The 144,179-nt window shown below is 37.2% G+C and overlaps 7 protein-coding genes, 2 long non-coding RNA genes and 2 pseudogenes across 11 annotated transcripts; 8 read left to right on the top strand and 3 right to left on the bottom strand.

Moving 5' to 3' along the window:
• Positions 1 to 38,695: 38,695 nt before the first annotated feature.
• Positions 38,696 to 47,713, top strand: LOC147479074 (putative LRR receptor-like serine/threonine-protein kinase At1g56140). 3 transcript variants are annotated; one of them, XM_086582920.1, is made up of 24 exons: positions 38,696 to 39,199; positions 39,487 to 39,661; positions 39,846 to 39,917; positions 40,215 to 40,286; positions 40,379 to 40,450; positions 40,820 to 40,891; positions 41,637 to 41,708; positions 41,796 to 41,867; positions 41,965 to 42,036; positions 42,123 to 42,194; positions 42,270 to 42,341; positions 42,539 to 42,610; positions 42,702 to 42,767; positions 42,922 to 42,987; positions 43,379 to 43,423; positions 43,533 to 43,597; positions 44,282 to 44,658; positions 45,182 to 45,380; positions 45,467 to 45,607; positions 45,796 to 45,914; positions 46,074 to 46,284; positions 46,384 to 46,615; positions 46,902 to 47,053; positions 47,156 to 47,713. In XM_086582920.1, exons 1-23 carry the CDS (start codon positions 39,103 to 39,105, stop codon positions 46,945 to 46,947), a joined length of 2,559 nt encoding a protein of 852 aa, XP_086439046.1. In that variant the 5' UTR covers positions 38,696 to 39,102; the 3' UTR covers positions 46,948 to 47,053; positions 47,156 to 47,713. The 3 variants fall into 3 exon arrangements, with proteins under 3 accessions (XP_086439046.1, XP_086439049.1, XP_086439047.1); XM_086582923.1 differs by having other exon boundaries at positions 39,487 to 39,665; XM_086582921.1 differs by lacking the exons at positions 46,902 to 47,053; positions 47,156 to 47,713 and having other exon boundaries at positions 46,384 to 46,884.
• LOC147479075 (putative LRR receptor-like serine/threonine-protein kinase At1g56140 pseudogene) lies at positions 47,036 to 47,509 on the top strand (annotated as a pseudogene).
• Positions 47,714 to 49,733: 2,020 nt separating the features above from the next.
• Positions 49,734 to 58,429, top strand: LOC147479073 (putative LRR receptor-like serine/threonine-protein kinase At1g56140). Its single transcript, XM_086582925.1, is given in 24 exon segments — positions 49,734 to 49,883; positions 50,176 to 50,353; positions 50,535 to 50,606; positions 50,911 to 50,982; positions 51,075 to 51,164; positions 51,496 to 51,567; positions 52,131 to 52,202; positions 52,290 to 52,361; positions 52,463 to 52,535; positions 52,632 to 52,702; positions 52,778 to 52,849; positions 53,043 to 53,114; positions 53,214 to 53,279; positions 53,436 to 53,501; positions 53,899 to 53,943; positions 54,067 to 54,131; positions 54,818 to 55,197; positions 55,696 to 55,894; positions 55,980 to 56,144; positions 56,333 to 56,451; positions 56,621 to 56,831; positions 56,929 to 57,160; positions 57,419 to 57,569; positions 57,683 to 58,429. Coding segments are annotated over 24 exon segments (3,099 nt in total). The 5' UTR covers positions 49,734 to 49,795; the 3' UTR covers positions 58,079 to 58,429.
• A 5,547-nt stretch (positions 58,430 to 63,976) lies between these two features.
• On the bottom strand, positions 63,977 to 67,135 carry LOC147479072 (uncharacterized). The gene is made up of 4 exons (XR_015207862.1): positions 66,096 to 67,135; positions 65,779 to 65,931; positions 64,670 to 64,727; positions 63,977 to 64,491 (listed from the first exon to the last, which is right to left on the bottom strand). It is a non-coding gene; the product is annotated as an uncharacterized LOC147479072 (long non-coding RNA).
• Positions 67,136 to 67,669: 534 nt separating this feature from the next.
• On the bottom strand, positions 67,670 to 69,507 carry LOC147479071 (uncharacterized). The gene is made up of 2 exons (XR_015207861.1): positions 69,304 to 69,507; positions 67,670 to 68,911 (listed from the first exon to the last, which is right to left on the bottom strand). It is a non-coding gene; the product is annotated as an uncharacterized LOC147479071 (long non-coding RNA).
• A 1,256-nt stretch (positions 69,508 to 70,763) lies between these two features.
• LOC147479070 (putative LRR receptor-like serine/threonine-protein kinase At1g56140) lies at positions 70,764 to 79,593 on the top strand. Its single transcript, XM_086582919.1, has 24 exons — positions 70,764 to 71,235; positions 71,593 to 71,767; positions 71,952 to 72,023; positions 72,322 to 72,393; positions 72,486 to 72,557; positions 72,928 to 72,999; positions 73,562 to 73,633; positions 73,721 to 73,792; positions 73,926 to 73,997; positions 74,079 to 74,165; positions 74,241 to 74,312; positions 74,506 to 74,577; positions 74,675 to 74,740; positions 74,896 to 74,961; positions 75,364 to 75,408; positions 75,532 to 75,596; positions 76,283 to 76,662; positions 77,038 to 77,236; positions 77,323 to 77,490; positions 77,679 to 77,797; positions 77,957 to 78,167; positions 78,267 to 78,498; positions 78,785 to 78,935; positions 79,036 to 79,593. Exons 1-24 carry the CDS (start codon positions 71,139 to 71,141, stop codon positions 79,387 to 79,389), a joined length of 3,063 nt encoding a protein of 1,020 aa, XP_086439045.1. The 5' UTR covers positions 70,764 to 71,138; the 3' UTR covers positions 79,390 to 79,593.
• Positions 79,594 to 81,201: 1,608 nt separating this feature from the next.
• On the top strand, positions 81,202 to 91,687 carry LOC147479068 (putative LRR receptor-like serine/threonine-protein kinase At1g56140). The gene is made up of 24 exons (XM_086582924.1): positions 81,202 to 81,388; positions 81,674 to 81,845; positions 82,037 to 82,108; positions 82,406 to 82,477; positions 82,570 to 82,641; positions 84,608 to 84,679; positions 85,574 to 85,645; positions 85,733 to 85,804; positions 85,943 to 86,014; positions 86,205 to 86,276; positions 86,353 to 86,424; positions 86,618 to 86,689; positions 86,787 to 86,852; positions 87,007 to 87,072; positions 87,476 to 87,520; positions 87,644 to 87,708; positions 88,395 to 88,774; positions 89,151 to 89,349; positions 89,435 to 89,575; positions 89,764 to 89,882; positions 90,042 to 90,252; positions 90,352 to 90,584; positions 90,871 to 91,021; positions 91,124 to 91,687. Exons 1-23 carry the CDS (start codon positions 81,295 to 81,297, stop codon positions 90,913 to 90,915), a joined length of 2,556 nt encoding a protein of 851 aa, XP_086439050.1. The 5' UTR covers positions 81,202 to 81,294; the 3' UTR covers positions 90,916 to 91,021; positions 91,124 to 91,687.
• Positions 91,004 to 91,492, top strand: LOC147479069 (putative LRR receptor-like serine/threonine-protein kinase At1g56140 pseudogene; annotated as a pseudogene).
• An 11,562-nt stretch (positions 91,688 to 103,249) lies between the features above and the next one.
• Positions 103,250 to 111,976, top strand: LOC147479067 (putative LRR receptor-like serine/threonine-protein kinase At1g56140). The gene is given in 25 exon segments (XM_086582918.1): positions 103,250 to 103,479; positions 103,586 to 103,784; positions 103,880 to 103,951; positions 104,536 to 104,607; positions 104,717 to 104,788; positions 105,501 to 105,572; positions 105,927 to 105,998; positions 106,108 to 106,179; positions 106,369 to 106,440; positions 106,524 to 106,595; positions 106,690 to 106,761; positions 106,954 to 107,025; positions 107,120 to 107,200; positions 107,375 to 107,440; positions 107,810 to 107,851; positions 108,040 to 108,104; positions 108,643 to 109,019; positions 109,373 to 109,574; positions 109,656 to 109,817; positions 110,094 to 110,212; positions 110,335 to 110,398; positions 110,401 to 110,544; positions 110,638 to 110,869; positions 111,143 to 111,293; positions 111,395 to 111,976. Coding segments are annotated over 25 exon segments (3,093 nt in total). The 5' UTR covers positions 103,250 to 103,379; the 3' UTR covers positions 111,764 to 111,976.
• A 1,086-nt stretch (positions 111,977 to 113,062) lies between these two features.
• LOC147479066 (putative LRR receptor-like serine/threonine-protein kinase At1g56140) lies at positions 113,063 to 138,119 on the top strand. Its single transcript, XM_086582917.1, is given in 25 exon segments — positions 113,063 to 113,255; positions 113,411 to 113,594; positions 113,751 to 113,822; positions 127,532 to 127,603; positions 127,696 to 127,767; positions 128,147 to 128,218; positions 128,808 to 128,879; positions 128,967 to 129,038; positions 129,171 to 129,242; positions 129,324 to 129,395; positions 129,471 to 129,542; positions 129,736 to 129,807; positions 129,905 to 129,970; positions 130,126 to 130,191; positions 133,717 to 133,761; positions 133,885 to 133,949; positions 134,637 to 135,013; positions 135,538 to 135,736; positions 135,823 to 135,993; positions 136,182 to 136,300; positions 136,470 to 136,680; positions 136,779 to 137,010; positions 137,268 to 137,418; positions 137,532 to 137,718; positions 137,721 to 138,119. Coding segments are annotated over 25 exon segments (3,096 nt in total). The 5' UTR covers positions 113,063 to 113,161; the 3' UTR covers positions 137,930 to 138,119.
• Positions 138,120 to 140,016: 1,897 nt separating this feature from the next.
• Positions 140,017 to 143,858, bottom strand: LOC147479065 (putative WRKY transcription factor 14). The gene is made up of 3 exons (XM_086583953.1): positions 142,880 to 143,858; positions 141,776 to 141,919; positions 140,017 to 141,541 (listed from the first exon to the last, which is right to left on the bottom strand). Exons 1-3 carry the CDS (start codon positions 143,497 to 143,499, stop codon positions 140,929 to 140,931), a joined length of 1,377 nt encoding a protein of 458 aa, XP_086440079.1. The 5' UTR covers positions 143,500 to 143,858; the 3' UTR covers positions 140,017 to 140,928.
• Positions 143,859 to 144,179: the final 321 nt, after the last annotated feature.

Below are 144,179 nucleotides of genomic sequence, written 5' to 3'. Positions count from 1 at the left end.
GGGACCGTGTCGCGACATTGTCGACATTTCCGTGTTTCAAATACCGACATGATTATGTCGAGGCATTTTATATTAGGTTATAAAAAAAAAATGTGAATATTAGGTTACCAAAAAACTTCGATGTATATTATTTTACAAATAAAAAAAAATGGTTTATATAATAAGGTTACAAAAAAAAAAAAAAAAAAAAAATAGTTTATATTGAGTTACCAAAAAAAAAAGGTGTATATTAGGTTAAGATAAAAAAAAAAGAAAAAGAAAAAGAAAAACAGATGTACATTAGGTTACCCAAAAAAAAAAAAAAAACAGAAACTTATGGCTTCGGCGATTTGCAGTGGCGTTTATCGACACTCCCATTCCGTCAGTGTGGTTTAGGTATTTATTGTGCCACTGATGTCTCTACATTTGCGTTTGTAGCATCCTGTTTTTAGACTTCCGAGCTTCAGAACCACATTCTTAGGAGTTGTGGTCTAGTGTCTTTGGATGAGATTCTTGATGTTGTTAGCAGTGCATTGAGTCTATGCCTACCCGATTTTGACCACAATTCTCTGGTTGTAAGTGCTACCGTCCCTTTAAAACCACAACACATTTTGGCAGAAGTGTTCTACAGTAGGATTGTTGTTGCTCCCGAGAGGTAGTTTGATTTATCTGCTCGTCAAAAGGCAGTCATGGGATGTTTGCACACAGAACACGTAAATGATTTTTTACTTGCTATTCGATGGAGGAACTTGGACAAATGATGTTGCCGTGTGAGTATCGTTTATTCTCACGGAACCGCCTCATGATTCATTTGTACTCGACGGTGGTTTATGCCCCGCTTTGCAAGAAGAGTAGATTGATGCTTTCGGGGACCGTGCAACACATTGTCGATATTTTCTAGGTTTCAAATACCGACATGTTTATGTTAGAGACATTTTACATTAGGTTACACATTATCAAAAAAAAAAATGGTGTATATTAGGTTACCAAAAAACAAACCTGATGTATATTAGTTTACAAAAAAAAATAAAAATAATAAAAATAATAAAAATTTGGTGTATATTAGGTTACCAAAAAAAAAATCTAGTTTATATTAGGTTACCAAAAAAAATGGTGTATATTAGGTTACGATAGTAATAATAATAATTTAAAAAAAAAAAAAAAAAAAAAAAAAAAACAGATTGCTACGGCAATTTGAAGTGGCATTTATCGACACTCCCATTCCGTCAAGGTGGTTTAATTATTTATTGTGCCACTGATGTCTTTATATTTGCTTTTGTGGCATCCCGTTTTTAGACTTCTGAACTTCAGAACCACATTCTTAGGAGTTGCATGTGGTCCAGTGCCTTTGGATGAGATTCTTGATGTTGCTAGCAGTGCATTGAGTCTCTGCCTACTCTATTTTGACCTCAATTCTCTTGTTGTAAATGCTACCGTCCCGTCACAACCACAACACGTTTTGGCAGATGCGTTCTACGGTAGGATTTTAGCTGGTCTCGAAAGGGAGTTTGATTTATCTACTCGTCAAAAAGCTGTCGTGGGTTGTTTGTAGTCGGAACATGTAAATGATTTTTTACTTGCTATTCCGATGGAGGAACTTGGATAGCGAATGTCGCCGGTGGAGTATCATTCTATTCTCCGGTACCGTCTCATGATTCCTTTATATTATGACGATAGTTTATGCCCTGTTTGCAAAAAGAGTAGATTGGATGCTTTTGGAGAGCATGCAGCACATTGTCGACATTTTAAAGGTTTCAAATACCGACATGATTATATCAGAGACATTTTATTTTAGGTTATCCAAAAAAAATGGTGTATATTAGGTTAGCAAAAAAAAAACTAGTTTATATTATGTTACCAAAAAAAAATGGTGTATATTAGGTTACGATTAAAAAAAAAAAAAAAAAAAAAAAAAAAAAAACCGATGTACATTAGGCTACCAAAAAAGAAAAAACTGATGGATCCGACGATTTGCAGTAGCGTTTATCGAAACTCTCATTCCGTCAGGGTGGTTTATGTATTTATTGTGCCATTGATGTCTCTACATTTGCTTCTGTGGCATTCCGTTTTTAGACTTCTAAGCTTCAGAACCACATTCTTAGGAGTTGTGGTCCAGTGCCTTTGGACGAGATTCTTGATGTTGGTAGCAGTTCATTGAGTCTTTGCCTACCCGATTTTGACCTCAATTCTCTGGTTGTAAATACTATCGTCCCTTCAAAACCACAACATGTTTTGGCAGAAACGTTCTACGGTAGGATTTTTGCTCGTCTCGAAAGGTAGTTTGATTTATCTGCTCGTCAAAAGGCAGGCATGGGATGTTCGTAGTCAGAATACGTAAATAATTTTCTACTTACTATTCCGATTGAGGAACTTGGACAGCGTATGTCCCCGGTGGAGTATCTTTCCATTCTCCCGTACTGTCTCATGATTCCTTTGTGCTCTGACGGTGGTTTTTGCCCTGTTTGCAAAAAGAGTAGATTGGATGCTTTCGGGGACTGTGCAACCCATTGTCGATATTTTCCAAATTTCAAATACAGACATGATTATGTCAGGGAAATTTTATATTAGGTTATCAAAAAAAAAATGGTGTATATTAGGTTACACAAAAAAAAAAAAAAAAAGAAAAAAAGAAACTGGAGTATATTAGGTAATAAAAAAAAAAAAAAAAAAAAACTAGTTTATATTAGGTTACCAAAAAAAAATGGTGTATATTAGGTTACGATAAAAAAAAATAAGAAAATTAAAAAACTGATGTACATTAGGTTATCCAAAAAAAAAAAAAAAACCGATGGCGTCGGCGATTCGCAGTGGCGTTTATCGACACTCCCATTCCGTCAGGTTGGTTTAGGTATTTATTGTGCCACTGATGTCTCTACATTTGCTTTTGTGGCATCCTGTTTTAAGGCTTCTGAGCTTCAGAACCACATTCTTAGGAGTTGTGGTCTAGTGCCTTTGTATGAAATTCTTGATATTGTTAGCAGTGCATTGAGTCTATGCCTACCCGATTTTGACCACAATTCTTTGGTTGTAAGAGCTACCGTCCCTGAAGTGTTCTGCGGTAGGATTGTTGTTAGTCTCGAGAGGTAGTTTGATTTATTTGCTCGTCAAAAGGCAGTCATGGGATGTTTGCGGTCGGAACACGTAAAGGATTTTCTACTTGCTATTCCAATGGAGGAACTTGGACAGTGTATGTCGCCGGTGGAGTATCATTATATTCTCCGGTACCGTCTCATGATTCATTTGTACTCTGACGGTGGTTTATGCCATGTTTGCAAAAAGAGTAGATTGGATGTTTTCGGGGACCGTGCAACACATTGTCGACATTTTCCATGTTTCAAATATCGACATGTTTATGTGAGAAACATTTTACATTAGGTTACGCGTTATAAAAAAAAATGGTGTATGTTTCGGCAATAAACTGCTTCAACACAACGAGAGCAATAGTAAAGAACGCACTAAGAAACAAAGGAATTTGATGTTGGGGAAGATGAAACTGAACCAAGATAATGGCTACCTACGTACCCAAGAACTATTCGCTAGGGATCAAGTTTCCACGTAGTTCCTTATGAAAAATAGTTTGGTATTTATAGAGGTTGAGTAGAAACTCCTTATAGCTCAAGTATTCTTGTAGCTTAAGTAATTATGATTGAATATAACTCTCAACTATTAGTTATCTCTTTGATAAGAAATGAATCTGGACATAAATTAATATACGTTAGTGGCAAGCCATGCGGCTAAGTTCAGCTTTAGACACATGAGTTAATAGGCATGTACATTGATCTATGGTAAAGCAAATTGGGCCTTAGCCCTGTTGATTAAACGAATAAAGTAGAGACTCCTACCAATGGACGTTTGCCACGTAGGTGGGGGTCGAAACACCGCCCCCTCTTTGGCATGCGAACAAAGTTCATATGGCAAAGAAGAGAAAAAAAATCAAAGAAAAAATGGAATAAGAAAAGAGTAAGCGGAATGTATAACAACGTGTCGTGTGAACGTAACTGATAGGAAAATGGACAATCAAAAAAATTCGTGAATTATTGGGACTATGCCATGTGAACGAAGGTCATATGGCAAAGAAGAGAAAAGAAAATCAACGAGAAAAAATAATGAGAAAAGAATAAAAAAGAAATAACTAAATTGATGTATCTACCATGGTAGCAATGAATTATGAAGGATGAAGTGACAAATAAATAAGTAAAGAGTCCTCATAAGTAAATAAGGGAACAAAATACTTAATAACAAATTGACTTGGAGCGACATGCAGGAGGAGTGTTATATAAGCAAATTGACTTGGAGGCTTGGAGTGCACATGGTCGTAAGAACTTACGTGACTATAAGCCAAACGTTGTGCTGGCTCACAAACATGTTGATGAGGTCAATAAGTCCAATACTCGTCTGCATACATACTCTAGCTGTCCAGGGCTCAAGGCTTTTGAGTTGGGTTCGACATGCAACTTTATTTCTTTTAAATTAAATTTTAGTTTCCTAATTCAGTTAGATCGCTTAATTACCGAACCTTGTTTATTAGTAGCGCTTCCTAAAAATCTTTACAATCCTTGAAGTTTACCATCGACCATGTTTGTTTATCCTAAAACCTTGGAGGAAGTTAATCTAATGGCGATGATATGCAAGGCATACCGTAAGAGATCGCCTCAACCATATGACAAAGAGTTCCCCCAAAGGCCATTATCAAACCGGCACGATGCAAACTCGGTCCAACTTGATATCTTATCCTTACTTTTACGCATGCATATCTCAAGCGTTGGAATAATTCACAAGAAGAATGTGTTATCCTTCATCTGAACCATGGTCCACGGACGATCTGCCAAAAATCAGTGTTACCTCCTCATCAATTTACAAGTGGAAGATCCCGAACTGAAGGAATTCAAGTTACCACACTAGCAGTAAAGAAGGTGCAGGCAGCGACTGCTGAGAAGCGGGCGGCTGAGATTTTGTTTGGACTTGGGTTCAACAAGAAGATGCAAGCTAAAAAAAACTCGGGATTTCTCTGGTGGAAGGCGAATGAGAATTGCATTGGCACGTGCCTTGTTCATGAATCCGACCATACTTCTCCTTGATGAACCTACAAATCATCTTGACTTGGAAGATTGTAACCGGGTTGGAAAAGATGTCTTTGAAAAATTGATCGCATCCTCGCCGCCGCTGCTAGTATCATTGTTGAGGAAACCGCATAGGATGACGTGGTTTCGATCAAAATTGAATTTGTGTTGCCGAAGAAGACGGAGAAAAGTGCGGAAAATATGACAAAGCGGTGTCAAAGATTTTCGACAGCATGAAACAGGTATGTTAGTATTTTTTATCAGTTATCTTAAAATTTTGGTTAAGTCAGAAAGACTGATGAAAATATTTGTATATTTGTTGTAGGTTGAAATGGAGGAATTACGAGCAAAAGATATTGACGAAAAATTTCGAGCAGAAAGATCTCAACGCCTTATAAAAAAAATAAGGTTATGTTCAGGGTGATCGCGCTGCAATGCCGTAGAATAAATAAAGAAGCCGGAGAAAATATTCGCTCAGAAAAACCGACGAAAAGTGTTTCTCAAAAATATCGGCCCAATGTCTTAGAAAAAATAATGAAGCGGACGGAAACTTTCACGTACTCGGAAAGTTCATTCAGAAAGATCGATTGAATGCCTTAGAAAAAATAATAAAGCTGTCGGAAATTTCAACTCGTGCAAAGTTTCTAAAGTAGTAAAAGATCGGGCTTAATGCCTTTAAAAAAAAAAAGTCGTAGGAAAATTTTAAAGTCAATAAAGTTGACTCTATCTCTATTTTATTTCGTATATACGAAGAAAATAGGTGGTATTACAAGCAAATTATATTCACAAAGAGTCGATAGAGAGAAAAGTTTTACTTTAGCATTTAAGGTGATCAATTAATGCCTTTAGAAGAATTAAAGAAGGTGATAGAAGTTTCATTGAGAAAGAGCAGCGCAATCCCTTAGAAAAAAAATAAATAAATAATGAAACTGTCAAAAAAATTCACTTGGTAAATTTCTCATAGAAAGATCGGCAGAATGCCTTAGAAAAAATAACGAATCAGAATGCCTTAGAAAAATTTCTAAGGCATTAATTGAAATTTCTCATAGAAAAATTTCTAAAGCGAAAAAATAATAACGGCCGAAAAATTTCTCGAGAAAGAAAAGATCGCCAGAATGCCTTAGAAAAAATAACGAAGTCGTCGAAAATTTTCGCTCGATAAATTTCTCGTAGAAAGATCAGCAGAATGCCTTAGAAAAAATAACAAAGCCGTTGAAAATTTTTGCTCGGCAAAGTTCTCGTAGAAAGATCGGCACAATGCCTTAGAAAAAATAATGAAGCTGACTAAAATTATCGCTAAGAAAATTTATCGTAGAAAGATTGGTACAATGCCTTAGAAAAAAAAAATGAAGTTGACGTAAATTTTTGCTTGGAAAATTTCTCGGAGAAAGATCGGCATAATGCCTTAGAAAGAATAACAAAGCTGTCGAAAATTTTCACTCTGCAAATTTCTCGTAGAAAGATCGGCACAATGTTTAAAAAATAATGAAATCGGAAGATAGTTAACCGAAAGCGCTAGCAAAGCGAATGCAGATTTCGAAGAAGAAAACGAAGATTTAATCGAGCGACCATAAGACAATTGACAAAGAAGTTAACAGACACGAGAGATCAACTAGAATGTGAAAAGATGAATTACAAAGATTTGTACGAGTTGTATAAGCGAAAATTGGTAAGGAACCATTGGATTTTCCCAAACCAATTATTATGTAATTGTGTGAATGTAATACCATAAAGCCAAAAATTCTTTTGATAAAAATAACAATAAAATATGTGTTAATAATTGAATATCGTTGTGATGTCAGATAACATACCTGCGGAAAATTGACAATATTGTTGATTTATATAGTTGAAATGAAATAGAACGATACGCCCCCATGTAAAACAAAACGCTCCCAATGCTAACTTAATTTGACAAAAGTAGACTAAGCGAGTGTAAAAACGTTCAAACTTAGACTGACGAAAAGAAGCGCGGTGACTTAGTCGGATATTGTCGTAGTGATAGTAACGGATTAAGCGAACGTAAAAGCGTTCAAACTTAGACTGACGAAGCTAAACGTGGTAACTTCGTCATATTTTGTCATAGCGATATGATAGTAACGGACGAAGCGAGCGTAAAAAGTGTTCAAACTTAGACTGACGAAGCTAAACGTGGTAATTCCGTCAAATTTTGTCGTAGCAATAGTAACGAACTAAGCGAGCGTAAAAGCGTTCAAACTTAGACTGCGAAATTAAACGTGGTAACTTCGTCACATTTTGTCATAGCGATAGTAACGAAACAAGCGAGCGTAAAAGCGTTCAAACTTAGACTGACGAAGTTAAACGTGGTAACTCCATCAGATTTTGTCGTAGCGATAGTAACGAACTAAGCAAGCGTAAAAGCGTTCAAACTTAGACTGACGAAATTAAACGTGGTAACTTCTTCAGATTTTGTCGTAGCGATAGTAACGAAACAAGCGAGCGTAAAAGCAAGTTTTGGTTATGGCAGAAGTGAAGAAACTTGTAAGTAATGGATATAAGGAAGATGTTAATATTGCTTATCGGAGATCATCACTGGCTCTGATAGTATCATATCGGGAACTTCAGGACTATCATCTGCTTCATGTACCAACTCACTATCTGTTTCGGGAGCGAATTCAGGAGGAACAAATGGATCTATATATTCTAATGGAAGATCCAAAGTATGGTCATGTTGTGAATTTTCCATCTCCCTTTTCCGCTTCCAAGTCATGATTGGTGCGATTATACATGGGTCGTATTTCGTTGTTGCGTATAAGCAAAACAAGAAATTGCTTTCATGTACACACAAGTCATTCAATTCTTTTTCGGTAAAGTCAATGCTTGGCTCTTTCTGGAACTCCACAGTGATGTGTCTTGACCCTTCTCTTCTAACGGTGGCGGAGAGATAAGCCAATGAATCTGCATGACGTATGTCATTTCGGGGCTTTAAGTGATAGAGATGCTATCAAATTGTCGAGCAAGGCTATGTATCAAACTAAGATAAGCCACCATACGCTCATCTCTTGCTTCAAAAGACCCAACAAACTGATTAGCAACAAGGCGAGAATCCGTGTATAACTGGAGCTTTCGCGCCCCCAGTGTCAAAGTTGTTCACAAGGCACAAATGGCAGCCTCATATTCAACTTCGTTATTTGAAGCGGCGAAGCCAAGTCGCACAGATTTCTTAATCTTTTCTCTGCTAGGTTTAACAAAAACACATCCAATTCCAAACCCAGATTTATTATGGGAGCCATTTGAGTAATCCATAGATCAATGGGATTAGGAATTGCGTTTTCAAGTTGGTCTTCGTCGCCCCCAATTATTGGCGGTAGAATGTCTTCCATAGATTCTTCCTGGCGCAAGAAATCATCAATAGGAGAATCATCAATCTGAAAATTAGCTATCAGAGAATCCAGATCATGTCCTTTTTCAGCAGTATGACTTTCAAAGACAATGTTATATGCACTAAGATAACTTTTCATTCGGCTAATCTACTTGATTCATGTGCATTACAAAAGATCTTGCATAAGGGATATTCAGTATAAACTCTGACCAACCTCCCCTAGAAGTATGGTTTCAATCGGTGAGCAGCATGAACCAATGCAAGTGTAATTTTTTCCATCTTTGAATAACGAGACTCAGCTCCAGTTAAAGTCTTACTGATAAAAAAGATGGGTCTACCATTATCAATGAAAAGAACAGCACTAACAGCTTGAGTTGTAGCTGCCAGGTATATGCCAATAGGTTGACCCGTTGAAGGACTTGTCAATATAAAAGGACTGACCAAGTATTTCTTCAGTTGTTGCAATGCCATCTCACAATCAACGCTTCCAAGTTGCGCCCCTTTAAAGTCTGGAAGCAGGGATGACAACGATCAGAATATTTAGAAATAAATCTATGAAGAGTGGCAAGCCGACCAGTAAGTTGTTGAATTTCCTTCTTATTTTTTGGTGATGGCAATGAGGTATCCCATAAATTTTCCAGAAGAGAGGCCAAAAGAACATTTGGCGGGATTGAGTCTCATGTTATACTTGTTAAGCCTATCAAAAACAAGTTAAAGATCGGAAAAGATGATCAACAATATGCTTCGATTTAACAATTATATCATCGATATAAGTCTCCATTATTTTTCCCAGCAGATCGGAAAAAATTGTATTAACAAGCTTTTGGTAGGTTGCACCGGCATTTTTCAGACCAAAAGGCATAACAGTGTAGCAGAAAATGCCTTGGTCAGTGATGAAGGCAGTGAACTCTTGGTCATCCACATTCAAAGATATCTGGTAGTACCCTGAAAAAGCATCCATGAAAGATATGCGTTGGAAGCTCGAAGTAGCATCCACCAGTTCGAAAATTCGTGGCAACGGATACGGATGAATCGGACAAGCTTCGTTAAGGTTCAAATGAACTTTATAATGAGTAGGAAGTTACATCCAAGGGACTTCATGTTAAGTGGGGTGAAATCCATTTCATCCAGAAGATTTAAACAAACAGACGCCCCCGGTCAAGCCTATGTGGAAGATGACACCTGCCATTACCTCTTACAAGAGTTAGAGATTTTAGGCGGTACACACTTTCGGGTCCGACTGGAAATTGTCTTTTGCTTTGCGTGTAACCAGCCTATCTAGGTCGGTAGTTTGTCTGGGATTGTGGTCTTCCCTCTAGTTGCTTCTATGACACCTTCCTTCCTTATCGGATCAGACCTGTCTAGGACGACGATTTTCCTCAGGTCAACGAGGTTGGCCTTCCCTGTCAGGTCAGTCTCGTTTGGGATATTGGTATTCCTTATATTTTCTTCTGTGATGCCTTCTTTCCCTGTCTGGGTGGTAATTTTTCTCAAATCTGCGAGGTCGGCCTTCCCTGTCAGGTTGGTCCAGTCTATGATGAAGGTTTTCCTTATACTTTCTTCCGTGACGCATTTTTTCCCTGTCTGGTCAGACCTGTCTAGGATAGCGATTTTTCTCAAATCTGCGATGTCGGCCTTCCCTGTCAAGTCGGTCCAGTCTGGGATGAAGGTTTTCCTTATACTTTCTTCCGTGATGCCTTCTTTCCCTGTCTGGTCAGACCTGTCTAGGATGGTGATTTTCCTCAAATCTGCGAGGTCGGCCTTCTTCCCCGAGGTCGGTCCAAATGGAATGAAGGTTTTCCTTATACTTTTCCGCGGACGCCTTCTTTTCGGGGCGTTTGTACCGCCATTTAGCGGTAGCGATGTGCCGATCTTCTTTGTAGTTGGATGTTGAGAATTGATCCTACCACTAGGAGCAACTCGATTATTCAACGGTTCTTGCATTGCCCGACTTGAATTTCGAGGGTTGCGATTCCTATTGGCAGGAGGAATATGTTGACTGTGTAGTCTGCTTCTTGTGCTTACCATCTTGATTGTTTCACATGATAATGGATTCAAAATATCCACAGACGGCGCCAATTATGTTTCGGCAATAAACTGCTTCAACACAACGAGAGCAATGGTAAAGAACGCACTAAGAAATAGAGGAATTTGATGTTGGGGGAGATGAAACTAAACCAAGATAATGGCTGCCTACGTACCCAAGATCTATTATCTATGGATCAAGTTTTCACGTAGTTCCTTATGAAAAATAGTTTTGTATTTATAGAGGTAGAGTAGAGACTCCTTGTAGCTCAAGTATTCTTGTAGCTTAAGTAATTGTGATTGAATATAACTCTCAACTGATAGTTATCTCTTTGATAAGAAATGAATCTGGACATAAATTAATGTACGTTAGTGGCAAGCCATGCGGTTAAGGTTCAACCTTAGACACATGAGTTAATGGGACTGTACATTGATCCATGGTAAAGCAAATTGGGCCTTAGCCCTATTGATTAAACGAATAAAGTGGAGACTCCTACCAATGGACGTTTGCCACGTAGGTGGAGGTCGAAACAGTGTATATTAAATGGTAACCAAAAAAAAAACTGGTGTATATTAGGTTACCAAAAAAAAATCTAGTTTATATTAAGTTACAAAAAAAAAATGGTGTATATTAGGTTACGATAAAAAATTAAAAAAAAAAAAAAACACACACAAAAACTGATGGCTTCGGCAATTTGAAGTGGTGTTTATCGACACTCCCATTCAGTCAGGGTGGTTTAATTATTTATTATGCCACTGATGTTTCTACATTTGCCTTTCTGGCATCCCGTTTTTAGACTTCTGAGCTTCAGAACCACATTCTTAGGAGTTGCATGTGGTCCAGTGCCTTTGGATGAGATTCTTGATGTTGCTAGCAGTGTATTGAGTCTCTGCCTACCCTATTTTGACCTCAATTCTCTTGTTGTAAATGCTACCGTCCCGTCAAAACCACAACACGTTTTGGCAGAAGCGTTCTACGGTAGGATTTTTACGGGTCTCAAGAGGGAGTTTGATTTATCTGCTCGTCAAAAGGCAGTCATGGGATGTTTGTAGTCGGAACATGTAAATGATTATTTACTTGCTATTCCGATGGAGGAACTTGGACAGCGTATGTCGCCGGTGGAGTATCATTCTATTCTCCGGTATTGCCTTAAGATTCATTTATACTCTGACGGTAGTTTATGCCCTGTTTGCAAAAATAGTAGATTGGATGCTTTCGGAGACCGTGCAGCACATTGTCGATATTTTAAAAGTTTCAAATACCGACATGATTATATCAGAGACATTTTATTTTAGGTTATCAAAAAAAAATGGTGTATATTAGGTTACCAAAAAAAAATAGTTTATATTAGATTACCAAAAAAAATGGTGTATATTAGGTTACGATAAAAAGAAAAAAAGAAAAGAAAAGAAAAAAAAACGATGTACATTAGGCTACCAAAAAAGAAAAAATTGATGGCTCCAGCGATTTGCAGTGGCGTTTATCGACACTCCCATTCCGTCAGGGTGGTTTAGGTATTTATTGTGCCACTGATGTCTCTACATTTGCTTTTGTGGCATCCCGTTTTTAGACTTCTAAGTTTCAGAACCACTTTCTTAGGAGTTCTAGTCTAGTGCCTTTGGATAAGATTCTTGATATTGCTAGCAGTTCATTGAGTCTCTGCCTACCCGATTTTGACATCAATTCTCTGGTTGTAAATACTACCGACCCTTCAAAACCACAACACGTTTTGGCAGAAACGTTCTACGGTATGAATTTTGCTGGTCTCGAGAGGTAGTTTGATTTATCTGGTCATCAAAAGGCAGGCTTGGAATGTTTACAGTCAAAACACGTAAAAATTTTTACTTGCTATTCCGATGGAGGAACTTGGACAGCGTATGTCGCCGGTGGAGTATCGTTTCATTCTCCGGTACCGCCTCATGTTTCATTTGTACTCTGACGGTGGTTTTTGCCATGTTTGCAAAAAGAGTGGATTGGATACTTTTGGGGACTTTGCAGTATATTGTCGACATTTTCCAAGTTTCAAATACCGACATGATTATGTCAGAGACATTTTATATTAGGTTATAAAAAAAATTGGTCTATATTAGGTTACCCAAAAAAAAAAAATGGAGTATATTAGGTTACCAAAAAAAAAACTAGTTTATATTAGGTTACCAAAAAAAAAATGGTGTATATTAGGTTACGACCACTAACGCCTCCTATGCCGCACCACTCGTGCAACACCACCGCCACCCTGTCTTATTTGAACATGAAGTAATTCCATTGCCACCAACACACCTTCGGTTATCATCTCACTTACTTCTACAGACACGCCACAACATAACCCACAGCTAGATTTAAATTACCGTATAGTATCCCGCTTTTTCTTCACCACCATTTAACATCAACAACACTGCCCCATTCACCTACCACCCGAGCCCTTCCACCCTTGTAGCACCCAACAACATCTTTTTTTCTCTAGCTATTTCTGCTCACACCAGTAGCAGTGGAGACGATATATAAACCCAAGTCATTCTCTGTTTCTGCTCACACCAGCAGTGATTTGGGGTAGGAAATGACTTGTCTTAGGTTCGTTAGGTTTGGGTTGGTTTGGTGAACTCATTTGTTTGGTTTTTGTGGCTGTCGGAGATAAACTTTTTTGGGCTGGTTTGTTCTATAGGAAAGGTTTTGGTTTAGGTTTTGTGTGTTGGTTAGATGAGGTTTGGGATTTGTAGTTTTGCTGATAGGATTTGGGTTTTGGTTGTTTTGGGTTTTGTTTGATGGGTTTGGGGTTTTGTTGAGTCGTTGACAGGATTTGGATATGAGAAAGAAGAAAGTTGTTTCTTCTGGTTCTATTGCCCTGCCTCTTAAGAAATGTGTTCATTGCCCTTTCCGAGATCATCATGGATGCACTAATGGGGTAAACGGTAATGGTTTTACTATTCCCTACTTTCTCACGCATTTTGATAAACAACACGTAGGTTGTCAGTTGAGTATTGATAGGGTACGGGATGAACTTAAGGATGATTGTGATTTGTATTTGTTATTGGAGAATTCCTTAAAGTCTATAAACAAATGGATGTGTGGTCGTTGTCTTGGTATCCATGCACTTGGTATACCGTGTCGTCATCCAGATGTTATCATATCGCCACCCGTTTTGATGGAGAATAGGGAATCCCCATGTTCATTGTGGGCATACCACAACCACCTCCTAATCTCGACACTATAGATCTTGCATCCACGACACAGACGGGTGGTGATGATACCCCTGATCCGCTTGTTCTTCCTTCTTCTCTTAATGAGAAATTACTGGATAATGCATTTCGTATGCCTTTTCGAACTGTGAAAAGTATACCACGTGTTTGTCGATTGGCATTTTCTGGTGCACTGAAATCGGCTCTCTGGGATATTACAACTGATCCTAGTTCAATTATGCCTTGAGTTTGTCTCCTCCTGTTGCCGTGTTGCACTCGCAAGTTTTTCCGACCACCGAGAATCGCCGAAATGTCGCTTACGAACTAGGAAAAACTTTCAGCAAAAACAAATTCTCCATGCTTTGACGACATGGAATGAGCCTGGCAGGATGTTTCATTTTTTAGAGTCTGTAATAGAGCCTCCTTTAATCCAGCCAACTAGAAAATCTGCCTCATACTCAGAATGTGCGTCGCTGCTTACAGAAAGTTGCTGATGGACATTTTGCTGCAGCGGTTAAAGTGTTATCATCATTAGGAGTTGCCTCTAATACTACGGAGACTATATGTGCATTAGAGGAGAAGCACCCAATACGACGACCACCTGTAAGACCGACTGTTCCTTTTGCTGAGCCTCCTCTAGTAGTAGAGAGAGATGCCCTATTATCATGTATTAGGTCATTTCCGAAAGGTACTTCTTGTGGTCGTGATGGTCTTCGAGCTCAGCATTTGTTGGATGCCATGAGTGGTGCTGCAGCAGCTATATTGTCTGATTTGCTAGATGCATTGACTCCTGTAGTGAATCTTTGGTTACGGGGACGATATCCACAGCCGTTAGCGGAATTCATTGCGAGTGCTCCACTTCTCAAACCGGATAATAGTATTCGTCCTATAGCTGTGGGGATGGTTTGGCGTCGTCTGGTCTCCAAGATTGCAATGAAAGGAGTTTCCCAAGATGTGGTAGGATACTTACAGGATTTTCAGTATGGGGTTGGTGTTTCTGGTGGAGCAGAAGCAATTTTGCACACTATCAACCACATAGTGTATGCTAACAGAGACAGTACCTCTCTTTCGATGCTGCTTGTTGATTTTCAGAATGCTTTTAAGATGGTTAATCGGACCACCATGTTGAGAGAGGTTCGTATCCGTTGCCCAACTATTGCCCCTTGGGTTGAGTACTTGTATTGTCAACCTGCAAGGTTATATATGGGGGATGGCTACATATGGTCTGCTACTAGGGTCCAGCAAGGTGACCCTTTGGGTCCCCTTCTATTTGCATTGGTGTTGCATCCCTTGATTCTGCGGATCCAGTCCAGTTGTCAGTTGTAGCTACAGGCTTGGTATCTAGATGATGGGACTCTGATCGGAGATACAGAACAGGTGGCGACAGCTTTGGGTATGATTCAGGATGAAGGACCTTCTTACGGGCTGGTTCTTAATGTGGCTAAAACTGAGATATTTTGGCCATCACTGGATCCACGTCGCTCCACTCCTTGTTTCTTTCCTTCAGATTTGTCACGTCCTCAGTAGGGAGTCAAGTTACTTGGAGGTGCGGTCAGCACTAATTCATCCTTTGTCATGGGGTTTGCTCGCAAACGTGTTCAAAAGGTTATGACTTTGATGGACCATTTAGCTATATTGGAAGATCCACAGTGTGAGTTAGCTCTCTTACGTGCTTGTGCTGGGCTCTCTAAGTTGGTCTTTGCGATTCGTACTTGTCCACCATCCCTTTTTAGAGAGGCAGCTAAAACTTTTGATCGGCATCTCCGCAGTGTTCTCTAAGGTATTGTGGTTTCTGATGGTCATAACTTCGGTGATTTGCAATGGCGTTTATCGACACTCCCATTATGTCTGCGTCTGGGTGTGTTATGTATTTATTGGGCCACTGATGTCTCTACTTTTGCGTTTGTGGCTTCCCGTTGTCAGACGTCTGAGCTTCAGAACCACATTCTTAGGAGTTCTGGGCCAGTGCCTTTGGATGAGATTCTTGATGTTGCTAGCAGTGCATTGAGTCTTTGTCTACCCGATTTTGACCTCAGTTCTATGGCTGTGAATGCTACCGTCCCCTCAAAACCACAAAAAGTTTTGGCGGAAGAGTTCTATGGTAAGATTGTTGTTGCTCTCGAGAAGTAGTTTGATTTATCTGCTCGTCAAAAAGCAGTCATTGGATGTTTGCAGTCTAAGTTGGTCATTGGTGTATATTAGGTTACCAAAAAAAAAATCTAGTTTATATTAGGTTACCAAAAAAAATGGTGTATATTAGGTTACGATAATAAATAAATAAAAAAATGATTGCTACGGCAATTTGTAGTGGCATTTATCGACACTCTCATTCCGTCAGGGTGGTTTAATTATTTATTGAGCCACTGATGTCTCTACATTTGCTTTTGTGGCATCCCGTTTTAGACTTCAGAGCTTCAGAACCACATTCTTAGGAGTTGCATGTGCTCCAGTGCCTTTGGATGAGATTCTTGATGTTCCTAGCAGTACATTGAGTCTCTGCCTACCGTCCCGTCAAAACAACAACACGTTTTGGCAGAAGCGCTCTACAGTACGATTTTAGCTAGTCTCGAGAGGGAGTTTGATTTATCTACTCGTCAAAAAGTAGTCATGGGATGTTTGTAGTCGGAACATGTAAATAATTTTTTACTTGCTATTCCGATGGAGGAACTTCAACTGCGTATGTCGTCGGTAAGTATCATTCTATTCTCCGGTACCGTCTCATGATCCCTTTATATTCTGACGGTAGTTTATGCCTTGTTTGCAAAAAGAGTAGATTGGATGCTTTCGGGGACCGTGCAGCACATTGTCGACATTTTAAAGGTTTCAAATACCGACATAATTAAATCCGAGACATTTTATTTTAGGTTATAAAAAAAATGGTGTATATTAGGTAACCCAAAAAAAAAAAACTAGTTTATATTAGGTTACCAAAAAAAAAATGGTGTATATTAGGTTACCAAAAAAAAATGGTGTATATTAGGTTACGATAATAATAATAATTAAAAAAAAAAAAAAAAAAAAAAGTTTTGGCTCGGCGTTCTATAGTAAGATTGTTGGAGAGAGGGAGTTTGTGTTATCTACTGTCGTCCGATCTCTCATTGGATGCTTGTGGCTTCCGTTTTACGCTAAGGATTTTTACTTGCTATTCCGGAGGAGTCTAGACTGGGACTTTTGTGATGTCGTGATGTTGGAGTATCGTTCTATTCTCGGTGCCGCCTCATGATTTTTTGTACTCGATGGTGGCCTATGCCCCGTTTGCAAAAAAGAGTAGACTAGATGCTTTCGGGGACCATGCAAAGACATTCTGTAGGCATTTTCCAGGTTTCAAATACCGACATGATCATGTCGTTTATTTTATGTGATGCATTTTGGAGGGGCATGGGATGAAGAAGGAGGCTAATCGTGAATTTTTCACCGATCCGATTCGAGGGAAGATCTACACTTATGTCGCTGGATGTGTTGATATATAGTTGGTCCGAGGGGAGACATGCATGTGTTGATGTAACTCGAGCCTCTCCGTTGGTATTAGGGAATGGAGTCTTTGAGGTGGGAGAAGCGACTAAGAGAGCAGCGACAAGGAAGATGGAAAAACATGAGGAAGCTTGCGGCTAACCAAAGATCGTTTCATTCCGTTTAGTTTCGACACTTTCGGTTTCTTGGAACAACAATCAAGATTTCTCAAGAGACTTTTATATTGGAGGTTATAAAAAATGGTCTATATTAGTTCTAACGAAAAAAAAAAGAAAAATAGGTATTTTAGTTCAGAAAAAATAAAAAATGGAGTATATTAGGGTACCAAAAAAACTTGTCCTAATAATTTACCAAAAAAATGGTTATTAAGTTATCAATAAAATTTCCAAATAAATAAAAAAAAATAAACATATGTTTACATTAGGTTACCAAAAAAAGAAAAAATTGATGGCTCCGGCGATTTGCAGTGGCGTTTATCAACACTCCCATTCCATCAGGGTGGTTTTGGTATTTATTGTACCACTGATATCTCTACATTTGCTTTTGTGGTTTCCCGTTTTTAGACTTCTGAGCTTCATAACCACATTATTAGGAGTTGTGGTCTAGTGCCTTTTGATGAGATTCTTGATGTTGCTAGCAGTTCATTGCGTCTCTGCCTACCCGATTTTGACCTCAATTCTCTGGTTGTAATTACTACCGTCCCTTCAAAACCACAACACATTTTGGCAGAAACGTTCTACGGTAGGATTTTTGTTCGTCTCGAGAGGTAGTTTGATTTATCTGCTGGTCAAAAGGCAGGCATGGGATGTTTTTAGTCATAATACGTAAAGAATTTTCTACTTACTATTCCGATTGAGGAACTTGGACAGCGTATGTCGCCGGTGGAGTATCGTTCCATTCTCCGGTACCATCTCATAATTCATTTGTACTCTGACGGTGGTTTATGCCCTGTTTGCAAAAATAGTAGATTGGATGCTTTCGGGGACTGTGCAGCACATTGTCGACATTTTCCAAGTTTTAAATACCAACAAGATTATGTCAGAAACATTTTATATTAGGTTATAAAAAAAATGGTCTATATTAGGTTACCCAAAAAAAAAAAAAAAAAAAACGATGTATATTAGTTTACAGAAAAAAAAAAATAAAAAAAATGGAGTATATTAGGGTACCAAAAAAAAACTAGTTTATATTAGGTTACCAAAAAAAAATGGTGCATATTAGGTTACGATAAAAATAAATAAATAAATAAAATAAAAATAAACATATTTACATTAGGTTACCCAAAAAAAAAATCGATGGCTTCGTCGATTTGCATTGGCGTTTATCGACACTCCCATTCCGTCAGGATGGTTTAGGTATTTATTGTGTCACTGATGTCTTTACATTTGCTTTTGTGGCATCCCATTTTTAGACATCTGACCTTCAAAACCACATTCTTAGGAGTTGTGGTCCAATGCCTTTGGATAAGATTTTTGATGTTGTTAGTCCTGCATTGAGTCTCTGCCTAACCGATTTTGACCACAGTTCTATGGTTGTGAATACTACCGTCCACTCAAAACCACAACACGTTTTGGCAAAAACGTTTTACGGTAGGATTGTTGCTGGTCTCGAGAGGTAGTTTGATTTATCTGGTCGTCAAAAGGCAGGCATGGGATGTTTGCAGTCATAACACGTAAAGAATTTTCTACTTGCTATTCCGATGGAGAAATTGGACAGCGTATGTCGCCGGTGTAGTATCGTTCCATTCTCCGGTACCATCTCATGATTCCTTTGTACTCTGACGGTGGTTTATGCCCTATTTGCAAAAAGAGTAGATTGGATGCTTTCGGGGACCGTGTAGCACATTGTCGATATTTTCTAGGTTTCAAATACCGACATGATTATGTCAGAGGCATTTTATATTAGGTTATAAAAAAAATGGTGTATATTAGGTTACCAAAAAAAAAAAAAATGTGTATATTAGATTACAAATTAAAAAAAAAAAAAAAAAAAAAAAAAAAAAAAAAAAACTAGTTTATATTGAGTTACCAAAAAAAAATGGTGTATATTAGGTTACGGAAAAAAAAAAAAAAAAACTTATGGCTTCGGCGATTTGCAGTGGCATTTATTGACACTCCCATTCCGTCAGGGTGGCTTAGGTATTTATTGTGCCACTGATGTCTCTACATTTGCTTTTGTGGCATCCAGTTTTTAGACTTTTGAGCTTCAAAACCACATTTTTAGGAGTTGTGGTCTAGTACCTTTGGATGAGATTCTTAATGTTGTTAGCAGTGCATTGAGTCTATGCCTACCCGATTTTGACAACAATTCTCTGGTTGTAAGTGCTACCGTCCCTTTAAAACCACAACACATTTTGGCGGAAGTGTTCTACGGTAGGATTATTGTTGCTCTCGAGAGGTAGTTTGATTTATTTGCTCGTCAAAAGACAGTCATGGGATTGCAGTCGGAACACGTAAAAGATTTTCTACTTGCTATTCCGATGGAGGAACTTGGACAGCGTATGTCGCCGGTGGAGTATCGTTCTATTATCCGGTACCGTCTCATGTTCCTTTGTACCCTGACGGTGGTTTATGCCATATTTGCAAAAAAATAGTAGATTGGATGCTTTCATTTACCATGCATCACATTGTCGACATTTTCCAGGTTTCAAATACCGTCATGATTATGTCAGAAACATTTTATATTAGGTTACTAAAAAAATGGTGTATATTAGGTTACTGGAAAAAAAAATTGTGTATATTATGTTAATAAAAAAAATAAAAAATAAAAAAATTGACGTCTTTGGTAATTTGTCATGGCGTTTATTTACACTCCCATTACGTCAGGGTGGTTTAGGTATTTATTGCGCCACTGATATGATGTCTCTACATTTCCTTTTGTGGCATCCCATTTTAAGACTTCTAAGCTCCATAACGACATTCTTAGGAGTTCTGGTCTAGTGCCTTTGGATGAGATTCTTGATGTTGCTAGCAGTGGATTGAGTATATGCCTATCCGATTTTGACCTCAATTCTCTGGTTGTAAATGCTACCGTCCCATCAAAACCACAAAACATTTTGGCGGAAGCGTTCTATGGTAGAATTGTTGTTGGTCTTTAGAGGGAGTTTGATTTATCTTCTCGTCAAAATACAGTCATAGGATGCCTGCAGTCGGAACACGTAAAGAATTTTCAACTTGATATTCAAATGGAGGGACTTGTATGGCGTATATCACCGGTGGAGTATCGTTCTATTATCCGGTACCGTCTCATCATTCCTTTATACTCTGACGGTGGTTCATGCCCTATTTGCAAAAATAGTAGATTGGATTCTATTGGAGACCATGCAGCATTGTCGATATTTTCCAAGTTTCAAATACCGACAAGAATATGTCAAAGACATGTTATATAAGGTTACCAAAAAAAAACCTAATTTATTTTAAGTTACCAAAAAAACTTATGTATATTAGGTTAACAAAAAAAAAAAAAAAAACTTATGTACATTAGGTTACCAAAAAAAAAAAAAAAATGGCTTCAGCGATTTGCAGTGGCGTTTATCAACACTCCCATTCCATCAGGGTGGTTTAGGTATTTATTTTGCCACTAATGTCTCTACATTTGCTTTCCCGTTTTTAGACTTCTGCGCTTCATAACCACATTTTTAGTAGTTGTGGTCTAGTGCCTTTGGAAGAGATTATTGATGTTTCTAGCAGTGGATTAAGTCTCTGCCTACCCGATTTTGACCACAATTCTCTGGTTGTAATGCTACCGTTCCTTCAAATCCACAGCACGTTTTGGCGAAAACGTTCTACGGTAGGATTGTTTGCAGTCGGAACACACAAATGATTTTCTACTTCCTATTCCGATGGAGGAACTTGGACAGCGTATGTCGCCGGTGGAGTATCGTTCTATTCTCTCGGTACCGTCTCATGATTTCTTTGTACTCTGACAGTGGTTTCTTCCCTGTTTGCAAAATAAGTAGATTGGATGCTTTCGGTGACCGTGCACTACATTGTCGACATTTTGCAAGTTTCAAATACCGACATGATAATGTTAGACATTTTATAATAGGTTATCAAAAAACAATGGTGTATATTAGGATACCAGGAAAAAAAAAACTGATGTATATTAGTTTACCAAAAAAAAAAATAGTGTATATTAGGTTACCAAAAAAAAAAAAAAAAAAAGTTTATATTTGGTTACCAAAAAAAATTGATGTATGTTAGGTTACGATAAAAAAAAAAAAAAAAAAAAATTGTTGTATACTAGCTAGGTTATCAAAAAAAATAATTAAAAAATAAAAAATGATGGCTTCTGCAATTTGCAGTGGCGTTTATCGACACTCCCATTTTGTCAAGGTGGTTTAGGTATTTATTGTGCCACTGATGTCTCTATATTTGCTTTTGTGGCATCCCATTTTTAGACTTCTGAACTTCATAACCACATTCTTAGGAGTTGTGGTCCAGTTCCTTCGGATAAGATTCCTGATGTTGGAGGAAGTGCATTGAGTCTCTGCCTACCCTATTTTGACCTCAATTCCCTGGTTGTAAATGCTACCGTCCCTTCAAAACCACAACACGTTTGGGCGGAAGCATTCTACGGTAGGATTTTTGCTGGTCTCGAGAGGGAGTTTGATTTATCTGCTGATCAAAAGGCAGTCATGGGATGTTTGCAATCGAAACATGTACATAATTTTCTACTTGCTATTCCGATGGAGGAACTTGGACAGCGTATGTCGCCGGTGGAGTATCGTTCTATTCTCTAGTACCGTCTCATGATTCTTTTGTACTCTAATGGTGGTTTATGCCCTGTTTGCAAAAAGTGTAGATTGGATGGTTTCGGGGACCGTACAGCACATTGTCGATATTTTCCAGCTTTCAAATACCGACATAATTATGTCAGATACATTTTATATTTGGTTATAAAAAAAAATTATGTAAATTAGGTTACCAAAAAAAATGATGTATATTAGTTTACCAAAAAAAAAAAAAAAAAAAAAAAAAAAAAAAAAAAAAAAAAAAAAAAAAATTGTGCATATTAGGTTACGATAATAAAAAAGGGATGTACATTAGGTTACCAAAAAAAAAAAAAAAAACTATTCTATATTAGGTTTCCAAAAAAAAAAAATTTGTGTATATTAGGTTAATAAAAAAAAATAAAACCTGATGTACATTATGTTACAAAACAAAAACTGATGTATATTAGATTACCAAAAAAAAAAAATGGTGTACATTATATTACCAAAAAAAAACTAATGTATATTAGGTTACCAAAAAATAATGGTGTATATTATGTTACCAAAAAAAATTATATTATATTAAGTGACCAAAAATAAATATGGTGTATATTAGGTTACGATAAATAAATAAATAAAAAAAAAACTTAAGTACATTAGGTTACCCAAAAAAAAATGATGTATATTAGGTCGTTACTAAAAAAAATGGTGTATATTAGGTTACCAAAAAAAATTGTGTATATTATGTTACCAAAAAAAAAAGAAAAGAAAAAAAACTGATGTATATTAGGTTACCAAAAAAAAAATGGTATATATTATGTTACCAAAAAAAAAAAAACAAACAACAGATGTATGTTAGGTTACCAAAAAAAAATGATGGCTTCGGCAATTTGCGGTGGCGTTTATTGACACTCCCATTACGTCGGGATAGTTTAGGTATTAATTGTGCCACTATTGCCTCTTCATTTGCTTTTGTGGCATCCCGTTTTTAAACTTTTGAGCTTCATAATCACATTCTTAGGAGTTGTGGTCCAGTGCTTTTGGATGAGATTCTTGATGTTCCTAGTAGTGCATTGAGTCTCTGCCTACCCGATTTTGACCTCAATTCTCTGGTTGTGAATGCAACCATCCCCTCAAAACCACAACATGTTTTGGCGGAAGCGTTCTACGATAGGATTGTTGCTGGTCTTCAGAGGGAGTTTGATTTATCTTCTCATCAAAAGACAGTCATAAGGTGCCTGCAGTTGGAACACGTAAAGAATTTTCAACTTTCTATTCAAATGGAGGGACTTGTACAACGTATGTCGCCGGTGGAGTATCGTTCTATTAACCGGTACCGACTCAAGATTTCTTTGTACCCTGATGGTGGTTTATGCTCTATTTGCAAAAAATAGTAGATTGGATGCTTTCGGCTACCATGCAGCACATTGTCGATATTTTCCATGTTTCAAATACCGACATGATTATGTCAGAGACATTTTGTATTAGGTTACCAAAAAAAATAGTGTATATTAGGTTACTAAAAAAAATGTGTATATTATGTTAATAAAAAAAATAAAATAAAAAAATTGATGGCTTCGGCAATTTGTCGTGGCGTTCATCGCCACTGCCATTATGTCTGGGTGGTATAGGTATTTATTGTGCCACTGATGTCTCTACATTTTATTTTGTGGCATCCCGTTTTTAGACTTCTGAGATTCATAACCACATTCTTACTAGTTTTGGTCTACTGCCTTTTGATGAGTTTCTTGATGTTGGTAGTCGTGCATTGAGTTTCTGCCTACCCGATTTTGACCTCAATTCTCTAGTTGTGAATGCTACCGTCCACTCAAAACCACAACACGTTTTGGCAGAAGTGTTTTACGGTAGGATTGTTGCTTGTCTCGAGAGGGAGTTTGATTTATTTGCTAGCTCGTTAAAAGGCTGTCATGGGATGCTTGCAGTCGGAACACGTAAAATATTTTCTACTTTCTATTCTTATTAAGAAACTTGGACAGCGTATGTCGCCGGTGGAGTATCGTTCTATTCTCCGGTATCAACTCATGATTCCTTTGTACTCTTATGGTGGTTTATGCCCTGTTTGCAAAAAGAGTAGATTGGATGCTTTCGGGGACCGTGCAGCACATTATCGATATTTTTCAGGTTTCAACTACTGATATGATTATATCATTGGCATTTTATATTAGGTTATAAAAAATGTGTGTATTAGGTTACCAAAAAAAAACCTGATGTATATTAGTTTACCATAAAAAAAAACTGGTGTACATTAGGTTACCAAAAAAAAAAAACTAGTGTATATTAGGTTACCAAAAAAAAATGGAGTATATTAGGTTACGATAAAAAAAATGATGTACATTAGGTTACCAAAAAAAAACAAAAAAAACTTATGTATATTAGGTTACCAAAAAAAAATGGTGTATATTAGATTACCCAAAAAAAAATGATGTACATTAGGTTACCAAAAAAAAAAAAAAAAAAAAACACTGAAGTATATTAGGTTACCAAAAAAGAAAAAAAAAAATGATTGCTTCGGTGATTTGCATTGGCTTTTATTGACACTCCCATTACGCCTGGGTGGTTTAGTTCTTTTGGATGAGATTTTTGATGTTGCTAGTAGTGCATTGAGTCTCTGCCTACCCTATTTTGACCTCAATTCTCTGATTTTGAATGCAACCATCCCCTCAAAACCCCATTACGGTAGGATTGTTGCTGGTCTTAAGAGGAAGTTCGATTTGTCTTTCGTCAAAAGGCAGTCATGGGATGCCTGCAGTCGGAACACGTAAAGAATTTTCAACTTGCTATTCAAATGGAGGGACTTGTATAGTGTATGTCGTCGGTGGAGTATCGTTCTATTCTCCAGTACCGTCTCATGATTTCTTTATACTCTGACGGTGGTTTATGCCCTATTTGCACAAATAGTAGATTGAATACTTTTGGGGATCGTGCAGCACATTGTCGACATTTTCCAGGTTTCAAATACCGACATGATTATGTCAGAGACATTTTGTATTAGGTTATCAAAAAAAAATGGTGTATATTAGGTTACCATAAAAATACTTGATGTGTATTAGTTTACCAAAAATAAATAAAACTGGTGTATATTAGGTTACCCAAAAAAAATAAAAATAAAAAAACTAATGTATATGAGGTTACCAAAAATTAAAAAAAAAATGGTGTATAATAGGTTACGATAAAAAAAAAAAATACTGATGTAGATTAGGTTACCAGAAAAACAAAAATGGTGTATATTAGGTTATCAAAAAAAAGATAAAAAAAGATTATGTACATTAGGTTACCAAAAAAAAAAAAAAGAAAGACACTAATGTATATTATGTTACCAAAAAAAAATGGTGTATATTACGTTACCAAAAAAAACAAAAAAGATTGATGTATATTAGGTTACCAAAAAAAATAAAACAAATGATGGCTTCGATGATTTGCAGTGGCATTTATTGACACTCCCATTACGTCTGGGTGGTTTAAGTATTAATTGTGCCACTATTGTTTTGTCATTTGCTTTTGTGGCATCCCGTTTTTCAACTTTTGAGCTTTAGAACCACATTCTTAGGAGTTGTGGTCCAGCTTCTTTGCATGAGATTATTGATGTTGCTAGTAGTGCATTAAGTATCTGCCTACCCGATTTTGACAACAATTCTCTAATTGTGAATGCAACCGTCCCCTCAAAACCATAACATGTTTTGGCGGAAGCGTTCTACCGTAAGATTGTTGCTGGTCTTGAGAGGGAGTTTGATTTATCTTCTCGTCAAAAGGAAGTCATGGGATCCCTACAGTCGGAACACGTAAGGAATTTTCAACTTGCTATTTGAATGGAGGGACTTGTACAGCGTATGTTGCCGGTAGAGTATCATTCTATTTTTCGGTACTCGTGTCACGATTCCTTTGTACCCTGACGGTGGTTTATGCCTTATTTGCAAAAAGGAGTAGATTGGATGCTTTCGGGGACCATGCAGCACATTATCGACATTTTTCAGGTTTCAAATACCGACTTGATTATGTCAGAGACATTTTATATTTGGTTACCAAAAAAAATGTTGTATATTAGGTTACTAAAAAAAAAATTGTGTATATTATGTTACCAAAAAAAAAAACTGATGTATTCGGCAATTTGTCGTGGCGTTTATCGACACTCCCATTACGTCTGGGTGGTATAGATATTTATTGTGCGACAGATGTCTCTACTATTGCTTTTGTGGCATCCCGTTTTTAGACTTCTTAGCTACAGAACGACATTCTTAGGAGTTGTGTTCAAGTGCCTTTGGATGAGATTCTTGTTGTTGCTAGTCGTGCATTGAGTTTCTGCCTACCCGATTTTAACCTCAATTCTCTGGTTGTGAATGCTACCGTCCACTCAAAACCACAACACGTTTTGGTGGAAGCGTTCTACGGTAGGATTGTTGCTTGTCTCGAGAGGGAGTTTGATTTATTTGCTCATCAAAAGGTAGTCATGGGATGCTTGCAGTCGGAATACGTAAAAGATTTTTTACTTGCTATTCCGATTGAGGAACTTGGATAGCGTATCTCGTCGGTGGAGTATCGTTCTATTCTCCGGTATCGACTCATGATTCTTTTGTACTCTGACGGTTGTTTATGCCCTGTTTATAAAAAGAGTAGATTTGATGTTTTCGGGGACCGTGCAGCACATTATCGATATTTTATAAGTTTCAAATACCGATATGAATATGTCATAGGCATTTTATATTAGGTTATAAAAAAAAATGGTATATATTAGGTTACCAAAAAAAAAAAAAAAAATTGATGTATATTGTTTACCAAAAAAAAAAAAAAAAAAAAAAACTGGTGTATATTATGTTACCCAAAAAAAAAACTAGAGTATATTAAGTTACCAAAAAAAAATGGCGTATATTAGCTTACAATAAAATAAATAATAAAAAAATAATAAAAAAACTAATGTATATTAGGTTACCAAAAAAAAATTGTGTATATTAGATGACCAAAAATAAATAACTAATGTAAATTAGGTTACCAAAAAATAAATGAAGTATATTAGTTTACCAAAAAAAAAAAGTGATGGCTTCGGTGATTTGCAGTTGCGTTTACTGACACTCCCATTACGTATGGGTGGTTTATTGCCTTTGGATGAGATTCTTGATGTTGCTAGTAGTGCATTGAGTCTCTGCCTAGCCTATTTTGACCTCAATTTTCTGGTTGTGAATGTAACCGTCTCCTCAAAATTACAACATGTTTTGGCGGAAGCGTTCTACGGTAGGATTGTTGCTGGTCTTGAGAGGGACTTTGATTTATCTTCTCGTCAAAAGGCAGTCATGGGATGCCTGCAATCAGAACACGTAAAGAATTTTCAACTTGCTATTCAAATGGAGGGACTTGTATAGTGCATGTCGCCGGTGGAGTATCGTTCTATTCTACGGTACCGTCTCATGATTTCTTTGTACTCTGACGGTTGTTTATGCTCTGTTTGCACAAAGAGTAGATTGTATACTTTCGGAGACCATGCAGTACATTGTCGATATTTTTCAGGTCTCAAATACTAACATGATTATGTCAGAGACATTTTATATTAGTTTATAAAAAAAAATGGTGTATATTAGGTTACCCAATAAAAATAAAAAATAAAAAAAACCCTTGATGTATATCAGTTTACCAAAAAAAAATGGTGTTATTAGGTTACAAAAAAATAATAATAATAAAACTAACGTATATGAGGTTACCAAAAATTTAAAAAAAAAAAATGGTGTATATTTGGTTACTATAAAAAAAAAAAAAAAAAAAAAAAAAAAAAAAAAAAAAAAAAAAAACAAAACAAACAAACAAACAAACAAACAAACAAACAAACAAAACAAAACAAAACAACTGATGTACATTAGGTTACCAAAAAAATAAATTGTGTAAAAAAAAATGGTTATCGGAAAAAAAAAAAAAAAATGTATATTATGTTACCAAAAAAAAATGGTGTATATTGGGTTACCTAAAAAAAATATGATGGCTACGGTAATTTGTAGTGGCGTTTATTGACACTCACATTACGTCTGGGTGGTTTATGTATTAATTGTGCCACTATTGTCTCTTCATTTGCTTTTGTGGCATCCCGTTTTTTAACTTTTGAGCTTCAAAACCACATTATTAGTTGTTGTGGTCCAGTGCCTTTGGATGAGATTCTTGATATTGCTAGTAGTGCATTAAGTCTATGCCTACCCGATTTTGACCTCAATTCTTTGGTTGTAAATGCAACCGTCCCCTCAAAACCACAACATGTTTTGGCGAAAGCGTTCTATAGTAGGATTGTTGCTGGTCATGAGAGGGAGTTTGATTTATCTTCTCGTCAAAAGGCAGTCATGGGATCCCTGCAGTCGGAACGCGTAAAGAATTTTTAACTTGCTATTCAAATGGAGGGACTTGTACATCGTATGTCGCCGGTGGAGTATCGTTTTATTCTCCGGTATGGTCTCATGATTCCTTTGTACCCTGATGGTGGCTTATGCCCTGTGTGCGAAAAGAGTAGATTGGATGCTTTCGGGGACCATACATCACATTGTCGACATTTTCCAGGTTTCAAATAACGACATGATTATGTCAGAGATATTTTATATTAGGTTACCGAAAAAAATGGTGTATATTAGGATACCAAAAAAAAATGATGTCTTCGGCAATTTGCAGTGGCGTTTATCGACACTTCCACTACGTCTGGGTGGTTTAGGTATTTATTATGCCACTGATGTCTCTACATTTGCATTTGTGGCATCCCGTTTTTAGACTTCTGAGCTTCAGAACCACATTCTTAGGAGTTGTGTTCCAGTGTCTTTGGATGAGATTCTTGATGTTGCTAGTCGTGCATTGAGTTTCTGCCTACCCGATTTTGACCTCAATTCTCTGGTTGTGAATGCTACCGTCCACTCAAAACCACAACACGTTTTGGCGGAAGCGTTCTACGGTAGGATTGTTACTTGTCTCGAGAGGGAGTTTGATTTATTTGCTCGTCAAAAGGCAGTCATGGGATGCTTGCATTCGGAACACGTTAAAGATATTATATTTGCTATTCTGATTGAGGAACTTAGACAGCGTATGTCGCCGGTGGAGTATCGTTCTATTCTCCGGTACCGACTCATGATTCTTTCGTACTCTGACGATGGTTTATGCCTTGTTTGCAAAAATAGTAGATTGGATGCTTTCGTGAACTGTGCAGCACATTGTCGACATTTTCCAGGTTTCAAATACTGACATGATAATGTCAGAGACATTTTATATTAGGCTATCAAAAACAATGGTGTATATTAGGTTAATAAAAAAAAACCTAATGTATATTTGTTTACCAAAAAAAAAACTGGTGTATATTAGGTTACCAAAAAAAAAAAAAAAAAAAAAAAAAACGGATGTATATTGGGTTACAAAAAAAAATGGTGTATATTAGGTTACAATAAAAAATAATAAATAATAAATAATAAATAAATAAATAAAAAAAAACTAATGTATATTAGGTTTCCAAAATAAAAAAAAAAAATGGTATATATTATGTTACCAAAAAATAAATTGTTGTATATTAGGTTACCAAAAAAAAATGATGGCTTCGTCGATTTGCAGTGGCATTTATTGATACTCCCATTACGTCTGGGTGGTTTAGGTATTAATTGTGCCACTATTATCTCTTCATTTGCTTTTGTGGCATCCCGTTTTTAGACTTTTGAGCTTCATAACCACATTCGTATGAGTTATAGTCCCGTGTCTTTGGATGAGATTCTTGATGTTAATTTCGTTGCTAGCAGTGCATTGACCACCCGTCACCACTTCCCACCGCCGCCCCCATAGACCACCCGACATGGCACCTCATTGCCGCCACCACAACCGCCTCCTTTAAACTCCAGATCTGAAAACCCGACCACCGCCTACAGCCACCACCACCGTCCCCCCCCCCCCTAATCCCAACTGGTCTTCAGCGACTCAACCTTCTTCTCAACCACCTCCCACCGAAAGACGGTACGCCACCAACACCATTACTCCTCCACCCTCTTCTTCCACGATTTAAACCAAACCTTGCTGCTGCTGCTGCATCACCATCACCTAAAACCACCGCCCGAATCACCTTCCAAATCACTACCACAACCCCGACCACCTCCTCCCATCAAATGAAATTTTCGTTGCTTCCCATCACCACCTTCCAAAGAGCCAAAACCAAAGAAGACACCGATTTTGATTTGTACTCGCTTCTCCGGTCCATAACCAATCCTCCCTCATCACCGCAATACACCATCACCACCGGTCTAAATCACTACCCTCCTTCCTCATCATTTTGCCACTATTGCCACACCGCTATATCCCCACCGCCAAACACTCGAGGAGCTTTATCATTTTTGTTGGATTCTACCACTACCTCCCGCAACTGATTCGGGGTGGTTTGGGGTAGGAAAGGACTTGTATTAGGTTCGTTAGGTTTGGGTTGCCTTGGTGAACTCATTCGTTGGGTTTTTGTGGCTGTCAGAGATAAACTTTTCTGTTGGAGAGGTTTTGGTTTAGGTTTTGTGTGTTGATGGGATGAGGTGTGGAATTTGTAGTTTTGCTGACAGGATTGGGGATTAGCTTATGTTGGGTTTTGTTTGATTGGATTTGGGTTTTGTTGAGTTGTTGATAGGATTTGGATATGAGAAAGAAGAAAGCTGTTTCTTCTGGTTCTATTGTCCTGCCTCTTAAGAAACGTGTTCATTGCCCTTTCCGTGATCGTCATGGATGCACTAATGGGGTTAACAGTAATGGCTTTACTATTCCCTACTTTCTCACGCATTTTGATAAACAACACGTAGGTTGTCAGTTGAGTATTGATAGGGTACGGGATGAACTTAAGGATGATTGTGATTTGTATTTGTTATTGGAGAATTCCTTAAAGGCTATAGACAAATGGATGTGTGGTGGGTTGTGTTCGGTATCCACGCATTTGGTATACCGCGTCAAAAAATGCTATCATACCACCACCTATTTTGTTGGAGAGTGGGGAATCCCCATGTTTCATTGTGGGCATACCACAGCCGCCTCCTAAGCCCGACACTACAGATCTTGCATCCACGACACAGAGGGGTGTTGGTGATACCCCTGATCCGCTTGTTGTCCCTTCTTCTCTTAATGAGAAATTACTGGATAATGCATTTCGTATACCTTTCCGAACCGCGAAAAGTATACCAAAAAAATAAATTGGTATTTTCGTGCAAAAAAATCGGCTCTCGGGATATTACAACCGATCCTAGTTCGGTTATGTCTTGGGTTCGTCTCCTCCTCTTGCCGTTGCACTCTGCAGTTTTCCGACCACGTAAAATCGTCGGGAACGCCGTTACGCACGAGGAAAAACTTTCAAAGAAAAACAGATTCTCCATGCTTTGACGACATGGAATGAGCTGGCGGGATGTTTAGCCTCTTAGAGTTACATAATATAGTCTCCTTCAATCCGACCGACCGGAAATCTGCCTCCACTCGTAATGTCGTGTCGTTTTGTTCTGAAAAGTTGTCGATGGACATTTTCTTTGCGGCCGGTCAAAGTGTTATCATCGCCAGGAGTTGCCTCTAATACTGCGCGAGACTATATGTGCATTAGAGGAGAAACACCCGATCGCGACAACCACCGCGAGACCGACCGTTCCTTTTGGCCGAGCCTCCTTTAGTGGTAGAGAGAGATGCCCCACCGCATGTATTCGGTCATTTCCAAAGGGTACTTCTTGTGGTCGTGATGGTCTTGAGAGCTCGGCATTTGTTGGATGCCATGAGTGGGGCTGCAGCAGCTATATCGTCGATTTGCTAGATGCATTGACCCCAATGGGTGAATCTTTGGTTCTGAGGGACGATGTCCACGGTAGTTAAGCGAAATTCATTGCGAGTGCTCCGCTTTACTCCACTTCTCGCCCGGATAATAGTATTCGGCCCTATAGTCGTGGGGATGGTTTGGCCGTTTGGTCTCCAAGATTGCAATGAAAGGAGTTTCCCAAGATGTGGTAGGATACTTGCGGGATTTTCGCGATGGGGTTGGTGTTTTACGGTGGCGCGCAAGTTTATTTTGCACGTATCAACCGCATAGTGTATGCTAACAAAGGATGCCTCTCTTTTCGATCTTTGCTTTGTAGATTTTCAGAACGCCTTTAACATGGTTGATCGGACTACTATGTTGAGAGGTTCAGTATCCGTTGCCCACTATTTCCCCTTGGGTTGAGTACTTGTATTGTCAACCCGCGAGGTTATATATGGGGGATAGCTACATATGGTGCACTCGCCATCAAGGGTCCAGCAAAGGCGACCACTTTGGGTCCCCTTCTATTTGCCGGTGTTGTTGCATCCCCGATTCTGCGGATCCAGTCCGGTTGTCGTTGTTGCTACATCGTGGTATCTAGATGATGGAACTCGATTGGAGATACGAAGCAGGCGGCGGCGGCTTTGAGTATGATTCGGAAGAAGGACCTTCTTATGGACTGGTTCTTAATGTGGCTAAAACCGAAGCTATTTTGGCCATCATTGGATCCACGCCGCCCACTCCACTCGGTCTCTTTCCTTGGATTTGTCCAATCCTCGTCAGGGAGTCGAGGTTGAGCTTGGAAGTCGCGATCGATCCATCCATCCTTTGTCGGGGCCTTGCTTGCAAAGCGTGTTGAAAAAAAGTTGTGACTTTGATGGACCGTTTAGCTATATTAGACAATCCACGCGGTGTGAGTTAGCTCTCTTACGCGTGCTTGTCTTTGGGCTCTCTAAGTTGGTATTTGCGATTAAGTACTTGTCCACCATCCCTTTTTAGGCAGCTAAAAACGTTTGATCGGCAACTCCGCAGTTGTTCTCCGTGGCATTGTGGTTTCGATGGTCCTAACCCGGTGATTTGCGCGGTGGCGTTTATCGACACTCCCATTACGTTTAGGTGGGTTAGGTATTTATTGTGCCACCGATGTCTCTACTTTTGCTTTTGTGGCCTCCCGTTGTCGACGTCCCGAGCTTCCGAAACCACATTCTTAGGAGTTGTGGGCGATTGCCTTTGGATGAGATTCTTGATGTGGCTAGCGTGCAATGAGTCTTTGTCTACCCGATTTTGACCTCCAGTTCTATGGTCGAATGCTACCGTCCCCTCAAAACCACAAAAGTTTTGGCGGAAGGCGTTCTATAAGAAGATTGTCTGGCCGTCTTGAGAGGGAGTTTGTGTTATCGCTTTCGTCGAAAGCGGTCGTTGGATGCTTGCGGTCGAAACAAAAGGACTTTCTACTTGCTATTCGATGGAGGGACTTGGGCAAAGATATGTCGCCGGTGGAGTATCGTTCTATTCTCCTGTACCGCCTCATGATTCCTTTGTACTCGAGGGTGGTCTATGCCCCCTTTTGCAAAAAGAGTAGACTAGATGCTTTTGGAGACCATCGCGGCCTGCTTCGTAGATATTTTCCGGTTTCAAATACCGACATGATCATGTCGGAGATATTTTATGTGATGCATTTTGGAGGGTGGGGTACAAGTGAAGAAGGAAGCTCCCGTGAATTTTTCTCACGATCCGAATGAGGGAAGATCCACACTTCGACCGGCGGATATATTGATATCTGATTGGTCCGAGGGGAGACATGCATGTGTTGATGTAATGGAGCCTCTCCGTTGGTAGGGCTTGGGAATGGAGTCTTTGAGGTGGGGAGCAAATAAAGAGAGCGTGGCGGGGAAGATGGAGAAGCATGAGGAAGGAAGCTTGCAACGGCTAACCAAAGATTGTTTCATTCCGTTTAGTTTCGAGCACTTTCGGTTTCTTGGAACAACCGATCTGTTGAGCTTCTCAAGAGACTTCGAAAGTTATGCACAAGAATGTTATGACAAATTGGCTCTAACGAGTTTGTTTTAGAAGAATAGGATTTGCTATTCGAAAAGGACTTTCTTGGCAGCGACTTGTTGCACGCTTGTCCTAATTATTTGTAAAATTCCTTATCGATTATCAATAAAATTTCCAAAAAAAAAAAAAAAAAAAAAAAAAAAAAAAAAACTTGATATATATTAGTTTACCAAAAAAATAAAAAAAAAAAAACTGGTGTATATTAGGTTATCAAATAAAAAACCGATCTATATTAGGTTACAAAAAAAAGGGTGTACATTAGGTTACGATAAAAAATTAAAAAAAAAAAAAATCGATGTACATTTGGTTACCAAAAAAAAATGATGTTTATTATGTTACCAAAAAAAAAAAAAAAAAAAATATTGTATATTAGGTTACCAAAAAAAAAAAAGAAAAAAAAAAAAAAACTGATGTAAATTAGGTTACCCAAAAAAAAAAAAAAAATTATATTAGGTTACCAAAAAAAAAATGGTATATATTATGTTACCAAAAAAAAAATTGTTGTATATATTAGGTTACCAAAAAAAAATGATGGTTTCGTCGATTTGCAGTGGCGTTTATTGACACTCCCATTACGTCTGGGTGGTTTAGGTATTAATTGTGCTACTATGTTCTTTTCATTTGCTTTTGTGGCATCTCGCTTTTAGACTTTTGAGCTTTAAAACCACATTCGTAGGAGTTGTGGTCCAGTGCCTTTGGATGAGATTCTTGGTGTTGCTAATAGTGCATTGTGTCTCTACCTACCTAATTTTGACCTCAATTCTCTGGTTGTGAATGCAACCGTCCCTTCAAAACCACAACATGTTTTGGCGGAAGCATTCTACGGTAGGATTGTTGCTGGTCTTCAGAGGGAGTTTGATTTATCTTCTCGTCAAAAGGCAGTCATGGGATGCCTGCACTCGGAACACGTAAAGATTTTTCAACTCGTTATTTGAATGGAGGGACTTGTACAGCGTATGTCGCCGGTGGAGTATCGTTCTATTCTCCAATACCGTCTCATGATTCCTTTGTACCCTTATGGTGGTTTATGCCCTGTTTGCAAAAAAGAGTAAATTGGATGTTTTTTAGGACCATGCAACACATTGTCGACATTTTCCATGTTTCAAATACCAACATGATTATGTCTGAGACATTTTATATTAGGTTACCAAAAAAAATGGTGTATATTAGGATACCAAAAAAAATTGTGTATATATAAAAAAAAAAATTGATGTCTTCGGCAATTTGTAGTGGCGTTTATTGACACTCCCATTACGTCTGGGTGGTTTTAGGTATTTATTGTGCCACTGATGTCTCTACATTTGCCTTTGAGGCATCCCGTTTTTAGACTTCTGAGCTTCAGAACCACATTCTTAGGAGTTGTGGTCCAGTGTCTTTGGATGAGATTCTTGATGTTGCTAGCAGTGCATTGAGTCTCTGCCTACCCGATTTTGACTTCAATTCTCTGGTTGTGAATGCAACCGTCCCCTCAAAACCACAACATATTTTGGCGGAAGCGTTCTACGGTAGGATTGTTGCTGGTTTTGAGAGGGAGTTTGATTTATCTTCTCTTCAAAAGGCAGTCATGGGATGTTTGCAGTCGAAACACGTAAATTATTTTCTACTTACTATTCCGATGGAGGAACTTGGACAACATATGTCACCGGTGGAGTATCGTTCTATTCTCTGGTACCGTCTCATGATTCATTTGTACTCTGACGGTGGTTTATGCCTTGTTTGCAAAAAAGGTAGATTAGATGCTTTCGGGGACTGTGCAGCACATTGTCGACATTTTCCAGGTTTCAAATACCGATATGATTATGTCAGAGATATTATATATTAGGTTACCAAAAAAAAAAAACTAATGTATATTAGGTTTCCAAAAAAAAAATGGCGTATATTAGTTACGATAAAATAAATAAATAAATAAAAACTTATGTACATTAGGTTACCCAAAAAAAAAAAAAAATGTATATTAGGTTACAAAAAAAAAAGGTGTATATTAGGTTACCTAAAAAAAATTAAAAAAAAAATGGTGTACATTAGGTTACCAAAAAAAAAAAAAAAAAACTAATATATACTAGGTTACCAAAAAAAAAATGATGGCTTATGTGATTTGTAGTGGCGTTTATTGACACTCCCTTTACGTCTGGGTGGTTTAGGTATTAATTGTGCTATTATTGTTACTTCATTTGCTTTTGTGGCATCCCGTTTTTAGACTTATGGTGTCTTAACTGCTGCCTATTTGATTAATCGTCTTCCCAGTTGGGTCCTTGGTTTTAAATCCCCATTGGAAGTGCTCAAATATAGGCCGCTAGATCTCTCTCATCTACGAGTGTTTAGGTGTGTTTGTTATGTGCATCAACAAGCTATTCATCGAGATAAATTTGATGCTCGGGCAACTTGATGTGTGTTTGTTGGTTATTCTACCACATAGAAAGGCTACATTTGTTACAATCCGGCGACAAGGAAACCGGTTGTCTCTCATGATGTCCGATTTGTGGAATCTGAAGCTTTCTTTCACAATTCAACTGTGCCTGGGAATCGGTCCCAGGGGGAGTGTTTGGTAGATTTGGCACCTCTCCCAACTGTTACGGCTGATTTGGCTCTTCTCCCAGCAGTTGGTGAAGGCATTGTTCCTATCCCAACAATTTGTGAAAGTATAGTTCCTACCAATGAAGAATTATGCTCTACTGAAGCAAGGCTCTCGACTGAGCAAACTGAGGGCGCGCGGGGCGCGCTCTGTGCTTCACAACCTCCAGTAGATGGGACGCGGGCGCGCTCCCAGAATGAGCAAACTAAGGGCGGGGAGCGCTCTGGTGCTCCTCTAGCTCCTCCAGTTTCTAGACAATCTAAACGAGAGAGACGACCTCCAGTAACTCTCAAGGATTACTATAAATCTGATAGAGAACTGCATCTTCTAGTGACTCACAAGAATTTTTATTCTTTGCATGATGTTTCATATCCTCTACAGGCGTATATAACGTATGCCAATATCACTTCATCTCATTATGCTTTCTTAAGTACAGTTGATGACGTGCAAGAACTCAATAACTTTAGAGAAGCTAACTCTCGTCCAGTATGGAGAAAGGTGATGCAAGAAGAACTTCGTGCTCTAGATGAGAATAAAACTTGGGATATTGTTATGCTACCGTATGGAAAGAAAACTGTTGATTGTCGGTGGGTGTTCAAAAACAAGTTCAACAGTGATGGTTCCTTAGAAAGGTCTAAAGCTCGACTTGTTGCAAGGAGATTCACCCAAACTTATGGTCAGGACTACAAGGAGACTTTTGCACTAGTTGCAAAGATGAACACGTTTAGAGTTCTTGCATCTCTAGCTGTAAATCAAGACTGGAAATTATTTCAGATGGATGTGAAAAATGCATTCTTACACGGAGATCTTAAAGAAGAAGTGTATATGAGCATCCCACCTGGACATCTGAAGGAGACTAAGGTTGGATAAGTATGCAAGTTAAACAATGATATCTATGGACTTAAACAATCTCCATGAGCGTGGTATGCCAAGCTCAGTTCTGTTCTAGCTATGACCGGCCTTAAGCGAAGTGATGTTGATCCTTCCTTATTTGTTAAATCTAGCAGGTCAGGCTTGGTTATTGTTCTTATTTATGTTGATGACATAGTTATCACAGGTGATGACCATATCAAGATTTCTAAGGTCAAGGAGTTACTGCACAAGAAATTTGTCATCAAGGATCTGGGTATTATGAAGTACTTTCTTGGGATTGAAATAGCTTATTCAAAAAGAGGTATATTTCTAAATCAAAGAAAGTATGTGTTGGATCTTTTGAGTGAAGTAGAAAAGCTGGGGGTAAAACCATCTGATTCTCCAACTGACAGTGGAGTCAAGTTGGACAACACCAGTGATCTTCTTACAAACATTGGTCAGTATCAGCGATTAGTTAGTAAACTAATATATTTAACTATTACCCGACCAGATATTTCTTATGCAGTAAGCTTGGTTAGTTGTTTTATGCATATTTCAAGAACTCCACATATGGATGCAGTTTCTAAAATACTGCAATATCTTAAAGGGTCACCAAGTAGAGGTATTTAGATGCGGGAAAATGGGCATACATCTATTACTGCTTATACATATGCTAATTGGGCAGGATGTCCAATTGATCGGAGGTCTACTTCCGGTTATTGTACCTTTGTGGGAGGAAATTTAGTCACTTGGAAGAGCAAGAAACAGAATGTAGTGGCTCGTTCTAGTGCAAAAGCTGAGTATAGGGCTATGGCTTCCACCACCAGTTAAATCATATGGCTTCGCGCTCTTCTGACGGATTTGTGTTTTGGGTTGCATATGTCAACTACATTTTACTGTGATAATCAAGCTGATATGCACATTGCTGCAAATCCGGTGTTTCATAAGAGATCATATTGAAGTTGACTGTCATTTTGTGCGTGAAAAAAGTACAGTATAACATTGTCACTACCTCATTTGTTCGAAGTGATCAACAGCTTGCAGACATTTTACCAAGATACTTCCAGCTTCCAAATTCCATGATATTCTCTCCAAGTTGGGTTCACTGGATATCTTCGCACCAACCTGAGGGGGAGTGTGGGAGAAGAAAGAGAAGGCTCGGGTCGCGCCTTTGGCCAGGCAAAGTCGAGGGCGGGGCGCGCTCAATCACCTGGAAGTTTGTCAAGACAAGAGCGCAGGTCGCGCCTTGACCAAGACTAATATGAGCGCGGGGCGCGCCCTAGTCGGTTTTGACAGAGATTTGTCAAATTCGTATGTTTTCAATAAAGGAAAGTCTCCAATCCCTTTAGAAACATGAGACACGAATATGTACTCATGTTATACTATATAAACACCTCTGTAACACAAACCAAAATTAATCAAGCAAAACCTTTCTTCTCCCGCGGACGTTGCCGCATTGGCACCAAACCACTATAATTCTTATGTGTTATCTCTTTATTTAGTTGTTTAATTCTACATTTACAGATAAAGTTTTCAAAAATTCTATATGAACAAACTCTTTTGAACAAACTCTCTTGAACAAACCGATGTGGCACTCATCAAACAGGGTGCGTGTGTATTGCTCCAAGAAGTACAATTAATATATTTCATCTTCTCTAAAAAATAGGTTCCTCATAATATATTTACCATTTCATCTCAAAACGGTCCCCTACTCAACAGTCACACCACCACCACACTATAACGCAAGGACATCGGTGATCAAATTTGTGCTGAATTAATTTGCTAAGAGATTCTTCTAATAATTTTGTCATTGTCATTTTCAGGTGACTTGGGCTTCTACAATCTACAAGCCGTGTTCGATGACATATTGACATCCCACCACGGCCACAACTTGTCCGGCCCTTTTTATGATGATGATGTGACTTGTGAGCCAAGTCCTTGTCCGTACTTAATTACAACCGATAAATATTTGAAACTTGTGAAAGTCGGACAAGTCAACACACAACAACCTGAGTAAAGGAAAATATAACAACCACCGTTTCTTATTCAACTTCATTTCTTAAGAGAGTTTTGTGTTTATTTGAGCTAAAAAGTTGAGTTATGAAGTTGGTAGAGTTTCTTTGTTTACTTTGTTGTATGTCTTTGTCTTTGTTGATCAGCACATCTCAAGCTCAAACTCCTACTGACCCTTCTGAAGGTACATGCACTAAGAGTTTATCTTGTTATATAAGATGGGCATTGTTCTATTTCAGTTTTGATAGAAACTTTACAAAGTTTTTTTAGTGTATGTGACACTGAGTGATCGAGAGCTTGATACCCTTCATATTTTGAATGTTTTCTGTCAAGAGCTAGATTTAGATTAGAGACCATAATGTCCTGTTATGGTGGACAATTTTTCTAACATCATAGCATACTCTTACTATCATGGTCACCTAGCTTGCAATCATTAACTTCTCTGGTTGTTTGGATGTGGTGGCGACACAGTGAGGGCTCTGACGTCTATTTTCGAACAATGGGGAATCTCGTATGTCACATTATTGGACGGAAATCCATGTATTGGAGCTGCAGTTGACACTACTGATATCGAGAACCGGGATTTCAACCCAGGAATCAAGTGTAATTGTAGTTTAACCAATGGTACTTGCCACATCACCCAGCTGTAGGTGCCATGCTACCCTCAGTCTTCATGTCATATTTTTTATAATGCTTTGACGATTCTTACTTACACTTGGGAACAATGTGGGAAATGATACAAGCATTAAACAAAATCTCTAATTACATAGTTGCATCATGTATGGATCATTCAATTTGTTTCTAATATGAATTTATTTGTTCGTTTTTAGGAAAGTATATGCATTGAATGTGAGAGGAGTACTTCCTGAAGAGCTGAGGAGTTTGACTTTCCTAACCTATCTGTATGGACTCGCTCTAAGCTTTCTCTTTTTAACGTTCCATGGAATTTGCATCCACATTATTATCTTTTTGAATTACATATTCTAGATTTGAACTAAATTTAATTAACTTCTTCGTATAATTGCTAAGAATCAGGGTGTAACCATCTCTTTATAGTTGTTCCAAGACAACCACGCGCAACTATGGCTATCGTTTTTGCTTCTATTTTATGTCAAATCGGTCTTCCACAAGGAATTCAAGAAAAACCATGTGGTTTAGGGGAACTCTTCATTGATTTCTTATATTTATTTACTACACAGAAAGTTGCATCAGAATTTCTTAACAGGTCCCCTGCCTGCATTTCTTGGCAATCTATCTGCTTTGCAGACCTTGTAAGTTGCATTTTGTTTTGAGGTACATTTTCATCATGCCATAAAAATATAATCATCAGAAGTGCTATTTTAACCATGTGTTGTTTTATTAGGTCAGTTAGTATTAATGCGTTATCTGGGCCCATACCACCGCAGCTTGGAGGACTTCGGAACTTACGGATATTGTAAGACATCTCCAGAATTTCAAATTTTCTACACAATACTTTATGTTGTTCACTGGGGATCCATTACCAGTTTGCTAGTCATTTTATTTTATTTTTGGGGGGTTAATTCCATACTTAGCCAGTGTTAGAGCTTACAAGGAAAAGCATGAGCAAGTTTCTTTAAATTAATAACAATCACACGATGTTACTTCTTCTCTTGGTGATGTAACACATACACTTTCCACAGATGTGCTAGATTCCAACAGTGTTGTTATTATATTTTTGTTTGACATACGTAAATCCAAAATGTTTGTATTTGGGTGTGTTTTTGGCTTGGTGTGTTTGTTTGCTATTACTGCCTAATTTCTTATATATTTTTTTCTTCTTCAGGTCTTTTGGTTCAAATAACTTCTCTGGGTCACTTCCACCAGAGCTTGGATCGTTAGTCAACCTCGAGCAAATGTATGTTCTTCCAAGTATTATATCACATAAAACTAAGTGAAGATCTAACTCGCACATCTAATAAGAGAGATAAGTTTCCCTAATTGACCACAATATAAACTTGTGGTCTAATTACAGGGTCAAGCTTGACTCCAGTATGTGAGATCTTAACATATAAGGGCATGCCCAAAAATCATAGGACATTAAACTCTTACATTAAAATTGTCCTTATATTTGTTTTTGCAATACTAAAGCATGGGGCCAACGCATCATTTTTATATTTGACTGCAATATACATATGCGCGCTTCTAATATATATATATATATTTTATTGGCAAGCCTGTTTTAAATGAGATCAGTAACTTGATGCTGGCCAGAAGAGGTTTTACCAATTTTGCTAGTCAATCTCTTTAAAAACAGGTTTGCCCACATATTTTTCTAATATGTTCTTGTAGGAGCAAAATGTCCCTTTAAAATAGTGCTTAGTTACAAACTCACAATCTTACTGGCTCTCAGTAGAGCAGTCGATCGACCCTCGTCCTTGATTGAGTTCCGCACAAAAAGGAAAATATAACAAATAGTGTACTTCAAACGCAGATGCTGCTGCAGTAACCTTTAGGAATGAACCACTATGAACCTGTCTGAGATGCAATCTTTTGATTTCTTCCTCAAAATCATATAAACAGAAATGAAATATCAGATTATTGGAGAGTGCAAGTGCTGTAGTTGAATTTTGAGTTTCTGATATGTGATCTTCAACGGACAGGTACATAGACAGTGCCGGTGTGGGTGGACAGATTCCTAGAACATTTGTGAATCTTGTAAATATGCAAGTCCTGTAAGATCTTCTTATGACATTTTCTCCTTTTAACTCATTTGATGTATCATATACTGCCATTTTGATATACTTCTATTTGTCTTTCAGGTGGGCATCAAATAATCCCTTCACAGGCAGTATACCTGACTTCATTGGCAATTGGACAAAGCTTACCTCACTGTAAGCTAATTTTTAACCTAACCTTTTTATGAATATTTTTTCTGTATGAACTAATGAAGGTGAGCTTTCTTATAATGTTGTTCGAATGTTTCTGCAGGAGATTACAAGGAAACTCTTTTCAAGGTCCAATACCATCCAGTTATTCTAGTTTGACTTCGTTAATCGACTTGTAAGTGGTTTTCAGGAATCTTTTAATTTGTTATTTTTTTCCCTCACACTGTAATATTTTATCTGAATAGCCTATCTTTTGTTCAGGCGAATAAGTGATTTGACAGATGTGGGTTCGTCACTGGAATTTTTGAGAGACATAAAAAATTTAACCGTCCTGTAAGTCTCCTAATAGCTAACTCTTTGTTGTACTTATCACCTTTGTCTGACACTCACTAACTCCTTGTTTTGTAGAACCTTGAGAAATAATTTGCTCTCTGGAACTATTCCATCCAATATTGGAGAGTACCAACAGTTACAGAGATTGTGAGTAACGTTATAATTTCACCTCCAACCAAAAAGGCACACACGCAGTCATGAATGTACATATACATTCAGTCATTCAAAAATGCAGACAAATAGAAACCAATTGTGATGATTTCTGGTAAAGAAACAAGAAACATACTCACATCCGAGTAATACTCTTTCAGTTTCCTGATGTTGTTATAAACTTGCTTCTACAGGGACTTCAGCTTTAACAATTTAGTTGGCCAAATTCCAGGACCTCTTTTCAACCTGAGTTCCCTCTCTTATTTGTAAGACACAAGATTACTAACGGTCCTTTAAATTACTTTCTTAGCACAGTTCGTTGTTGTTTATCTTCCCTCACGTCATTGCAATGAGCAGGTTTCTTGGAAACAATAGCTTATCTGGTATCATTCCTCCTGAGAAGCTGTCATCACTTCTCACTGTGTAAGTTCTTATTCTTATCTTTTTAAGAGATTAGGAATCTTGTCTTCAGTTTCTTGATTGCATTTGTCATAACAATTTACTTACAATTGAATTCTTACTTATCATTCTTCATCGTACGAATTAGATTTGACCTTGCCTCTATGTTTATGTGCAGAGATTTATCATACAACAGATTGTCAGGAAGTTTACCATCTTGGGTGGCCCAGAGAAATTTATCACTGTATGTCTGATGATGCAAACAAAATTATATGTTTCTTCACTTACATTTGTATCCCCACAATCTTTACCGAAGCATATTGCACTACAATCTTATGCAGCTCAATAAACTTTTCAATATTACATTGACACTGGATGAAGAATGAATTATATAATTTAGTTCGTTTTATTCATATATTTAATCAGTATAAATATACTCTTTTTGTTAATATTTTAATTTCAGGGGTCCATACTTTTATTTTCAACAAATGGTTGACATAAATGCCATTAGCACCTATGTCAAACTCTGAAAGTAGCAAGCATAGCTTTTGTTAAATCCTTCTATTTGACAATTGATCTTACCTATATATGATCTTTAGAATACATACCTGAGCTACTTGCATTGTCTATTTCAGGAGCGTGGTTGCTAACAGCTTGACATTTGATTCCTCAAACAATAGGTAAGCAATAATTAGGTTTTTTTCCTGCCTCCCTTGTATAGACACAATATTTCTTATCTATATTTTCAAGATTCAGTTCTGATTATATTCTTGTTATGCATTTATTTAGTGTTTTGGCTTCAGGAATAAATTGTATTCAGAGGAACTTTCCTTGTAATAGGGGCTCTCCACGCTGTAAGCCACCTCTTCATCTTCCATTCTGCATCACTAGCACATATTAGGAATAGGAAAGTGCTGCAGTCATTCAAACTATTGGAGTTTCTCATAACATTTTTTTATTGACTGAAGTATCATAGACAGGATTATTCTTCCATGTGTACATATGTTTAAGAATTCAAAGTGAGTTGATATTCCATCTTGCATTGAACATTACAGTATTTAAATTGGACTAGGAACTTCACTAGCTTAAGTTTAAACTGATGCTATCAAATAGCCAAGGAGGGTGGCTGCATTTTTTAATTAGCCATATATATTCAATAAATGAACTTATTGGAAATGTGAAAAATGATTGGTGGGGGGGGGGGGGGGCGTCATTTGTCAAAGTTGGGGTGAGATAAGTTGGTTGCCTTAAGGAAACAACAGACATTTTTAACTTAAATGGTTTAAAGTTCCAAAGGTTTAGAATCATCAAGCATATAAACTAGAAGAAAACGTCATATATCTCTACATTAACCTGAAAAGGCCTGGAGAATTCACAGTAAACAAAGTTAAACACATATGCTCTTAGGACCTGCTCACACTCTGGGCTCTCTGTGATCAGCAAGCAAAACCTACACAACCTACTAGAACTGAATCTGCAACAAATAGTACAATATTGAATGAGCTAGTTTAAACACACAACTCTTTACTGGTTTACAGATTTCTCCTTCGCAATAAACTGTGGTGGTCCACAGAAGACATCTACTGATGGCACAGTTTTTGAGGCCGAAAATTCTACACTTGGCCCGGCATCTTACTATGTACAAGATGATAGATGGGCAGTTAGCAATATAGGAGTATTTGGTGAAAGTTTCGGTGCTCCGTACATCCAAAACAACTTGGCGCAAGCTTCAGATACTTTAGACCCAGAACTATTCGAGACAGCAAGAGTTTCCCCAGGATCGTTAAGATACTTTGGCCTGGGTCTTGAGAATGGAATATACAATGTAAACCTGCAGTTTTCAGAGACTGATCAGGATGAAGGTGGAAGAACTTGGCAGAGGCTTGGAAGGCGTGTTTTTGATATTTATCTGCAGGTATTTTCTCTTTTTGGTACTAAGAAGTACATAATTTTCTTCAAGCTTCCAAGTTTTATTTTTGTATTTCCATCTTCAACTTTTTCATAAGTTACCCCTTGAAATTGTTAGAGGCTTGTGCTCTGGGCATATATCCTTCTACCTTTGCTCAATTATCATTAGCTGTTACTTGCAAAATGAGAAACTCGATAATTTTGATTGTAATACCCACGGGTACAATGATTCAGAATGGTTAGTTACAATTAGAATGACCTCTTTAATCAATGGTAAGTTGGTAACTTTGTTGTATGAGAAATTGTCATCCAAGGAAATCATACTGAAATTTCAATACAGCTAATTGGTGGAGTTAAAGGTCTCATATTCTATCACTACCCTGTATTCTTTTGTAGTTGTAACATGACTACAAGTTGAAGGAAAGGAATCAGTTTTGTGATCTTGTAAAAATTGACTTACCACTGCAGTTTATTCGTTTATCTGGACCATAGTTTCCGTTATTTCTATAGCTTATTTGCTTCTGTTTCAGGGAAATCGCGAAATAAAGGATTTTAACATAAGAAATGCGGCAGGTGGAGCCGTAAACAGAGCCGTTCAAAGAGATTTTAAAGTTCAAGTATCCGAGAACTTCCTTGAGATTCATCTCTTTTGGGCTGGAAAGGGGACTTGCTGCATACCTGTACAAGGTTTCTATGGACCATCCATTTCGGCTATCAGAGTTACACCTGGTAATATAGCAGATAAATTTTTACTTAATATACTAATGCAGGTGTCAATTACTTTTGACCTAATCTGATGATTGCATTACTATCAGACTTTCCACCAATGGGCTCAAAGAAGAATAGGACTGGAATGATTGTTGGTATCACGCTTTCTATTGGTCTTCTGAGCATTATTTGTGCTTTCATTATATTATATTTGAGGAGGAAAAGATCAAGTGGAAATGAAGAGGAAGGTAAATACTATATTTTAGTTGATAAAGCAATTAGGATACGGTATCTTAAAATTTTGTTTAGTAGGTAAACATTTTTTGTTATCCAAGAAAAATTTTATGATCGCCAGGTATATCCAGAATTTTATACTTTATCAACACACTTTAAAGGTTTGGAACCATTCTTAATAACATTTCGTCACGAACTGCAGAGCTCCTAGGAATAGACAACAGGCTAAACATTTTCAGTTATGCTGAGTTGAGAACTGCTACAGGAGACTTCAACTCAACAAATAAGTTAGGAGAGGGAGGCTTTGGACCAGTTTACAAGGTAATATTTAGGTTAAGTTGACTGCGATAATTAATGATAAGAACTTTCAATTTGAACTGACACTGATATGCAGTGACATGCTCATCTGCTTGTGTACTGGTGATTTGTTCTGTTGGCTAATGATTTTCTAGTTTCTACCGTTTATTCAATTATCTACAGGGGATTCTGTCTGATGGAAGAGAAGTAGCTGTGAAAAAACTCTTAGTAACATCTCACCAAGGGAAGAGTCAGTTTGTGGCAGAGATTTCCACCATTTCTGCAGTTCAGCATCGCAACCTAGTGAAATTGTATGGATGCTGCATTGAGGGGTCAAGCAGACTCCTTGTTTATGAGTATCACAAAAATAAAAGCCTTGATCAAGTACTCTTTGGTAATAAAAGCCTTGAACAGACTCCTTGTACTTCCATTTTTTTTTGCGTCTTTGGAACTACTTTCTAAAGCTCGTTTGCCACGGATGGAATACATGCAGGTAAGAATGCTTTACATCTTGATTGGCCTACCCGGTATAGCATATGCTTGGGGGCAGCAAGAGGTCTAGCGTATCTTCACGAGGAGTCAAAGCCCAGGATCATACACAGAGATGTGAAGGCTAGTAATATTTTACTTGACATTGAACTGAACCCCAAAATCTCAGATTTCGGTTTGGCAAAGCTCTATGATGACAAAAAGACTCACATTAGCACGCGAATTGCGGGGACTATGTAAAAGCTCTTCTGACACTTGTGTAATTGTTTGGAGTTATTCTACTCTTGAGTTTGTCTACTAATCAGTGGGTTGGATGCTGTTTGATTGTAATACCCCAACTTTTGGCTAATGCGTGGCTGTTGCAGCCCGAAAGTTGAATTGTATTCACAATCCAAAAGCTATCACCCTTGGCCCTTGCTCTGTCGACAAAACTTGTGTAGGGTGGATTTTAAGAATAATCTTGTGTTTTCTTTATAGTTTTATTCCTAAAAATATAAATCTAAAACTGAGTATTTATTGAAGTGGCTATCTCAAGACCGTAGTATGCAATGCTTGGCCATTTAACTGAGAAGGCTGATGTATTTGGCTTTGGGGTTGTGGCATTGGAGATCCTATCTTGGCGTCAAATGCAGACTTCGAGCTTGGAACCGGAAAGGATGTATCTTCTTGAATGGGTATGATAAACAAAAGTTCTTTCATGATTTAAATTTTTTTTTCCTCCAAGTAGAAGAGATGTAAACTATTTTCCTTTCAATGTTTTCTCATTATCGTTTTAGGCCTGGAGCTTAAACGGAAATAACCATGGTTTGGAGCTGGTGGATCCAATATTGAACAGTTTCAACGAAGAAGAAGCCATTCGTCTGCTAGGAGTAGGTCTTTTGTGTACTCAGGCATCACCAACAATGCGGCCAGCAATGTCACGAGTAGTGGCCATGCTGACAGGAGACATTGAAGTGAGCACTGTTGCATCCAGACCTGGTTATTTAACTGATTGGCAGTTCAATGATATGAGCATTTTCAATGAAACTTCAGAATACTTGACATCCGAAGCTCCCTTGCGCCATTTGGACTCATTGTCAAATGCAAGTAAGGTGTCTGGTGCAGACTACTCGCCGACAACGGTTACTTAGGCGATGTCACATTAAGTAATTGGTGAAAAAAGGTCACAATTATCTTTCTGTAACATTTTTCATGCAGATAGAGAGACACTGCACCTGCAAGAATTCGTTTCAACTCTTCAAGCATAATTTACTTACTGTATAACCACAGAGTTATTCTTCCCAAGAATCTTTCCCTATTACTTTTCCGAATCATAATTAGCTCAAGTTTTACCATTTACCAGAATTTTACATGGGAAACCTTACCGTCTTTGCATGAAACTTACATCATTTACAGATAAAGTTTTACCAGAATTTTTATCATAATATATTTCATCTGAAACGGTCCCCTACTCAACAGTCAACACCACCACCACATGCTCTAAGGCAAGGACATTGGTGATCAAATTTGTGCGGAATAATTTGCTAAGAGAATCTTCTAATAAATTTGTCATTGTCATTCTCGGCTGACTTGTTCTCACTTTCCACAACATTGGACCACGGCACAACTTGTGTGGCCCTTATTTTCCACAACATCGGACCACCAAAACAGTAAAAAAAAAAAATGGTTGCAGAGTTAGATAAGATAAAAAATACCATTTCAGTATTGCAGTACTGTAGCTCAAGGACGGGCGATTTTTTAAGTAGTAAGGATTTAAGCCTTTTTTATAAGAATAAGAATGTGGCGATATATTGTGTTATCTTTCCTTGACAATTCCAAGAATTCCAAATTGCAAACACAAAAAGATGGTCACACTAATACCGACACATTGTCTGGCCCACGTATATACCAGGTAAGAACACGCCATTTTGATGTTTTGAATGGTGGTGGATGTTGATTAGGTGGGAGTCGGAATTAGGCTGAGTCAAATGGTGTATTCACCCTCTATCTCCATTCCACTAAAAATAGTGTTTTGAGGATGGGGAGTTAATTTTGGTGTCCAATAGTTTGAACTATAGTAAAAATATCAGGATATGGGTATTTATCGATATTCATTTTTAGATATATATCGTGGATATATCCCCTATTTGGGGATATTTGATATTGTTTCACATGCAAATATCGTGGATATATCCAAAATATCAACAAATATCATAAATATTGTGGATATTTCTTAATATATCATGATACATTATTTATATTTATTTGAAATATAATGATAAATATTAAATAAAATTGTTATATACACAAAATATCGCCAAATATCTCTAAATATCACAAATATCGTTAAAATATCACCGATATTTGCAGTTGTATATATTCTCTGAATATCGTGATATTTATATATCTTTTTCTGAAATCTGGATAGATATCCCCAAATATCGCGATATATCGGGATATTTTGTACTATGGTTCGAACCATTCTACGCTACTTCGAATGACGCGAAAAAAAAAAAAAAAATTGTCACAATTAGTTTATGACTTGGTAGGGACATAAAACAATTGACTCCATTCCAGGAACGTTTGGATTTTTACAAACCACGCCATTTCAACTCACGTGGAATGTACTCCTATTCCTCAATAACACTCTTTATATATGGAGCCACTCTCTCCGCTTTTGAGGGAATGGGGAGCCATTGCACCCAATCTTAGTATTAACTGTTTGGATAAAAAAACAATTTAATAATAAAATAGAGCATGGGGTGAAAGTGTTTTATGCGGACTTATTGAGATAAGTTGATTGGCACTGCTTGTAAAAAGTATATACAAAGTTTTAAACCCGGCCATATATGGCTGAATAATTTATAAAATTCACCGTCTATAAATTTTTGCCAAGAATTAGTGGAATTAAATGATAGATAATTATTAGTATAATTTTTTATAATTAATTTAGTAATTAGAGTTGTATAAAATTTTCTTGTGAGATATTAATTGATTTATTAGAGTTGTAGTTGTATTAGAAAACTTTTTAATATTAAAAGCTCATGTTATATTATGAAACTTCTTATGATTTAATAGTTTCCATATGGCATAACTCTCTTTCCAAAACGCGCCAGGAAAATAAATAGTCCAAGTCCATAAAATGTACTCTGAGTTTAATATAGAATATAGAGAGAGGTGATAGGAGTAAAGGAAAATATAACAACCACCGTTTTGACCGTTTTGTTTGACAGGTTACAGGAACAGTTCTGGTAAAGCCGCCAATATACACATCTAATGAATATGTGTGGGTCCCAACATATATATCTAATGAATTTTCAACTAAAAATATACAATACAAAAATGTTCAAATGTGTTTATTGCACACATTTGCATCTTCTTATTCGACTTCATTTCTTAAGAGAGTTTTGTGTTTATTTGAGCTAAAAAGTTGAGTTATGAAGTTGGTAGAGTTTCTTTGTTGTATGTCTTTGTCTTTGTTGATCAGCACATCTCAAGCTCAAACTCCTACTGACCCTTCTGAATGTACATGCACCCCTTTTATTTCCTCTTCATATTTTTGTATTTATTTAGTTATTAGTTTTGCTACATACTTTACAAAGATTTTTTAGTGTATCTGTGTATGTGACACCGAGAGCTTGATACCCTTTATATTTTGAATGTTTTCTGTCAAGAGCTAGATTTAGATTAGAGACCATAATGTCCTGTTATGGTGGACAGCTTTTCTAACATCATAGCATACTCTTACATACCTTGCATGGTCACCTAGTTTGCAATCATTAACTTCTCTGGTTGTTTGGATGTGGTGGTGACACAGCGAGGGCTCTAAGGTCTATATTCCAACAATGGCAAATCCCGCTTGACTCATTATGGAACGGAAATCCATGTACTGGAGCTGCAGTTGACACTACTACTGATATCGAGGACCCGGCTTTCAACCCAGGAATCAAGTGTAATTGTGGTTTAACCAATGGTACTTGCCACATCACCCAGCTGTATGTGCCATTCTACCCTCACTCTTCATGTCATGTTTTTATTGCTTTGACGATTCTTAGTTACACTTGGGAACAATGTAGGAAATGATACAAGCATTAAACAAAATCTCTAATTACATAGTTGCATCATGTATGGATCATTCAATTTGTTTCTAATATGAATTTATTTGTTCGTTTTTAGGAGAGTATATGCATTGAATGTGAGAGGAGTAATTCCTGAAGAGCTGAGGAGTTTGACTTTCCTAACCTTTCTGTATGGACTCGCTCTAAGCTTCCTCTTTATTCTAACATTCCATGGAATTTATATCCACAGTATAATCTTTCTGAATTACATATATATTCTAGATTTGAACTAAATTATTTAACCTCTGCGTATAATTGCTAAGAATTAGGGTGTAACCATCTCTTTATAGTTGTTCCAAGACAACCACGCACAACTATGGCTATCGTTTTTGCTTATATTTTATGTCAAATCGGTCTTCCACAAGGAATTCAAGAAAACACCATGTGGTTCAGGGGAACTCTTCATTGATTTCTTATATTTATTTACTACGCAGAAAGTTGGATCAGAATTTCTTAACAGGTCCCCTGCCTGCATTTCTTGGCAATCTATCTGCTTTGCAGACCTTGTAAGTTGCATAGTGTTTTGGGGTACATTTTCATCATGCCATAAAAATATAATCATTATAAGTGCTATTTTAACCATGTTTTGTTTTATTAGGTCAGTTGGTATTAATGCATTATCTGGGACCATACCACGGCAGCTTGGAGGACTTCGGAATTTCAAATTTTCTACACAATACTTTATGTTGTTTACTGGGGATCCATTTCCAGTTTGCTAGTCATTTTATTTTATTTTATTTTTGGGGGTTAATTCCATCCTTAGCCAGTGTTAGAGCTTACAAGGAAAAGAATGAGCAAGTTTCTTTAAATTAATAACAATCACACGATGTTACTTCTTCTCTTGGTGATGTAACACATATACACTTTCCACAGATGTGCTAGGTTCCAACAGTGTTGTTGTTATTATATTTTTGTTTGACTTACGTAAATCCAAAATGTTTGTATTTGTCTGTATTTTTGGCTTGGTGTGTTTGTTTACTATTACTGCCGAATTTCTTATATATATTTTTCTTCTTCAGGGCTTTTGGTTCAAATAACTTCTCTGGGTCACTTCCACCAGAGCTTGGATCGTTAGTCAACCTCGAGCAAATGTATGTTCTTCCAAGTATTATATCACATAAAACTAAGTGAAGATCTAACTCACACATCTAAGAGAGATAAGTTTCCCTAATTGACCACAATATAAACTTGTGGTCTAATTACAGTGTCAAGCTTGACTCCAGTATGAAAGATCTTAACATATAAGGGCAAGCCCAAAGATCATAGGACATTAAACTCTTACGTTAAAATTGTCCTTATATTTGTTCTTGCAATACTAAAGCATGGGGCCAATATTTTTATATTTGAATTCTATATACATATGCGCACTTCTAATATCAGGTGCAAATGTCCCTTTAAAATAGTGCTTTGTTACAAAATTGCAATCTTACTGGATCTCAGTATAGCAGTCAACCCTCATCCTTGATCGAGTTCCGCACAAAAAGGGAAATATAACAAATAGTGTACTTCAAATGCAGAGGCTGCTGCCGTAACCTTTAGGCATGAACCACTATGAACCTCAAAATCATATAAACAGAAATGCAATATCATATTATTGGAGAGTGCAAGTTCTGTAGTTGAATTTTGAGTTTCTGATGTAATCTTCAATGGACAGCTACATGGACAGTGCCGGTGTGAGTGGGCCGATTCCTACAACATTTGTGAATCTTGTAAATATGCAAACCATGTAAGATCTTCTTATGACAATTTCTCCTTTTAACTCATTTGATGTATCATATACTGCCATTTTGATTTACTTCCATTTGTCTTTCAGGTGGGCATCAGATAATGCCTTCACAGGCAGGATACCTGACTTCATTGGCAATTGGACAGACCTTACCTCACTGTAAGCTAATTTAACCTAACCTTCGTATGAATATTTTTTCTGTATGAACTAATGAAGGTGAGCTTTACCATAATGCTGTCTCATGTTAAATGTTTCTGCAGGAGATTTCAAGGAAACTCTTTTCAAGGTCCAATACCATCCAGTTATTCTAATTTGACTTCGTTAACTGACTTGTAAGTGGTTTTCAGAAATTTTTTTTTTTCCCCAATTTATTTTTTTCCTTCATACTGTAATATTTTATCTGATTATCTTATCTTTTGTTCAGTTGTTCGAATAAGTGATTTGGCCAATGTGAGTTAGTCACTGGAATTTTTGAGAAACATAAAAAATTTAACCGTCCTGTAAGTCTCCTAATAGCTAACTCTTTCTTGTACTTATCACGTTTGTCTGACAACCACTAACTCCTTGTTTTGTAGAACCTTGAGAAATAATTCGCTCTCTGGAACTATTCCATCCAATATTGGAGAGTACCAACAGTTACAGAGATTGTGAGTAAACGTTATAATTTCACCTCCAACAAAAAAAAACACAAATACAGACATGCATGTACATATACATTCAGTCATTCAAAAATGCTGACAAATAGGAAACCAACTGTGACGATTTCCAGTAAAGAAATGTACTCACATCTGAGTAATATTCTTTCAGTTTCTTGATGTTCTTATAAACTTGCTTGTACAGGGACTTCAGCTTTAACAATTTAGTTGGCCCAATTCCAGGACCTCTTTTCAACCTGAGTTCCCTCTCTTATTTGTAAGATATAAAATTACTAGTGGTCCTTTAAATTACTTTCTTAGGATGGTATGTTGTTGTTTATCTTTATCTTCCCTCATTTCAAGTTGCAATGAGCAGGTTTCTTGGAAACAATAGCTTATTTGGTGCCATTCCTCCTCAAAAGAGTCCATTACTTCTCACTGTGTAAGTCCTTATTCTTATCTTTTTAGGAGATTAGGAATCTTGTCTTCAGTTCCTTGATTGCATTTGTCATAACAATTTACCTTCAATTGAATTCTTACTTATCATTCTTCATTGTATGCAATTAAATTTGACCTTGGCTATATGGTTTATGTGCAGAGGTTTATCATACAACAGATTGTCAGGAAGTTTACCATCTTGGGTGTCCCAGAGAAATTTATCACTGTATGTCTGATGATGCAAACAAAATTATATGTTTCTTCATTTACATTTTATTCCCACAATCTTTGCGGCAGCATATTGCACTACAGTCTTATGCAGCTCAATAAACTTTTCAATATTACATTGACACTGAATGAAGAATGAATTATATAAGTTAGTTCGTTTTATTTATACATTTAATCGGAATAAATATACTCTTTCTGTTAAGATTTCAATTTCAGTGGTCCATGCTTTTTCAACCACCGGTTGACATAAATGCCATTAGCACCTATGTCATGAAACTATGAAAGTAGCAAGCATAGCTTTTGTTAAATCCTTCTATTTCACAGCTGATCTTACATTCTTACCTATATATGATCTTTAGAATACATACCTGAGCTACTTGCATTGTCTAATTCAGGAGCGTGGTTGCTAACAACTTGACATTTGATTCCTCAAGCAATAGGTAAGCAATAATTTGGTTTTTTCTGCCTCCCTTTTATACACACATTATTTCTTATCTATATTTCCAAATAGTTTTTCCTCCCCTGTAGTTCAAATTCTGATTATATTCTTGTTATGCATTTAGTGTCTTGCCTTCAGGAATAAATTGTATTCAGAGGAATTTTCCTTGTAATAGGGACTCTCCACGCTGTAAGCCACGTCTTCATCTTCCATTATTCATCACTAGCACATATTATGAATATGAAACTGCTGCAGTCATTCAAACTATTGGAATTTTTCATAACATATTTTTAGTGACCAAAGTATCATAGAAAGGATTATTCTTCCATGTCTACATATGTTTAAGAAATTAAAGTGAGTGGATATTCTATCTTGCCTTGAACATTACAGTATTTAAATTAGACTAGGAACTTCACTAGCTTAAGTTTAAACTGCTGGTTTCAAATAGCCAAGGAGGGTGACGGGGATGCATTTTTTAAATTAGTGATAGCCATATATATTCAATAAATGAGCTTATTGGAAATGTGCAAAATGATTAGGGTCATTTGTCAAAGTTGGGCTGAGATAAGTTGGTTGCCTTAAGGAAACAACAGACATTTTTAAGTTAAATGGTTTAAAGTTCCAAAGGTTCAGAATCATCAAGCATATAAAATAGAAGAAAACGTCATACATTAACCTGAAAAGGCCTGGAAAATTCACAATAAATAAAGTTGGAAGTGATAAAATAAACACATATGCTCTTAGGACCTGCTCACACTCTGGGCTCCCTGTGATCAGCAAGCAAAACCTACACAACCTACTGGAACTGAATCTGCTACAAATAGTACAATATTGAATGAGCTAGTTTAAACACACAACTCTTTACTGGTTCACAGATTCCTCCTTTGCAATAAACTGTGGTGGTCCACAGAAGACATCTTCTGATGGCACAGTTTTTGAGGCCGAAAATTCAACACTTGGTCCAGCATCTTACTTTGTACAAGTCGATAGAAGATGGGCAGTTAGCAATATAGGAGTATTTGGTGAAGGACCCGGTGGTCTGTACATCCAAAACAACTTGGCGCAAGCTACAAATACTTTAGACCCAGAACTATTCCAGACAGCAAGACTTTCCCCGGGATCACTAAGATACTTTGGCCTGGGTCTTCAGAACGGAATATACAATGTAAACCTGCAGTTTTCAGAGACTGGTCAGGCTGTAAGTTCAAGAACCTGGGAGAGTCTTGGAAGACGTGTTTTTGATATTTATCTGCAGGTATTTTCTCTTTTTGGTACTAAGAAGTACATAATTTTCTTCAAGCTTCCAAGTTTTATTTTTGTATTCCATCTTCAACTTTTTCATAAGTTGCATACCCCTTGAAATTGTTAGAAGGCTTGTGCTCTGGGCACATATCCTTCTACCTTTGCTCAATTATCATTAGTTGTTACTTGCAAAATGAGAAACTCAATAATTTTGATTGTAATACCCACGAGTACAATGATTCGGAATGGTTAGTTACAAATAGAATGACCTATTTAATCGATGGTAACTTTGTAGTATGAGAAATTTTCATCCAAGGAGATGGTGCTGAAATTTCAATACAGCTAATTGTTGAAGTTAAATGTCTCATATTCTATCACTACCCTGTATTCATTTTTAGTTGTAACATGACTACTTAACAAACCAAGTTGAAGGAGAGCAATCAGTTTTGTGATCTTGTAAAAATTGACCATAGTTTCCGTTATTTCTATAGCTTATTTGCTTCTGTTTCAGGGAAGTCTCCAAATAAAGGACTTTAACATAAGAAGCGAGGCAGGTGGAGCCGTAAACAGAGCCGTTCAAAGAGAATTTAGAGTTCAAGTATCCGAGAACTTCCTTGAGATTCATCTCGTTTGGGCTGGAAAGGGAACTTGCTGCATACCTACACAAGGTTTCTATGGACCATCCATTTCGGCTATCAAAGTTACATCTGGTAATATAGCAGATAAATTTTACTTAATATACTAATACAGGTATCAATTACTTCGGACCTAATCTGATGATTGCATTACTATCAGACTTTCAATCAAGTGTCAGTAACCGTCCCCCTACGGGCTCAAAGAAGAAGAATAGGACTGGCATGATTGTTGGTATCACACTTTCTATTGGTCTTCTGAGCATTATTTGTGCTTTCACTATATTGTATCTGAGGAGGAAAAGATCAAGTGGAAATGAAGAGGAAGGTAAATACTATGTTTTAGCTGATAAATTAATTAGGATACTGCATCTTTAAAATTTGTTTAGTGGGTAAACAGTATTTGTTATCGAAGAAAATTTTATGATCTCCAGGCATATCCTGTAGTTTATATCAACGCGTTTTAAAGATTCGGATATTAACCATTCTTTATAACATTTCGTCACTGAACTGCAGAGCTATTAGGAATAGAGAACAGGCCAAACACTTTCAGTTATGCTGAGTTGAGAACTGCTACAGGAGACTTCAACTTAACAAATAAGTTAGGAGAGGGAGGATTTGGACCAGTTTACAAGGTAATATTCAGGTTAAGTTGGCTGCGATAATTATTGATAAGAACTTTCAATTTTGGTCTGAGACTGATGTGCAGTGACATACTCGTCTGCTTGTGCTATGGCGTACTGGTGATTTGTTGAATAAGCTAACGATTTTTATGGTTTCTACCATTTTCCTAATTATCTGAAGGGGATGCTGTCTGATGGAAGAGAAGTAGCTGTGAAAAAACTCTTAGTAACATCTCACCAAGGGAAGAGTCAGTTTGTAGCAGAGATTTCCACCATTTCAGCAGTGCAACATCGCAACCTTGTGAAATTGTATGGATGCTGCATTGAGGGGGCAAACAGACTCCTTGTTTATGAGTATCTCAAAAATAAAAGCCTTGATCAAGCACTCTTTGGTAATAAAAGCTTTGAACAGACTCCTTGTACTTCCATTTTTTTTGCATTTGGGAATTACTTTCTAAAATTCGTTTGCCATGGATGCAATACATGCAGGTAAGAATGCTTTACATCTTGATTGGCCTACCCGGTTTAGTATATGCTTGGGGGCTGCAAGAGGTCTAGCGTATCTTCACGAGGAATCAAAGCCCAGGATAGTACACAGAGATGTGAAGGCTAGTAATATTCTAATTGACATTGACCTGAATCCCAAAATCTCAGATTTTGGTTTGGCAAAGCTCTATGATGACAAGAAGACTCACATTAGCACGCGAGTCGCAGGGACAATGTAAAAGCTCTTTCAACACCTGTTATTGCTTTTCATACCTGGAACTCCTTTAGAGTTTGTTTTACTAATCAGTAGGTGCACTCTGTGTGATTGTAGCTCACTCTAAATTTTGGCTAACGCATGGCTGTTGCATAACAAAAGTCTAACCGTATTCACCATCCAACTTGATTCGCAGACAAACTCTTGTAGGGTAGATTTTCATTATTGTTTCTCTTACTTTTGAGTTCCTAACAAATAAAAAATTAATCTGTTTTGAAGTGGCTATCTCGCCCCGGAGTATGCGATGCGTGGTCATCTAACAGAGAAGGCTGATGTATTTGGGTTTGGAGTTGTGGCTTTGGAAATTCTCTGTGGACGTCCAAATTCTGATGCGAACTTGGAACCGGGAAAGATCTATCTTCTTGAATGGGTATGATGAATACCGATCTGTTCATGATTCTACTTTATTTTCCCGTCATTCTTTGTGCTAGAGATGCAAATTATATTCTTTGTATCATTTTATTTTTTCTAATGATTTGATAGGCCTGGACTTTGTACGAAAACAACAATGGCTTGGAGCTGGTGGATCCAACATTGGTCAGTTTCAACGGAGACGAAGCTATTCGGACACTAGGAATAGCTCTTTTGTGCACTCAGGCATCACCAATGATGCGTCCATCAATGTCACGAGTAGTGGGAATGCTGACAGGAGACATCCAAGTCAGCACTGTTGTATCAAAGCCAAGTTATTTAACAGATTGGCAGTTTAATGATATTAGCACATTTGTAAGCGATGATGGAACATCAGAATCAACGTCCAACGCTCCCACTAGCCAATTCGACTCCTCATCAAATGCAAGCATGGTGTTTGGTGCAGACAACACGCCAAAAGTGGTTACTCGGCCGATGCCACATGAAGTTATCGGTGAAGGAAGATGATTAGTCATCTTCAATTCAGTGATAGTTTCTCAATATATACATATATATTGCTTATTTCCTAAGTATCATGTATGTTACATACTAGTAGCTTGGGGATATTTATCGAAAAAAAAAAAAGTAGCTTGGGGATGCATTGTACATCACATTTTTCCGTCTGTAAGCATTGATTTGTGATGTACCCTCATGACTCATAAATTTACATAGAAAATTGGGAGTGCATTATTTCACTGTATCAGTAAAAATCCTATATTTATATAGGAAGGGATCCATATCCAACACTTTTTATACAACAGTTTATACAATGATCTATATCTCACTCAATAAATTTATTTAAGACTTGATTTTTTTGTAGATCTCATTTTCTCATCATAGAGAATATTGTCTACAAGAAATAGGCTCGTTTTGAAAATTTTAAATATGCCAAAAGAGGGCTAAAAAATTTCAAATTCAGCGTTAAAAAAAATCACATTTTCCTAAAAAGGATAGAAATTTCGAAATGAACTAAAATTGTGTAGTATTCACCAGACCCTATGCCTTTATGTAAAGTTGTAAACTACATAACAATCCCTATTCTTTATGGTAATGATGGGACAGTCCCTATACTTTACAATAACCACATAACAGTCACTACACTTTATCTAAATTAAAGATTAGTCCTTACAGTTTATCCAAATTACAAAAAAATCCTCATATATTTCTACTCCCGATATAAATTACGAAAGTGTCTTATACTGAAATTTACATATTGTCCCGCTATTTTTATTTCAGAGTTTGGGCCTAAAGCCCACAGTTCCAGTTTAATTATGGATAAAAGACACCTGGTTTTTTATTTATGTGTAAAGCCCATCCGATTGACTTTTGAGTTAGATTACCACTTTGCCCTTTAAGACAAAACAAATAACGCCAAATATGAAACCCGGCTTAACTTTCTCATGTGAACTTTGTCTTGAAATTTTGTGAAATTTCAATTGGTAATTTTGTCCTTAAAATTTCCTATTGATTTCTCTCCCGAAATTTCCCTCAAACACTACAACATGGATGTTGCACTGTCTATTAATATTACAACAACCATTGCTAACTCCCACTGCAACATGAATGTTATATTGTCAACTATACTGCAACATAGATGTTGCACTATCTATTACTACTGCAACATGAATGTTGCACTGTCAACTATACTGCAACGTGGATGTTGCACTGTCTATTACTACTTCAAAAACTACTGCAACATGAATATTGCACTGTCAACTCTACAGCAACATGGATATTGCAATGTCTATTACTACTGCAACAACCATTATCAACTCCCACTGTGATATAGATGTTGCATTATTAACTCTTCTACAACACCATGGATGTTGCACTGACTATTACTACTGCAAGAATCACCAATGGCAACTCCTACTGCAACATAAATGTTGCATTGGCAACTGTACTACAACATGAATGTTGCACTGTCAACTCTAATGCAAAATGGATATTGCACTGTCTATTATTACTGCAATAACCACTATAAACTCCCACTGCAATATGGATGTTGCCCTGGCAACTCTACTACAACATGAATGTTACAATGTCAACTCAACTGCAACATAGATGTTGCATTGTCTATTACTATTGCAACAACCACTGTGAACTCCCATTGCAACATGAATGTTGCACTGTCAACGTACTCTCACTGCAACACTAGACTCAAGTCATAAGGTCGCATTCCTACATTACACTTGATGTCGAGGTCTTTTGTCACATAACTAAGATAAACAATGCAATGTTCTTCAAGTTTAGAAATTAACCGAAGTATTATATCAATGACTAAAAAATACACAAAAACAACATAGATTATATTGACTACATTTATTTGTGACTACAAATTTCGATCATAACACATACAAATACTATCGACTGTACATATACTACCATCAAGACGAATATGGATGTTGCATTGTATATTAATATTACTACTGCAACAGCCACTGTCAACTCCCACGTACTACAACAGGGATGTTGCATTGGAAAATCTACTGCAACATGGATGCTACACTGTCAACTTTACTGCAACATGAATATTATGTTGTCTATTACTACCAAATCAGTGTTCATTGAAAAGGATCCCATGCTTCAGTATGAGTTGTTGTGAAACATAAAACCTATGTCATCTATATATGGTAAAAAAGTATAATTTACCATCACAAAACCATTGGTTTTTTAACTCACTTGCGCAATGCAAAAATTGTTTGTGTGCAAACAAATCTAAAACATGTCTTCAACCTAATACAAAACCTAATATAATACATATACAAATGTTATCGATCATCTATGCAAAGAGGCCTCTTATGCATATACTACCATCAAACGACGTTTTATTTATTCCTTTTTACACCAAAAGGTGCTAGAATTGGATCTAGATGGACTCAAACCATCGCTTACTCATTTAATGAGTGCTCTTCCATTTTTAGCTTATGGATCCTTCGTAAAACTACGGTTTGTCAAAAAATAAAGAACAACAACAATGCACAGTCCAATGCTCAGAAGAATCACAAATACAAACAATGTCTCGGCATAATACCCCTTTGAAACTTGATGCAGCCTCGGAAGGAGGCAGCGTGGTGTTATTCATGTCATTGCACAAAGCGGCATTAGACAAGGTAAAGATATCTTCATAACATCATATGATTTCTCTTTGAATTGTAGCTGCTTATGGTTTGTAAGAGAACCATTGTATCTTCTATTAATCCAAGATAGCAACAAGCTTCACCCAATACCAAATACCTGCATTGCATAGGGATAGTGAGATACCATTTATTCCAATAATCCTCCAAATCAATCCACATAAATCACAATTGCTAAAGAAATTGAGATGAATAATTTACCCCCATTGACCTTCTTTATCATATTGTTTACAAAGTCCAACCATAACTTTTTCTTCATATCAGAAATAAAAAAGCATTTGAGTGAAGACTGTCTATCAGATGAATCGGTTGACGAAAGAATTTTCAGAAAGAAGATTCACTCTTTCTCTCGAAATCTCTTGTTAACTACTATTGTCTAAAGAAGTAGTCAATTCTTCATCATACACCATTTTATAGCTAAGAACGTATTCCTAAAGCATATTAGCCACTTCCTTAATTCGAAAGAAGTGTTATAGAATTGAGTTCCAATGCTACTTCATATCTAGGCGAAATTGCAAGTGCTGCAACAATAAGATTAAGTATTGTAACCATCTCTAATTGATCTTGTGTTGCAATAAGAGCTCTTGCATCTTTGACATTTCTATCTAGATCTTATTCACATCATAACAAACAAGAAAAATTTTGTTTCTCAAGTATTTGAAGCTTAACAAAGCCAAACGTACATTGTACCTTAACAAAACCAAGCTTAAAACTTAAAAATGAAGAACACCAATTCTCATTTACACATTAAATCAAAAGCCCAACATCATAAAAATCTAACCTTTTTCTTGCTAAGCCACTAGTGATTCCTTTCTTCATTACCCAAACATGGATAACAAATTTATGTTACCCAAACTTTTCAATTGATGAAATCACATATCACGATCTCAAACTCAATAAAAGAGAGATTTTTCGAAGACAAACTACAATAAAAACTAAACAGAGAAGAAAAGGGTAAATTTGGTATTAGAAGAAGCTAAAGGAGGTGATCTAATTGGGTCAATGACCTTATTCCATAATTTTAACGTCATGGAAACTTTTAATTCACAACTTAAAAAAGGGGTGGGCTTTTAGCGTAATTCAAAAAGTCAATGGGTTTTAAGCTAATAAAGACTCAAATCAGGGTTTTTACCCCAGTTTTATGTTTTTATTTTTGTTTTTTTATAATATGTTTTGTTTGTAATATTGTCATTGGGATTTATAGTTTATACATATTTTGTATCCTGTTTTTCTCTCTCTTAATCTAAGGCGAATAACTACTAATATTTCATAAAAAAAAAAAACGAAACAACATCGAAATCGAAATGATCGGAATATACTTTATCGTAATTACATGAAAATATATTGTTTATCAACATTAACCCATATCTAATTATCTAGCCCTAGCTCCAAATTCACTGATCTTGGACGATATATGATGAAATTGAAGAACAAATAGATGATACATTATGAAATTGAAGAATAGTTTAGAAAAAGATGATGAAATTGAAAGAGGTATAGGGAAAATGGAGATTATCATTCATTTTAAATTTCTTCGTCTTCGTCATTACCATCGATCAATTCATCTTAACAACCACCATTGTTGCTCCACCTTAATAGCTATCATTATTATGTTAATAAACTCTAAGTATAAACTCTTAAACTTAAGTGGATGGACAGTGATAAGATCTAAAATCTGACGATCAGGACTTGTTCCAATTGTTTTTAATACCTTGCAAATTCTGATACTGCTATTGGAATTCCAAACATAATTTAGATTTTTCAACATTTTAGAATCATGCTAATTTCGAATTTTGTAACTATATGCATACCACGAGTGTGCATATTTGCTAGCATTTTTTCCCGAGAATTGCCCACGGTGGACATGGCGCTTGTAAGCGATTGGATGCTTCTAAATTCAAAAAGAAAAACAGTGAAACTATTAGAATATGTCCAATATGGAAAGTCCCATGTTTCTATAAGTGTGGACATTCATATCTAGTAGTTTCTATTATCATGTTTTAGTTTAGTATAAGTATGTAACTCTGGGTAGAGATCTCTCAACCTAAGACTCTATATTCCAACCCTAATCAATTTCTAGTCTTCTCAGTTCTTATTCTTGGTTTCTCTAATATATCAATATCACAACTCTCCTAACATCACCACTAACATAGAATTTAACATGGTATCGAAGCGAGGTTCAGTGGTATGTTAGGAGAGGAATCCTTCACCAAGAAACAAAATCAAGTTTATTTAATTTTTTCAATATAGTATTCAAGTCAAGTTTCAAGAAGAATAAGGATTTCTCACGAAAAGAAGTTCTTATATCTCAATTCAAGTTTCAATTTTTTTCTCTGGCGGGTTTACTGTTCACGGGTACTGTTCATCGTCATGCTAAAGTAAGTTTTCAAGATTTCACTAGTGTTTAGAGTTTGTTTGAAGAATGCTAGGAGAGAGATCTGAAGTTTCTCAGTATTGGTTTCTTAGTATTGTTTCGCTTCTGCAATCTACGTCTTCTGCAATCTCTCTGTCTTAGTATTGATAAGAGAGGCACAACCTCTCTGTATCCCAGAGTCTTTGAAGTTAGTATTGGACAGGCACGCACGCGCTCAGTCTGCACGCCAAAAGTTGTTTTCACTATTGTTCTTATTATATTCAGAGAAGAGGGCACAGGGCGTGCTCCGGAATTGCCTGAGATGGGCGCGGGGTGCACTCTTGCTTGACTCGACTTCCAGGCAGTTGGGTGCGAGGCGCGCTCCAATATGCCTTGACAAATTAAGGAGCGCCCGCGCTCTAGCTTCCACTCATCAGTTTTCGAGATTTTTGTAGTATCAAGCCTTTGGAAGGTAGTTTGCATTCTCATCCAGGATTAGAGGGGTAGTATTGTTTGTATGTCGTTATGGATGTTTGGGTTTCTAGTTTCTGCGCAGTTGATATTGATGCCGTCTTCTGTCTCAGTTTCTAGAACATGATCAAGTTGTTTGTTTGAAGTATTATAGGGGCACATGACCTCTATCTTACGAGGAATTATTCTTTTCATCTTCCACTGTTCCAAAAGTTCGCAGTAATAAAAATGCGCGACCCACCCTCTACCCTCTATAGTGAGTATTGTTAAGTTTGGTGCATGTTCTGTTAGATTTTTTTTTGTGTACTAGCCATGCAGCCCGACCTGTGGTCGGGCCTGCTATTCTTAAACCCATTATGTGTAGGCATGTTAATTTTCAGGCTTTTAATTTTGGTTGATGTGCTTAAGCCCATTTGTATAATATATATACAGTTTTTAGCGTTAGCTTTTGCCGAAACAGTAACATTATGAAGTTACAAATATAATTAACTGAAGATTATAAGTTCGATTCCTTTCAAATTAATCCCAAACTTGTTAACATAACAATGGAGAAAAATAAATGTTATTGAAGAACAATTTTAAGAGTAAGAAAGTTCTCACATGTTATTTAACAATGTTAGCAAACCATTGTATTTTAATCTTTGGTTTAAATGATTAATGTAGAGTCTAAGCTACGGAAATACCCATCAAAGAACCATTTCTACAGTTTTGAAATATAGAACCATGGCGGTCTCAAATAGAGCTTCAACAAAGAACACTATCGATATTTAAATCGTGGAAGACATAAATTAGGTAGGCGTGAAACTTATAATAACTACTCAATTTGTGATTTAAGGAAATAGAATGTACAATGTCAAAATGGGTAAATAAAGTCCCACATTTGCATACACATTTCCCTCCCATCGATCCTTGAGCAAAACCTGATGGTGTGCAACAAAAAACTATTGATGAAAATTCGGTGGAAAAACTACACCTGCTATAGCCAAGGTTAAACTTATTATTAGAAAATCAAAATTTCATTTGGAAGAGGTTAAGAAATAAATTTATAAAAATCAAAAAACAAAATAATTTAATATTGGATGAAATATTGATAGTTACCTCTCAAGCTGCATGTCATACAATCACTGCTTCCAAACTTTATTTCTTAGATATACCACTGTTAACAAAAAAATAAAAATAAAAAATAAAATAAAAAAATCAGAGATGGCATAATATATATGAAGCTTGCATAAAATTCCCTTTCCAACTCTTTAAATTTGCTTCAAGAGTTGTATAATAGCAGCAATTGTATTAGAAGAAGTGAAAAGTAATGAATGCAAGATATTTTATGGCATAGAAATACCTAGGAGTATATATAGTCTAAACTGTAATAAAGTGCCCCAAGACTAAAATTTATTGATCTTAAACAGGTGAACACCAAAAATTAGAAAAGGTAAGTACATGATAATTAGTGATCCTATATTTTTTAGCCATTTGGTTTTCATGATGCAGAGTATATCTCCTTATCTTGCTACCCAATGTTTGCAATCATTGCAGCGAGAAATGATCCAGATATCTCAAGGCAAGTGCAAATAAATACCTACAATAAGTCTATGGTCTGTTCCGGAAGAGCTTGAGAAGTTAAATCCTAAGAAATTTTGTCTCTTAATTATAATATTGTTATAAACACCTTAATATGCATATGTTTAGCACTTTGAGAGCACCATTGCTCGATAGCATTGCCCACTGAACTTCCAACTCATGTCTTGAATTCCCTCCAATGTCTTAATTTCTCCATCAAAAAATAAGAATGATAATACAAAACAAATGTTTTTAGAAAAAATATATTAGAAACAAAAAGAGAATTTAAACATGATCATCAATTTAAAAAACAATTAAATGACAAAAAAAAAAAAAACAAGAAGTATGCTCTTTCTAGCCCAAATTCAATATATCTCAATAAGCGTTTCTTCAAATAGAAAAAGGACACCAAAACAGAGTCAGGTCATTACCAGAAGCAAAACAAAGATGAACCTCACAATAACATGCATGTTTTTGAAATATATACAAAAAATAAATAACTAAAAATCATAAATAACTAACCAAGAAAAGAAAAAAAATAAAATAAAAATGAGAACACAATAATTCAAATAACAAATATTGACCTTGCCTTTTTTCAACATATACCTTAATTCGATTTAGATCTTGAGCCTTTTTTCATCACATACCTTAATTCGATTTAGATCTTTAGCCTTTTTCCTGCGTTTGGTTGTGTATATGGTCCCCAAGACCCCAATAAATAATTCTCGCTAATCGCGTCTTGGGGATGAGATAGTCACTTATCATTGATCGATGTAAAAAACGTTGCAGGGGCTTGAAGGCTGTATTGAAAAGACACGATAGAGTTAGATAGAACTTTCAACTTTTTGAGAAGAAGTCTGCAATAATAACGATGAAGTTGCTGCTTCGAACAATTCTGATTAAATAAATAACCAATTAAAGCTATAAACAAAAGATATCAATACAAAGTTGTTGAAATGTGTACCTGCATCCATTGCGTCATATTGTTCTATTTCTTTCATTGAATCTTGAAGATCGATCGGATTTGCATTAGACCGGAGCCAATTTTGCATGCATATGAGGGCTTCAACCGTGTTAGGTCGCAAGGAACTGTGAAATGGATAAAGTATACGACCTGTTGTGCTAAAAGCAAACTCTGATGCAACCAAGTCACAGGAATGGCTAGTACATGCCGCATCAGGAGAGAGAGGAATGGATACTCGGTAGCATTATTCTTCCACCAACCCAAGATTTCAAAAGCTTTATGTCCACTTTCTTCTTCAAGAGGATATGTCAAATACTTCTCAACCTCTGACACACTCCCCAACCTTTGCTGCTTCTGGATATACCTTCTCCATTCAGTAGCAAAGTCGTTGACCTCATCGTCAAAGACAATTTCTTCACTCTCATTCTGTGATGCCATATACTTGAGCTATTCCCAGCATACCACTCATGCAAACGCTATAATGTAGTCTTCACTTTCCTTACAATTAGATCGATCTTCGAGGCTTCATATAAATCCATCAAACTAAACCTCATATATTCCAACTTGAACCTAGGATCGAGAACAACCGCAACTAACAATAACGGGTTGATCTTATTTTCGAGGCTCCAATGCATGTCAAACTTTTCAACCATCCTCAAACCCATTTCACATAAATGGATTTCCTCAGAGTCGCATAATTGTTTGAAACTACTCCTCACTATGATAAGCTCATGAAACAAAATATCGGAAGTGACATAGTTAGACCCAAATATGTTATTTGTTGATTCTAAATAATCTTGGAGAAACTAAACAAACATTCTAATTCTGTCCCAATCACTCTTTTCCAGAGGGTCACTATAAGACTTTTTGCTTGGATTACTTTCTTTTACTACTATCCAATGGCTTTTAAGTAGATATTAAACATTGCTCACCCACCACGGGTCCTATCACCTTAAGGACTGTAATCAAATCACCATGGACCTTAGATATCTATTTCACACAGCTAATTCGCTTCAATGCTTTCACTATGGATCATACACAATTTCAAGGTCTTTAGAGATTTATATGCAGTTTACACACAACTCACCTGCATTAAACCCCACTCCAAAAGGTCCAGAAACCTCTATCATTAGCTCTTTAATACATAGTTAATAGTGTGCATTAGTCTTATTCAATAACTGTCTGTAATAAGCTAACATGGACCTATATCATGCTTCACCAATAGGGTATACAATTTATGAATCATCATGTGAAAAACGAATTAAAGCCTTTATCAAGTATCTTAGGTGATGCAACCCTTTGTTTCCCTTTGTAGCCCGAATGACTCAGGGTGTATTGGACTGTACAGGAAAATTTTGTGGATATATCTCACTTTTCAGTGAGGAATGTATATGAGATTGGAATTTCCTTTTGCACTTACTTCAACCTGTATCATCATGCCCACTTCCACTACCCGATCTATAAGGCTCGTCTCGCCTTCCACCACTACCTTGTCGTTTCTTCTCATAAACTAAACACTCTAACTTCTGATCAAGATACAGTGCATAAGTCCGTACAAAAGCAGAATGGTCCCAAGAATTAGAATGAGCCTCATCTCTAAAATTAAACAAATTAAGTAACCTCGTAGCATACAAAATCTCTTGTTGAAACACAGGATCTCCTTCACTTAAAAGCCTGTGAACTAACATCAAAGCTTTTAATCCAACAATCCAATTACATACATTCTTGAATAAGAAGTAAGTGTTAGAATTTCACGGATATATTTCTCGTCTATTGGGTCGTCGTCATGTGTCATGGCTTTGACTATGGCTACTTCTAGATCTGGTGCTGGATAATTGAAACCAAAAGCATGCTTGAAGTGCCCCAACCACAAAGTTATCACTGCAGTCGAATTTGCGAGCTTTGGTGATCCTTTTGGAAACTGTGGACACTTCAAATTAGGAAACTGCACTTCACCCTCAAGCAAGATGATTGCGGAACAGGTAATAGTCTCTTTCCCTCCCTCAACACTAATACATCATAGAAATTTGATCCTTCTTTAACTGGTTTCATTGGCATTGAACATCATTACTTGGGAAAGATTAAGTGTGAGATACCAGTAGACCGAGGCTTATTCGATAAGGCAAATGAAGATCCATGTAAAGAGTTGACAAAGAGTCTAGCCGTTCAAGTGAAGTGCTCCCACAAGAAATAGATGCTTCAACTCAGAAAAATAGCATGAAACATATTGTAAAAGCATATGATGGTCATATGATTGACTGGAAGAACGACAAATCTATTTATAATACAACCTAGAGTCACCGTATTCATTTGAATGTATCTTGACCAACACATTTTTGTGAACATCTAATGAATCCCACAAAGGGCAAGAGAAGGCATGAAAAACAACGACATTACTATACAAAAATGTTTACTTACTGGTACAACAATTGAATCTCACCCACAAATGTTCTTGAGGGTAGAAATATCTATTAGATGGGTCTTCTATCTAGAGAAGTCATGATAGTTTCCTTCTGCAATCGGTGACCCTCGGTTTGTCTTTGTCAATAAAGTTTCTCTTTGTATTATCTCCATTTTTGTCGCCAAATACAACAGCACACTTAGAGTGCTCTGTCCGTCAGGCTAAACTCGTGTCGTAATATTTTGTGGTGTTACAGGAGCTGAATGGTGTAGGTGTAGTGTTCTAGACCCTTGCTTGTGCAGTTGTCATTGACAACAGTAATTTTCACACCTTCTTGCATACCTTCCGTCAGGCTACAGGATGGCAAAACGAACTTGTTCTTTCTATAGTTCATGAACTCAATCTGGAGCCTAACCTGTTTGTTTCAACAGTTATAGTTGATTAATATGAATAGTGTAACTTTTGATTATGTTTTAGTAGAGATTCCAGGAAAGATACTTAGTATAAGTATATAACACATGCAACTGAATTATGTAAATGCCTGCGCCTGAACTTATATATACCCAAACAACTAAACTCTCAATTGTAGTATCGTATTTTCAAGTCAAATAAACCACAAAGTTGTTATTCAATAACATATGGTCTTTATAAAGGTCTGTTACGGTTTAAATATTTAGAATCCAATAACTTGCAAGCCGAAGTCATTTCGACTGGTTGTTTCCATAGTTAAATTAATGTGATTACAAATATATGCCGAACTACAATTAAGTCATAAACGATAAACAACTCAGAGATATAAAATCATACCTTTCTTCTTCTTCCAAAAAGTAACTCGCTTTTGTCATGGCTATGAAAACTCTTTGTCAACAACTTCACGCAGAAGTTGAATGAGATTGAATTTGAAGTTTTAATAAGAAGATAGATTTGCCATCGGGAAAACACTTCCATCTTTGGCTCGTTTCAAAGTGTTACTGGCAGTGGTGGTGGCTGGTGTTTTGGGAGGAAGAGTTTGACGAAAGGTTGGGTTTTGTTTCTCTTTTTTGGGTTCTTAATTACTAAATTACCCCAGGCGTACAGCTCAAATAATTGCGTAGATTTGTTTCTTTTTTCCAAAACACATAAAAAAGACAAATTTGACTTATATTAAATTAGATGGCAGGCCAAATTCAGGGTTATTTTGGTAAGAAGATGAGTAATTATTTTTCAAGTAGGGACTATTTTAAAAACTTTGCTGACGTGGCTCAATATGAGTATCCTGGGAGAATGGATATTAATGTAGGTAGGATTGGAGTATGAAGTATTGTTTTTTGAAGTGAGCATTGGTTGGTTGTATAAGTTGGTATTTGGTTTTCTCTGTTTCAAGCAAGGCCCAAAATATCGCCGATATATCTCGGTAAATTGGTACACCGATATCGATATTTCCGACATATATCCACCGAATATTGAACCTTTTTTTTCGATATATATCAGAATTTCCGATATGAAACTTTATATCGCCGATATAATCGATATATATCAGTTTACTTTTTTACCATTTTTTAATATAAATCCGATATTTCCAATATATTTCCAATATGTTTCCGATATTATATTTCCGATATAGCCGATATTTTAAATAGTTTGGACTGGTCACCAAAAAAATAGATATATCCGATATATATCGGTTTTTGGGTACACCGATATATTCATCGATATCGATATTTTGGGCCTTGGTTTCAAGTTCAAGTCGGAATAGACAAATCTTTGTATGTTCCTACTCAGCCTTGTATTTTCCAACTTGAGAGGGGGAATAGAGAGATATGAAGATATTCAGTAATATATGAGGGAAGGAGAATATGAAGATGTATGAAAAAGAGTACTCATGTCTCCATATTCCAACATGCCTTGACGAACTCTTCATGACAAGGCCTATCCACTATTCAGTATTCAGTATTCAGGTAGTAGTCAAGCCTCAACTGCAAGTATGTTTCAGATAGAAGTCAAGCCTCAACTACACGTATGTTTCAGGAGTAACCATAATAGTATTTTGTTGACATTAACAGTGATATTGATAGTAGCAGCCAAGAAGCGCACATCAAATCAGTGTTATTGTTTTCAATTTATATTATGACAGGCATAACATCGAATGGAGTGAGTAGTAGCCAAGCAGCACGCCACTAAACCGGTGTTATGATTTCAGTAGTTGTTTAATTCTACATTTACAGATAAAGTTTTACCAGAATTTTACCATATTTCATCTGAAACGGTCCCCTACTCAACAGTCACACCACCACCACATGCCATAACGCAAGGACATCGGTGATCAAATTTGTGCTGAATTATTGCTAAGAGATTCTTCTAATAATTTTGTCATTGTCATTTTCGGGTGACTTGGGCTTCTACAATCTACAAGCCGTGTTCGATGACATATTGACTTCCCACCACGGCCACAACTTGTCCGGCCCTTTTTATGATGATGATGTGACTTGTGAGCCAAGTCCTTGTCCGTACTTAATTACAACCGATAAATATTTGAAACTTGTGAAAGTCGGACACGTCAACACACAACAACCTGAGTAAAGGAAAATATAACAACCACCGTTTCTTATTCAACTTCATTTCTTAAGAGAGTTTTGTGTTTATTTGAGCTAAAAAGTTGAGTTATGAAGTTGGTAGAGTTTCTTTGTTTACTTTGTTGCATGTCTTTGTCTTTGTTGATCAGCAGATCTCAAGCTCAAACTCCTACTGACCCTTCTGAAGGTACATGCACGATACTCCACCCCTTTTATTTCCTCTTCATATTTTTGTATTTATTTGATGTATGATGATATATATTGATAAGATTAATATTATTTAGTTATTAGATGGGCACTAAGAGTTTATCTTGTTATATAAGATGGGCATTGTTCTATTTCAGTTTTGATAGAAACTTTACAAAGTTTTTTTAGTGTATGTGACACTGAGTGATCGAGAGCTTGATACCCTTCATATTTTGAATGTTTTAATGTCCTGTTATGGTGGACAATTTTTCTAACATCATAGCATACTCTTACTATCATGGTCACCTAGCTTGCAATCATTAACTTCTCTGGTTGTTTGGATGTGGTGGCGACACAGTGAGGGCTCTGACGTCTATTTTCGAACAATGGGGAATCTCGTATGTCACATTATTGGACGGAAATCCATGTATTGGAGCTGCAGTTGACACTACTGATATCGAGAACCGGGATTTCAACCCAGGAATCAAGTGTAATTGTAGTTTAACCAATGGTACTTGCCACATCACCCAGCTGTAGGTGCCATGCTACGCTCACTCTTCATGTCATATTTTTTATAATGCTTTGACGATTCTTACTTACACTTGGGAACAATGTGGGAAATGATACAAGCATTAAACAAAATCTCTAATTACATAGTTGCATCATGTATAGATCATTCAATTTGTTTCTAATATGAATTTATTTGTTCGTTTTTAGGAAAGTATATGCATTGAATGTGAGAGGAGTACTTCCTGAAGAGCTGAGGAGTTTGACTTTCCTAACCTTTCTGTATGGACTCGCTCTAAGCTTCGTCTTTCTAACGTTCCATGGAATTTGCATCCACATTATTATCTTTCTGAATTACATATTCTAGATTTGAACTAAATTTAATTAACCTCTTCGTATAATTGCTAAGAATCAGGGTGTAACCATCTCTTTATAGTTGTTCCAAGACAACCACGCGCAACTATGGCTATCGTTTTTGCTTCTATTATATGTCAAATCGGTCTTCCACAAGGAATTCAAGAAAACACCATGTGGTTCAGGGGAACTCTTCATTGATTTCTTATGTTTATTTACTACGCAGAAAGTTGGATCAGAATTTCTTAACAGGTCCCCTGCCTGCATTTCTTGGCAATCTATCTGCTTTGCAGACCTTGTAAGTTGCATTTTGTTTTGGGGTACATTTTCATCATGCCATAAAAATATAATCATCAGAAGTGCTATTTTAACCATGTGTTGTTTTATTAGGTCAGTTAGTATTAATGCGTTATCTGGGCCCATACCACCGCAGCTTGGAGGACTTCGGAACTTACGGTTATTGTAAGACATCTCCAGAATTTCAAATTTTCTACACAATACTTTATGTTGTTCACTGGGATCCATTTCCAGTTTGCTAGTCATTTTATTTTATTTTTGGGGGGTTAATTCCATACTTAGCCAGTGTTAGAGCTTACAAGGAAAAGAATGATCAAGTTTCTTTAAATTAATAACAATCACACGATGTTACTTCTTCTCTTGGTGATGTAACACATATACACTTTCCACAGATGTGCTAGATTCCAACAGTGTTGTTGTTATTATATTTTTGTTTGACTTACGTAAATCCAAACATTATTTGTGTGTGTTTTTGGCTTGGTGTGTTTGTTTACTATTTCTGCCGAATTTCTTATATATTTTTTTTCTCCTTCAGGGCTTTTGGTTCAAATAACTTCTCTGGGTCACTTCCACCAGAGCTTGGATCGTTAGTCAACCTGGAGCAAATGTATGTTCTTCCAAGTATTATATCACATAAAACTAAGTGAAGATCTAACTCACACATCTAATAAGAGAGATAAGTTTCCCTAATTGACCACAATATAAACTTGTGGTCTAATTACATGGTCAAGCTGGACTCCAGTATGTGAGATCTTAACATATAAGGGCAAGCCCAAAAATCATAGGACATTAAACTCTTACATTAAAGTTGTCCTTATATTTGTTCTTGCAATACTAAAGCATGGAGCCAATGCATCATTTTTATATTTGACTGCTATATACATATGCGCGCTTCTAATAGTGCTTTGTTACAAAATTACAATCTTACTGGATCTCAGTATAGCAGTCAACCCTCGTCCTTGATCGAGTTCTGCACAAAAAGGGAAATATAACAAATAGTGTACTTCAAATGCTGTAACCTTTAGGCATGAACCACTATGAACCTGTCTGAGATGCAATCTTTTGATTTCTTCTCAAAATCATATAAACAGAAATGCAATATCATATTATTGGAGATTGCAAGTGCTGTAGTTGAATTTTAAGTTTCTGATGTAATCTTCAATGGACAGCTACATGGACAGTGCCGGTGTGAGTGGGCCGATTCCTACAACATTTGTGAATCTCGTAAATATGCAAGTCATGTAAGATCTTCTTATGACAATTTCTCCTTTTAACTCATTTGGTGTATCATATACTGCCATTTTGATTTACTTCCATTTGTCTTTCAGGTGGGCATCAGATAATGCCTTCACAGGCAGGATACCTGACTTCATTGGCAATTGGACAGACCTTACCTCACTGTAAGCTAATTTAACCTAACCTTCTTCTTATGAATATTTTTTCTGTATGAACTAATGAAGGTGAACTTTCTCTTGTTTGAGTGTTTCTCCCTTGCTTTACCATAATGCTGTCTCATGTTAAATGTTTCTGCAGGAGATTTCAAGGAAACTCTTTTCAAGGTCCAATACCATCCAGTTATTCTAATTTGATTTCGTTAACTGACTTGTAAGTGATTTTCAAGAATTTTTAATTTATTTTGTCCTTCATACTGTAATATTTTATCTGATTATCTTATCTTTTGTTCAGACGAATAAGTGATTTGGCCAATGTGAGTCCTGGAATAAGTGATTCGTCACTGGAATTTTTGAGAAACATTAAAAATTTAACCGTCCTGTAAGTCTCCTAATAGCTCACTCTTTCTTCTACTTAACACGTTTATCTGACAATCACTAACTCCTTGTTTTGTAGAACCTTGAGAAATAATTTGCTCACTGGAACTATTCCATCCAATATTGGAGAGTACCAACAGTTACAGAGATTGTGAGTAAATGTTATAATTTCACCTCCAACAAAACAAAACACAAATACAGACATGCATGTACATATACATTCAGTCATTCAAAAATGCTGACAAATAGGAAACCAACTGTGACGATTTCCAGTAAAGAAACGTACTCACATCTGAGTAATATTTTTTCAGTTTCCTAATGTTGTTATAAACTTGCTTTTACAGGGACTTCAGCTTTAACAATTTAGTTGGCCAAATTCCAGAACCTCTTTTCAACCTGAGTTCTCTCTCTTATTTGTAAGATATAAAATTACTAGTGGTCCTTTAAATTACTTTCTTAGTACGGTTCGTTGTTGTTTATCTTTATCTTCCCTCATTTCGTTGCAATGAGCAGGTTTCTTGGAAACAATAACTTATTTGGTACCATTCCTCCTCAAAAGAGTCCATTACTTCTCACAGTGTAAGTCCTTATTCTTATCTTTTTAGGAGATTAGGAATCTTGTCTTGAGTTCCTTGATTGCATTTGTCATAACAATATACCTACAATTGAATTCTTACTTATCATTCTTCATTGTACGAATTAAATTTGACCTTGGCTATATGGTTTATGTGCAGAGATTTATCATACAACAGATTGTCAGGAAGTTTACCATCTTGGGTGGCCCAGAGAAATTTATCACTGTATGTCTGATGATGCAAACAAAATTATAATTTTCTTCACTTACATTTGTATTCCCACAATATTTACCGGCAGCATATTGCACTAGAATCTTATGCAGCTCAATAAACTTTTCAATATTACATTGACACTGAATGAAGAATCAATTATACAAGTTAGTTCGTTTTATTTATACATTTAATCATAATAAATATACTCTTTCTGTTAAGATTTCAATTTAGTGGTCCATGCTTTTATTTTCAACCATCGGTTGACATAAATGCCATTAGCACCTATGTCATGAAACTATGAAAGTAGCAAGCATAGCTTTTGTTAAATCCTTCTATTTCACAGTTGATCTTACATTCTTACCTATGTATGATCTTTAGAATACATACCTGAGCTACTTGCATTGTCTAATTCAGGAGCGTTGTTGCTAACAACTTGACATTTGATTCCTCAAGCAATAGGTAAGCAATAATTGGGTGTTTTCTGCCTTCCTTTTATAGACACATTATTTCTTATCTATATTTCCAAATAGTTTTTCCTCCCCTGTAGTTCAAATTCTGATTATATTCTTGTTATGCATTTAGTGTCTTGCCTTCAGGAATAAATTGTATTCAGAGGAATTTTCCTTGTAATAGGGACTCTCCACTCTGTAAGCCACGTCTTCATCTTCCATTATTCATCACTAGCACATATTATGAATATGAAACTGCTGCAGTCATTCAAACTATTGGAATTTTTCATAACATATTTTTATGGACCAAAGTATCATAGAAAGGATTATTCTTCCATGTTTACATATGTTTAAGAAATTAAAGTGAGTGGATATTCTATCTTGCCTTGAACATTACAGTATTTAAATTAGACTAGGAACTTCACTAGCTTAAGTTTAAACGGCTGGTATCAAATAGCCAAGGAGGGTGACGGGGCTGCATTTTTTAAATTAGTGATAGCCATATATATTCAATAAATGAACTTATTGGAAATGTGCAAAATGATTAGGGTCATTTGTCAAAGTTGGGCTGAGATAAGTTGGTTGCCTTAAGGAAACAACAGACATTTTAAAGTTAAATGGTTTAAAGTTCCAAAGGTTCAGAATCATCAAGCATATAAAATAGAAGAAAACATCATACATTAACCTGAAAAGGCCTGGAAAATTCACAATAAACAAAGTTGGAAGTGATCAAATAAACACATATGCTCTTAGGACCTGCTCACACTCTGGGCTCCCTGTGATCAGCAAGCAAAACCTACACAACCTGCTGTAACTGAATCTGCTACAAATAGTACAATATTGAATGAGCTAGTTTAAACACACAACTCTTTACTGGTTCACAGATTCCTCCTTTGCAATAAACTGTGGTGGTCTACAGAAGACATCTAATGATGGCACAGATTTTGAGGCCGAAAATTCTACACTTGGCCCGGCATCTTACTATGTACAAGATGATAGATGGGCAGTTAGCAATATAGGAGTATTTGGTGAAAGATTCGGTGCTCCGTACATCCAAAACAACTTGGAGCAAGTTTCAGGTACTTTAGACCCAGAACTATTCCAGACAGCAAGACTTTCCCCAGGATCGCTAAGATACTTTGGCCTGGGTCTTGAGAATGGAATATACAATGTAAACCTGCAGTTTTCAGAGACTGATAATAAGGATGAAGGTGCAAGAAACTGGGAGAGGCTTGGAAGGCGTGTTTTTGATATTTATCTGCAGGTATTTTCTCTTTTTGGTACTAAGAAGTACATAATTTTCTTCAAGCTTCCAAGTTTTATTTTTGTATTCCATCTTCAACTTTTTCAAAAGTTGCATACCGCTTAAATTGTTAGAAGGCTCGTGATCTGGGCATATATCCTTCTACCTTTGCTCAATTATCATTAGCTGTTACTTGCAAAATGAGAAACTCGATAATTTTGGTTGTAATACTCACGAGTATCATGTTCAATGGTTCGGAATGGTTAGTTACAAATTGAATGACCTCATTCATCGATGGTAAGTTTGTAGTATGAGAAATTGAGTTACCACGCAGTTTATTTGTATATCTGGACCATTGTTTCCATTATTTTTATAGCTTATTTGCTTCTGTTTCAGGGAAGTCTCGAAATAAAGGATTTTAACATAAGAAGTGCGGCAGGTGGAGCCGTAAACAGAGCCGTTCAAAGAGATTTTAAAGTTCAAGTATCCGAGAACTTCCTTGAGATTCATCTCTTTTGGGCTGGAAAGGGGACTTGCTGCATACCTGTACAAGGTTTCTATGGACCATCCATTTCAGCTATCAGAGTTACACCTGGTAATATAGCAGATAAATTTTTACTTAATATACTAATACAGGTGTCAATTACTTTTGACCTAATCTGATGATTGCATTACTATCAGACTTTCAACCAACTGTCAGTAACCGTCGTCCCCCTATGGGCTCAAAGAAGAATATGACTGGCATGATTGTTGGTATCACACTTTCTATTATTGGTTTTCTGAGCATTATTTGGGCTTGCACTATATTGTGTCTGAGGAGGAAAAGGTCATGTGGAAATGAAGAGGAAGGTAAATACTATGTTTTAGTTGATAAAGAAATTAGGATACGGCATCTTAAAATTTTGTTTAGTAGGTAAACATTTTTTGTTATCCAAGAAATTTTTTATGATCGCCAGGTATATCCAGAATTTTATACTTTATCAACACGCTTTAAAGGTTCGGAACCATTCTTAATAACATTTCGTCATAAACTGCAGAGCTCCTAGAAATAGACAACAGGCTAAACATTTTCAGTTATGCTGAGTTGAGAACTGCTACAGGAGACTTCAACTCAACAAATAAGTTAGGAGAGGGGGGATTTGGACCAGTTTACAAGGTAATATTTAGGTTAAGTTGACTGCGATAATTAATGATAAGAACTTTCAATTTGAACTGAGACTGATATGCAGTGACATACTCATCTGCTTGTGTACTGGTGATTTGATCTATTGGCTAATGATTTTCTAGTTTCTACCGTTTTTTCAATTATCTACAGGGGATTCTGTCTGATGGAAGAGAAGTAGCTGTGAAAAAACTCTTAGTAACATCTCACCAAGGGAAGAGTCAGTTTGTGGCAGAGATTTCCACCATTTCTGCAGTTCAGCATCGCAACCTAGTGAAATTGTATGGATGCTGCATTGAGGGGTCAAACAGACTCCTTGTTTATGAGTATCACAAAAATAAAAGCCTTGATCAAGTACTCTTTGGTAATAAAAGCCTTGAACAGACTCCTTGTACTTCCATTTTTTTTTGCGTCCTTGGAACTACTTTCTAAAGCTCGTTTGCCACGGATGCAATACATGCAGGTAAGAATGCTTTACATCTTGATTGGCCTACCCGGTATAGCATATGCTTGGGGGCAGCAAGAGGTCTAGCGTATCTTCACGAGGAGTCAAAGCCCAGGATCATTCACAGAGATGTGAAGGCTAGTAATATTTTACTTGACATTGAACTGAACCCCAAAATCTCGGATTTCGGTTTGGCAAAGCTGTATGATGACAAAAAGACTCACATTAGCACGCGAATTGCGGGGACTATGTAAAAGCTCTTCTGACACTTGTGTAATTGTTTGGAGTTATTCTACTCTTGAGTTTGTCTACTAATCAGTGGGTTGGATGCTGTTTGATTGTAATACTCCAACTTTTGGCTAATGCGTGGCTGTTGCAGCCCGAAAGTTGAATTGTATTCACAATCCAAAAGCTATCACCCTTGGCCCTTGCTCTGTCGACAAAACTTGTGTAGGGTGGATTTTAAGAATAATCTTGCGTTTTCTTTATAGTTTTATTCCTAAAAATATATATCTAAAACCGAGTATTTATTGAAGTGGCTATCTCGCACCCGAGTATGCAATGCTTGGCCATTTAACTGAGAAGGCTGATGTATTTGGCTTTGGGGTTGTGGCATTGGAGATCCTATGCGGGCGTTCAAATGCAGACTCGAGCTTGGAACAGGAAAGGATGTATCTTCTTGAATGGGTATGATAAACAAAAGTTCTTTCATGATTTAAATTTTTTTTTCCTCCAAAGAAGAGATGCAAACTATTTTCCTTTCAATGTTTTCTCATTATCGTTTTAGGCCTGGAACTTAAACGGAAATAACCATGGCTTGGAGCTGGTGGATCCAATATTGAACAGTTTCAACGAAGAAGAAGCCATTCGTCTGCTAGGAGTAGGTCTTTTGTGTACTCAGGCATCACCAACAATGCGGCCACCAATGTCACGAGTAGTGGCCATGCTGACAGGAGACATTGAAGTGAGCACTGTTGCATCCAGACCTGGTTATTTAACTGATTGGCAGTTCAATGATATGAGCATTTTCAATGAAACTTCAGAATATTTGACATCCGAAGCTCCCTTGCGCCATTTGGACTCATTGTCAAGTGCAAGTAAGGTGTCTGGTGCAGACTACTTGCCGACAACGATTACTTAGACGATGTCACATTAAGTAATTGGTGAAAAAAGGTCACAATTATCTTTCTGTAACCTTTTTCATGCAGATAGAGAGACACTGCACCTGCAAGCATTCGTTTCAGCTCTTCAAGCATAATTTACTTACTGTATAACCACAGAGTTATTCTTCCCAAGAATCTTTTCCTATTACTTTTCCGAATCATAATTAGCTCAAGTTTTACCATTTACCAGAATTTTACATGGGAAACCTTACCGTCTTTGCATGAAACTTACATCATTTACAGATAAAGTTTTACCAGAATTTTTATCATAATATATTTCATCTGAAACGGTCCCCTACTCAACAGTCAACACCACCACCACATGCTCTAAGGCAAGGACATTGGTGATCAAATTTGTGCGGAATAATTTGCTAAGAGAATCTTCTAATAAATTTGTCATTGTCATTCTCGGCTGACTTGTTCTCACTTTCCACAACATTGGACCACGGCACAACTTGTGTGGCCCTTATTTTTCCACAACATCGGACCACCAAAACAGTAAAAAAGAAAAAATGGTTGCAGAGTTACATAAGATAAAAAATACCATTTCAGTATTGCAGTACTGTAGCTCAAGGACGGGCGATTTTTTAAGTAGTAAGGATTTAAGCCTTTTTTATAAGAATAAGAATGTGGCGATATATTGTGTTATCTTTCCTTGATAATTCCAAGAATTCCAAATTGCAAACACAAAAAGATGGTCACACTAATACCGACACATTGTCTGGCCCACGTATATATACAGGTAAGAACACGCCATTTTGATGTTTTGAATGGTGGATGTTGATTAGGTGGGAGTCGGAATTAGGCTGAGTCCAATGTTGCATCCACTTTCTATCTCCTTCCACCAAAAAAACAGTGTTTTGAAGATGGAGAGTCAATTTTGGTGTCCAATAGTTCGAACCATTCTACGCCACTTCGACTGGTGCGGAATAAAAAAAAAAAAAACTAAAAAAAAAATTGTCACAATTAGTTTATGACTTGGTAGGGACATAAAACAATTGACTCAATTCCACGACGTTTGGGTTTTTACAAACCACGTCATTTCAACTCACGTGGAATGCACTATCTATTCCTCAATAACACTCTCTATATATGGAGAGTTATATACAGATAGGGAGAAAAAAACCACCACCACTCTCTCCGCTTTTGAGGGAATGGAGAGTCATTGCACCCAACCTTAGTATTAACTGTTTGGATAAAAAAACAATTTAATAATAAAATAGAGCATGGGGTGAAAGTGTTTTATGCGGACTTATTGAGATAAGTTGATTGGCACTGTTTGTAAAAAGTATATACAAGGTTTTAGACCCGGCCATATATGGCTGAATAATTTATAAAATTCACCGTCTTTAAATTTTTGCCAGGAATTAGTGGAATTAAATGATAGATAATTATTAGTATAATTTTTTATAATTAATTTAGTAATTAGAGTTGTATAAAATTTTCTTGTGAGATATTGATTGATTTATTAGAGTTGTAGTTGTATTAGGAAACTTTTTAAGATTAAAAATGTTGTATTATGAAAGTTCTTGTGATTTAAGAGTGTACACATAGCATAACTCTCTTTCAAAAACGCGCCAGGAAAATAAATAGTCCACGTCCATAAAATGTACTCTGACTTTAATATAGAATATAGAGAGAGGTGATGGGAGTAAAGGAAAATATAACAACCACCGTTTTGTTTGACAGGTTACAGGAACAGTTCTTGTAAAGCCGCCAATATACACATCTAATGAATATGTGTGGGTCCCAACATATACATCTAATGAATTTTCAACTAAAAATATACAATATAAAAATGTTCAAATGTGTTTATTGCACACATTTGCAATTTCTTAAGAGAGTTTTGTGTTGAGTTGAGGCGTTGAGCTAAAAGTTGAGTTATGAAGTTGGTAGAGTTTCTCTGTTGTATGTTTTTGTCTTTGTTGATCAGCACATCTCAAGCTCAAACTCAAACTCCTGCTGACCCTTCTGAATGTACATGCACCCCTTTTATTTTATCTTGTTATATATATAAGATGGGCATTGTTCTATTTCATTTTTGATAAAATCTTTACAAAGATTTTTTAGTGTATCTGTGTATGTGACACCCTTTATATTTTGAACGTTTTCTGTCAAGAGCTAGATTTAGATTAGAGACCATAATGTCCTGTTATGGTGGACAGCTTTTCTAACATCATAGCATACTCTTACATACCTTGCATGGTCACCTAGTTTGCAATCATTAACTTCTCTGGTTGTTTGGATGTGGTGGTGACACAGCGAGGGCTCTAAGGTCTATATTCCAACAATGGCAAATCGAGCTTGACACATTATCGGACGGAAATCCATGTACTTCAGCTGCAGTTGACATTTCGACTACTAATATCGAGACCACCGTTGGAATCAAGTGTAATTGTACTATAACCAATGGTACTTGCCACATCACCCAGCTGTACGTGCCATGCTACCCTCCCTCTTCATGTTATATTTTTTTATAACGCTTTGACGATTCTTACTTACACTTGGGAACAATGTAGGAAATGATACAAGCATTAAACAAAATCTCTAATTACATAGTTCATAGTTGCATCATGTGTGGATCATTCAATTTGTTTCTAATATGAATTTATTTGTTCTTTTTAGGAAAGTATTTAATTCGAATGTGAGAGGAGTAATTCCTGAAGAGCTGACGAGTTTGCCTTTCCTAACCTATCTGTATGGACTCGCTCTAATCTTCCTCTTTCTAACGTTCCATGGAATTTGTATCCACATTATAATCTTTCTGAATTACATATTCTAGATTTGAACTAAATTTAATTAACCTCTTCGTATAATTGCTAAGAATCAAGGTGTAATTATCTCTTTATAGTTGTTCCAAGACAACCACGAGCAACTATGGCTATCGTTTTTGCTTATATTTTATGTCAAATCGGTCTTCCGCAAGGAATTCAAGAAAAACCATGTGGTTTAGGGGAACTCTTCATTGATTTCTTATATTTATTTACTATGCAGAAACTTGGATCAGAATTTCTTAACAGGTCCCCTGCCTGCATTTCTTGGCAATCTATCTGCTTTGCAGACCTTGTAAGTTGCATTTTGTTTTGGGGTACATTTTCATCATGCCATAAAAATAAAATCATCAGAAGTGCTATTTTAACCATGTGTTGTTTTATTAGGTCAGTTCGTACTAATGCGTTATCTGGGACCATACCACCGCAGCTTGGAGGACTTCGGAACTTACGGATATTGTAAGACATCTCCAGAATTTCAAATTTTCTACACAATACTTTATGTTGTTCACTGGGGATCCATTTCCAGTTTGCTAGTCATTTTCTTTTATTTTTGGGGGGTTAATTCCATACTTAGCCAGTGTTAGAGCTTACAAGGAAAAGAATGAGCAAGTTTCTTTAAATTAATAACAATCACATGATGTTACTTCTTCTCTTGGTGATGTAACACATATACACTTTCCACAGATGTCCTAGATTCCAACAGTGTTGTTATTATATTTTTGTTTGACATACGTAAATCCAAAATGTTTGTATTTGGGTGTATTTGTTTACTATTACTGCCGAATTTCTTATATATTTTTTTTCTTCTTTAGGGGTTTTGCTTCAAATAACTTCTCTGGGTCACTTCCACCAGAGCTTGGATTGTTAGTCAGCCTCGAGGAAATGTATGTTCTTCCAAGTATTATATCACATAAAACTAAGTGAAGATCTAACTCACACATCTAAGAGATAAGTTTCCCTAATTGACCACAATATAAACTTGTGGTCTAATTACAGGGTCAAGCTTGACTCCAGTATGTGAGATCTTAACATATAAGGGCAAGCCCAAAGATCATAGGACATTAAACTCTTACATTAAAGTTGTCCTTATATTTGTTCTTGCAATACTAAAGCATGGAGCCAATGCATCATTTTTATATTTGACTGCTATATACATATGCGCACTTCTAATAGTGCTTTGTTACAAAATTACAATCTTACTGGATCTCAGTATAGCAGTCAACCCTCGTCCTTGATCGAGTTCCACACAAAAAGGGAAATATAACAAATAGTGTACTTCAAATGCAGAGGCTGCTGCAGTAACCTTTAAGCATGAACCACTATGAACCTGTCTGAGATGCAATCTTTTGATTTCTTCCTCAAAATCATATAAACAGAAATGAAATATCATATTATTGGAGAGTGCAAGTGCTGTAGTTGAATTTTGAGTTTCTGATATGTGATCTTCAACGGACAGGTACATAGACAGTGCGGGTGTGGGTGGACAAATTCCTAGAACATTTGCGAATCTTGTAAATATGCAAGTCATGTAAGATCTTCTTATGACAATTTCTCCTTTTAACTCATTGGACTCGCTCTAATCTTCCTCTTTCTAACGTTCCATGGAATTTGTATCCACATTATAATATTTCTGAATTACATATTCTAGATTTGAACTAAATTTAATTAACCTCTTCGTATAATTGCTAAGAATCAGGGTGTAATTATCTCTTTATAGTTGTTCCAAGACAACCACGAGCAACTATGGCTATCGTTTTTGCTTATATTTTATGTCAAATCGGTCTTCCACAAGGAATTCAAGAAAACACCATGTGGTTCAGGGGAACTCTTCATTGATTTCTTATATTTATTTACTACGCAGAGAGTTGGATCAGAATTACTTAACAGGTCCCCTGCCTGCATTTCTTGGCAATCTATCTGCTTTGCAGACCTTGTAAGTTGCATTTTGTTTTGGGGTACATTTTCATCATGCCATAAAAATAAAATCATCAGAAGTGCTATTTTAACCATGTGTTGTTTTATTAGGTCAGTTCGTATTAATGCATTATCTGGGCCCATACCAGGACTTCGGAACTTACGGTTGGAGGACTTCCAGAACTTTTCTACACAATACTTTATATTGTAAGACATCTCCAGAATTTCAAATTTTCTACACAATACCCAGTGTTAGAGCTTACAAGGAAAAGAACGAGCAGGTTTCCTAAAATTAATAACAATCACACGATGTTACTTCTTCTCTTGGTGATGTAACACATACACTTTCCACAGATGTGCTAGGTTCCAACTTTCCAATAGTGTTGTTGTTATTATATTTTTGTTTGACTTAGGTAAATCCAAAATGTTTGTATTTGTGTGTGTTTTTGGCTTGGTGTGTTTGTTTACTATTACTGCCTAATTTCTTATATATTTTTTTCTTCTTCAGGGCTTTTGGTTCAAATAACTTCTCTGGGTCACTTCCACCAGAGCTTGGATCGTTAGTCAACCTCGAGCAAATGTATGTTCTTCCAAGTATTATATCACATAAAACTAAGTGAAGATCTAACTCACACATCTAATAAGAGAGATAAGTTTCCCTAATTGACCACAATATAAACTTGTGGTCTAATTACAAGGTCAAGCTTGACTCCAGAATGTGAGATCTTAACATATAAGGGCATGCCCAAAAATCATAGGACATTAAACTTTTACATTAAAATTGTCCTTATATTTGTTTTTGCAATACTAAAGCATGGGGCCAACACATCATTTTTATATTTGACTGCAATATACATATAGGGTTTGACCCAGGCATCTAGTATCATCACCCAAAGATTTTACCGACTTTGCTAGTCGGCACTCCGCCACACACTATTACTGATCTCTTTAAAAACAAGTTTGCCCACATATTTTCCTAATATTTTATTGGAGGAGCAAAATGTCCCTTTAAAATAATGCTTAGTTACAAACTCACAATCTTACTGGCTCTCAATATAGGCAGTCGATCGACCCAGGGACGGAACCAGGATTCTGGGGGTGCATTTTTGTGGTGGTGGGGGTGGGTGTGGGGAGGATGCTTCTAGCAAATTACTATCACATTATGTGACTTTTACACATCTTTCGGGGTGCGACTGCCCCTACACGCACCCCCGTAATTCCATCTATGGATGGACTCTCGTCCTTGATTGAGTTCCGCACAAAAAGGAAAATATAATAAATAGTGTACTTCAAATGCAGATGCTGCTGCAGTAACCTTTAGGCATGAACGGATGAACCACTATGAACCTGTCTAAGATGCAATCTTTTGATTTCTTCCTCAAAATCATATAAACAAAAATGAAATATCATATTATTGGAGAGTGCAAGTTCTCTAGTTGAATTTTGAGTTTCTGATGTAATCTTCAATGGACAGCTTCATGGACAGTGCCGGTGTGAGTGGGCCGATTCCTACAACATTTGTGAATCTTGTAAATATGAAAGTCATGTAAGATCTTCTTATGACAATTTCTCCTTTTAACTCATTTGATGTATCATATACTTCCATTTTGATTTACTTCCATTTGTCTTTCAGGTGGGCATCAGATAATGCCTTCACAGGCAGGATACCTGACTTCATTGGCAATTGGACAAACCTTACCACACTGTAAGCTAATTCTTTACCTAACCGTCTCATGAATATTTTTTCTGTACGAACTAATGAAGGTGAGATTTCTTATAATGTTGTTTGAGTGTTTCTCTCTTGCTTTGCCATAATGCTGCCTCGTATCGAATGTTACTGCAGTAGATTTCAAGGAAATTCTTTTCGAGGTCCAATACCATCCAGTTATTCTAGTTTGATTTCGTTAACCGACTTGTAAGTGGTTTTCAAGAATTTTAAATTTATTTTTTCCTCATACTGTCATATTTTATCTTGTTAGAGTTCTTTGTGAGTCATTAGATAGGTGGGACACTAATTAAGCCGTACTCTCTTTTTCTCTCTAAACTTTATTCTTCATTAGCCACAATATAATTTTACTTATCTGATTATCCTATCTGTTGTTCAGGCGAATAAGTGATTTGGCCAATGTGAGTTCGTCACTGGAATTTTTGAGGGAAATGAAAAATTTAACCGTCCTGTAAGTCTCCTAATAGCTCATTCTTTCTTGTACTTATCACGTTTGTCTGACAAATCACTAACTCCTTGTTTTGTAGAACCCTGAGAAATAATTTGCTCTCTGGAACTATTCCATCCAATATTGGAGAGTACCAACAGTTACAGAGATTGTGAGTAAACGTTATAATTTCACCTCCAACAAAAAAAAACACAAACACAGACATGCATGTACATATACATTCAGTCATTCAAAAATGCTGACAAATAGGAAACCAACTGTGACGATTTCCAGTAAAGAAACGTACTCACATCTGAGTAATATTCTTTCAGTGTCCTGATGTTGGTATAAACTTGCTTTTACAGGGACTTCAGCTTTAACAATTTAGTTGGCCAAATTCCAGAACCTCTTTTCAACCTGAGTTCCCTCTCTTATTTGTAAGATATAAAATTACTAGTGGTCCTTTAAATTACTTTCTTAGGATGGTTCGTTGTTGTTTATCTTTATCTTCCCTCATTTCGTTGCAATGAGAAGGTTTCTTGGAAACAATAGCTTATTTGGTACCATTCCTCCTCAAAAGAGTCCATTACTTCTCACTGTGTAAGTCCTTATTCTTATCTTTTTAGGTGATTAGGAATCTTGTCTTCAGTTCCTTGATTGCATTTGTCATAACAATTTACCTACAATTGAATTCCTACTTATCATTCTTCATTGTGCGAAATAAATTTGACCTTGGCCATATGTTTATGTGCAGAGATTTGTCATACAACAGATTGTCAGGAAGTTTACCATCTTGGATGACCCTGAGAAATGTAACACTGTATGTCTGATGATGCAAACAAAATGATATTTTTCTTCACTTACATTTGTATTCCCACAATCTTTACCGGCAGCAAATTGCACTACAATTTTATGCAGCTCAATAAACTTTTCAATATTATGTTGACACTGAATGAAGAATGAATTATATAAGTTAGTTTGTTTTATTTATACATTTAATAGGAATAAATACACTCTTTCTGTTAAGTTTTCAATTTCAGTGGTCCATGCTTTTATTTTCAACCACCGGTTGACATAAATGCCATTAGCACCTATGTCATGAAACTATGAAAGTAGCAAGCATAGCTTTTGTTAAATCCTTCTATTTCACAGTTGATCTTACATTCTTACCTATATATGATCTTTAGAATACATACCTGAGCTACTTGCATTGTCTAATTCAGGAGCGTGGTTGCTAACAACTTGACATTTGATTCCTCAATCAATAGGTAAGCAATAATTGGGTTTTTTCTGCCTCCCTTTTATAGACACATTATTTCTTATCTATATTTCCAAATAGTTTTTCCTCCCCTGTAGTTCAAATTCTGATTATATTTTTGTTATGCATTTAGTGTCTTGCCTTCAGGAATAAATTGTATTCAGAGGAATTTTCCTTGTAATAGGGACTCTCCACGCTGTAAGCCACGTCTTCATCTTTCATTATTCATCACTAGCACATATTAGGAATATGAAACTGCTGCAGTCGTTCAAACTATTGGAATTTTTCATAACATATTTTTATTGACCAAAGTATCATAGACAGGATTATTCTTCCATGTCTACATATGTTTAAGAAATTAAAGTGAGTTGATATTCTATCTTGCCTCGAACATTACAGTATTTAAATTAGACTAGGAACTTCACTAACTTAAGTTTAAACAGCTGGTATCAAATAGCCAAGGAGGGTGACGGGGATGCATTTTTTAAATTAGTGATAGCCTTATATATTCAATAAATGAACTTATTGGAAATGTGCAAAATGATTAGGGTCATTTGTCAAAGTTGGGCTGAGATAAGTTGGTTGCCTTAAGGAAACAACAGACATTTTAAAGTTAAATGGTTTAAAGTTCCAAAGGTTCAGAATCATCAAGCATATAAAATAGAAGAAAACGTCATACATTAACCTGAAAAGGCCTGGAAAATTCACAATAAACAAAGTTGGAAGCGATAAAATAAACACATATGCTCTTAGGACCGGCTCACACTCTGGGCTCCCTGTGATCAGCAAGCAAAACCTACACAACCTACTGGAACTGAATATTCTACAAATAGTACAATATTGAATGAGCTAGTTTACACACACAACTCTTTACTGGTTCACAGATTCCTCCTTTGCAATAAACTGTGGTGGTCCACAGAAGACATCCACTGATGGCACAGTTTTTGAGGCCGAAAATTCTACACTTGGCCCGGTATCTTACTATGTACAAGATGATAGATGGGCAGTTAGCAATATAGGAGTATTTGGTGAAAGATTTGGTGCTCCGTACATCCAAAACAACTTGGCGCAAGCTTCAGGTACTTTAGACCCAGAACTATTCCAGACAGCAAGACTTTCCCCAGGATCGCTAAGATACTTTGGCCTGGGTCTTGAGAATGGAAGATACAATGTAAGCCTGCAGTTTTCAGAGACTGGTGATAATGATGAAGGTGCAAGAAACTGGGAGAGGCTTGGAAGGCGTGTTTTTGATATTTATCTGCAGGTATTTTCTCTTTTTGGTACTAAGAAGTATATAATTTTCTTCAAGCTTCCAAGTTTTATTTTTGTATTCCATCTTCAACTTTTTCATAAGTTGCATACCCCTTGAAATTGTTAGAAGGCTCGTGATCTGGGCATATATCCTTCTACCTTTGCTCAATTATCATTAGCTGTTACTTGCAAAATGAGAAACTCGATAATTTTGGTTGTAATACTCACGAGTATCATGTTCAATGGTTCGGAATGGTTAGTTACAAATTGAATGACCTCATTCATCGATGGTAACTTTGTAGTATGAGAAATTGAGTTACCACGCAGTTTATTTGTATATCTGGACCATTGTTTCCATTATTTTTATAGCTTATTTGCTTCTGTTTCAGGGAAGTCTCGAAATAAAGGACTTTAACATAAGAAGCGAGGCAGGTGGGGCCATAAACAGAGCTGTTCAAAAAAAATTTGAAGTTCAAGTATCCGAGAACTTCCTTGAGATTCATCTCTTTTGGGCTGGAAAGGGAACTTGCTGCATACCTACACAAGGTTTCTATGGACCATCCATTTCGGCTATCAGAGTTACACGTGGTAATATAGCATATGAATTTTACTTAATATACTAATACAGGTGTCAATTACTTTTGACCTAATCTGCTGATTGCATTACTATCAGACTTTCAACCAACGGGCTCAAAGAAGAATAGGACTGGCATGATTGTTGGTATCACGCTTTCTATTGGTCTTCTGAGCATTATTTGTGCTTTCACTATATTATATTTGAGGAGGAAAAGATCAAGTGGAAATGAAGAGGAAGGTAAATACTATATTTTAGTTGATAAAGCAATTAGGATACGGCATCTTAAAATTTTGTTTAGTAGGTAAACATTTTTTGTTATCCAAGAAAATTTTTATGATCGCCAGGTATATCCAGAATTTTATATTTTATCAACACGCTTTAAAGGTTCGGAACCATTCTTAATAACATTTCGTCACAAACTGCAGAGCTCCTAGAAATAGACAACAGGCTAAACATTTTCAGTTATGCTGAGTTGAGAACTGCTACAGGAGACTTCAACTCAACAAATAAATTAGGAGAGGGAGGATTTGGACCAGTTTACAAGGTAATATTTAGGTTAAGTTGACTGCGATAATTAATGATAAGAACTTTCAATTTGAACTGAGACTGATATGCAGTGACATACTCATCTGCTTGTGTACTGGTTATTTGTTCCATTGGCTAATGATTTTCTAGTTTCTACCGTTTTTTCAATTATCTACAGGGGATTCTGTCTGATGGAAGAGAAGTAGCTGTGAAAAAACTCTTAGTAACATCTCACCAAGGGAAGAGTCAGTTTGTAGCAGAGATTTCCACCATTTCTGCAGTTCAGCATCGCAACCTAGTGAAATTGTATGGATGCTGCATTGAGGGGTCAAACAGACTCCTTGTTTATGAGTATCACAAAAATAAAAGCCTTGATCAAGTACTCTTTGGTAATAAAAGCCTTGAACAGACTCCTTGTACTAACATTTTTTTTTGCGTCTTTGGAACTACTTTCTAAAGCTCGTTTGCCACGGATGCAATACATGCAGGTAAGAATGCTTTACATCTTGATTGGCCTACCCGGTATAGCATATGCTTGGGGGCAGCAAGAGGTCTAGCGTATCTTCATGAGGATTCAAAGCCCAGGATCATTCACAGAGATGTGAAGGCTAGTAATATTTTACTTGACATTGAACTGAACCCCAAAATCTCGGATTTCGGTTTGGCAAAGCTCTATGATGACAAAAAGACTCACATTAGCACGCGAATTGCAGGGGACCATGTAAAAGCTCTTCTGACACTTGTGTAATTGTTTGGAGTTATTCTACTCTTGAGTTTGTCTACTAATCAGTGGGTTGGATGCTGTTTGATTGTAATACTCCAACTTCTGGCTAATGCGTGGCTGTTGCAGCCCGAAAGTTGAATTGTATTCACAATCCAAAAGCTATCACCCTTGGCCCTTGCTCTGTCGACAAAACTTGTGTAGGGTGAATTTTAAGAATAATCTTGCGTTTTCTTTATAGTTTTATTCCTAAAAATATAAATCTAAAACGGAATATTTATTGAAGTGGCTATCTCGCACCGGAGTATGCAATGCTTGGCCATTTAACTGAGAAGGCTGATGTTTTTGGCTTTGGGGTTGTGGCATTGGAGATCCTATGCGGGCGTCCAAATGCAGACTCGAGCTTGGAACCAGAAAGGATGTATCTTCTTGAATGGGTATGATAAACAAAAGTTCTTTCATGATTTAAATTTTTTTTTCCTCCAAGTAGAAGAGATGCAAACTATTTTCCTTTCAATGTTTTCTCATTATCGTTTTAGGCCTGGAACTTAAACGGAAATAACCATGGCTTGGAGCTGGTGGATCCAATATTGAACAGTTTCAACGAAGAAGAAGCCATTCGTCTGCTAGGAGTAGGTCTTTTGTGTACTCAAGTATCACCAACAATGCGGCCAGCAATGTCACGAGTAGTGGCCATGCTGACAGGAGACATTGAAGTGAGCACTGTTGCATCCAGACCTGGTTATTTAACTGATTGGCAGTTCAATGATATGAGCATTTTCAATGGAAGTCCAGAATCCTCAACATCCGAAGCTCCCTTGCACCGTTCCAACTCATTGTCAAGTGCAAGTAAGGTGTCTGGTGCAGACTACTCGCCGACAACGGTTACTCAGGCGATGTTACATTAAGTGATTGGTAAAAAAAGGTCACAATTATCTTTCTGTAACCTTCCTTTTCATATTGACAGATGTTGTAGGTTTTTTTTTTTATACATGTAGATAGAGAGATGTAACTGCACTACCGTTAACACTGCACCTGCAAGCATTCGTTTCAGCTCTTCAAGCATAATTTACTTACTGTATAACCACAGTTATTCTTCCCAAGAATCTTTCCCTATTACTTTTCCGAATCATAATTAGCTCAAGTTTTACCATTTACCAGAATTTTACGTGGGAAACATTACCGTCTTTGCATGAAACTTACATCATTACAGATAAAGTTTTACCAGAATTTTATCATAATATATTTCATCTGGAACGGTCCCCTACTCACAGTCAACACCACCACCACATGCTCTAAGGCAAGGACATTGGTGACATCATGTTCTCACTTCTTCTACATCCGACCACGGCACAACTTGTATCCTTAGTCAAAATAGTTGAAACTTCTGAAAGTCAAAATAGTCAAAATAGTTGAAACTTAATTACAACCGTATCCATAGTCAAAATAGTTGAAACTTCTGAAAGTTTGACAAGTCAACAGACAACAGCCTGAAATGTTCAATGATATTCAAGAATGTGGCGATATATATGGTTGACAATGTTGGGCTCCCTCGCCATTGAGCTGTAACGGCTTGGTGGCATCATTTGTGAGGAGTGTAGGACGTGTTGGGGATTATACCAATACCAATCGGTTCCCCACTACACAGATAACTTGTATATGAACTCAATTCAACTCCGGACAAAATCTAAATATCAACTACAACCTATACTAACATGCCCAACTCGCTAAACAACTATTAACAAATGATAATAATGTAAAGCGCTTAAAGCAAACCACAACACAAAGATTTACCGTGTGGTTCGCCAATGATGCCTACTTCCACAAGAGTCGGCCTTAATAAAATGGGAAGGAAGATTACAATCTCTCCTTACGATCTCACCTTACTAGATCACTTTATCTCTTTACTGTGGTTGTATCTCCAAAGGTACTCTCTTTTGTTTTAGTCCGGATTCCAATCCTTCCGACTTGTTTGGTTCTCGTTGGTTAGGTTTTCCAAAACCTTGATTTTGGTTTTATCTCCAAAACCAAATTAGCAAAGCCCACGAAAAATAGACTACTTCACTCTGGCCTGAAGTCGCTACCAAGACTGAAGACTGGCGCTGGCGCCACTTTTCGAGCTGGTCGCCTCTATGTTATTCTTGGAACTCACGGTAGCGAGTCGGCGATCGGCCGGGCCTCGACTTGAGCGAAATTAAGCGTTTAAATCGACTCGGTTTTCCTCATGTGAGGGATAACTCGACAATCTCCCCCCGAGCGAATGAGGGGCTACCTCCATGCAATTGCCAAATCATCAGAGGAGGTGTCGCCATTCCGCAATAGCACAACAAACATCAAACTTACCTTTCGGTAAGACTTTGGTCATCATATCCGACCCGCTTTTGTCGGTATGGATCTTCTCGATACACAAATGCTTGTCTTCGAAGTACTTCTCTAATCCAATGATAACGCATGCGTGTATGTGCTTGGATCTAGAATGAAAACTTCGGATTCTTGCTCGCTGATGGCGCCTCGACCGTCACATAGAACTACAAATCAACCTTTACGCTTTTAGCCCCGGTTAAATTGAAGAACCTCTTCATCCATAGCAACTCTTTGCAACACCGGTGGCTGCAATATACTCTTCGGCCAGTAGTGGAGAGGCAACACACTTTTGCAACTTAGATTGCCAAGAAACCGCTCCCCCGCAAAAAGTAACCGGATAACCTGGAGGTGGACTTCATCGAAGTCAACATCACCGCCATGTCCGCATCGATGTAGCCTTTAAGTAAGGGCTTACTTCCACCAAAGCACAAACATGATTTGGAAGTGCCTTTCAGATATCTCAATATCCACTTAACACCTTCCCAATGCTTTTTTACCCGATTTGATGAAATCGCTTACCACCCCAACGGCCGAAAGCAATATCCGGTCTAGTACACACCATGGCATACATCAAATCGCCCATCGCGGATGCATAAGGAATCTTTTCCATCCGACTCTGCTCATGCTCACCCTTAGGACACATCTCTTTGGTCATGCGGGCGCCACCAAGCGGACAACCGACCGGGCCAGCTGATCCATGTTGAATCTCTTCAACACCTTCTCAATGTAGCTTTCTTGAAAGCCACAACTTTCCACTCTTTTTCACGTCACGAAAGTGATCCGCGATCCCAAGTATCCGCTTTGCTTGACCCAAATCCTTCATCTCAAAGGACTTACTCAAGTCTTTCTTCAAATTGATATCTTGTTGGCGTTTGGGCCAACTATCAACATATCATCCACATACAAAGAATAAAGACAATGAAATCTCCATCCGGAAATCTCAAACAAACGCGACAATGATCGGAAGCGGACTTCTTGTATCCTTGCTTCACCATAAAGGAATCAAACTTTATGTACCACAATCGTCTCTGCTTGCTTTCAACCCATACAAGCTCTTTATCACCAGATATACTAGGTGCTCCTTGCCTTTGACCTCAAACCCTCCTCATGTAGACATCTTCTTCAAGGTCTCCATGAAGAAAAGTCGCCTTAACATCTAGCCGCTTTCAACCTCTAGGTTCATACTTGGCGGCCATACCCAATACCACCCGGATAGAAGTCATCTTCACTACAGAGAGAAAATCTCATCAAAGTCAATCCCTTTCCTTTGACCGAATCCCTTCACAACAAGGCGAAGCTTTGTGCCTTGGGTGAGGTGATTGTTCTCCTCATGCTTGACTTTGTATATCCACTTATTCTTGAGAACTTTTCTCCCCGTGGGTTTCTCAACTAACTTCATAAGTGTGATTCTTATGCAAAGAATCCATCTCGCCATGCATGGCCTTCAACCATTTTTTTTTGTCCGTACCTTCAAGTGCCTCTTGATAGTACATAGGTTCTCCACCATCCGATAGTAGCACGTGATTATGTGGTGGATACCGGTTGAAGCTAGTCTCTCTCTCTGTCCGACCTCCTTGCCCCATCTGGCCGGTGCCTCGGGAGGATGCACTTCGCTTTGCTCGGTGGTGGTTCATGCATCTCATCTGCATCTTCTATACCAATAGGTTCTATCCCATCATGAGCAATAGGATTCTCATCATGAGCTTCAAACTCATGGTTCTCTCGATTCTCAATGCCTTCGCGACGTTCCACGGTAGGAACTTCCGGTTTCAATCAACAAGATCATTGGTGAAAAAGTTGTAGCTTCTCCCTCCTCAAAGTCTGCTATGGTTTGGTCTTCTAGGAACACAACATCTCGACTTCGGATTACCTTCTTGTTAATCGGATCATAGAGTTTGTAACCAAACTTTTCATCTCCATAACCCGGAAAAATGCACCGCTTGGCTTTGTCATCAAGCTTGATCTCTCATCCTTCCGGAATATGCACAAATGCCCCGCACCCAAATACCCTCAAGTATCCATAATCAACATCTCTCGCCTCGACCATACTCTCTCTCGGATAATCACTATTCGAGGCTTTCATTGATCACATGCACGGTATGACGCATTGCTTCTACCCAAGAGCTTCTAGGTAGCTTAGAGTGAGATAGCATGCATCTTATCCTCTCTACAATGGTGCGGTTCATTCTCTCTCGCTATTCCATTCTTGCGGTGTCTTGGGAACGGTGCGCTCACGACGCCAATCCCACGACTCGGGCAATAATCTTCAAATGGCCCAATGTACTCACCCCCATTATCCGAAAGAATACACTTCAACAACTTCCCGGTCTCTTTTTCCACCATGTTTGTGGAATTTCTCAAACACGCCAAGTACTTCATCCTTGGTCTTCGTGACTATAGGCCCATATCTTTCTTGACGCATCATCAATGAATGTCAAAAGTCACGAAACTCCCCGGTGGGACTTCACTCTCATAGGACCACATAAGTCTCAGTTGCACTAGCTCGGGGACGGTGTCCTTTCTCGTGAGACGGAATCTTTGGAAAGACACCACATGTTGCTTTCCTACCAAACAATGAGTACATGTATTTAAATGTGTACCTTTGATGTCCGGCATGGCCTTTTGCTTAGCAAGAACTTCCATCCCTTTTATGCCCATGTGGACCGCGCCTCTTGTGCCACCTCGATTCAGATGAAGCTTCTTCTTCTCGCGCGATTCGCCGCTTTACACAAACTAGCCTGTGTTTTGTAAAGAGAGCAAGTTTTCTTTCCTGTAAAGTCTGCTTCAATGGAACCTCTTTCGGTTTCCATACCCCGCTACCAAACGAGTTCACAAAGCCATCGTCATCTAATTTCCCAAACCGAAATTAGGCTTAACCGTATGTCGGGGGACATGTCTTACATCCTTGAGTGTCAAGGTGTAGCCGACATTGGTTTCTATATGAACATCTCCAATGCCTCAGTAATCTTGAGGCGCCATTTATTACCCATCCTTACTTCACCATATTCACCACGGTAGGTAGTGAAGAATCCCCCGTCGCGGTTATGACGGATAGGATGCTCCCTGTATCTATCACCCACTCAGATCCCGACATGAGGTACTTTCGGGACACACCACAATCGACACAATTCCCACTAGGTCATCGACTAGTCGCGGTGCGTATCTCGGGCCTCGTGTTTCCGTTCCTCGCACCATGTCTTCATGTACACGCTTATTCTTCTCATCCTCTTCGTTGTTCTCGCACTCATATCCGAAGTGGCCTTTGGTGGCACAATAGTAACATTGCCTCTCTGCGCCTTAGGAGTTCTAGCTTCACCCCTAGATTTATTCATCATCACCTCTAGAACGAGATGGTTTTTCTGCTTTTCTCCCCCCCGTTCTCTCTGTGAAAAGGACCTCGAGAAAGAAGAGCTGCTTGCACTCCTTCTAGTCTCCTCATTCAACAAAGACGTGGTAGCCATCTCCATGGTAACAATTCCATCCTTTGGTCGCTCCATGTAGAAACCGCTAATGTCTCCCAACTTTCTTCGGTAGAGAGCCTAATAGAAACAAAGCCTCAACTTCGCCTCCCAAATTGATCTTCATCAAATGCATCCGATTGATGATATTACGTACTTCATTAAGATGCTTTCGGACATTGAAGAACCTTCTTGGTACTTCGTGGTCCGCAAACTTCTTAACGACTAGCACTTTGTTTCCACCCGACTTCCTCTCATAAAGGTCTTCGAGTTTCTTCCATGGCTGATCAAGGTCGTAGTCTCTTAGGCCACATGGTGAAAGACACCGCCGCGTCAATCCACCTGTCGAATGTATCCAATCGCTTTTCTGTCAAGCTTTTTCCACTTTCGGCCTCATGTATTTTTCTCGGTTTTTACTCCTCATTCTCAATGGGAAGTGCCAAGTCCTTGCAGATAGCAAGTCTTCCATCTTGGCTTTCCGGATGGTGTAGTTCTTCCTATTCAGACTCATCATACGAGTGTTCACGGAATGGTCCATCTCTACAAGTTATTTAACCTCAAATCTTCTCTCAGGAATTTCGTCAAACACCTTCTGACCAAGATTCGGATAACACCCTAGGCTATTCTAACCAAGGCTCTGATACCACTTGTTGGGGATTATACCAATACCAATCGGTTCCCCACTACACAGATAACTTGTATATGAACTCAATTCAACTCCGGACAAAATCTAAATATCAACTACAACCTATACTAACATGCCCAACTCGCTAAACAACTATTAACAACAGATAATAATGTAAAGCAGTTAAAGCAAACCACAACACAAAGATTTACCGTGGTTCGGCCAATGATGCCTACTTCCACAAGAGTCAGTTCTTAATAAAATGGGAAGGAAGATTACAATCTCTCCTTACAGTCTCTCACCTTACTAGATCACTCTTATCTCTTTACAGGGTTGTATCTCCTCAAAGGTACTCTCTTTTGTTTTAGTCCGGATTCCAATCCTTTTCCTTGTTTGGTTTGGTGGTTAGGTTTTTCCAAAACCTTGATTTTGGTTTTATCTCCAAAACCAAATTAGCGGGTATTTATTAGCAAAGCCCACGAAAAATAGACTGGGTAGCTCTTCTCTGGCGAAGTGTGAAGAAGACTGAAGCCGAATGGCGCACTTTGAGCGGGTCGCCCTATGTTCTTTGAACTCGAAGCGAAGTCGCTATCGAGGCGCGGGCGACTTGACTTGATGCGATGACGCCCGTTTTACGTCGACTCCGGTTTCTCTCCTCATGTGAGGGATAACTCAACAATCTCCCCTCGGACGGTGATTGGGGGCTACCTCCATGCAATTGCCAAATCAGCGGGAGGAGTGTCGCCATTCCGCAATAGCACAACAAACATCAAACTTACCTTTCGGTAAGACTTTGGTCATCATATCCCACCCGTTCTTGTCGGTATGGATCTTCTCGATACACAAATGCTTGTCTTCGAAAGTACTTCTCTAATCCAATGATAACGCACGCGTGTATGTGCTTGGATCTAGAATGAAAACTTCGGATTCTTGCTCAAGTGGATGGATCGATCGGCGCATAGAACTACAAACCTGTTTTACGTTTTAGCCCCAGCTCGAAGAACCTCTTCATCCATAGCAACTCTTTTGCAACACTCGGATGGCTGCAATATACTTTCTTCAGAAGTGGAGAGGGCAACACACTTTTTGCAACTTAGATTGCCAAGAAACCGCTCCCCTGCAAAGTAACGGATAACCGGAGGTGGACTTCATCGAAGTCAACATCACCGCCATGTCCGCATCGGTGTAGCCTTTAAGTAAGGGCTTACTTCCACCAAAGCACAAACATGATTTGGAAGTGCCTTTGAGATATCTCAATATCCACTTAACACCTTCCCAATGCTCTTTTTACCCGGTTGATGAAATCGCTTACCACCCCAACGGGCGAAAAGCAATATCCGGCCTAGTACACACCATGGCATACATCAAACCGCCCACTTTGGATGCATAAGGAATCTTTTCCATCCGACTCTGCTCATGCTCACCCTTAGGACACATCTCTTTGGTCATCGCGGGCCCACCAAGCGGACAACCGGCCGGGTTTTGCGATCCATGTTGAATCTCTTCAACACCTTCTCAATGTAGCTTTCTTGAAAGCCACAACTTTCCACTCTTTTTCATCACGAAAGTGATCCGCATCCCAAGTATCCGCTTTGCTTGACCCAAATCCTTCATCTCAAAGGACTTACTCAAGTCTTTCTTCAGCTTTGATATCTTGTTGACGTTTGGGCCAACTATCAACATATCATCCACATACAAAGAATAGCCTGATGAAATCTCCATCCGGAAATCTCCAACAAACGCGACAATGATCGGAAGCGGACTTCTTGTATCCTTGCTTCACCATAAAGGAATCAAACTTTATGTACCACTTTCTCGGTGCTTGCTTCAACCCATACAAGCTCTTTATCACCTGCATACTAGGTGCTCCTTGCCTTTGACCTCAAACCCTCCTCGGGTGGTCCATGTAGACATCTTCTTCAAGGTCTCCATGAAGAAAAGCATCCTTAACATCTAGCCGCTCAACCTCTAGGTTCATACTTATGCCATACCCAATACCACCCGGATAGAAGTCATCTTCACTACAGAGAGAAAAAATCATCAAAATCAATCCCTTTCCTTTGACCGAATCCGCTTCACAACAAAGAGGCGAAGCCAGCCTTGGGTGAGGATTGTTCTCCCCTCATGCTTGACTTTGTATATCCACTTATTCTTGAGAACTTTTCTCCCCTGGGGTTTCTCAACTAACTTCATAAGTGTGATTCTTATGCAAAGAATCCATCTCGTCATCGTGGCCTTCAACCATTTTTCTTTGTGCCTACGCTTCATGCCTCTTGATAGTACATAGGTTCTCCACCATCCGATGGTAGCACGTATGTGGTGGATACCGGTTGAAGCTAGTCTCTCTCTGTCGGACCTCCTTGCCCCATCTCATTGGTGCCTCGGGGATGCACTTCGCTTGCTCGGTGGTGGTTCATGCATCTCATCTGCATCTTCTATACCAATAGGTTCTATCCCATCATGAGCAATAGGATTCTCATCATGAGCTTCAAACTCATGGTTCTCTGCATTCTCAATGCCTTCTGCACGTTCCACAGTAGGAACTTCTGGTTCTGAATCAACAAGATCATTGGTGAAAGCTTGTAGCTTCTCACCCTCCTCAAAGTCTGCTATGGTTTGGTCTTCTAGGAACACAACATCTCGACTTCGGATTACCTTCTTGTTAATCGGATCATAGAGTTTGTAACCAAACTTTTCATCTCCATAACCCAGAAAAATGCACTGCTTGGCTTTGTCATCAAGCTTGGATCTCTCATCCTTCGGAATATGCACAAATGCCCTGCACCCAAATACCCTCAAGTATCCATAATCAACATCTCTGCCTGACCATACTCTCCGGATAATCACTATTCGAGGCTTTCTTTGGTGACAGGTTGATCACATGCACGGTCATGCGCATTGCTTCTACCCAAGAGTTTCTAGGTAGCTTAGAGTGAGATAGCATGCATCTTATCCTCTCTACAATGGTGCGGTTCATTCTCTCTCGCTATTCCATTACATTTGCGGTGTCTTGGGAACGGTGCTCATGAGCCGATCCCATGACTCGCAATAATACTCTTCAAATGGCCCAATGTACTCACCCCCATTATCCGGCGAATACACTTCAACAACTTCCCTCTCTTTCCACCATGCCGTGGAATTTCTCAAACACGCCAAGTACTTCATCCTTGGTCTTCGGTATAGGCCCATATCTTTCTTGGACGATCATCAATGAATGTCAAGAAGTCGAAAGCTCCCCGGTGGGACTTCACTCTCATAGGACCACATAAGTCAGTTTGTTGCACTAGCTCAAGGGACGGTGTCCTTTCTTTCGTGAGACGGGAATCTTTGGAAGACACCCCTGTGTTGCTTTCCTACCAAACAAATGAGTACATGTATTTAAATGTGTACCTTTGATGTCCGGCATGGCCTTTTGCTTAGCAAGAACTTCCATCCCTTTTATGCCCGTGTGACCACGGTCTCTTACGTGCCACCGGTTCGGATGAAGCTTCTTCTTACGCGCGTTAAACTGCTTTACACAAACTAGCGTGTTTTTGTAAAGAGAGCAAGTTTTCTTTCCTCCTCGGCTCTTCAATGGAACCTCTTTCGGTTCCATACCCCGTTACCAAACGAGTTCACAAAGCCATCGTCATCTAATTTCCCAAAAAATTAGGCTTAACCGTATGTCGGGGACATGTCTTACATCCTTGAGTGTCAAGGTGTAGCCGACATTGGTTTCTATATGAACATCTCGAATGCACGTAATCTTCTTGAGACGCCATAGTTCACCATATTCACCACGGTAGGTAGTGAAGAATCCCCCAATCGCGATTGACGTGATAGGATGCTCCTGTATCTATCACCCACTCGTATCGACATGAGGTACTTTCCGGGACAAAGACACACCACAATCGACACATTCCACACTAGGTCATCGACTAGTGCGGTAGTATCTGCTGTGTTTCGTTCCTCGCACCATGTCTTCATGTACCACGGTTATTCTTCTCATCCCTCTTCGATTATTCGCTTTCATATCCGAAAAATAGTAACATTGCCTCTCGCCTTAGGAGTTCTAGCTTCACCCCTAGATTTACGTCATCACCTCTAGAACGAGATGGTTTTCGCCCGACCTCTCCCCCGTTTCTCGTGAAAGGACCTCACGAGTTAGAAGAGCCGCTTCTTGCACTCCTTCTAGTCTCCTCATTCAACAAAGACGTGGTAGCCATCTCCATGGTAACAATTCCATCCTTGGTCGCTCCATGTAGAGAAACCGCTAATGTCTCCCAACTTTCGGGGAGAGCCTAATAGAAACAAAGCCTCAACTTCGCCTCCCAAATTGATCTTCATCAAATGCATCGATTGATGATATTACGTACTTCATTAAGATGCTTTCGGACATTGAAGAACCTTCTTGGTACTTCGTGGTTCGCAAACTTCTAACGACTAGCACTTTGTTTCCACCCGACTTCCTCTCATAAAGGTCTTCGAGTTTCTTCCATAGGTGAAGGCGTAGTCTCTTTAGGCCCACATGGTGAAAGACAATCGTCGTCAATCCACCGTCGAATGTATCCAATCGCTTTTTCGTCAAGCTTTTTCCACTCGGCCTCATCGGTCTTTTCGGTTTTACTCCCTCATTCTCAATGGGAAGTGCCAAGTCCTTTGCGATATAGCAAGTCTTCCATCTTGGCTTTCCGGATGGTGTAGTTCTTCCTATTCGGACTCATCATATGAAAGTGTTCACGGAATGGTCCATCTCTACAAGTTATTTAACCTCAAATCTTCTCTCGAATTTCACAAACACCTTTCCCGACCAAGATTCGGATAACACCCTGGCTATTCTAACCAAGGCTCGATACCACTTGTTGGGGATTATACCAATACCAATCGGTTCCCCACTACACGGATAACTTGTATATGAACTCAATTCAACTCCTGACAAAATCTAAATATCAACTACAACCTATACTAACATGCCCAACTCATTAAACAACTATTAACAACGGATAATAATGTAAAGCTTTAAAGCAAACCACAACACAAAGATTTACCGTGGTTCGCCAATGATGCCTACTTCCACAAGAGTCGGTTCTTAATAAAATGGGAAGGAAGATTACAATCTCTCCCCTTACGGTCTCTCTCCTTACTAGATCACTCTTATCTCTTTCTGGGGTTGTATCTGCAGAAAGGTACTCTTTGTTTTAGTCCGGATTCCAATCCTTCCGACTTGTTTGGTTCTCATTGGTTAGGTTTTCCAAAACCTTGATTTTGGTTTTATCTCCAAAACCAAATTTCAGAAGAAAGCCCACGAAAATAGACTGGCGGTAGCGCTCACTCTGGCCGAGTCGCTACTGGAAAGACTGGAAGTAACATATTCTTCTGGAACTCTATGTTATCGAACTCGAAGCCGAAGTCGCGACTTCGTCGCGGCCTCGAATTAAGCGATGTTTAAATCGACTCGGTTTCTCTCCTCATGTGAGGGATAACTCCAACAGGGACGACCAGGGACATCGTTCAAACCGATCTTCTTTGGAATGAAGTTTGAACAATCTGCGCACATCGTTTCAAAATTACTACTCATGGAATTGACCAACATTGTCGAGTATCTATGAAGCATTAGGAGTGACCAACGTTGAGTCAATTATTGTAATTTAATTTATTTTTGTAGATGCATGTTTCTTCTTAATCATCAATAACCACCTAGAGATGCTATGAGGAAGGGGTTTCAATGAAGGCTAAATCTATGGTGCGCGAGATGTATGGTGCGCTATTACATCTCGGTCACTCATACCAAGAGGTGCATGTGTATTTAATGGCAAAAATACTGATCCAAAGGCCTATATTACCTGCGCACCATACGACCTGCGCACTGAAGACATGCTCTTTAATGAAACTTTTGAAAAAAAAGTAGTGTCACTGTTTCACACACTTCCAAAAGCCTCTTCCTATAAAACAAAATTAACAGATTATATCTACTGCACGCTGTAGCTCTGCTTCTTGCATACAGCCACAGTCTGTTTTTCTTGGCATGTTACGACTTTCTATAAAAAGTCTTACATACGAAGTCGTAGTGTGGACTGTGGACAGGAAAAACGATCCTAACTCAACTCACTCCCACTTGCGTACCACGGGTCCACGGTGTCAAGTGTGAACGAAACATTGCATGGCCAGTGTAAGTGTGTAACGGACCCAGTATGGCGTATGTGCGTCAATTACTTACTTCCAATCTGGAATCACAACACTGTTTACACTTTTCATCTTCATTTCTTTTGAGAAATATATATATATAAGAATATATATAGAGAGAGGCCGGATTGGTTTCGTTCTGTGTTACGTTGGTCACATATATATTGATATATATGTAGCTTGAGTATGAAGTTTGAAGAGTTTCTTGGTTTACTTAGTTTTATAATTTCTCTATCATCACTTATCATCGTCAGTATATCTCAAGCTACCACTGATCCTTCTGAAGGTATAGTACCCACTCCACTCTATAGCTTAACAGTTTATTAGCAGAAGTTAGAATGAATTATATATATTCCTATAATTTGGTTTGTGCATGGTACGTTGTGAAACAGCTAAGGCTTTAAATTCTATATTCCAACAATGGGGAATCTCAGCCCCTGTTGCTTCATGGAACATAAGTGGAGAACCATGTAGTGGAACTGCAATCGACTCCACTGATATGGATCGCGAGGATTCGGATGTCAACTACCCAGGAATCAAGTGTAATTGTTCTCTAACTGATGGTTCATCTACTTGCCACATTACCCAGCTGTACGTGACATGCTTCCCTCACTCTAGTGTATATATAAATGTTTCTAGCTAGTAGTAATAACAACTTTTCACGTACTCCATCTCCAACTTTTCAGGGGAGTATATGCATTGAACGTGAGAGGAGTAATCCCTGAAGAACTCACGACTTTCAGATACCTGACCCATCTGTATGGTCCTATAGACTCTCTATTAATCTCTTATTTGTTTATTTTCAGTAGTTAATTTCCAAAGTGGCTTGAAAAAGACATTGAAAATCAAGCTTTTGGAACTGCAATTAATTATATGTTTGTAGTAAGTTATGTTTTTATGGATGATATAGAATGGAAGCATTAAGATTTGGGTAGTGCAATTGGTGGTTGTTGGTATGCCCATTTTTCTTAACAGAGTTGTTTCAAGTTTCAAGACACTTCTTTAGAAAGAGTTGTTCCTAGACAACCCCACTCAGATATAATTAACAATCTTTCCTTTGAATAATGCGAAACAATTTAGCCAAATGAATCCAAGACACAACCATGTAATTTAGTATGGAATTCCTTTACCAAGATGGTTGAAGTTGCATCATGAGTTCAATGCATGTCTTCCATCACTTCAGTTTAGCTAAAACGGACAGTGAACTCATGGAGCAATGCTTGTAACGGTCTTCCCAAGCACAACCCAAATCTTAATGCTTCCATTCTATATCATCCAAAACTAAAGTACTTACTAATGATTTTTCTTTAGTTTCTTATTGTTATTTATTCATCCCATGCAGAAAGTTGGATCAGAATTACTTGACAGGTCCCTTGCCTGCATTTCTTGGCAATCTATCCAGATTGCGGATGTTGTAAGTTACATTTTTGTTTTTGGAGGCACTTATACTATATACTGTAAAAGAAAACAAAATAAAAAAAAAAAAATAGATCTAGCTATTTTAACTATATGTTCTCTATTAGGTCAGTCGGTACTAATGCCTTATCTGGGACCATCCCAAAGGAGCTTGGAGGACTTCAGAATCTGCGCATATTGTAAGATGTTCCAGAACTTCACATTTTTTTTGTTCACACAATAAAATATGGTCATTCACTGAGAGATGATATATTCTAGCCTGCATTTTCATAGCATTGTATAGAATTTACAAGAAGAGAGTAATTTTTTTTAGTACTTTTTTGTCTTAAGCTAACTGAAAATTCCAATTATGTTGAGGGCAGAGCAAAAGAGTGGCAAAGAGTATTTTTCATGTATGGTAGGCGTGGTGAACATGTGAAATTTGCTGACTTATTTCCAAATGCCATAACTATTGAATTACAGGCCCTTGTTTTAGAAAATTAGTGTGTTTGCATTACAGAAAAGAATCTTTGAGCATAATCTAGCAAGGTGGAAGGCTATTCTCATGTTCTGTCATTTTGGACTATATGCATGCATTAGCGCCAGCAGCCACAAGTCGTACTGAGTTTGGCATCCCTTATATCTATATATGCCCAGCTAGATCATCAATTAGTAATATGCTTGCCACCATGAGTATTTGTTTGTGGTTGACTGCAATTTGAAGAATTGATGACTACTTGACCAGAGCTGTACGTGGAGCAGATGGCATATTTATAAGAAAGTTATGCAAACTTGAGAGCCATTTGAAATATGGATATCTAATAACTATGTTAATGTGTTCTTTACTTTCTTTTGTGTGGTCTGTATGTTTGTTTACTATTACTGTGTATGTTATATTTTGTTTTTCTTCAGGGCTTTTGGCTCAAATTACTTCTCCGGGTCACTTCCACCACAGCTTGGTCTTTTAGTCAATCTCGAGCACCTGTACGTTCTTTGAAATTTTAGTTCACAAAAAGAAAGGGAAGATCTAACAGAAGGGAGACAAGTTTGCCTCATTGATCACAACATAACTTGTGGTCAGGGCAAAGCTTGACTCCAGCAAGTGAGACCTTAACATAAATGAGCAAGCCCAGAGATTGTAGGAAATTACGACTCAGAAAGTTAACAAAAAAAGTTTGCAAACAAAAAAAAATAACAAGATGTACTTCAGGCGTAGAGATTGCTGCAGCCTGCATAGATGTAGTTTTTTTTTATTACTGCTGGTATCTCACAATTCAAAATCATCCTAGGTGATGTTAGTTTTAGTTGAATTTTAAAGTTTTGATCTTCAATGGGCAGTTACATAGACAGTGCTGGTCTGGGAGGAGAGATTCCTACAGAGTTGGCGAATCTTGTAAACTTGCAAACCATGTACGATTTTCTCTGACCTTGTCTTTGTATTTGCTCTTTTAAGTTCATTCGATGGATCGGATCATATACTAGTCTCATCATATGTGCGGCAAAACCATTTGTGTTTCAGGTGGGCGTCAGATAACCCCTTCACAGGGAAGTTACCCGACTTCATTGGCAACTGGACAAAGCTTACATCTCTGTAAGCTATTTGTCATGAATTTTTATTTGGACTTCATTTGATACTTATATCTTGAACTTTTCTTTATTATTTATTTTGTATGAACGGCATCTTGCTTATAAAGTTGCATGTCTCTATTTGTATGTGGGGGTGTATTTGTGTTTATGTTTGTGTTCTGCTCTTTCTTGATATTGTTGATTTTGTGTGCAGGAGATTCCAAGGAAACTCTTTTGAAGGTCCAATACCATCCAGTTATTCCAGTTTGACATGGTTAAATGATTTGTAAGTGGTTTTCGTCACTTTAAACTTCACTTCTGTATTCCCCTACTGTAATATTTTCACTAATTTTCTTATGTTTTATTTAGGAGAATAAGTGATTTGTCCAATGTGAGTTCTTCATTGGATTTCGTGAAAGACATGAAAAATTTAACTGTTCTGTAAGTCAGCATGCTCTAAAATAATCAATAATCCTAATTACTAACTACTCGTTTATTATGTTTCACTGACAATAAAGAACTCTTTGTTTTGTAGAATCTTGAGAAATAATTTGCTTTCTGGAAATATTCCAGATAGTTTTGGAGAGTACGAAAAATTACAGCGACTGTGAGTAATAATATTAATCTTGGAACTTAAACCCCACCTGAACACACTACCTACACAAACCCTCATTTACATATTTATGAACATTAAAAATAAATAGTGCTGGTTTTCAGTGAAGAAACATACTTCCATTGAAGTACCATTGTCTTAGTTTCTTGATGTTGTTTAATTTGAAGCTTTCTACTTCTTCTTTAGGGATTTCAGCTTCAACAATTTAAGTGGACAAATCCCAAGCTCCCTTTTCAATCTGAATTCCCTCTCTTATTTGTAAGAAACAAATAAATAGGATTACTTTTTGATCTCTTTGTGCTGACTGGGATCTCATGTTATTTATTTGCCCTCTAATTGTTGCAATGGGCAGGTTTCTCGGAAACAATAGCTTATCTGGTACCATTCCTCCTGCAATGAGCAGGTTTCCTGCGATGAGAAGGCTTATCACTGTGTAAGTTCTTGTTCTTATTCTTATTGAGACAATAAGGAATTTTTTCCTCGCCCTGCGGTTCCTTGATTGCATTTACCAGCATAATTTCAACTTACTTACAAGAGTATTCATACTTTTCATCCTTTATTATTTGTATCAAATGCATAATTACCTTGCATATATTTTTATGTGCAGAGATTTGTCATACAACAAATTGTCTGGAAGTTTACCATCTTGGTGGTTCGAGTCAAGTCTTCAACTGTATGTCTGAATGTCTGATGATGCAAAGAACCTGTTTCTGTGACTTAAATTTCTATGCCTAGACATGATGTCTTTCTTTTCTGTATATATATTTCCCATCTATTTTATCATAGATCAGCATAAAGTTCCGTCTTCTTCTTGTTTTCTTGCATTACCAGTGGTCTCTAGCTATATGTCTTCCTTCCGAAATATATATTTCCTAATTCATACAACAAATATATATTCTATACTACCAGCAGCAGTTAAATAAATGCTATTAGCACCTATCTCATGAAAATCACAATGCATGGCTTTTGTTGATTCTTACGTTTTTTGATGGTCAGTGATTTTTAGAATACTTATGCATGTTTCTTGCACCGTCTCATCCAGGAATGTTGTTGCTAACAACTTGACATTTGATTCCAACAATAGGTGAGTTACTGCCAATTTCACTTGTCAAAATAAATGTGAAAGAGAGAAATTTTGGACTCGAAGCAATGATGTACTTTTCACTGCCTGCCTAGTATAAATCTTAGCTACATGGCTATATCTCAATTTATATTTCCACTTAGTTTATTCCCCTTTGTTTAGTTTCTGACATGTACTTGGTATGCATTTAGTTTCTTGGCTTCCCGGCTAGATTGTCTTCAAAGACAGTTTCCGTGTAATAGGGTATCTCCACGCTGTAAGCAACCTTCTTCACTTTTATCACTCGCATGTCTTAGGAAATATGTCACTGCTGCACTAATTCCAGTTGTAGTAGTTTCTCATAACATATATATTATCGACCGAAAGTAAGGGACTATTAATTTTACATGCATTATATGTGCTTAAGAGATCAAACTGAAGTTAAGTACTTTCATTAACTTACAACAATATCTAAACTGACTGATCTGAGATCTAATGTACTTTTCAAAAGGATAAATGTAGATAAGTGCTGGAAAATTCTGAAGTAGTTTCTAGAGACAATCACATTTTCTGATTCTATTTATCTTAATAAAGTGAAATAAGCTCTATCAACTAGGGAGACTAGAGACACTTAGCGCGTCGATCATTTGAAGTTCCAAACTAGAAGAAATCACCATATGATATCAACCAGTACAAGCTAAGAATCTCACGGTGAAGAAAGTTGAAGACATAAGTGATAAACTGATAACATACTACGACATTACATTTTTGAATGAACTATTTAAAACGTACAACACTGCTCTTCTGGTTTACAGATTCCTCCTTTGCGATAAACTGTGGTGGCCCACAGAAGACATCTACTGATGGCACAATTTATGAGGCTGAAAGCTCAACTCTTGGCCCAGCATCATATTATGTAGAGGACTCTACAAGATGGGCAGTTAGCAATGTGGTACTGTTTTATCAAAATGCTCAGTACATCCAAAACACCCTGGGGCCAATTAGAGGTACTCTAGACCCAGAACTGTTCCAGACTGCAAGGCTCTCGCCAGGATCACTAAGATACTACGGTCTAGGTCTTGAGAATGGAAAATACAATGTAAACTTACAGTTTGCAGAGACTGGTTTTGATGATGAAAGTTTGAGAACCTGGCAGAGTCTTGGAAGGCGTGTTTTCGATATCTATATACAGGTTGGTTTTTTTCGTAAATGGTAATAAGAAGTACATTATTTTGCCCAAGATTCCAAGTGTTATTGTTTTTTTTTTTTTTTTTGAGCCAAGTGTTATTGTTGTATTCCATAAAAGCCGAAAGGTCTGTGCCTTGGCCTTTGAACATATATCATTCTGCCTGTGCTCAGTTATTATTAGCTGTACGTTATTTTCCAAATCAGAAACTCGGATGTTAATTGATTACATTAACTACAATATTGTTGTTTAGAGATGTTTTACGAAAATAAGATCTACATGGCTACTACCACTGCACTTTATGTATTTCTTTAAACAATACTCTTCGTCATTTCTGCAGCCTTTTCCTAATTTTTCAGGGAAGTCTTCAGATAAAGGACTTCAACATAAGAAGTGCGGCTGGTGGGGCCATAAACAAAGTCGTTCTAAGAGATTTCAAAGTTCAAGTATCTGAAAACTTCCTTGAGATTCATCTCTTTTGGGCTGGAAAGGGAACTTGCTGCATACCTGTACAAGCTTACTATGGACCATCCATTTCAGCTATCAGAGTTACACCTGCAGGTAATGTAGTGGATATAAACTTTACTTGATGTAGGTCTCAATTACTTGTGCCAACTACTCTGATCATCTAATCATTTTCAGACTTTCGTCAAACTGTCAGCGACCTTCCACCAACAAGCTCAGCAAAGAGTAGGACTGGCATAATTGTTGGTGTAACTCTTCCTATTGTGCTTCTGATGATTTTATGTCCTTTAGCTATTTTCTATCGGCGGAGGAAGGCATCAAGCAGCAATGATGACGAAGGTACATACTACCTTAGGATTGAAGATATCCATATGTAAAACTTGTTAAAGTTCATTATTTTCTTATACAAAACAGATTCCCGATGAAAATTTGGACATTAGCCACTGTTAATTATCTTCTCAAGATTCATACTGTCATCCTTAGGACTTCCAACATTTGATTTCTCTACTACTAAGTTTAAACTTATAGTCAAAAAACGAAGGGAATTACTGTTTTGTATTTTTTTTCCCTGGAAGCCATATTACTGTCTACAATCTATGTTCTCATGAATTGCAGAACTTCTAGTAATAGACAACAGGCCAAATGCTTTCAGTTATGCTGAGTTGAAAACTGCAACAGAGGACTTCAGTCCAACAAATAAGTTAGGAGAGGGAGCATTTGGACCAGTTTACAAGGTAATATAGAAAGAAGTTGGCTATAATCGGTGCAACATACACGTGTATGTGCATTCTAGTATTCATCTGAGTGGCCATCTAATGGCTTGTACTGGTTGAATTGTTATTTACTTATCTTACAGGGCATGCTATCTGATGGTAGAGAAATAGCCGTGAAGAAACTCTTGGTAACGTCACACCACGGGAGAGTCAGTTTGTAGCAGAGGTTTCCATCATTTCTGCAGTGCAACATCGCAACCTTGTGAAACTGTATGGATCCTGCATTCAGGGAGAGAACAGACTTCTTGTTTATGAGTACCTAAGAAATAAAAGCCTTGATCAAGCACTCTTTGGTAACAATCTGAAGTAAAGTAATACTTTTTCTTATTGTTATTGTTATTGCTACGATCTAAAGCTTGCTTGGGAAATGGGTTCACTTCATGCAGGAAAGAGTGACTTATATCTTGATTGGCTGACTCGGTACAATATATGCTTGGGTGCAGCAAGGGGTCTAGCTTATCTTCACGAGGAGTCAAATCCCAGGATCATTCACAGAGATGTGAAGGCTAGTAATATTTTACTTGACATTGACCTGAACCCCAAAATCTCAGATTTCGGTTTGGCAAAGCTCTATGATGACAGAAAGACTCACATTAGCACGCGAATTGCAGGGACTATGTAAAAGCTCTTCTGACACTTGTGTATTGTTTGGAGTTATTCTACTCTTGAGTTTGTCTACCAATCAGTGGGTTGGATGCTGTTTGACTGTAATACTCTCCAACTTTTGGCTAATGCGTGGCTGTTGCAGCCCGAAAGTTGAATTGTATTCACAATCCGAAAGCTATCACCCTTGGCCCTTGCTCTGTCGACAACTCGTGTAGGGTGGATTTTACTTTTTCTTTATAGTTTTATTCCTAAAAATATATATCTAAAACCGAGTATTTATTGAAGTGGCTATCTCGCACCGGAGTATGCAATGCTTGGCCATTTAACTGAGAAGGCTGATGTATTTGGCTTTGGGGTTGTGGCATTGGAGATCCTATGCGGGCGTCCAAATGCGAACTCGAGCTTGGAACCGGAAAGGATGTATCTTCTTGAATGGGTATGATAAACAAAAGTTCTTTCATGATTTAAATTTTTTTTTCCTCCAAGTAGAAGAGATGCAAACCATTTCCTTTCAATGTTTTCTCATTATTATTTTAGGCATGGAACTTATACGAAAATAACCATGGCTTGGAGCTGGTGGATCCAATATTGAACAGTTTCAACAAAGAAGAAGCCATTCGTCTGCTAGGAGTAGGTCTTTTGTGTACTCAGGCATCACCAACAATGCGGCCACCAATGTCACGAGTAGTGGCCATGCTGACAGGAGACATTGAAGTGAGCACTGTTGCATCCAGACCTGGTTATTTAACTGATTGGCAGTTCAATGACATGAGCATTTTCAATGGGAGTCCAGAAACCTCGACATCCGAAGCTCCCTTGCACCGTTCCAACTCATTGTCAAGTGCAAGTAAGGTGTCTGGTGCAGACTACTCGCCGACGATGGTTACTCAGGCAATGTCACATTAAGTAACTGGTGAAAAACGGTCACAATTATCTTTCAGTAACCTTTTTCATGCAGATAGAGAGACACTGCACTTGCAAGCATTCGTTTCAGCTCTTCAAGCATAATTTACTTACTGTATAACCACAGAGTTCTTCTTCCAAAGAATCTTTCCCTATTACTTTTCCGAATCATAATTAGCTCAAGTTTTACCATTTATCAGAATTTTACGTGGGAAACCTTACCGTCTTTGCATTAAACTTACATCAAAGTTTTACAACAATTTTACCATAATATATTTCATCTGAAATGGTCCCTTACTCAACAGTCAACACCACAACCACATGCTATGGCAAGGACATTGGTGATCAAATTTGTGTGGAATAATTTGCTAAGAGAATCTTCTAATAAATTTGTCATTGTCATTTTCGGCTGACTTGTTCTCACTTCTTCCACAATCTACCAGCCGTGTTAGATGTTCGACCACGGCACAACTTGTGAGCCAAGTCCTTGTCCGTACTTTATTACAACCGTATCCATAGTCAAAATTTCTGAAATTTCTGAATGTCGGACAAGTCAACAGACAACAGCCTGAAATGAAATGTTCAATGATATTTCCGCTCACGCCCAGGGCCGGCTTGGTTTCAACCCCTAGCAAAATTTTAGGCCCTGCTTTCTTTCTCCGCCCTTTCAATTTCTCCATTTCCGCTCACGCCCAGGGCCGGCTCAACCCCTAGTCAAAATAGGACCCCAATAAAATTCAGCCTAATGCTTTCTTTTTAGCCTACAATCGTTTTTCTGGCCCTTATTTAAGAGTTAGATAACGTACATTGGAATCTATGAAATAACGTTAAATAACCATTTGTTTCCCTCGCCTTCTCCAACGTTTTTCTCGCGTTCTTTGACCAAAAAAATTCCTCGCATCTATTGACATTTGACGTTCTCTGACCAAAAAAATTCCTCACATCTATTCGCATTTGAACTTTGCCTAGGCCCCCTGATTGTCTTGCCCACTATGTAGCGGTATACTAGTTAAAAACGTGGCGATATTTTTGGTTGACAATTCCAAGGATTCAAAGACGGTCATCCTTAAGACTTGGTGGATACCACATTACCATGTTAGAACACGCCATTCGATGTCATATTAATTGGACAAACAGTGAGTTGGAATAATAGAGCATTAAGTGAGAGTGACTTGTGCTGACATACTGACAATTTAATAATAATAATAATATACCGTCGTTTTGTTTGACAGGTATAGCCGCCACCATTTAGTAAATGGGTCCCAGCATTTACATTATATATTATCTGACGAATATTCAACTGAAAAATATGTTTGGTGCAGCACATCTCAAGCTCAAACTGGAAGCACTGTACACTTTCCATCTTCTTCAACTTCATTTGAGCTGAAGTTAAGTTGAGTTATGAAGTTGGTAGAGTTTCTCTGTTGTGTGTTTTTGTCTTTGTTGATCAGCACATCTCAAGCTCAAACTCAAACTCCTACTGACCCTTCTGAAGGTACATACATGCATGCATGGTTAATATGTTTTCATTTATGGTCAATTTGATTTTGAACTTTTCTTAGATCATAGCATATATATACTCTTACCTTGTATGGTCACGTAGCTTGCAATCATTAACTATTCTGGTTGTTTGGATGTGGTGCAACACAGTGAGGGCTCTGAATTCTATATTCCAACAATGGGGAACCTCAGCTGTCTCTTCATGGAACAGAAGCGGAAATCCATGTACTGGAGCTGCAGTTGACACTACTACTGATATCGAGAACCCGGCTTTCAACCCAGGAATCAAGTGTAATTGTGTTTTAACCAATGGTACTTGCCACATCACCCAGCTGTATGTGCCATGCTACCCTCACTCTTCATGTCATATTTATTATTTTTACAATGTAGGAAATGATACAAGCATTAAACAAAATCTCTAATTACATAGTTGCATCATGTATGGATCATTCAATTTGTTTCTAATATGAATTTATTTGTTCGTTTTTAGGAGAGTATATGCATTGAATGTGAGAGGAGTAATTCCTGAAGAGCTGAGGAGTTTGACTTTCCTAACCTTTCTGTATGAACTCGCTCTAAGCTTCCTCTTTATTCTAACATTCCATGGAATTTATATCCACAGTATAATCTTTCTGAATTACATATATATTCTAGATTTGAACTAAATTATTTAACCTCTGCGTATAATTGCTAAGAATCAGGGTGTAACCATCTCTTTATAGTTGTTCCAAGACAACCACGCGCAACTATGGCTATCGTTTTTGCTTATATTTTATGTCAAATCGGTCTTCCACAAGGAATTCAAGAAAACACCATGTGGTTCAGGGGAACTCTTCATTGATTTCTTATATTTATTTACTACGCAGAAAGTTGGATCAGAATTTCTTAACAGGTCCCCTGCCTGCATTTCTTGGCAATCTATCTGCTTTGCAGACCTTGTAAGTTGCATTTTGTTTTGGGGTACATTTTCATCATGCCATAAAAATATAATCATTAGATGTGCTATTTTAACCATGTGTTGTTTTATTAGGTCAGTTGGTATTAATGCATTATCTGGGACCATACCACCGCAGCTTGGAGGACTTCGGAACTTACGGTTATTGTAAGACATCTCCAGAATTTCAAATTTTCTACACAATACTTTATGTTGTTCATGGGGATCCATTTCCAGTTTGCTAGTCATTTTATTTTATTTTATTTTTGGGGGTTAATTCCATCCTTAGCCAGTGTTAGAGCTTACAAGGAAAAGAATGAGCAAGTTTCTTTAAATTAATAACAATCACACGGTGTTACTTCTTCTCTTGGTGATGTAACACATATACACTTTCCACAGATGTGCTAGGTTCCAACTTCCAATAGTGTTGTTGTTATTATATTTTTGTTTGACTTAGGTAAATCCAAAATGTTTGTATTTGTGTGTATTTTTGGCTTGGTGTGTTTGTTTACTATTACTGCCGAATTTCTTATATATATTTTTCTTCTTCAGGGCTTTTGGTTCAAATAACTTCTCTGGGTCACTTCCACCAGAGCTTGGATCGTTAGTCAGCCTCGAGCAAATGTATGTTCTTCCAAGTATTATATCACATAAAACTAAGTGAAGATCTAACTCACACATCTAAGAGAGATAAGTTTCCCTAATTGACCACAATATAAACTTGTGCTCTAATTACAGTGTCAAGCTTGACTCCAGTATGAAAGATCTTAACATATAAGGGCAAGCCCAAAGATCATAGGACATTAAACTCTTACGTTAAAATTGTCCTTATATTTGTTCTTGCAATACTAAAGCATGGGGCCAATATTTTTATATTTGAATTCTATATACATATGCGCACTTCTAATATCAGGTGCAAATGTCCCTTTAAAATAGTGCTTTGTTACAAAATTGCAATCTTACTGGCTCTCAGTATAGCAGTCAACCCTCATCCGTCATCCTTGATCGAGTTCCGCACAAAAAGGGAAATATAACAAATAGTGTACTTCAAATGCAGAGGCTGCTGCCGTAACCTTTAGGCATGAACCACTATGAACCTCAAAATCATATAAACAGAAATACAATATCATATTATTGGAGAGTGCAAGTTCTGTAGTTGAATTTTGAGTTTCTGATGTAATCTTCAATGGACAGCTACATGGACAGTGCCGGTGTGAGTGGGCCGATTCCTACAACATTTGTGAATCTTGTAAATATGCAAACCATGTAAGATCTTCTTATGACAATTTCTCCTTTTAACTCATTTGATGTATCATATACTGCCATTTTGATTTACTTCCATTTGTCTTTCAGGTGGGCATCAGATAATGCCTTCACAGGCAGGATACCTGACTTCATTGGCAATTGGACAGACCTTACCTCACTGTAAGCTAATATAACCTAACCTTCGTATGAATATTTTTTCTCTATGAACTAATGAAGGTGAGCTTTCTCTTGTTTGAGTGTTTCTCCCTTGCTTTGCCATAATGCTGTCTCATGTTAAATGTTTCTGCAGGAGATTTCAAGGAAACTCTTTTCAAGGTCCAATACCATCCAGTTATTCTAATTTGACTTCGTTAACTGACTTGTAAGTGGTTTTCAGGAATTTTTAATTTATTTTTTCCTTCATACTGTAATATTTTATCTGATTATCTTATCTTTTGTTCAGACGAATAAGTGATTTGGCCAATGTGAGTTCGTCACTGGAATTTTTGAGAAACATAAAAAATTTAACCGTCCTGTAAGTCTCCTAATAGCTAACTCTTTCTTGTACTTATCACGTTTGTCTGACAATCACTAACTCCTTGTTTTGTAGAACCTTGAGAAATAATTTGCTCTCTGGAACTATTCCATCCAATATTGGAGAGTACCAACAGTTACAGAGATTGTGAGTAAACGTTATAATTTCACCTCCAACAAAAAAAAACGCAAATACAGACATGCATGTACATATACATTCAGTCATTCAAAAATGCTGACAAATAGGAAACCAACTGTGACGATTTCCAGTAAAGAAATGTACTCACATCTGAGTAATATTCTTTCAGTTTCTTGATGTTCTTATAAAACTTGCTTGTACAGGGACTTCAGCTTTAACAATTTAGTTGGCCCAATTCCAGGACCTCTTTTCAACCTGAGTTCCCTCTCTTATTTGTAAGATATAAAATTACTAGTGGTCCTTTAAATTACTTTCTTAGTACGGTATGTTGTTGTTTATCTTTATCTTCCCTCATTTCGTTGCAATGAGCAGGTTTCTTGGAAACAATAGCTTATCTGGTACCATTCCTCCTCAAAAGAGTCCATTACTTCTCACTGTGTAAGTCCTTATTCTTATCTTTTTAAGAGATTAGGAATCTTGTCTTCAGTTCCTTGATTGCATTTGTCATAACAATTTACCTTCAATTGAATTCTTACTTATCATTCTTCATTGTACGAATTAAATTTGACCTTGGCTATATGGTTTATGTGCAGAGATTTATCATACAACAGATTGTCAGGAAGTTTACCATCTTGGGTGTCCCAGAGAAATTTATCACTGTATGTCTGATGATGCAAACAAAATTATATGTTTCTTCATTTACATTTTTATTCCCACAATCTTTACCGGCAGCATATTGCACTACAATCTTATGCAGCTCAATAAACTTTTCAATATTACATTGACACTGAATGAAGAATGAATTATATAAGTTAGTTCGTTTTATTTATACATTTAATCGGAATAAATATACTCTTTCTGTTAAGATTTCAATTTCAGTGGTCCATGCTTTTTCAACCACCGGTTGACATAAATGCCATTAGCACCTATGTCATGAAACTATGAAAGTAGCAAGCATAGCTTTTGTTAAATCCTTCTATTTCACAGTTGATCTTACATTCTTACCTTTATATGATCTTTAGAATACATACCTGAGCTACTTGCATTGTCTAATTCAGGAGCGTGGTTGCTAACAACTTGACATTTAATTCCTCAAGCAATAGGTACACAATAATTGGGTTTTTTCTGCCTCCCTTTTATAGACACATTATTTCTTATCTATATTTCCAAATAGTTTTTCCTCCCCTGTAGTTCAAATTCTGATTATATTCTTGTTATGCATTTAGTGTCTTGCCTTCAGGAATAAATTGTATTCAGAGGAATTTTCCTTGTAATAGGGACTCTCCACGCTGTAAGCCACGTCTTCATCTTCCATTATTTATCACTAGCACATATTAGGAATATGAAACTGCTGCAGTCATTCAAACTATTGGAATTTTTCATAACATATTTTTATTGACCAAAGTATCATAGACAGGATTATTCTTCCATGTCTACATATGTTTAAGAAATTAAAGTGAGTTGATATTCTATCTTGCCTCGAACATTACAGTATTTAAATTAGACTAGGAACTTCCCTAGCTTAAGTTTAAACGGCTGGTATCAAATAGCCAAGGAGGGTGAGGGGTTGCATTTTTTAAATTAGTGATAGCCATATATATTCAATAAATGAACTTATTGGAAATGTGCAAAATGATTAGGGTCATTTGTCAAAGTTGGGCTGAGATAAGTTGGTTGCCTTAAGGAAACAAAAGACATTTTAAAGTTAAATGGTTAAAGTTCCAAAGGTTCAGAATCATCAAGCATATAAAATAGAAGAAAACGTCATACATTAACCTGAAAAGGCCTGGAAAATTCACAATAAACAAAGTTGGAAGTGATAAAATAAACACATATGCTCTTAGGACCTGCTCACACTCTAGGATCCCTGTGGTCAGCAAGCAAAACCTACACAACCTGCTGTAACTGAATCTGCTACAAATAGTACAATATTGAATGAGCTAGTTTAAACACACAACTCTTTACTGGTTCACAGATTCCTCCTTTGCATTAAACTGTGGTGGTCCACAGAAGACATCTACTGATGGCACAGATTTTGAGGCCGAAAATTCTACACTTGGCCCGGCATCTTACTATGTACAAGATGATAGATGGGCAGTTAGCAACATAGGAGTATTTGGTGAAAGATTTGGTGCTCCGTACATCCAAAACAACTTGGCGCAAGCTACAGGTACTTTAGACCCAGAACTATTCCAGACAGCAAGACTTTCCCCAGGATCGCTAAGATACTTTGGCCTGGGTCTTGAGAATGGAAGATACAATGTAAACCTGCAGTTTTCAGAGACTGGTCAGACTGAAAGTTCAAGAACCTGGGAGAGTCTTGGAAGGCGTGTTTTCGATATTTATCTGCAGGTATTTTCTCTTTTTGGTACTAAGACGTACATATTTTTCTTCAAGCTTCCAAGTTTTATTTTTGTATTCCATCTTCAACTTTTTCATAAGCTGCATACCGCTTGAAATTGTTAGAATGCTTTTGCTCTGGGCATATATTCTTCTACCTTTGCTCAATTATCATTAGTTGTTACTTGCAAAATGAGAAACTCAATAATTTTGATTGTAATACCCACAAGTATCGTGTTCAATGGTTCGGAATTGCTTAGTTACAAGTAGAATGACCTCTTTAATCGATGGTAACTTTGTAGTATGAGAAATTTTCATCCAAGGAAATGGTGCTGACATTTTAATACACCTAATTGGTGGAGTTAAAGGTCTCACATTTTAATATCAGCTAATTATAACATGACTACTTAACAAACCAAGTTGAAGGAAAGGAATCAGTTTTGTGATCTTGTAAAAATTGACTTACCACTGCAGTTTATTCGTTTATCTGGACCATAGTTTCCGTTATTTCTATAGCTTATTTGCTTCTGTTTCAGGGAAATCGCGAAATAAAGGATTTTAACATAAGAAGTGCGGCAGGTGGAGCCGTAGACAGAGCCGTTCAAAGAGATTTTAAAGTTCAAGTATCCGAGAACTTCCTTGAGATTCATCTCTTTTGGGCTGGAAAGGGGACTTGCTGCATACCTGTACAAGGTTTCTATGGACCATCCATTTCGGCTATCAGAGTTACACCTGGTAATATAGCAGATAAATTTTTACTTAATATACTAATACAGGTGTCAATTACTTTTGACCTAATCTGATGATTGCATTACTATCAGACTTTCGACCAAGTGTCAGTAACCGTCGTCCCCCTACCCCTACGGGCTCAAAGAAGAATAGGACTGGCATGATTGTTGGTATCACACTTTCTATTGGTCTTCTGAGCATTATTTGTGCTTTCACTATATTGTATCTGAGGAGGAAAAGGTCAAGTGGAAATGAAGAGGAAGGTAAATACTATGTTTTAGCTGATAAATTAATTAGGATACTGCATCTTTAAAATTTGTTTAGTGGGTAAACAGTATTTGTTATCGAAGAAAATTTTATGATCTCCAGGCATATCCAGTAGTTTATATCAACACGTTTTAAAGATTCGGACATTAACCATTCTTTATAACATTTCGTCACTGAACTGCAGAGCTATTAGGAATAGAGAACAGGCCAAACACTTTCAGTTATGCTGAGTTGAGAACTGCTACAGGAGACTTCAACTTAACAAATAAGTTAGGAGAGGGAGGATTTGGACCAGTTTACAAGGTAATATTCAGGTTAAGTTAACTTTCAATTTTGATCTGAGACTGATGTGCAGTGACATACTCGTCTGCTTGTGCTGTGGCATACTGGTGATTTGTTGAATAAGCTAACGATTTTTATGGTTTCTACCATTTTCCTAATTATCTGAAGGGGATGCTGTCTGATGGAAGAGAAGTAGCTGTGAAAAAACTCTTAGTAACATCTCACCAAGGGAAGAGTCAGTTTGTAGCAGAGATTTCCACCATTTCAGCAGTGCAACATCGCAACCTTGTGAAATTGTATGGATGCTGCATTGAGGGGGCAAACAGACTCCTTGTTTATGAGTATCTCAAAAATAAAAGCCTTGATCAAGCACTCTTTGGTAATAAAAGCCTTGAACAGACTCCTTGTACTTCCATTTTTTTTGCATCTTGGGAATTACTTTCTAAAATTCGTTTGCCATGGATGCAACACATGCAGGTAAGAATGCTTTACATCTTGATTGGCCTACCCGGTTTAGTATATGCTTGGGGGCTGCAAGAGGTCTAGCGTATCTTCACGAGGAATCAAAGCCCAGGATAGTACACAGAGATGTGAAGGCTAGTAATATTCTACTTGACATTGACCTGAACCCCAAAATCTCAGATTTTGGTTTGGCAAAGCTCTATGATGACAAGAAGACTCACATTAGCACGCGAGTCGCAGGGACAATGTAAAAGCTCTTTCAACACCTGTTATTGCTTTTCATACCTGGAACTCCTTTAGAGTTTGTTTGCGAATCAGTAGGTGCACTCTGTGTGATTGTAGTTCACTCTAAATTTTGGCTAACGCATGGCTGTTGCATAACAAAAGTCTAACCGTATTCACCATCCAACTTGATTCGCAGACAAACTCTTGTAGGGTAGATTTTCATTATTGTTTCTCTTACTTTTGAGTTCCTAACAAATAAAAAATGAATCTGTTTTGAAGTGGCTATCTGGCCCCGGAGTATGCGATGCGTGGTCATCTAACAGAGAAGGCTGATGTATTTGGGTTTGGAGTTGTGGCTTTGGAAATTCTCTGTGGACGTCCAAATTCTGATCACGAAACTTGGAACCGGAAAGATCTATCTTCTTGAATGGGTATGATGAATACCGATCTGTTCATGATTCTACTTTATTTTCCGTCATTCTTTGTGCTAGAGATGCAAATTATATTCTTTGTATTATTTTATTTTTTTCTAATGATTCGATAGGCCTGGACTTTGTATGCGAAAACAACAATGGCTTGGAGCTGGTGGATCCAACATTGGTCAGTTTCAACGGAGACGAAGCTATTCGGACACTAGGAATAGCTCTTTTGTGCACTCAGGCATCACCAATGATGCGTCCATCAATGTCACGAGTAGTGGGAATGCTGACAGGAGACATCCAAGTCAGCACTGTTGTATCAAAGCCAAGTTATTTAACAGATTGGCAGTTTAATGATATTAGCACATTTGTAAGCGATGATGGAACATCAGAATCAACGTCCAACGCTCCCACTAGCCAATTCGACTCCTCGTCAAATGCAAGCATGGTGTTTGGTGCAGACAACACGCCAAAAGTGGTTACTCGGCCGATGCCACATGAAGTTATCGGTGAAGGAAGATGATTAGTCATCTTCAATTCAGTGATAGTTTCTCAATATATACATATATATTGCTTATTTCCTATGTATCATGTATGTTACATACTAGAAGCTTGGGGATGCATTGTCCATCACATTTTTTCTTCTGTAAGCATTGATTTGTGATGTACCCTCATGACTCATAAATTTACATAGAAAATTGGGAGTGCATTATTTCACCATTTCACTGTATCAGTAAAAATCCTGTATCTATATAGGAAGGGATACATATGCAACACTTTTTACACAACAGTTTATACAGTGATTTATATCTCACTCTATAAATTCATTTAAGACTTGATTTTTTTGTGGATCTCATTTTCTCATCATAGAGAACATCTTTTTGAAGGGGATAGAATTTTCAAAATGAACTAAAATTGTGTACTATTTACTAGACCCTATGCTTTTATGTAAACTACATAACAATCCCTGTTCTTTATGGTAATTATGGAACAGTCCCTATACTTTACAATAATCACATAACAGTCACTACACTTTATCTAAATTAAAGATTAGTCCCTATAGTTTATCCAAATTACAAAAAAGTCCTTATACTTTTATACTCCCTATCTAAATTACGAAAGTGTCCTATACTGAAATTTACAAATTGCCCCACTATTTTTGTTTTTGTTTTTTTTATAATATGTTTTGCTTGCAATATTGTCACTGGGCTTTATAGTTTATATATATTTTGTATCCCATTTTTCTCTCTCTTAATCTAAGCTAGCGAATAACTACTAATATTTCGGAAAAAAAAAACCGAAACAACATCGAAATTGAAATGATCGGAATATACCTTATCGTAATCACATGAAAATATATTGTTTATCAACATTAGCCCGTATCTAATTATCTAACCCCTTGCTCCAAATTCACTGATCTTGGACAATATATGATGAAATTGAGGAACAAATAGATGATACATTATGAAATTGAATAATAGTTTAGAAAAAGATGATGAAATTGAAAGAGGTAGAGGGAAAATAGAGATTATCATTCATTTTAAACTTCGACTTTGTCTTCGTCATTACCATCGATCAATTTCATCTTAACAACCACCATTGTTGCTCCACCTTAATAGCTATCATTATTATATATTAATAAACCATAAATATAAACTCTTAAACTTAAGTGGATGGACAGTGATAAGATCTAAAATCTGACGATCAAGACTTGTTCCAATTGTTTTTAATACATTACAAATTCTGATACTGTTATTGGAATTCCAAACAAAATTTAGATTTTTCAACATTTTAGAATTATACTAATTTCGAAATTTGTAACTATATACATACCATGAGCGTGCATATTTGCTAGCATTTCCCCCCCTATTTCCCTACAGAATGCATGCCCAGGTTTGATAATTGCCCACGGTGGACATGGCGCTTGTAAGCGATTGGATGCTTATAATTATCTCAATCGTCACCCTATTCAATCATCTGAAAACCCAAGATGAAACGAAATCCTAATAACATATTATCAACCACGATATTAAAATATAAGATCAAATTTAAAATCAGAATGGACAATCCTTCAATCACATTATTAAATTACAAAGAAACTAACCAACTCTATTACATCTGTCTCAAAACAAAACCATACACTTCAGAAAAAACTTAAACCATAAGACTCCAAGAGCAACTCCAAATCACGTGTCCTCATCCACTGCACTTCACCATCTATGTTTCCAATAACATACCCACGTTGCAAAATAAAACAAACATGGATCAGCAAATTGAATTTGCTGGTATGAGTAGGACTAAAAATATAAAAACAATATGTTCTATATTTCAAATAAAGGAATATACTATTACAATTATTTCAACTTGGAAGACAAGTTAGTTCTGTTTTCTCAAAACGACACGTAGTTTCTTCCCAAGTAAAATTTAACCCCCAATATACAATTCCAAGAATCTCATCTCATTATTATCACTTTAAAAAACAACTCACAACGTAAATACCACTTACATTCCAATTATTAAATGTACATATGATAACCTAATTAATTATGAGTTTGATACACCTTACCTTTAAGCCAACATGTCATCTTGGGGAATAATATTTACATCCCTACATAAAATATTAATAGATCCTACCCTCCTGCAAAACAAAGTTAGACATCACAATTAAATGATTTATCTCAGCCAGTCAAATTTCCATTCATAATCAAACCTCATTTAATACATTTAAGTTTAATTGATCGATACAACTTAGTTCGTTCCGCATATTTGGAGAATACCACTTATTATAATACCTATATCAAGGGTAGTCATTCACATAACATCATTACGTCATAAAGTTTCTGCGTGCATAACCATAGATCTCAGACTATCACAAGTCATTAATATTTTCGTAATAACATATCAAGTTATAGTCATTTCGCAATCACATAAAATATCACAAGTATTCACTAATATTATTCACAGTCACACTTCACATCCATAACATCACCCAAATTCACATATTTTTAGTTCATTCAATTCCACAATGTATCTTGTTTATTAATCACTTATTTACTGATCTCACATTTATTTTCTACTCCACGATTTGCACTTCACACATTGTTAAATCACACATACCCGTGTGCCTCTCTCACACCGAGTACCACTACAAGACATATGTCCCAAGCGGGGATATCGCCTCCAGGAACATATTTACATATTGCAAACTCGTAACTTGTGAGTCACAGCTATCTCTGGGCTTTCCATGCGCATAATCAAAGCCTCTTATGGGCATTCAATATCTCAGGTCATTCATGACACATTTAATGAATACCTTGGGTCATTCCCGCCACATTCAATGAATACCCATCATACACTAACAGGTCATTCATAGCACATTCAATAAATATCTTGGGTCATTCCAGCTATATTCAAAGAATACCAATCATAACACTAACAAGTCATTCATGACACATTCAATAAATACCTTCCTATCACATGACATCTCAAGTCATAATATATCATTACCAAATCCTGAGGCGTGGAGAGTTCTAAAGGTTTGGTCAACTCGTTGAAAATATTATTCTCAGCTCACTTATCATTGTACTAGCATTAATCATACACAACAATTGATTACATGTGCATAGTTATTTTCACGCATCAATGCAAATCAATTACGCATTTAAATATTATTATATTGAACGCAACACGAGTGGTCATCAATCAAATACAATTCAAACAGTCACAATCACGTACACAATTAAATACTAATATTATACATATATAGTTATTACAAAAACTAATATATAATATATAATATAGTATAGTGTGTGGCTACACTTTTGCTCAAAGCTGTCTACGTATCCAAATCTTTCAAGATTGGATTCAAGCCTTCATAGTTTTTATCAACCATATATTGGCAAAGTCAAAGTCCATAAGTGCTAATATATATTATTGCATAATACCACGTCAAATCTTTAGCTACCAATATACGTTCCATACATACAATATTTATCAAACAATTATGTTTGCAACTTTTATTTCAATACATGTAATAGAACTCTTTAAACAAATAAAATAATTACTCTTCCAATCAATACACATTTATTTTAAATATTAATACTATACAAATTGCATGATCATTACATTTTTTTTTTGTACAACTAAAGCCTACACTAATAAGTTTCGTATATTGTTTTATGCATGAGAAATTTGTTAGAACAGTTTGACCTTTGTCCATTCTAAAAATTATAGATAATTTATATAATCAAAGTTTTGAATCAATTATACCATTCTGAAAATTAGATAGAAAATCCATTTCAATACAAAAATTCCTAAATACTAATTCATTTAGTATGTACCTAAACTATGTGATGGAATAAATTCAACAACTTAAATTATGCTATTAAATTTTCTGACGTATTTTTTTGCAAATTTCATATCAAATAGAATATAAACTGGAATCAGTTAAGGCCATTTGGAAATGCAAAATGATTCAGAGAATTAAAATTGTTTAGTTCTGTCAAAAAAAACTAGTTACATTATCTAATTAGTCGAATTCAAAATTCAATTCACAAGTCAGTATTTGTGCAGAATTCTGCAAACATATCACCATAATTAAAATTACAAAACAAATATCAAACGTTTATAATTAAAGATGAAACTTTTATAAAATGAAGATGAAACAATTATGAAGCAAACAAGATAAAAATCAGTATTTTTTTCCCTTGGAAGTCTATATTACAGTCTACAATCTATGTTCTCATGAATTGCAGAGCTTCTGGTAATAGACAACATGCCAAACACTTTCAGTTATGCTGAGTTGAGAACTGCAACAGAGGACTTCAGTCCAACAAATAGTTAGGAGGGAGGGAGGATTCGGACCAGGTTACAAGGTAATATAGATATAAGTTGGCTATAATCTGTGCAACATACACGTATATGTGCATTATAGTATTCATCTGAGTGGCCATCTAATGGCTTGTACTGGTTGAATTGTTATTTACTTATTTTGCAGGGCATGCTATCTGATGGTAGAGAAATAGCCGTGAAGAAACTCTTGGTAGCATCGCACCACGGGAAGAGTCAGTTTGTAGCAGAGGTTTCCATCATTTCTGCAGTTTGCACTGTTCCAACTCATTGTCAAGTGCAAGTAAGGTGTCTGGTGCAGACTACTCACCGACAACGATTACTCAGGCGATGTTGCATTAAGTAATTGGCGAAAAAAGGTCACAATTATCTTTCTGTAACCTTTTTTTTTATACATGTAGCTAGAGAGATGTAAATGCACTACCGTTAACACTGCACCTGCATGCATTCCTTTCAGCTCTTCAAGCATAATTTACTTACTGTATAACCACAGAGTTGTTCTTCCAAAGAATTTTTCCCTATTACTTTTCCCAATCATAATTAGCTCAAGTTTTACCATTTACCAGAATTTTACCATAATATATTTCATCTGAAACGGCATAAGGCAAGGTCAAATTTGTGCGGATAAGGCAAGGACATTGGTGATCAAATTTGTGTGGAATAATTTGCTAATAATTTTGTCATTGTCATTCTCGGGTGAGTTAATAATATTATAATAAGAGTCCTGTATTGGCAGGGTATAGCCGCCACCATTTTGTAAATGGGTCCTAGTGATGAATTTTCAACTGAAAAATATGTTTGGTGTAGCCGCCAGTATACACTTTCCATCTTCTTCTTTTTCTTCAACTTCATTTGAGCTGAAGTTAAGTTGAGTTATGAAGTTGGTAGAGTTTCTCTGTTGTGTGTTTTTGTCTTTGTTGATCAGCACATCTCAAGCTCAAACTCCTACTGACCCTACTGAAGGTATGTACATACATGCATGCATGATTAATATTATTTTTGACTATTTTTCTATTTTTCTATTTTGAAGATCATAGCATATATATATACTATTACCTTGTATGGTCACGTAGCTTGCAGTCATTAACTATTCTGGTTGTTTGGATGTGGTGCAACACAGTGAGGGCTTTGAATTCTATATTCCAACAATGGGGAATATCAGCTGTCTCTTCATGGAACATAAGCGGAAATCCATGTACTGGAGCTGCAATTGACACTACTGAAATCCATGAACCGGCTTTCAACCCAGGAATCAAGTGTAATTGTGGTTTAACCAATGGTACTTGCCACATCACCCAGCTGTACGTGCCATGCTACCCTCACTCTTCATGTCATGTTTTCTATAATGCTTTGACGATTCTTACTTAACTTGGGAACAATGTGGGAAATGATACAAGCATTAAACAAAATCTCTAATTACATAGTTGCATCATGTCTGGATCATTCAATTTGTTTCTAATATGAATTTATTTGTTCGTTTTTAGGAGAGTATTTGCATTGAGTGTGAGAGGAGTAATTCCTGAAGAGCTCGGGAGTTTGACTTTCCTAACCTTTCTGTATGGACTCACTCTAATCTTCCTCTTTCTAACGTTCCATGGAATTTGTATCCACATTATAATCTTTCTGAATTACATATTCTAGATTTGAACTAAATTTAATTAACCTCTTCGTATAATTGCTAAGAATCAGGGTGTAACCATCTCTTTATAGTTGTTCACCACGCGCAACTATGGCTATCATTTTTGCTTATATTTTATGTCAAATCGGTCTTCCACAAGGAATTCAAGAAAAAACCATGTGGTTTAGGGGAACTCTTCATTGATTTCTTATATTTATTTATTACGCAGAAAGTTGGATCAGAATTACTTAACAGGTCCCCTGCCTGCATTTCTTGGCAATCTATCTGCTTTGCTAACCTTGTAAGTTGCATAGTGTTTTGGGCTACATTTTCATCATGCCATAGAAATATAATCATTAGAAGTGCTATTTTAACCATGTGTTGTTTTATTAGGTCAGTTGGTATTAATGCTTTATCTGGGACCATACCACCGCAGCTTGGAGGACTTCGGAACTTACTGGTATTGTAAGACATCTCCAGGTTTCAAATTTTCTACACAATACTTTATGTTGTTCATTGGGGATCCATTTCCAGTTTGCTAGTCATTTTATTTTATTTTATTTTTGGGGGTTAATTCCATCCTTAGCCAGTGTTAGAGCTTACAAGGAAAAGAATGAGCAAGTTTCTTTAAATTAATAACAATCACACGATGTTACTTCTTCTCTTGGTGATGTAGCACATCTACACTTTCCGCAGATGTGCTAGGTTCCAACAGTGTTGTTGTTATTATATTTTTGTTTGACTTACGTAAATCCAAAATGTTTGTATTTGTGTGTGTTTTTGGCTTGGTGTGTTTGTTTACTATTACTCCCGAATTTCTTATATATATATTTATCTTCTTCAGGGCTTTTGGTTCAAATAACTTCTCTGGGTCACTTCCACCAGAGCTTGGATCGTTAGTCAGCCTCGAGCAAATGTATGTTCTTCCAAGTATTATATCACATAAAACTAAGTGAAGATCTAACTCACACATCTAAGAGAGATAAGTTTCCCTAATTGACCACAATATAAACTTGTGCTCTAATTACAGTGTCAAGCTTGACTCCAGTATGTGAGATCTTAACATATAAGGGCAAGCCCAAAGATCATGGGACATTAAACTCTTACGTTAAAATTGTCCTTATATTTGTTCTTGCAATATGCATGGGGCCAATATTTTTATATTTGAATTCTATATACATATGCGCACTTCTAATATCAGGTGCAAATGTCCCTTTAAAATAGTGCTTTGTTACAAAATTGCAATCTTACTGGATCTCAGTATAGAAGTCAACCCTCGTCCTGGATCGAGTTCCGCACAAAAAGGGAAATATAACAAATAGTGTACTTCAAATGCAGAGGCTGCTGCAGTAACCTTTAGGCATGAACCACTCTGAACCTGTCTGAGATGCAATCTTTTGATTTCTTCCTCAAAATCATATAAACAGAAATGCAATATCATATTATTGGAGAGTGCTAGTGCTGTAGTTGAATTTTGAGTTTCTGATGTAATCTTCAATGGACAGCTACATGGACAGTGCCGGTGTGAGTGGGCCGATTCCTACAACATTTGTGAATCTTGTAAATATGCAAACCATGTAAGATCTTCTTATGACATTATCTCCTTTTAACTCATTTGATGTATCAGATATTACCATTTTGATTTACTTCCATTTGTCTTTCAGGTGGGCATCAGATAATCCCTTCACAGGCAGGATACCTGACTTCATTGGCAATTGGACAAAGCTTACCGTACTGTAAGCTAATTTTTTTCCTAACCTTCTCATGAATATTTTTTCTGTATGAACTAATGAAGGTGAGTTTTCTCTTGTTTGAGTGTTTCTCCCTTGCTTTGCCATAATGCTGTCTCATGTTAAATGTTTCTGCAGGAGATTTCAAGGAAACTCTTTTCAAGGTCCAATACCATCCAGTTATTCTAATTTGACTTCGTTAACCGACTTGTAAGTGGATTTCAGGAATTTTTAATTTATTTTTTCCTTCATACTGTAATATTTTATCTGATTATCTTATCTTTTGTTCAGACGAATAAGTGATTTGGCCAATGTGAGTTCGTCACTGGAATTTTTGAGAAACATAAAAAATTTAACCGTCCTGTAAGTCTCCTAATAGCTAACTCTTTCTTGTACTTATCACGTTTGTCTGACAATCACTAACTCCTTGTTTTGTAGAACCTTGAGAAATAATTTGCTCTCTGGAACTATTCCATCCAATATTGGAGAGTACCAACAGTTACAGAGATTGTGAGTAAATGTTATAATTTCACCTCCAACAAAAAAAAACACAAATACAAACATGCATGTACATATACATTCAGTCATTCAAAAATGCTGACAAATAGGAAACCAACTGTGACGATTTCCAGTAAAGAAATGTACTCACATCTGAGTAATATTCTTTCAGTTTCCTGATGTTGTTATAAACTTGCTTTTACAGGGACTTCAGCTTTAACAATTTAGTTGGCCAAATTCCAGGACCTCTTTTCAACCTGAGTTCCCTCTCTTATTTGTAAGATATAAAATTACTAGTGGTCCTTTAAATTACTTTCTTAGTACGTTTCGTTGTTGTTTCTCTTTATCTTCCCTCATTTCGTTGCAATGAGCAGGTTTCTTGGAAACAATAGCTTATCTGGTGCCATTCCTCTTCAAAAGAGTCCATTACTTCTCACTGTGTAAGTCCTTATTCTTATCTTTTTAAGAGATTAGGAATCTTGTCTTCAGTTCCTTGATTGCATTTGTCATAACAATTTACCTACAATTGAATTCTTACTTATCATTCTTCATTGTACAAATTAAATTTGACCTTGGCAATATGGTTTATATGCAGAGATTTATCATACAACAGATTGTCAGGAAGTTTACCATCTTGGGTGGCCCAGAGAAATTTATCACTGTATGTCTAATGATGCAAACAAAATTATATGTTTCTTAATTTACATTTGTATTCCCACAATCTTTACCGGCAGCATATTGCACTACAATCTTATGCAGCTCAATAAACTTTTCAATATTACATTGACACTGAATGAAGAATGAATTACATAAGTTAGTTCGTTTTATTTATACATATAATCGGAATAAATATACTCTTTCTGTTAAGATTTCAATTTCAGTGGGGTTTTTTTTTTTTTTTGGCTCGGTAAAGGTGTATATATTAAAATTAAAATAAAAAAGGATGAGATATCCTTATGTGTACAAACAAGAACGGTGAAAAGAACCAAAGGGGAAAGAAACTAGAGAAAAAGAAACAAAACTCTCAAAAGGTATCGTCCGGAACTCATCATAAATGCGCAGCCAGAAGCAAAGTAGCGCCTTGATGGTCAACACCGCCTTCTCCCTAGGCAAAGACACCCCTTAAAAAATGCGGTTATTCCTCTCTAGCCATAGACCCCATAAGATAGCAAAATGTAGCATATTCCATACGCGTCTCCCTTTACGAGAGTAGACATCCAAGTGCCAAGATGCTAATAAAGCCTTCACCGACTTAGGGCATACCCACGAAACACCTGATTCCGAGACAAAGAAACACCAAATACTCCAAGAAAAAGGACATCTAAGAAGGATATGATTGACCAACGCACCAGCCCTCAAACACAGAGGGCAGAAATTAATAAGCATCTCTTTAATACACCTTTTCCTAAGATTATCCACAGTCAGAATCTTGCCTAGAGATGCACACCATACAAAGAAAGCAACTTTCAAAGAGACTTTAGAACACCATATAATATGACTCGGGAAATCATGCAACACTCTCATACCTGGACATTGAAGCGTTGAATGAAGGATGAAATAAAATGATCTACAAGAAAAAAGTCCCTTCTTGTCGATGAGCCACAGTCTTTTATCTCTATCCGGTCTTACATTAGGAATGAGTTTCAACTTCCCTATAAGTGCAACCACACTAGCAATGTCCCTGTCACAGATAGCCCCATATATCTCAAAGTTCAAAGCAATCGAACTATTATCTTCCCGCATGAACCAGCGAACTGGTTTATTCTTTGAGTCAGATAGAGTATATAACCGAGGTAACGCCATCATCAGAGTTCTCTCCTCCAACCAAACATCCTCCCAAAAGCGGATATTATCTCCACTACCTAGGCTGTAGCCAATGTTCTTGAGAAAAAACTTCCTGACCTTCTGAATCCCTTTCCATATTCCCCATCCATAAGCAGTATGAACAGGCCCGCTCTCCCAGCCCCCATTTCTTTCCCCAAACCGAGACCTGATAACTCTCCTCCGGAGCTCTCTCTATCCTCCCCAAACCTCGAGCCCACTTACCAAGAAGCGGCATTAAACTGCTATAAACCCGATACCCAGTCCTCCATCATCTTTTGGCTTGCGGACCACTCCCGTTACACGAGGTGAAATCATATGTTGCATCATCATTGTCATCCCACAAAAAATCTCTCATGATTGATTCAAATCTGTTGACAACAGTGGATGGCATATAGAATAGAGACATATAGTACACCGCAAGACTCGAAAAGATGATCTTGATAAAGATGACCCGATCACCCGTGGACAAAAAACGACCCTTCCATCCTGACAATCTCCTGCTAAACCGCTCCATAACCCCGTCCCAGATGGATACAGATCTGTAAGAAGCCCCAAAAGGTAACCGGTGTTACACCCCACGGAGGAAGCCATAAAGGCCAGGTCCTCCTTTCCCGTTGCTCCAAAAATGGTGCTTTTCCTCATATTAACTTTGAGACCCGACACCGCCTCAAAACAACACATAATGCCCCGAAGATACCTCAACTGCTCTAAGCTATGCCCCATAAACACCACGGTATCATCCACGAACTGGAGGTGCGATATCAAAACCTGATTTTTGCCCACCCTGAATCCTTCCAACACCCCTAGACAATTTGCTTTGTCCACCATCCTGCCAAACACCTCAACCACCATGATAAAGAGAAGAGGGGATAAAGGATCCCCTTGTCTTATACCTCTGGAGCTCTTAAAAAAACCCGCTGGCATTCCGTTTATGAGAATGGAAAAAGATGCGGAAGAAACACATCTCCGAATCCATCCCCTCCATCTTGCCCCAAACGCCATCCTCCTCATGATGTAATCAAGAAAGTTCCAATGCACATGGTCATAAGCCTTAGCCATATCAATCTTACATACCATCCCCGGCCTATCCATCTTCCTTCGATCGTCTATGGCCTCGTTAGCAATCAAAACTCCGTCCAGAATCTGACGTCCAAAGTCAAAAGCCCCTTCTTCCTGAGCTATGACCTTCGACAGCACTTTCTTCAACCTGATGGATAAGACCTTAAAAATGATTTTATACGCACTACCAATGAGGCTAATGGGATGTAAATCAGATGTCTTCCACTCCATGCTCTTAGGAATCAACTTGATGAACGTATTGTTAAGATTGTGAGCTAAGAAACTTGTCTCATAGAAGTCCCGAACCTTTTCCATGAAGTCCACTCTAACCACTTCCCAAACCGTTCTGAAAAACTCAATCGGACCTGGAGATCTATCATTTTTCAAACTCTTCATAGCCTCCCAAACCTCTTTTTCCTTCATAGGAGTCTCAAGCTCATTCCGTTCTTCTTCAAAAATGCCTACCAAATCCAAATTACCCACCCGAGGTCTATAATTATGTGGCTCTCTATATATATTCGAATAATACTTGACCACCCTCTCTCTAAGACTATCATCCCCCCTCATCTCTTCCCCCTCTATAATCAACTTATCTAAAAAATTCTCTCTGTTCCTAGCTTTCGCACACTGATAGAAGAATTTAATATTAGATTGTGCCTCCTTTAACCACCTCTATCCTGACTTGTCTCCATGAAGTTTCCTCCATTCTGGCCACACTCTCAAAATCTGCCTTGAGATTTATCCGTTTGTTCCACTCTTCCCCCGAAAGATTGTGGTCCTCCTCTTTCATATCCAAGTCCCTGATATTTCTCATTAACGATTATTTTTTTTTTCCCACTCTCCCAAAGACTGTTTTGTTCCACATCTTGATCTTATCTTTGACAAACTTGAGTTTCTTGGCGAAGATAATACTCGGTCGGTCTCCTTCTTGAGTCTTTGTCCACCACCCCTTAAAACTATCCATGAAGGTAGGGTCAGAAAACCACATGAGCTCAAAGCGAAATGGTGATGGGGTCTTCCTACCCCTGCCTGTTTTACCAAACAAATAGGATGGTGATCCAATGTCGTGCTTGGAACCACGAGCTGAATCAAACGTGGCCACTTTAACTCCCACTCAACTTCAGTGGTCCATGCTTTTTCAACCACCGGTTGACATAAATGCCATTAGCACCTATGTCATGAAACTATGAAAGTAGCAAGCATAGCTTTTGTTAAATCCTTCTATTTCACAGTTGATCTTACATTCTTACCTATATATGATCTTTAGAATACATACCTGAGCTACTTGCATTGTCTAATTCAGGAGCGTGGTTGCTAACAACTTGACATTTGATTCCTCAAGCAATAGGTAAGCAATAATTGGGTTTTTTCTGCCTCCCTTTTATAGACACATTATTTCTTATCTATATTTCCAAATAGTTTTTCCTCCCCTGTAGTTCAAATTCTGATTATATTCTTGTTATGCATTTAGTGTCTTGCCTTCAGGAATAAATTGTATTCAGAGGAATTTTCCTTGTAATAGGGACTCTCCACGCTGTAAGCCACGTCTTCATCTTCCATTATTCATCACTAGCACATATTAGGAATATGAAACTGCTGCAGTCATTCAAACTATTGGAATTTTTCATAACATATTTTTATTGACCAAAGTATCATAGACAGGATTATTCTTCCATGTCTACATATGTTTAAGATATTAAAGTGAGTTGATATTCTATCTTGCCTCGAACATTACAGTATTTAAATTAGACTAGGAACTTCACTAGCTTAAGTTTAAACGGCTGGTATCAAATAGCCAAGGAGGGTGTGAGGGATGCATTTTTTTAAATTAGTGATAGCCATATATATTCAATAAATGAACTTATTGGAAATGTGCAAAATGATTAGGGTCATTTGTCAAAGTTGGGCTGAGATAAGTTGGTTGCCTTAAGGAAACAACAGACATTTTTAAGTTAAATGGTTTAAAGTTCCAAAGGTTCAGAATCATCAAGCATATAAAATAGAAGAAAATGTCATACATTAACCTGAAAAGGCCTGGAAAATTCACAATAAACAAAGTTGGAAGTGATAAAATAAACACATATGCTCTTAGGACCTGCTCACACTCTGGGCTCCCTGTGATCAGCAAGCAAAACCTACACAACCTGCTGTAACTGAATCTGCTACAAATAGTACAATATTGAATGAGCTAGTTTAAACACACAACTCTTTACTGGTTCACAGATTCCTCCTTTGCATTAAACTGTGGTGGTCCACAGAAAACATCTACTGATGGCACAGATTTTGAGGCTGAAAATTCTACACTTGGCTCGGCATCTTACTATGTACAAGATGATAGATGGGCAGTTAGCAATATAGGAGTATTTGGTGAAAGATTCGGTGCTCCGTACATCCAAAACAACTTGGCGCAAGCTACAGGTACTTTAGACCCAGAACTATTCCAGACAGCAAGACTTTCCCCAGGATCGCTAAGATACTTTGGCCTGGGTCTTGAGAATGGAAGATACAATGTAAACCTGCAGTTTTCAGAGACTGGTCAGACTGAAAGTTCAAGAACCTGGGAGAGTCTTGGAAGGCGTGTTTTCGATATTTATCTGCAGGTATTTTCTCTTTTTGGTACTAAGACGTACATAATTTTCTTCAAGCTTCCAAGTTTTATTTTTGTATTCCATCTTCAACTTTTTCATAAGCTGCATACCGCTTGAAATTGTTAGAATGCTTTTGCTCTGGGCATATATTATTCTACTTTTGCTCAATTATCATTAGTTGTTACTTGCAAAATGAGAAACTCAATAATTTTGATTGTAATACCCACGAGTATCGTGTTCAATGGTTCGGAATTGCTTAGTTACAAGTAGAATGACCTCTTTAATCGATGGTAACTTTGTAGTATGAGAAATTTTCATCCAAAGAAATGGTGCTGACATTTTAATACAGCTAATTGGTGGAGTTAAAGGTCTCACATTTTAATATCAGCTAATTATAACATGACTACTTAACAAACCAAGTTGAAGGAAAGGAATCAGTTTTGTGATCTTGTAAAAATTGACTTACCACTGCAGTTTATTCGTTTATCTGGACCATAGTTTCCGTTATTTCTATAGCTTATTTGCTTCTGTTTCAGGGAAATCGCGTAATAAAGGATTTTAACATAAGAAGTGAGGCAGGTGGAGCTGTAAACAGAGCCGTTCAAAGAGATTTTAAAGTTCAAGTATCCGAGAACTTCCTTGAGATTCATCTCTTTTGGGCTGGAAAGGGGACTTGCTGCATACCTGTAGTAGGTTTCTATGGAGCATCCATTTCGGCTATCAGAGTTACACCTGGTAATATAGCAGATAAATTTTTACTTAATATACTAATACAGGTGGCAATTACTTTTGACCTAATCTGATGACTGCATTACTATCAGACTTTCGACCAAGTGTCAGTAACCGTCGTCCCCCTACCCCTACGGGCTCAAAGAAGAATAGGACTGGCATGATTGTTGGTATCACACTTTCTATTGGTCTTCTGAGCATTATTTGTGCTTTCACTATATTGTATCTGAGGAGGAAAAGGTCAAGTGGAAATGAAGAGGAAGGTAAATACTATGTTTTAGCTGATAAATTAATTAGGATACTGCATCGTTAAAATTTGTTTAGTGGGTAAACAGTATTTGTTATCGAAGAAAATTTTATGATCTCCAGGCATATCCAGTAGTTTATATCAACGCGTTTTAAAGATTCGGACATTAACCATTCTTTATAACTTTTCGTCACTGAACTGCAGAGCTATTAGGAATAGAAAACAGGCCAAACACTTTCAGTTATGCTGAGTTGAGAACTGCCACAGGAGACTTCAACTTAACAAATAAGTTAGGAGAGGGAGGATTTGGACCAGTTTACAAGGTAATATTCAGGTTAAGTTTGCTGCGATAATTATTGATAAGAATTTTCAATTTTGGACTGAGACTGATGTGCAGTGACATACTCGTCTGCTTGTGCTATGGCGTACTGGTGATTTGTTGAATAAGCTAACAATTTTTATGGTTTCTACCATTTTCCTAATTATCTGAAGGGGATGCTGTCTGATGGAAGAGAAGTAGCTGTGAAAAAACTCTTAGTAACATCTCACCAAGGGAAGAGTCAGTTTGTAGCAGAGATTTCCACCATTTCAGCAGTGCAACATCGCAACCTTGTGAAATTGTATGGATGCTGCATTGAGGGGGCAAACAGACTCCTTGTTTATGAGTATCTCAAAAATAAAAGCCTTGATCAAGCACTCTTTGGTAATAAAAGCTTTGAACAGACTCCTTGTACTTCCATTTTTTTTGCATCTTGGGAATTACTTTCTAAAATTCGTTTGCCATGGATGCAATACATGCAGGTAAGAATGCTTTACATCTTGATTGGCCTACCCGGTTTAGTATATGCTTGGGGGCTGCAAGAGGTCTAGCGTATCTTCACGAGGAATCAAAGCCCAGGATAGTACACAGAGATGTGAAGGCTAGTAATATTCTACTTGACATTGACCTGAACCCCAAAATCTCCGATTTTGGTTTGGCAAAGCTCTATGATGACAAGAAGACTCACATTAGCACGCGAGTCGCAGGGACAATGTAAAAGCTCTTTCAACACCTGTTATTGCTTTTCATACCTGGAACTCCTTTATAGTTTGTTTGCGAATCAGTAGGTGCACTCTGTGTGATTGTAGTTCACTCTAAATTTTGGCTAACACATGGCTGTTGCATAACAAAAGTCTAACCGTATTCACCATCCAACTTGATTCGCAGACAAATTCTTGTAGGGTAAATTTTCATTATTGTTTCTCTTACTTTTGAGTTCCTAACAAATAAAAAATGAATCTGTATTGAAGTGGCTATCTGGCCCCGGAGTATGCGATGCGTGGTCATCTAACAGAGAAGGCTGATGTATTTGGGTTTGGAGTTGTGGCTTTGGAAATTCTCTGTGGACGTCCAAATTCTGATGCGAACTTGGAACCGGGAAAGATCTATCTTCTTGAATGGGTATGATGAATACTGATCTGTTCATGATTCTCTTTTATTTTCCTGTCATTCTTTGTGCCAGAGATGCAAATTATATTCTTTGTATTATTTTATTTTTTCTAATGATTCGATAGGCCTGGAGTTTGTACGAAAACAACAATGGTTTGGAGCTGGTGGATCCAACATTGGTCAGTTTCAACGGAGACGAAGCTATTCGGACGCTAGGAATAGCTCTTTTGTGCACTCAGGCATCACCAATGATGCGTCCATCAATGTCACGAGTAGTGGGAATGCTGACAGGAGACATCCAAGTCAGCACTGTTGTTCAAAGCCAAGTTATTTAACAGATTGGCAGTTTAATGATATTAGCACCTTTGTAAGCGATGATGGAACATCAGACTCCTTAACGTCCAACGCTCCCACTAGCCAATTCGACTCCTCATCAAATGCAAGCATGGTGTTTGGTGGAGACAACACGCCAAAAGTGGTTACTCGGCCGATGCCACATGAAGTTATCGGTGAAGGAAGATGATTAGTCATCTTCAATTCAGTGATAGTTTCTCAATATATACATATATATTGCTTATTTCCTATGTATCATGTATGTTACATACTAAAAGCTTGGGGATGTACATCACATTTTTCCGTCTGTAAGCATTGATTTGTGATGTACCCTCATGACTCGTAAATTTACATAGAAAATTGGGAATGCATTATTTCACTGTATCAGTAAAAATCCTATATCTATATAGGAAGGGATCCATATCCAACACTTTTTATACAGCAGTTTATACAATGATCTATATCTCCTCTATAAAATTCATTTAAAACTTGATTTTTTTGTGAATCTCATTTTCTAATCATAGAGAACCTCGCCTACAAGAAATAAGCTTGTTTTGAAAATTATAAAAATGCCAAAAGAGAGTTGCAAAATTTCAAATTCAGCCATTAAAAAAAATCACATTTTCCTGAAAGGGATAGAAATTTCGAAAATAACTAAAATTGTGTAGTATTCACTAGACCCTATGCCTTTTATGTAAAGTTGTAAACTACAGAACAATTCCTATTCTTTATGGTAATGATGGGACAGTCCCTATACTTTACAATAACCACATAACAGTCACTACACTTTATTTAAATTAAAGATTAGTCTCTATAATTTATCCAAATTACAAAAAAATCCTTATATATTTCTACTCCCGATCTAAATTACAAAAGTGTCCTATACTGAAATTTACATATTGCCCCCTATTTTTATTTTTTTTTTTTATAATATGTTTTGTTTGCAATATTGTCACTGGGATTTATAGTTTGTATCCTATTTTTCTCTCTCTTAATCTAAGGGGAATAACTACTAATATTTCATAAAAAAAAAAACGAAACAACATTGAAATTGAAATGATAGGAATATACTTTATCGTAATTACATGAAAATATATTGTTTATCAACATTAACCCATATCTAATTATCTAATCCTAGCTCCAAATTCACTGATCTTGGACGATATATGATGAAATTGAAGAACAAATAGATAATACATTATGAAATTGAAAGAGGTAGAGGGAAAATGGAGATTATCATTCATTTTAAACTTCAACTTCGTCTTCGCCATCACCATCGATCAATTTCATCTTAACAACCACCATTGTTGCTCCACCTTAATAGCTATCATTGTTATGTTAATAAACCCCAAGTATAAACTCTTAAACTTAAGTGGATGGACAGTGATAAGATCTAAAATCTGACGATTAGGACGTGTTCCAATTGTTTTTAATAACTTGCAAATTCTGATATTGCTATTGGAATTCCAAACATAATTTAGATTTTTCAACATTTTAGAATCATGCTAATTTTGAATTTTGTAACTATATGCATACCACGAGCGTGCATATTTGCTAGCATTTTTTCCCCCTATTCCCCTACAGAATGCATGAGAATTGCCCACGGTGGACATGGCGCTTGTAAGCGATTGGATGCTTCTAAATTCAAAAAGAAAAACAGTGAAACTAAAACTGCATTGAGCCTAGAGATGGTTTATTTTTCCTACAGCGGAAAAAAGAAAAAGAAAAAAGAGGGCCACTTCATCAGAATTTGAAGCGACTGCGCATTTCTGACTCAACTCTAGGCATGCATGCATAATTAGTTATATTAATTACCAGTACTGAACTTACGGACGTACACTCTGAGTCTCTGAACAAAGCATTGAAGGAGGGAAAGAGCATCCCTGGTATTAGCTTCAGCTAGAAATGCTGTGTTTGGAGCCATTGACAAATCCCAAACTGGGCCAATCTGAGTTGCATAAAACATATATATATAGAAGAATGCAGGAAAATAACCCAAGAGTTGTATGGATGCTATGAAGTGTGCCGGGCCACCCAGAGGGGCCGCCTCTGAAAATCTTGACTTCTACAAATACAATCAAGCTCCAGATTCCAGACCTCAACAAGATTAAGTTGTATGGTTAGAAACCTCGTGCTGATTAAGTTTTACGGCGTTTAGATTTGGGTGCATAGTCAGTTATTAGCTAATTAAAGCGCTTGATTATTCCCCTCAAGTTGAGCTAGAAAAAACACTGAGTCATGTATGGAGCATATATGCAATATGCCTAGCACTGTTAATTAAACAGAAAGACAGTACGTGTAATATTCAACAGGTGTATTTACAACTCAATATCTATTACAGAAGCTTTATGATATCTTTGAATGAACAATTAATTAACACTGGTATTCACTAGCTAGTTTACAACAATGTCTTATGTCTATGGATATAAGTAAATAAAAGGAAGGAAAATAGTACATAATATGTTCACAAGGACAATCATCCATATCTTGTAGATTGCTACCATGAAAGTAAACTCTAAAAACATACATATTTGTGGAGAAAAAAAATAGAAAGGAGGAAAAAGAAAAAGGTGTTCAAGAAACAGAAAGGTGAGGAACCGAAAGCTTAGCTTTCTTCTCTTCTTCAATTCACATCACTGAAGTGGATTGATATGAAATGTCAAGCTTTTTCTCCTTTTGTTTGTTGCCCTTCTCTTGTCACCTCTCATTCTCATGACACAAATTTAGGCCTTACCGGCCATCTTTATAATGAGTAAACAGATGGATCATGTTTCATGACAAGAAGGTTTTGCAGGTTTTACAATTTGGAATTGAATGGCTTTCCATATCATGCACGACAGGACTTACACTTGGTATATAGGCCATTGTTTGTTCCTTGCTAGTCTTTTGGAGTTTTGAGTCTTGTACTTGTCTCATGAACTATTAAATGCTTCTGTTCCCCAGCTTTCTGTCCAATCTCACCAATATTCCAGAGAATGTGGGTCTCATGTGTCTGTCCCTAATCAACCAACATCTCCTCTTCTAGTAGTGTGGACACTGTTCAACTAAATATAAAGAGGAAAAAAGTGCAACTCCCACTATCAGAATTAAAACTAGAATGAAGGTTTATTACCAGACCTTGAATGGTATTGCACCACAACAGAAACAATTAGAGATGTCTTAGCATGGTTTTGCAGCTTCAAGGTCTTGTTATAAACCGCCTCTCTTATTTTCTCCAAACATATTATTGTTTTCTGCCCAATCAAATAAACTGAATGGATCCAAGGCCTTGCTTTCTCTTTCATTATCTTCACATTTTTCTCCATTGAATCCCTGAGTGAACAAGAGACTTAATGGATCAGACTCAAATTGTACCAAATCAGCAAAGAAGTCATCCGGCTGCAGGTTGGAGTCTAATGCGCCCGGCTTAAAAATTTGATGGAAATTATCCAAGCCATCTTGATCATCCATTTCAATTGCCTCCTCATGTACATCTTCAATCTCCTCTTTTATAGGAATAGAGCTCACATTTATTGACCCGTCGACCACAGATATGGACATACCATTGCTGACATTATCTTTATGTTCTTCCTTCAAACTTTTGGGTTTTGATGAAGTTTGAGGAGATGATGAGCTCTTTGAAGCAGCATTGTTCTTTGGTGGCTGTGTTCGTGTTGAGCCAGCAAGTGCATTTCTTTGTGTTGGCCATGGGTGATTATGTTCAGAGGTATAGGTGATTACCAACATGTTTGGATCAGTTCGACTTCGTTCTACTTGTTTCCTGGCCGAGCAACCTTTCGAGCTGCTGCATCTATAATATCCCCTGGATCATAGTTCGTGATATTACAGCTTAAATTAATGAATGCCTGAATACTTTGTAATAGATGATCGAAAGAAGTAGTTACGTCTTAATTCATGAACTTAAGAGAATAGTAATAGCTGGCTGAATGAGATGAGAATGCATGTTTGGTGTTTTGGTCACAAGAAAAAAAAACTGTTATATTTGTTCATTGGATACTTTACAAATTAATTAATGTGACATTCATAGGATACATACCTAGGATAAGGAGAACCTTTGATTGGTTTCTGACCATACTTTCTCCATGCCCAGAGGTCAGATGGAACAACTTCTCCACTTGGCCTGCCACTGTTAGCAGCTGCTGGTGCTGGAATACATACCACCTTCTTTGCCTGGCTTTTTCTGCAAAATAATTACAAAATAAGTTACTTCTGCATGCTATTTCCCACAGCACAGGGAAAAACGAGAAAAAATTGTTCATTGAGCATTTGAGCGGGCACAAGAAGAATAGAACAAGCAAAACACGCGAAGATTTTTTTTTTCTTTCATAATACTGCTTCCTGCAAGGTTCAGTACGTACTAGCAAGATTTTACTTAGAGAATTGAAGCACTCGCAATCAGTGTATGTTTCTAAAACTACACAACAAAAAAGTGAAATGAATCAGTATCCTTCTATTTACTCTTAGTACTCGATCATTATTATTCGATCTTCCATGGATAATAATTCTCAAGGAAGAAAAGGAAAACCAAATAAAGCTGAAAGTAAGGCAGCATCCAATATCAAATGAACAGAGGATTGACTACATGAAAGCTATGACTATGCTTACTACTGTGACCCATGAATAAGGAAAGCCTTTTTACATGTAGATTGATGTACTGTAGTCCCAATATAACAATAAACTTTTGCTGTTCATATCATATGCTTTTATATAGCTAGTAATCATGAATTCATGATATTTTTCCAAGTACTTAATTATGAACATAATTTTTCTATTTACATCAACCCTTAATCCACAACTTCTGATCTAGATCGAGTACTTAATAATAAGTAATAATTAATTTACATTATTCACATAAAAACAAAGAGAAAAAAAAATTATTAACAGCAATTCCCAAGAAATAAAAGAGAGTACATAATAACCTAATGCACATAAACTTGCATCTAAGTCTGAGTATTCCAAAATTTTAAAAATCAACGTAAAAGAAGGAGATTCTTGGTATTGTTAGATTTTTAATATGAATGAAACTGATCTCAACAACATGGGGATTCAAAACATTTATTAGTATACTTGTATATATTTTACAAAATTACAACAACTCAATTAATAATCACAAAAAGTATTGATCATCGTGGACACTTACCTTCTTTTGATCCCTGGATTCCGTGGAGAAGAGATCTGCATCATTGCAACGCTTTCCATGGAGCAACTGGTTGAGCTATTAGACTTAATAGTTTCATTAGCAAGTGATGAGCAAGAAGTAGTAGTCTTATTAGCTACTCTTGGTGAAGATAAAACTGTTGAGATCATGTCACAAGGAGAAGTTGACATCTTAGAATTAGGAGAGATCTGAAGCATTCTTGAGAATATATTGGATGGTCTTCTCATATCTTCATTGAAAATCGTCCGAGGTAGATGACTGGTGCTATTAAGACTGCTAGGATTATTTTCTTCAATATTCATCTTAACAACACCAGAAGAAGTAGAAGAATTCCTTCTATCAAAGAAACTTGAGCTTCCTATGCCAAGCTCGTCTAGCAATGGATCATGCATGTTTGAGAAAGGATCTCCAAAGTTATCAATAGGTTCTTCGATTGCCGTGGATGGAAAAGTTCCAAGGTCTGTTGGTATATGCCAATCAACTCCCTCGTTACTACTAGTACTACCACCACCACCACCACCACCACTAGTACTAGCGCGTACTATGTCGCCTAAGTCTCCTCTTTGATCTTTTTCCATTCTAGGAGTAAACAAACTGCACATAGTTTTAGCTCAAAAGCTAAAAACACAAAGTATCTATCTCATATAGTTTTGAATCAAAACAAAGGTCAAAACCATGCATTATTAACAAGTTTATGTTAAGGGGTTTTGGTATGGAAAGCAAAAAAAGATATCAAGCTAGCTAGTTTGGAAGGTGGAGAATGGTGAGCATGAAAACAATCAGAAGAAAGCAGCTATGCAGGTTGTGAAGAGTTGAATGAAAGAGAGAGAGAAAGAGGTAGTAGAGCATTTTCTTATTCACATAATTATAACCAAACGCTGACTTTTCACACAAACAACTTTTTCTTCATACGCAACAAGAAAGGTGTGTAAGAGACTGAGATTTTTAACTTAAAAATAATGAACTCTTGATCTAAGTAGTTTAACATATATGTAGCTTAAACTGGTGCATTATTTTACACTTTTTTCCCTCATTATCTAGACTCCCCTTGTTAATTAAAACGTGGTTGACTCTATCTGTATTAAGAGTGTTTCTAGTGTCCAACTTCGTGGACACAAAAAGCGTCCAACAATGGCTTGCAAATACAAATATATAGTATGGACTTAAGCTAATCAGCTAGCTAATTATCAGTAGAAAATCATGGATATCATTATAGCTACAAAATCAGCTTTGCTTCGAAATTTTAGATCTTCCTCTCAATATATATATACCTGTAGCTTCC

Source organism: Coptis chinensis, chromosome 9, assembly GCF_015680905.1.
Source record: "Coptis chinensis isolate HL-2020 chromosome 9, ASM1568090v1, whole genome shotgun sequence".
In the NCBI taxonomy this organism is placed as follows: domain Eukaryota; kingdom Viridiplantae; phylum Streptophyta; class Magnoliopsida; order Ranunculales; family Ranunculaceae; genus Coptis; species Coptis chinensis.
Note: the sequence above shows the minus strand (reverse complement) of the source record. Positions and strands in the feature narration are given on the sequence as shown.

Bases quoted from the DNA above. Each gene is read 5' to 3' on its own strand.
- LOC147479065 (XM_086583953.1), bottom strand. From the start codon at position 143,499: ATGTGCAGTTTGTTTACTCCTAGAATGGAAAAAGATCAAAGAGGAGAC. The intron at 141,920-142,879 runs GTAAGTGTCCAC...ATTATTTTGCAG, and splicing joins AATCCAGGGATCAAAAGAAG to AAAAAGCCAGGCAAAGAAGG. The intron at 141,542-141,775 runs GTATGTATCCTA...ACTATGATCCAG, and splicing joins AAAGGTTCTCCTTATCCTAG to GGGATATTATAGATGCAGCA.
- LOC147479068 (XM_086582924.1), top strand. From the start codon at position 81,295: ATGAAGTTGGTAGAGTTTCTCTGTTGTATGTTTTTGTCTTTGTTGATC. The intron at 82,642-84,607 runs GTAAGACATCTC...TTTCTTCTTCAG, and splicing joins CTTCGGAACTTACGGATATT to GGCTTTTGGTTCAAATAACT. The intron at 87,073-87,475 runs GTATGTCTGATG...TGTCTAATTCAG, and splicing joins ACCCTGAGAAATGTAACACT to GAGCGTGGTTGCTAACAACT.
- LOC147479074 (XM_086582920.1), top strand. From the start codon at position 39,103: ATGAAGTTGGTAGAGTTTCTTTGTTTACTTTGTTGTATGTCTTTGTCT. The intron at 40,451-40,819 runs GTAAGACATCTC...TTTCTTCTTCAG, and splicing joins CTTCGGAACTTACGGATATT to GTCTTTTGGTTCAAATAACT. The intron at 41,709-41,795 runs GTAAGATCTTCT...TTTGTCTTTCAG, and splicing joins CTTGTAAATATGCAAGTCCT to GTGGGCATCAAATAATCCCT.
- LOC147479070 (XM_086582919.1), top strand. From the start codon at position 71,139: ATGAAGTTGGTAGAGTTTCTTTGTTTACTTTGTTGCATGTCTTTGTCT. The intron at 75,597-76,282 runs GTAAGCCACGTC...ACTGGTTCACAG, and splicing joins TAATAGGGACTCTCCACTCT to ATTCCTCCTTTGCAATAAAC. The intron at 78,936-79,035 runs GTATGATAAACA...TTATCGTTTTAG, and splicing joins GGATGTATCTTCTTGAATGG to GCCTGGAACTTAAACGGAAA.